The sequence below is a fragment of the Dermacentor variabilis genome, chromosome 11 (assembly GCF_050947875.1).
Source record: "Dermacentor variabilis isolate Ectoservices chromosome 11, ASM5094787v1, whole genome shotgun sequence".
Taxonomy (NCBI): Eukaryota; Metazoa; Arthropoda; class Arachnida; order Ixodida; family Ixodidae; genus Dermacentor; species Dermacentor variabilis.
Window position 1 is genome coordinate 102,580,996 of NC_134578.1, and position 144,179 is coordinate 102,725,174.

At 45.7% G+C, this 144,179-nt stretch overlaps 2 protein-coding genes and 1 long non-coding RNA gene across 3 annotated transcripts; all 3 read left to right on the top strand.

The window, feature by feature from the left end:
• The first annotated feature begins 19,744 nt into the window (after positions 1-19,744).
• On the top strand, positions 19,745-27,432 carry LOC142563955 (uncharacterized). The gene is made up of 4 exons (XR_012824451.1): positions 19,745-20,162; positions 21,156-21,260; positions 24,384-24,528; positions 27,323-27,432. It is a non-coding gene; the product is annotated as an uncharacterized LOC142563955 (long non-coding RNA).
• Positions 27,433-35,007: 7,575 nt separating this feature from the next.
• ASPP (Ankyrin-repeat, SH3-domain, and Proline-rich-region containing Protein) lies at positions 35,008-115,265 on the top strand. Its single transcript, XM_075674708.1, has 13 exons — positions 35,008-35,467; positions 39,315-39,546; positions 47,959-48,146; positions 51,979-52,377; positions 63,980-64,045; positions 73,191-73,243; positions 77,505-77,646; positions 80,590-80,665; positions 83,688-83,839; positions 95,992-96,125; positions 102,339-102,505; positions 112,320-112,537; positions 115,037-115,265. The coding sequence occupies exons 1-13, from the start codon at positions 35,459-35,461 to the stop codon at positions 115,079-115,081; spliced, it is 1,881 nt and encodes a 626-aa protein (XP_075530823.1). The 5' UTR covers positions 35,008-35,458; the 3' UTR covers positions 115,082-115,265.
• Positions 66,619-68,611, top strand: LOC142563958 (uncharacterized). Its single transcript, XM_075674709.1, has one exon. The coding sequence runs from the start codon at positions 67,249-67,251 to the stop codon at positions 68,530-68,532; it is 1,284 nt and encodes a 427-aa protein (XP_075530824.1). The 5' UTR covers positions 66,619-67,248; the 3' UTR covers positions 68,533-68,611.
• Positions 115,266-144,179: the final 28,914 nt, after the last annotated feature.

The following is a 144,179-nucleotide window of genomic DNA, read 5'->3' on the forward strand; positions in this document are numbered from 1 at the left end:
TATAATAAGGCCAGCTGTATGGTACCCTTGTTCCGATATGTATCGAGATTTTTTTACGCTGACTGTATGGTGTACGTAGTACGGGCTGCTTTCTTCCTGCACTTATTCTATGTTAAGGCTAACTGTAGCATATAGTTATTGCTGCCTCTGTATTGACCTAGTTTCCTTCTACGCTTAATGTATGTTATAGTTGCTGGATATGGCACCTACAGTGGCCTTCTTGCTACACCGACTGTTGGTTATGGCCAACTGCTCGGTATACTTGTTGCGGCAACTGCAGTGACATATTTTAACGCGACAGCGTTAAGGAGCTCGTGTCGCAGAAAAGCTGCTGTCGTCGGCGTCGGCGGCGTTGGCCGTGAGCGATAAATCCCGCAAGGCACTTCATACATAAAAAACAACTTGCAAGATGGGCTGGTGGGAATCGAACCAGGGTCTCCGGAGTGTGAGACGGAGACGCTGCCACTCAGCCACGAGTTCGATCGTTCAAAGTGGGACAAAAGCGCCACTAGTGAATGCGGTGTTGCCTTAGAAACGTGCCGTAGAGCTATACTGTGGTGTATATCGGTAATTATGATCATGTAAATTACAGAAGTCGCAGTTTGACGACTAGCGAAGTACGTTTCCGCTTCAGTTCTTCTGCGCTCTGCGCAGACGCAGAGCCATCTTGCGGCAAACACAGAAGACCGCCTCCTCGCAATGTACAGCGCCGCCCCGACACGTGGCGCGCAAATCGCCCCATGATCGCGTCCGCCTTCACGGCGTGTCGCGGCCCGGTTGTCCATTCCGATCGCGACGCTTGGCTCGCGTAGATAGTTTGAGTAGACGGTGCGAACGGGGTGCGATAACGCTATCGCGTTCCACTCTTGAAGGCGAAGCTTAAGCGTCCTCCAATTTTTCTACACTAACTCCATTGTGCCACTTGCTTGTTCTGCCAACTGTAGTGGCCTGCTATCTTCAACCATCAACTTTATGCTATGGCTCACTGTATCGAATACTTTTTTGGCAACTATTGTGACTTACACTAGTTCTATGCTAACTGTATAGTATAATTCCTTGTTGTAGCACCTGTAGTGGCATTCTTTCTTCCGACACCGACTGTATGGCATGGCCATATGTATGGGATGCTTGTGGCAAGTGTAGTCACCTACTTTCTTTGTGGGCTAAATATGGACTTTTGGATGGCGAACTGTACTGACCTACTTTCCTTCTACACTAACTTTATATTTCCTTCCAACGGCATCGGTTCTCGCCTGCTCTCTCTTCAGCGAGTATGTGGTATATACAATTGTATTGTATAATTCTTGTGAAAACTGTAGTGAGCTACTTCTACACCGTGTATTGTAGATACTTGTAGTGGCAACTCTAGTCACCACCTCTCTTAGGCTAATTATCTAACAAAAATTTACCAATTTAGCCTCATGATTCTTATTTATTTTCATGTCCATTTCATTAGGCTGAGGGCGTAGCACATGTTTACTTGTGGCGACTGCAGTGCCTTGCATTGTTCGTTTACCGACAGTATTGTAAAGCCGGCTGTATGGTGTCACCCGTGGTAAATAATACTGATCGCAGCAACTGTAGTGGCCAGCATTCTTTCTGCACGGACTGTATGGTAGGGCCTACTGTATTGTACTTATTGCACTGTACTGTACTTGTTGCCGCAGCTGTAGTGACCAACTTTCTACGCTAACTCCGCTAACAGTTACTTGTTCTGGCAACTGTAGTGCCCGGCTTTCTTTCTACATCAACTGTATAGTAAGGCAATGTGTATGATATGCTTGTTGTGGCAACTGTAGTCTATTTCTACCTTAATTGCATGGTATACTTACTAGTTGTGGCTCCTGCAGCGGCCTTCTTTCTTCCTACACCGGCTGTATGGCATGGCCCAGAGTATGGTATACTTGTTGGGGCAACTGTAGTGACCTGTTTTCTATCTGCACTAAGTGTATGGTACACTCGCTTATTGTGGCAACTGTAGGGTTCTGCTTTCTTCCTGCAGCGCCTGTATGGTATGGCCAACGAACCCTGCTTCGCTCTAACAGCAGTCATATAAGGGTCAAAAACCCTTGAGCAGCACCCTACGGTGCAGTGCAGTGGCTTGAGGCGTTGTGCGGCTGCACTACAGTGTGGCGGGTTCACACCCAGCCCCGGAGGCTGTATGCATGTGGAGGGTGCGTACGAAAACGCCTTTGTTTGGCACGCCCTGTAGTCCTCCACAGCAGGGCTTGTTACCTTGTTAAGTTTGATGTGTTTTTAAGCTTCCGGGGGTGGGGGAAATACTTTTTTCCGGCTTTTTAACGTTTTATAGCAATTTTCTTTTACAAGTAGACAAGAATAATGAAGGAACCGGTTAAATGGTTATACAGTACACGTCGCCTAAAGAGTCAGCCGACCATTGTATCGAAGTGAACGATGTACGAGGAAGGCGCGCAGTGAGTGTGCAAAAAAAGGGGTCCTAATGAAAGCGCCGAGCAGAGAAACACCTTCTTTAGGCACCAAATGTCATACCCTCGAAAGCGAGTATTTGCTAGTTTGTGAAGAATGCTTGGCGGCTATAAGCAGCGAGAAGTGAGGACAGCATTACACTTGCGAGCGAGAAGCGCAACAGCGACGCTTGGTGGCCGACCGTGTGAAACAAGAAAATCACGAAGCGTTCCAACGCAATGAGTTTCAAAGAATAATTACTTCAGGGAACTCTGGCGCAATTGTCTACGTGTGTCACATATAAGAGGGAAGATGAAATGAAATGGTAGACGAAGAAAGGTTTTAAGAAGACGACGAGGATGGCGTTAAGAATGACGTGGATTAACCGAAGACGAAAGAAGATTAAGAAGAAGTTTCCAGTGAGGTGACAAGAGATGATTGGTGGAGAAGTATCCGGTGAGATGGAAAGCGACGATTGGTGGAGAAGAGAAGAAGACGAAGAGAAGGATTACGTGGACTAACGAGAAGGCTATAAAAGGGCGAGGAAGGACGAGACACGGGGGGAGAAGAAAGCAGCGGAGACTCGGCGGGTGAGGGACGGTTCGACCGGAAGAGAGCGACGCCGGCTAGTGCTCCGGTGAGCTCGCGTTCTACGGCTTTGCTCCGCAGACTTCCTGCCGTTCCTGAGCCCGTTCCGGGGAGTCCACGGAGGACGCCACCACCTGCTACGGCCAGGGGTGTCTCTACCGCTGTCACCACTCTTCCGGGTGGTGCCCCAACGCCAACATCATCGGCCACACCTCCACGGGCGCTTGGACCGGGAGCGGGTACGACGCAACCAACGACGCCTCCAGCGACGCCAGTCCTCGAACGTCGAACGCCACTCCGACGCCGGCTACGGGACCCACACCACGCCACATACGCACCGAACCAGACGTGAGCACGAACGCCAACCACTCTCAATAGAACGCTAGTGGCAGTGTTACCGGTTCGTGTGTACTGATAGTTTTTGTACCGTGTGTGTTAGTTTTGTTAGGTTTGTGTGCTGCTGTTCGTTTCACGTGGGTTGTATTAAATGCGCGTCTGTGTGGGTACGACTGTCGCCTAGTCCATTCTTTCGGCCAGAGTGTTCTCCGGAGGAGATCCGTGACAAAGACAAGTGGCGAGCCTGCCAGGATTCATTTTCTTGTTTCTTTTACCTTTGTCTCAGATCTTTCCGATCTCTCGACGGCTGAAAGTATGGATTTGGCAAAAACGCTAGAACTTGCGCTCAAGCTAGGGCTAAGCAAGGAAGAGGCGATGCGTCTCTGGGACGAGAAGAAAGAAGAAGCAAAGAGGCAGAGAGAGGAAAGGGCGCAAGCACGCGCAGACGCTCGCGAAGCAGAAGAGCGAGAGGCTAGAAGTGCTCGCGAGGCAGAAGAGCGAGAGGCTAGAAGAGCTCGCGAGTCAGAAGAGCAGGAGAAAAGAAGGATAGAACGTGAGAAGCAGTTCCTTTTGTGGAAACAGGCGCATATCGCAGGAGGATATGAGGGGGTCATGGACGATAATCAGCGTTGCTTTGCGGGTACCGAATCTCCTAGGGCAGCCAGGGTTTGTCCAAGAAAGTTGATGGCTCCTTTTGATGACAAAAGAGATGATTTGGACGCGTATCCGCAACAATTCGAGCGGATAGCTCTGGGGCAAGTCCAGGCTGCAAGCGTTGTCGGCTCTCGGGCAGAACTTTTCACACCACCTGAAGTTCCACCGCGAAAAGGAGAACAAACCCCGCTGGGAAATGAGGTTGTGAATGGAGCACCCAAGTCAAAAGCAGCAATGCCGGTAGTGGTTGGGCAAATAGGAGACGATCCTGCATTGGTGCTTAGAGACAGCGGAGACAACACAGCTTTGGTTAGGAGAAGCCTGGTGAAGGACGAGGAGCTTACAGGGGAAACATCGACCCTCACTCTCGCAGACGGCACAGTAGGGTACCTTCCTGAAGCCAGAATTCTAGTGTCCACACCATATTATACTAGACAGGTAGTGGCAAAATGCGTAGAGCAACCCATCTATGACCTTATCTTGGGAAACATAACGGGTGGAAGAAGTGTCGAGGACCCCGATCCCGAGTGGAGGATGCTCGACGTTGTAGAACTCCCAAAGGAGGAGAGGCCCACGACAGCTCCAGCGGGTGAGGGAGCAGTCAGTTTCTCGTCGGCAGTGGAGACAAGAGCTCAAGCGACAAGCAGAGCAATGCAGCGTTTGGAAAGAAAGAAAGAGGGTAAGGAGAAGAAGTCCAGACAAGAAGCGCCCGAGCAAAGACAAGTCAAAAGACAAGAAGAACAAGAGCAAAGACAAGTCGAAAGACAAGAAGAGTAAGAGCAAAGACAAGAAAAGCAAAGGCAAGGATAGTAAAGAGAAGAAGAAAAAGAAGGGTTTCTATACTTGGCTAAGCAGCAAAAGCAGCAAGAGCAGCAAGAGAACCAAAGAGAAAGGGGGAGGCAAGCGCAAGTCCAAGAAGGCCAAGAAAGCTCCTCTAAGGAACGCAGCTCGAGATCCAGAAGCAAGGAGAAGGCTGGCAAAGCTAAGTCCAGCAAGGAGAAGGTGGGCAAAGGAAGCAAGGAGAAGGCGGACAAAGGCAGCAAGGAGAACGACAACAAGGATATGCAAAGTAAAGAAAAGCAACAAAGCAAGGAGAAACACAACAAGGATAAGCACGTAAACAAAGGAAAGCATAGCAAGGACAAGCAGAGTAAGGAGCCCAGTAAGTCCAGTTTGGCCTTACAAGAATACGCATTTTAGGTGGAATATATTAAAGGCAGAGATAACGATGCAGCGGACATCATCAGTAGAGCCAACTGAACAGCTCTAGGTATCTATCTTGTTGTTGCTGCTGTGCTATGCATCTCAGGGATGTATCGTGTTGTCGGTGTTGTTGTGGTTGTTATGTGATTATACAAAGGAGTGTGTTTTGGACATTAACATGTTTATTAAGGACACCGTGTGGACAATTGCATTGTTCTGAAAACGCAGTTAGGTTGTGGACATTAACATGTTTAGAACACCGTATGGACAACGGCAGTGATGTGTTAGTGATGTGCTTTTGGTGTGTGCTGGTCATCTGCGTTGTGCTGTGTGGTGTGCTGGGGCCAGAATCGCCACAGAAGATAGTCTGCTGGCTGGATGGCCTGAAGAGGAGGACGACTTGAGCAGTTTTTCAGCGAAAAACTCTTGAGAGAGGGGGCCCTTGTCACATATAAGAGGGAAGATGAAATGAAATGGTAGACGAAGAAAGGTTTCAAGAAGACGACGAGGATGGCGTTAAGAATGACGTGGATTAACCGAAGACGAAAGAAGATTAAGAAGAAGTTTCCAGTGAGGTGACAAGAGATGATTGGTGGAGAAGTATCCGGTGAGATGGAAAGCGACGATTGGTGGAGAAGAGAAGAAGACGAAGAGAAGGATTACGTGGACTAACGAGAAGGCTATAAAAGGGCGAGGAAGGACGAGACACGGGGGGAGAAGAAAGCAGCGGAGACTCGGCGGGTGAGGGACGGTTCGACCGGAAGAGAGCGACGCCGGCTAGTGCTCCGGTGAGCTCGCGTTCTACGGCTTTGCTCCGCAGACTTCCTGCCGTTCCTGAGCCCGTTCCGGGGAGTCCACGGAGGACGCCACCACCTGCTACGGCCAGGGGTGTCTCTACCGCTGTCACCACTCTTCCGGGTGGTGCCCCAACGCCAACATCATCGGCCACACCTCCACGGGCGCTTGGACCGGGAGCGGGTACGACGCAACCAACGACGCCTCCAGCGACGCCAGTCCTCGAACGTCGAACGCCACTCCGACGCCGGCTACGGGACCCACACCACGCCACATACGCACCGAACCAGACGTGAGCACGAACGCCAACCACTCTCAATAGAACGCTAGTGGCAGTGTTACCGGTTCGTGTGTACTGATAGTTTTTGTACCGTGTGTGTTAGTTTTGTTAGGTTTGTGTGCTGCTGTTCGTTTCACGTGGGTTGTATTAAATGCGCGTCTGTGTGGGTACGACTGTCGCCTAGTCCATTCTTTCGGCCAGAGTGTTCTCCGGAGGAGATCCGTGACAACGTGAATTGCGAGCGCGCGGTTCAGCCAGCACGGGAATGATCGTTTGTACGTGGACTTGCGTAAACGTCGTCTATCTGGCTTAAAATGACTTCGCGACTCAGTAAACTCGCCATTTTCCAGAAGGTACTAAGGAATATATATTTAAATAGACATTGCGTTTATATTTTCACCTACACTTCGTGCTGGCTTGTACAGGCGAGTGTGGTGCAAAGCATAGGTGATGTTCTATGCTACACTTGGCTAACTGGGCTGTCCCAAACCGAAGCAGACATCGCGTCGTCTGCATAAGCAGACCATGACCACACAGTTTCGGGCGTCCTTGCTGCGTATACCTCCTGGCATGAAACTAAATGTCAAGCTACAAGTTTCATTTCAGCCACAAATCTAGACAAGCTGCAGCTAAATATATCGCGCATGCCCCAGTGAATGAATACTTCTTTATGCTCGTAATAAAGGGCGAAGTTCAAACCTACTGCACCACCTCTGATAACGATCATTTAGTCTCCTTGGAAGATTATCTCACCTTCCTCTGTGCGTGTCTCTGGCCCAGGCAGTGGGTCGAACCGGAATATTTTGGGGTTTGATTCAGGTTCGGGTTCAAGCTTATCGGGTTTGTTTTCGGGTTCGGTTCCTGAGGTTCATTCAAGTCCGGTTCGAACCACTTAGAACGTGTTCAAATGGGCCCAAGCAAGTTCGGACAAAAAAAACTGGAGTTTTTTTTTTTTCCTTTGGCCTTTTACTGCTGCGTTTTCGTTTCTCTGTCACGTAGGCATAAAAACAAATTCATAAAGTAGGCTTCTTTTCGTAAATGCTCTGACTTGGCTATCTTATCTGTACAATGGGAGGCCAACGATTACAACACTAACTGAAGAGAAATAAAAGGTTCGCATTGACACTTATGGCTGCTTACGTGTGCGAGTGTGAAAGTATTGCTCCTAATGGCCGCAAGTTTATTTTTATTCATTTATTTAATTCATTATTGTAATCACTGTAAGGGAGGAGAGTAGCCTGCGCCTCAGCAGCATCGCCACCGCTATGAGCTCGTGGTTGCTGTCCTTAGCTGAACACTTGTGATTGCTACCCGTTCGCCTGCGTCCGTTCCTAATAAGTCTCTTCTTATACCATCATCATTCATTAGCCCTTTCCCTCCCCGTCCCTTTTCCCCAGTGTAGAGTAGCAGGCCAGAGCAAGTTATAGCTCAGGCCGACCTCTCTGCCTCTCTGTAAATAAATTTCTCTCTCTCTCTCTCTAATAATTCTCTTAGCAAGTGGTAGAGGTGCCGAGGAAGATAGGGGGATGTCGCTGACGCACGGCATCGGCGCAAACCAGGGTGGGCGGCACCGTTGGAGGAGTGCATGCGTCGTCGGGCATGATGGGGGGCAGAGTGCGACTCCGAAGTTCCAGCGTGGTCGAAATCCACCACTTCCGCTACTATCGTAATTATCGCATTCTATCTCTCGGACGTTGCAAAACTATGGTTTGTATACCACGAAGCCGACCTCACATCGTGGTTGGTCTTCAAGACCAACTTTGCCGAAGTTTTCGGTCGGCCAGCAGTACGAAGGCTTCGTGCAGAGCAACGTTTGCGTACACGATCGCAAGAGGTCGGAGAGAATTTCACGAGCTATATTGAGGACATTGTTTACATTTGTGAACGCGTCGTTGTCAGTGGAGGATAAGACCAAACATATAATGAATGGTATTGAGGACGACGCGTTTCAAATGTTATTATCGAAGAGTCCTCCCACTTGTCGAAGTGATAGAATTGTGTCAGAGTTACGACGAGTTGCGCAGGCAAAGGCTTCACATCCGACGCCCCACTACGCCCGGCGACTCTCTGCCAAGCCTTGGAGTCGTCGACAACCATGCTACTCTGTTCCTAAAAATTCAGGAGTTTATTCGGGCACAGGTCGCTCGCCGGCTATCTTTGATGTCTTCTGTCCCGGAACTACCACCCGCTTTGCCGCCTACGATCTGAGACTTCACTGAAGAGCATGTTTCTCAAGCAGTTCCTCCAGCCCATGAGCAGACACCAGTCACTGCATCTCTCGCGTACGCTGAAGCGGTTTCCCGAAATTGTCCACAAACGCTCCTGCCGCCCTCTATTCATCGACCGCCGACATTTTTGCAGTCATCTGTGCCGTTTGCAGACTGACAGCATTTTCCCACTCCTCAACCACGACTAGGACCTTAACGCCCCTAACCCCCCCCCCCCCCATTGGCACACCTTCGATGACCGTCCGACGACATGTTTTGCTTGTGGGGGCGCTGGTCACGTGGCGCGCCATTGTCGTTGTTCCATGCTTCCTTTTCCGAACATCCGACGAGCGCCACCTTCCCCCCTCAGTTTGCCTCTTCGACTTCCAGCCTTCTTACCTCTTCTTTTTCCCCTGATCACTCACCGTCGTCTGCCCGCCGCTCACCGTCTCCACGTCGTCGCTCGCTTTCTCCGATGCGGCGCCATCCCGTGTCCACCGAGCAGGAAAACTGATTGCCGCAGTTGCCGAGGCACGAACTGCGTCCACGTCGCAATGCCCAAGTCCTCGTACCTCTCCAGCCAAGGTAATTGAATTGTCTATCGAAGGAATCGCCGTCCTTGCACTTGTAGATACAGGAGCCGCCGTTTTTTTTTTATTTACACAATACTGCAGGCCAGTAATTTGGCCCTAGCAGGAAGGGCTACAAAGGATACATTCAATGTAACGAAGATCAACAACAACAAAAATCAACAGAACACGAAGACCGTAGCAATGTTCATCCATCGGAGTTTACAATATGTGACTCGAGTGCCTTCTTAAAGTCCGCGAATTCAATAATCTGTCGGGGCAAGGAATTCCATTCGGACACTGTTCGAGGGAAAAAAGTGTACTTGTTTGCATTGGTTCTAGCGAAAATTGGCGATAAAGTGTATTCATGGCTGTGTCTACTTGTCCTTGTAGTTAAAGGTTTTATGCAATTGGGGAGTATTAATTTAGTTTTCCCTGCAAGACAATTGTGAAGAAAGCCAAGACGACTAATTTTCCGGCGAACCTCGAGAGTCGGTACATTGCACTTCTGCATCAATAAGGATGGCGAATCGTGCTTTCTGTATCTATCAAAAATAAATCTTATTGCCTTTCTTTTGACTCTTTCGAGTTGCATAACATCCTATTTATAATGGGGATCCCAAACTTCAGCAGCATAATCTAGTTTTGACCGAATACATGTATTGTAAGCTAACATCTTGGTACTAACTGGAGCATGTTTAAGTTTTCTTTTAAGGAACCACAGCTTCCGCAGGGCTGATGAAGAAATGTCCAATATATGCTCCGACCAAGCAAGCTTACTAGTTAGTCACGCCTAAGTACTTATATCGGGAAACTTCTAATACAGGCTGGTTTTGGAGCTGATAATAAAAAGAACTAGGACATTTTTTTTCTTTGTGACAAGCAGAAGTACAGTTTTCTCCGAATTCAGCGCCATACCCCAACGCATACACCAATCAACGATTGCAGGAAGAGTGTTTTGCAACAAGAAATGATCATTTGTGGATGATATTTTCTTAAAAACAGCACAATCATCAGCAAACATTCTTATGGATTCTTATGGATCCGTAATTTCCGCCGAACTCTGTCTCACACTACGAAAGGTTTTGACGTCTCTCTCCGACTTCGCCTATCGAACCGCCAGCGCTCAAAATATTACTCCTCTCGCTGCCTGTACTGTTCGAGTCTTCATTCAAGGACTACTGTATACCATCGAAGTCGTCGTGCTGCCCTCGTGTTCCCATGACATTATATTAGGCTGGGGCTTCCTTACAAATAATAACGCCGTTATTGACTGTTATCACACCGAACTCGAACTTTCTGCGCTTTCCGATCTTGAAACTATCGAAAACAGCACTTCTAGCGATAAACTGTTTGTGTCCGAAGACAATGCCGTGTCTCAGTGCTCTTCCCTGATTGTGCTTGTGTCATACGCCGCTATTTCTGATGGCACTGTTCTCTTTATGCCCTCTGAAGTGTTCAATCGCCGCAAATGTTTTCCGCTGCCATTTGCTCTGCTTACTCTTCGTAGTGGCGTCACGAAAATAGTCGTCGACAATCCTACGGCGTGCCCTTTACCTTTATTTCATGGTGAATGCCTAGGCCTCGTTCAACCGGTCGGCGCCTTTTGCATCTTTGGCCCTCCTGCCGCTTCTACTTCTACAGACCCTTAGCGCACTTACTTGTGACCCTGCGGTTGATCAGTCACTCCTCGGCACTTTCCGCGGCTCCATCGAAAATGAAACGCCATCTTCACAACGAAGCCAGCTTATCGCTCTCCTGCAGAAGTTGCCTGCTTCTTGCGACAGCCATGCTTCCTGTTTGGGCCCCACGTCGACCGTTTTTCACCAAATAGGTACCGGCAGTCATGCACCTCTTAGGCAACGCCCTTACCGAGTATCCGCCTCGGAGTTCCGTGTCATTGACAACCACGTTGCTGACATGCTCAAGCGTGGCGTTGTGCAGGCTTCAAACAGTCCCTGGGCGTCACCGGTTGTTCTCGTTAAGAAAAAGAGGGCCCTGTGGTTCAGAATCAAACTCTTTGCCTCAGTATATCGCGAATTCAAAACACCTAAACAGCTGTACCCAGAATTCGCCTTAGGGAGCAACGTAATCGCCTGTGAATATTTTATTTAATGCACGAGTTTGTTTGCCTGAATATTAAGTGCGGGTTAGCCTAGACCTTTGCAGACCTCAATATCTTATTTCTATGCATTTAAAAAATTCTGCCGTCACGTAATATCCAGATTTTCTTAAGTGTTCTCTGGAGAATGTCCCAGAAGAACACGGCATCCGTACAGTCTACAAAAGAGTGATCAATCGTTTCGGCACGTGGACGCAGACGGTAGCTTGTCGACCGCGGGACGAAACAACCCTTTTTATCCAGCCGGGTTTTGACACGAAGTGTTGCCGAAAGATTGCGTCATACACAACTCCACTGCAAACATCACTAACAGTGCGCACAGAGACACGGACCAAAAGAACGACGAAGACAAGCGCTGTTAGTGATGGTTGCAATGGAATACCAACTAGCCCGTACCCCAAACCCTGCTTCAGTATACACAATTCGTTTCCTGCCTTTTAAGTATCCCCTGTGATCCACCGTATGACGTGTTGATGTTATTTGGCCTACGTAGCCTTCGGCGCAGCAGAATGTGCGACAGGCACGCTGAACCACTGCGAAGCACTCGGTCGTTTTTTTTTTTTCGGGAATCTGATGCTTACGCTCGCAGTGTGTACACTGCACAAGAAGCACCGCCATAGTGTATGTCATTATTGAACGCTTGCATCGTGCTTGTCTTAAATTTCTGTAACGCTATTCTTCTTTCTGAAAGTTCGGCGCCCGTGTAATAAAGAAAAAAAATATGCCATGGCATGTGTGTCACATCGCTGTGCACGTGATTGAAAGGTCCGAAGTTCGATTCGTGCGTTCCACATGCCCCTTTCTTTGAAGGTTTTTTTTTAGTACTTCTGCATTATCATACAATTTTCGCTTTTGTCTTCTGCAGTATATGTTTTTTTTTTATTTATTTCCTGTCCTTCACCTCCAGGCCTGACACGGAGGGTTTCTGTCAAGAGGAGCGAAGCGTGGGCGATGGCGCTTAGGTATAGATGCCGCCTTAGCGACGTGCAATGACATTGACAATGATGTTTATTTTCATGAGTACATCAGTACATGACGCGAGGGGCATGCAGAAAAAGCTGCCACATGGACAGCAGACCAATGAATTACGACACGTTGTTACTGGGAATTTGTTTTATTCTTAAATATTCATTGGAAGGTTATGCACTGCTTGTTCATGACTGAGTGGCGCATACGCGGAGCGTGGCTATGTGGCGCTTGGGCTCCTACCGTTGCCGACAGCCCTGGCACATCGAAGCGGCAAAGCCTTCCGTTACGAGCGTTCCAGTGACACGCACCAACCACTGACGACAACAAAACTTACGCTTCGCTATTACGAACTCTGTAACGGCCGATGTTATCCCGGTTGTATACGGATGTTTAAGCGGCGGTTAAACAGAGCAAAGCACGTAATCATAGTGTCTGGGCAACGACCCATATTGAAGCAAGGTTCCCCAGCAAAATGGGCTCAGATTTCTCTCACCGTACGGACCTCCCTGCAAAGAACCGCTCCCACTCATCCCCCCACAGTCGGGGTCAATGTACCGAATGATGTAGAGTTGGTGAGGAGATGTAAGCTCGGGGACGTGGCGCCTACGGGTGCAAAGTGCTTCACTATGCATCTTGCAATGCACAAATAGCACTACCAATAGAATCCTAATGGGGAACTCACAGTATTTCTCCGTTGCTCTAATAGAAAAATATTTTGTCTTATTAACCAGTTCCTATACAATGTTTCGTTGGCATGCGAAAATCACGCGAACGTCGCTCCATGACGATTCACGTGCTCAGACAGAGCACCGTCCGGTCCGTGAAGCATAGAGCATCCGTGTTCCCGCAGCTCCCGTTTCATTGATGCAAGGAGCCGTGGCAGCGTCTCGCATTGCACATCTCGCACCTGCTCCTGGACGACCCATCACGGGGTCTCTCTTTTCGTCCCAAGCTTGCGCCATGGAAGGACTTGCGCCGTGTTTCTTTAAATCTAGCATATTCGTAGTCTTTTAATCAAAATTATTTGCCAGGGCACTCCATCTTAAACCGGAAGCAATAGCTCCACTGTCTCCATGATGGAAAGTCATCGAGCAGCGCAGGCAGTGGAGACTGAGGTAGGTGAACGTGCTGATGGAATAAGGTGTGTGTGTACGCGCGCGCGTGTGTGTGTGTGTGCGTGCGTGCGTGCGTGCGTGCGTGTGTAGGGGGGGGGGGCTATATACATGTAGTGTACTTCATTTCCACTTCGTTAAGCTCTGACTGGTCCTACCAAAAATCCGAACTGTGCTGCTGGATTGGAATGAACTTTCTCGGCCATAGCGGTGCGCGAACAAGTCGAGAACGAGTACATTGTTTCACTAGTAGTTCACCTGACTTTGTGCCATTAGCTAAGGCTCGAAATTGTACGTCCGGCGCTGCACCATGCTTATAAAGCAGTTACGGAGTCCTTACACGTCACATTCTCATGTAACTACGCGTAACAGGTGTTCGGATTAGTTGCTTTAATTATTTGTCTTGGTCGTGTTTTAATTTATGCTGGTGGCACATCGACGAACATGGAATAACTAAAAGGTAACAATAAACAAGTCAACTGCTGCTCACTTGAACTGACCATTGCCTAGTGCCTACTGCATTGTGAACAAGGAACCCGTGCGCATTCTGAAACTTAGGTTTACATTATTGAGCGACCAGAAGCATTTGTGCTATGATAACGTGATACGCGCCCAGAAGACTTTCATCGACCTAATGAATGCACTATTCCTCTGCCAGTAGAGGTAGTACCTTAAGCTGTATTTCTGCGAAAGGCGTTTACGCTACGGTCATAAAGATGCACTATATCTTGTTTCTTTAGTTACAGTCTTTTTTTAAGTTCGAACAGATTATTTAGAAACTCACCTGGAGCATATAGCGCAACTCGGCCTGTTCAGCCCGATTATATCCGAAAAGGGGCATGTTCATATTTGCACGACAAATCGCAATGCTATATTACCTTATCAATAAATTTCAAATAAGCAACCTTGTTTTATTTATTAACTTTAGCACACCTCCTCCTCCTGCTGCTGTTCCTTCTTCTTCTTGGTGATGATGATGATATTTATACTACGTATGCAGTCGTCTGTGCCTGTATAGGAACCAAAATTTCGGAGGCCTCAAATGCGGCCTGACCAAGCACTGGGTACGTATTATCGGACGATCGTTTTCAGCGATATCGATTTCAGCGTGCGCTTATTGGCTGGTTGAGAAACACCGTGAGGACCTGATTGGCTGGTTGAGCACTACGTCACACGAAGGCGATAGCATCGCCGAAAGTGATCGTCCGAGAATACGTCTCCTGGAGATCCAGGAGGTGAGCACTACCCCCCCCCCCCCCCTTCACTTGCTGGCTCCGCCCCTGTAGCCAAGTGCACACAGTGTACTATTCATCGTCTCCCTTTAGCTCAACTTTTTTGACACTGCATTGCGCGTGAAGGAAAGGTATTATATAAAATTAGGGCGATCTGAGGCTTGCATACCAGTACTTTTTTCTGGTGTTTAAAGCTATAGGACGTTTACTTAAAGGAACTGACAACTGGCCAGAATGTGTTGTGAGGTGTTCGTGGAAATTAAATGACAACGATTTATAGCGATACCATCCAGCACGCTGATCACGATTTAGGTAGGAATTATAATTTTAAATTGGCGAAGAGTCTCAATAACCAGTAAGTGCCGAGACATTGCGGTGAAATCTTGGTGCTCCAGACGTGTTGTATGGAGTTACTGTACGTAAGTCGGCTGTCATTAAGTGCAGCCCACGTGCTGCTTAAAATTGCAGTTCATATGCTATTAGACTCCTGCGCTTTATTCTATGCGTATTGCGAAGTAAAACAACGTCCGGCGCTAGCAAGCGGCCCACACGTCCCACAATGCACCGCGGTGCACATGCTGTTGTACGCGCCGAGTTTGCGGATTAGCACCCAGAGTTGTGTGGTCTCCCTATTAGATATAAAAATGTCAACGACTAGTTGTTCCGTAAATTGGTGCCAGCACTAAAGTACTAAATAGCCCACGCGTGGCTACGGCAACACGCGGAACTGCGCATCCCGTGTAAAAAAGAAACATTATTTCGCTTTCGAGAACTCAACTTGGCCTGGCTGGAAAATACTCTCGACTGGTTAATGACCAAAGCAGCGGGACAGGAAACCAAGAAAACACGTAGCTATTGTTGTAGAAATAATTTAACGCTCGGAAAAGACGATTCGCAGGAACGTCGGCTTGATAAACCAAATGATACTTTCTCACACCTACGACCGCGCCTTGTCGTCTGCCTCCCACCAATGCCGGCGTATAATCGCTGTCGTGCTCACCGATTACTGTTCCCAGCATGCTTCCAGTGAACGACTGCATCCTCCCTCCAGGTCCGAAAAAGTGGATAAAAAATGTTCCACGATGTTTTCCGCGTTACAACTTCACAATTAGACAGCTGTGGCCGATAAGATTTACGTTGCACTAAAGAAAAAAAATGTGTAACACGAAAATTGGTTGTCAGTCCCTTTAACGAAAAAATAAGCTAAAACGTATCATGTCAATGAAAAACATATCATATCAGCACTCCTTTAAAGCGGCAACCACATGCACGCGATATTCAAATGACAGCGACAAGCGACGCCACAGGCAGACCCAGTCGCGCTGTCGCGTCACGGACTACAGCAATCGCACGAACGCGACGTCGAGAGAAAGGTAGCGGCAAGTTTACGTTGTAGTCCTAATAAATGCATTCGTGCACACGTTGAGGAAATGGTCAACATACCAGGATGACAGGTTTTAACCAAGCTGTATTAAAGTGGCCTTTAATATGCCGCCATCCCCAGTAGAAATGCATTCCATGCCGCTAACCGCCAGTGTCAAGTGTCGAAGTGCCATCTGCTGAGCAAAACTCAAGAGAATGTTCGCGGCTTTCGGTGGTGTTCGAGGCCTAACAGCGTAAAAACAAACAATTGATGTCAATAATAACGACAACTCTGATACTTTGAACTTGGCTTGAGATGAGACGAAGCGATGGGTGATTTGACTATCATTTATTTATCTTATTTATTATTGTTATTATTATTATTATTATTATTATTATTTGCTGTTAAAGCACACAGCAAGTTGCAAGAGCGAATTCAGATCGAAGCGGGCGGACTGGGTTGCTGCCATGTTGTAGCGAAATCTCGCTATCCCCGGCAGAAGTCGCCGCCCCCCCCCCCCCCCCGGCCTGGGTGTAGTCAGGGAGGCGAGGACGTCGAAAATTTCGGCGGAGCGGTCGGGGGTGATGTTTCAGCTCCAGCACAGCCACCTTGGATACCGCGCATGTCACCCCCCCCCCCCCTTTCACTTTCGTTCCCAGAGATCGCGAATGTACCAGGTGTACATGCTTTTTTATATTCTGCACCAAATAACACAGGGTCATCATCATCATCACCAGCCTGTTCTATGTACACTGCAGGACGAAGGCCTCTCCCTGCGAACTCCAATTACGCCTGTCCTGCGCCTACCGATTCCAACTAGCGCCCGCGAATTTCCTAATTTCATCGCTCCACCTAGCCTTCTGCCGTCCTCGACTGCGTTTCTCTTCTCTTGTAACCCATTCTGTAACCCTAGTGGTCCAACGGTTGTCTGACCGGCGCATTACGTGACCTGCCCAGCTCCATTTTTTTTCTCTTAATGTCAATTCTGATATAGGCTATCCCTGTTTACTCTCTGACCCATACCGCTCTCTTCCTGTCTCTTAATGTTATGCCTAACATTCTTCATTCCATCGATCTTTGCGCGGTCATTAACTTAAAAATCGCCGTAGGTAAGCGTGCAGTATTTTGGCTGTGGGCAGCCCTGAACCCAAATGAAAATTGAACAGCGTGTCAGTGACGCTGATCTCCCCACTGTTGCATCTGGGTCGCAAACCCCAAGGGTAGCGTTGGCCTGGCGGCCTGGGGCACAGCTGGAAGCATCCGAAGGTCCCGGCAAAGGATGAGTCGACTGCAAACAGAACAACTTGTTTATTATAGCATCGCAAAAGAGCGGCCGGTCAGGTCGACGTAAGTGGAGAGACGGGAGAGCACGTTACTCGACGGAAGAATTCGAAGCCTCTCTCTTGGCGTCTGGGGGCAGCTGCTTTTATACTCTCGGAGTCGAGGGCAAGAAGGAACGCCTCGATAGAGGCGCACATGACGGCGGCGCACGGACACGTTGTGACAAGAAGTGACGCACCCGCCGGGCCGGCGCCGGTCAGACATCCTCGCTTCACAGTTGGGGAGCTCCTCTCCCCGGCTGCCGCGCTTTGACAAGCGTGGGCACCAACATGCACACACACACACGAAGACACATGGCATTGAAACATGCCTGGACGCGCTTCCCTATTGGAAAATCCTATTTAAATTCAAACTGGGTTATACAGGTTTAAACTGGTTCTAACAGGGACCTGTTTAGCAACAAACAGGTATAAACAGGACCAGTTTACACTTGAACAGGTTTGAACGGGGTCCCGTTTGGCATGCAAACAGGTATAAACAGGACCAGTTTACACACGAACCGGTCTGAACGGGGTCCCGTTTGGCATGCAAACAGGTATAAACTGGACCAGTTTACACACGAACCGGTCTGAACGGGGTCCCGTTTGGCATGGAAAGAGGTATAAACAGGACCAGTTCACACACGAACAGGTCTGAGCGGGGTCCCGTTTGGCATGCAAGCAGGTATAGGCATGACCAGTTCACGCAGAAATGGGTCTTAACAGGGGCCCTGTTTGCAACTAAACTGGCTTATACTGGACGCAGTGGCACCATATAGGGTCGCCTGTTTGTCACAAAAGCTGGTTTAATCTGGAGCTTTGTGGCAACCATACTGGATGGCATCATGCATACCAGTTTAATGCTTGAATAGAACTGGGGAGGAACTTTTTTATTGTTCGACATCCTGACAATTTAGCCCCTAGTGCTGAATTGGGGCCATTATCAAGCTCTACTGAAATTGCGTGACCACCTCGGAACATTCACAGACCAAACTGCGATATGCTAGCTGCGAATTTCAATCCGATTCCCGGTCCTGCCCAGTTGAAAAAGACAACAGGAATTCCTGCTGCAAACACAGAAATTTCTGTTGTACGACAGATGTTCCTAACATTTCTGTAGTTGCGACAGACATTACTGACGTTACGACAGCAATTATGACGTCGCAACAGAAACATTCGGTCGCGACGGCCAAGAGTTCTGAAGTCGCAACAGAAGCACCTTCGGTCGCGGCCCTTTATATTAACATGTCAGCTTCGCATCGGTGGTGTACACTGTACTTTTCTCTTGCGCGGTATTCAATCGTGCTTCTCTGAAGCCGGCAATACTGATAGCACCGACACCAGTATTAAAGTCGACGTGGCCAATTGTTATAATTGTGCCGTGACGACGCGGCACCAGCCCCCCCCCCCCCCCCCCGCAACGCCCTACCGGCCTCCATCAAAATCGGCCGCTGATCAAAATCATACCATCTGCGGGAATGGCTGCGTATCCGCTTTGTTTTATTTGGTAAGATGGGGCCCACAAGCCTGTGGACTTACATGTGCGGTTACACTGAGACATTAGTTAATTCCCAGAAATATTGCACAAGCTTATGCGAAGCGGAAAAGAAGTTTTGGATTGTTCCACAAAGTTGCGTGAAAAGCTGTCTCGCTCGGGTCTCATTAATCTGGTACAGCGCTGCCGTGAGAAGCCAGTATTCTGTCGGGATGAAGACTCACCCACGAGTGTTTATGTAGCTATATAGCATTGAACACGAATTATATGCGAGCTCAAAAGTGTAAAGAGCAAGAGACAACTGTCGGAATTAGCAGTAACAACCCTCAGTGTCCCCGGTCACCGTTGTCTACTTCTGAATTTCTTATCAAATATGGATATCGTTACAGCAAAATCGATGGTCTAGCACTCCACGATGTACCTGTCGATGGTAACAACACTTTTGCTCATCTAGAGATGCGGCAGTTGACGCGGTGAAGTGAAAGCGCATCTTGGCTTTTAAAATGTAAATGTAAACAGCAACCCAGACAGCGATTTACACTCTTGACATAGCTTAAACAATTCATTAGCAAGTATGTTCGGCGTGGTGCAGTGGTAAGATGCTTGTCTCGGGACCGGTAGATCCGAAGTTCGATTCCCAGCGGATGCGTTTTTTTGTCTACTTTTATTTTTTTTTATTTTTTTTTGTATTAATAATTTTACATATCCTTAAATTGGTCTCTGTCAATTTTTAATCAAATATTTATCAGGAACTACAGAATTTTCGACTACAGGACGTCACACTACAGAGAACAGAACGACAGTCACGACGTCCCAAAATACGACAGACTGAAAATTTCCTGTTGTGTTTTTCAAGTGGGTGAGACGTCTATAGGGCGTATACGCAGATTGCTGTCCTCTCTATTAAAAGCAACGTTGCTGAAACACGTCGTACAAGACGCTGTACGACTCGCATAACATCGAAATACAACGCCGTCACCATCCATGAGATCACCGAAAGCACGGTCGCTTTCGGTGGCGGCCTACAGATGGCACCACAGGTAGCGCCGGTAAAGTTACAGGTGATATTATTTTGCCGTCTTCAGTTTGTCGCTACATGTGAGTGCTTGCTGTGTATTGACGCCGTCCGATGTAGTTGTTTAATCGTGTGTACGCTGTGCCGAGAAAAATTGTGGTGCATCTTGTATGCATTGAGAATCACAAAACCCCTGGGACCGCGTAATGTAGCCAGCAGTATCCTTCGTGTGGTGCGCCGATGCCGAAGATATGACCCTTCGCGCTTCCTTTGTTCCGGGCTCATGAAAAGGATCTCATCCTCTGGCACTGTCGCATCGTATCGCACTGTACGGAAGAATTTGGTGAAAGTTGTGCTCTTACGTCCTGTAGTTGATCCGCAATTCAACAGTGTGTGCGCCGGAAGGACCGTTGGTGCAGTCGATTCCGCGGCACCTGTGACACTAAAAGGAGCGTTTTCCGAGTACGCCGAGAAAGGTAAGTCCGGCGCTTGCGCGCATTCTTCCTGTCTATGGTTCGTGAAGTGTGCGTTGTTGTACGTATCGCAAGATCCGTACAACAACCGAATCCGGATTTGTAAAGTAGCAAGAATTATAAATGTGCTTTTCAAATGGTTGTTCTTCATGTCGCAGTGCACATTTAGCAAAAAGTTCCATGGAAATTGCCCTAAAACGTATTCATGTTACCAACAGCTCTATCTGTGGTTTATTTACTTTCACCTATGAAGCACGCTAGCGCGGGTGGTTCTTTGATCTAAATGGGCACAAAAATTCAAGGAAAGAAAGTTACTGTTTGTGTACATAATTTTTCATTGAGAAATGGTATAGGCATTTCTAGAAGTAGTACGTCGATGTGTCGGTCTTCACAGCTAACAGCTGCGCGAGATAGCACCCGATTCCTTCGTTGACGCATGGCCAGATTTTTAGCTTGTATGGAAATTCTTCTGTTTATAGAGCGTCGTCAGATGACGTGTATTAGTGCCCTGTGTGTTTTCGTGTACTTGTAAAGGGTTCCGATCTTGCAGAGAAGCCGAAATTACATATGCAATGCTTCTTTTTAATGGAAAAATCTTTCTCTTTTCTGTATTGTCTCTCCAGAAATAGAGGTGGTCTGTTGTAATTTTGAGCGCATCGTCCTTTGGGAGCAGTGCTTTGTTGCGCCGCATAAACAAATTAGGTTTTGGAACGCTTTTCATGTCCTACGGAATTTTTTGATAGTACAATTCACATTTCACGTTATACAGCTGTACGTTTGTGTGAACCTTTTCATAGTAGATTCATGTTTGCTACAGTTCGATATACGTGTTATTTAACCGCCTGTGATGTTACAATCAGATATTTGCACAACCAGTTGCAGCTTCATGTAACTGGTTGTATGAGACTTTTATCAAAATATGACGTGATCTTTTTATATCACAAGTTTACAGTTTCAGCAGGGATTACAATAAATTGAGCATTTATTATTGTTTAGGGATGGCAAGATTTTGTGAACCAGAGGCACCTCCACATATGCACCTGCGGCACTTCTGCAGCCTCAACAGCACGGAAAAGTACCTGATGTGCATGCTGTGACAAGGTGTGTGCAAAGCAGTTGCTGCCACTTACACGAGCTGCAGATTTTGTTGGTATCATCCATGTTTGGAAACTCTCCTGAATTTTTCGTGGGTTTACAAATGTGGGCTCATTTTACAATTTTATGAATGTCACTTTAGAAAGACAACGAAGTTGTGTTGGTTAAGATGTTTTAAAGCTGTTGAGAGATTGACGGCATGACATTGTTAAAATGCATGTAAAAAATTAATTGCAATGGTACTTGTACTGCTTTATTATTAGCAATGCAATATCTCTAACGAGAACATCAGAGGGGCACTTGCTTTTGGGAAGTTTGGTCAGATAAATTCCTGAAGCAGCGTAAAGCTCTGTAATCTAAAAAAAACAATGTTGTCAGTTACTGGTTTCAAGCTCGCTGCTGCTTTTTGTGCTGCACGACAAGTTAAATAATGGTTGATAATGTGTGTGTGACGTAATAGTTCTGCGCAAACACACGAGGTGGAGAGAAGTAATTAATAAAGGGAAAATCAGACGTCCACCCGCTCGCACCATTTGCTACAAAGGAAACCCGTATGTGTTCCTCAAAAGGAAAGCCGCACAGTTGAAGAAAAATTCGTCCTGGTCCGGGACTCGAACCCGGGACTACCGCCTTTCCGAGGCAGCCACTCTACCATCTGAGATAACCAGGTGGCTAGCAGATGCCAGGGCGAAGTCGAATTAGTTGACAACACGAAGCAAAGGCAAGGGTTTGACGTAATATTTTTTTCCCCTTTATTAATTACTTCTCTACACCTTGCGCGTTTCCGCAGAACTATTACGTCAGACCCTTGCCTTTGCTTCATGTTGTCGACAAATTCGACTTCGCCCGGCCATCTGCTAGCCGCCTGGTTATCTTAGATTGTAAAGCGGCTGTCCCGGAAAGGCGGTGGTCCCGGGTTTGACTCCCAGACCTGGACGATTTCTTTTTTTCATATGTGAGGCTTTCCTTTCGAGGAATCCGTACGGGTTTCTTTTGTAGCAATTGCTACGAGCGGGTAGATGTGTGATTTTCCCTTTATTAATAATGTGTGTGTGTATGCAACAATGGGGGTGCTGAGAGCAAGCTTTAAAATAATGTGTGCTATGTCCCCAACAAAGAATTTAGTGTCTGCAGCATTTTTACAAAATATTATGTTCACAGGTTGGCAGGTATGACATAATGTACAACAATAATGTACAACACTTTTGCTGTAGATACATTTTCATAACGTCCATTTTCTGTCTACTTGAATCGTATATTTAGAATTTGGCCCACCTGCAGTTTGATCAAGTTACATAGGTAGCCCCCTCTGAGTTAAATATAATTAGGGGCTATTGTAGATATGCATGATATACCTACTCACTGTATTGTGACAGATATTTTTAGGGACTGTGTTGTGAGGCATGCATATCCTTTTACCTGTGTGTCTTGCTGCAGGTTGCCCGACAAAAGCATAAATGCTTCGCCCACCTTTATTATTATGCTTTCATGTAGAGTTCTAACATCTGTGCCCACATAGACTCCATGTTCTTAATTACATTTTTCTAAGTATTCACTGTTGTGCATTACATTATTGTGTTACATTACTGTGCATTACATGTTTTTCTTCGTTTTATTTTGGAGGGGGGTATTCATTTCTATAATAGTACAGAGAATAGAACTTCAAAACAAAAAGCCACGAAAGGTGGCTTAAAAGTGTATGAAGCTTGGAATTCTACATTCCTGCCCCTAAAGCGCTACCAGTAGTAAAACATTCCTAATTGTCTTTTTTATAAGCTAGCTGCCAGATACGTAGTCCCATTATGAGAGTATGTTATTTTTTCTTCTTTGGTCTGACTTGTTTTGTTGAATGTTCTCCTTGTTAGTTCAGAATTTGTAAGCCTCCACGTTTCTACGGGGCAGAAACCTGGAGGCTTACGAAAAGGGTTCTACTCAAATTGAGGACGACGCAACGAGCTATGGAGAGAAGAATGATAGGTGTAACATTAAGGGATAAGAAAAGAGCAGATTGGGTGAGGGAACAAACGCGAGTTAATGACATCTTAGTTGAAATCAAGAAAAAGAAATGGGCATGGGCAGGACATGTAATGAGGAGGGAAGATAACCGATGGTCATTAAGGGTTACGGACTGGATTCCAAGGGAAGGGAAGCGTAGCAGGGGGCGGCAGAAAGTTAGGTGGGCGGATGAGCTTAAAAAGTTTGCAGGGACGGCATGGTGACAATTAGTACATGACCGGGCTTGTTGGAGAAGTATGGTAGAGGCCTTTGCCCTGCAGTGGGCGTAACCAGGCTGATGATGATGTTTTCTTGCCACCTCATGCAATACTCCAACTGGAGCCTATGAGCTATGTGTATAATAAATAAGTAAATTCCTAAAGCATGCAACAAACCATGCAGCATAGCATTTAAATGTTGCCAGTTTATAATGCTTCTCGAGTGCAGCGCATCATGGAGCTTAAGGCTGATCTCTTCAGATGTAAAAAAAATTGCAGGTTATGAAAATGTGGTCCTACAAACTGCTGGTTACGCATGTCAGTCAGCCTGCTGCAGTGGTCACAAGTGAGAATGTAACCAAAAAGCTGGGCGTGCTCGGCCATTTTGCGTATGGCACAGGATAAAGCTTCACCTCTGCTGTTGCTTCTCTAAAAATAATAATGGCCTCCGAGTATACATGCCGAGTTATGCTTCTGGGGACACTTATTAGTTAACCTTATCAGGTAATACCATTAGACTTATGGGTGCTATAATGTTGCAGTGCCTGCAGGATGGCCAGCATTACAATACACATTAAAATTATTGTACAAGTCATGCAATGGTGTCGGGATTGGCCCACCGAGTGACAACCTTTAATTACACTATACCTGGGATCAGCCCAGCTCACTCAGTCAGTGAGACATCCATGCATTAGGGGAGGAGTATGGCAAATAGAGGGCGTTCGATTAATCTTTCTCACATAGATAGCTCATACATATAATCTTTCTTAAATTGGATGCTTTGTTGCTCAAAGTGAAGTTACTTATGGGCATAATATCAGCATTTCGATCCTATTTATGCTTAACGAAAGTTGCTTTGTTCAGTGTCACTTTTTATATTGTTTCGCTTGTGATTCTAAGCTCACTTGTTTTATAGCTGCTATAGGTATGGCTGGACCTGGAGAAGAAGTGTAAGCAGACCATGCTATGTTGCTGATCTGCGCTGATCTCCACATCCAAGTTGGTCCCGCGACAGTTGGGCACCATTGTGCCTTGCTTCCTTGACAAGGTGATATAATATGGTGAGCTTGTACTTCAATATCGGTATTGAAAATTATGTTAAGGAAAAAAGACAAGGATTGGTCTTTATGATAGATACACTCATGTTCTTTCTTTAAGGTGTTCTTTTGGCACTGTTCTGCATGGACATATTTTTAGAGAATTATAACTCCTTTATTGCAAAGTGCCATGGCGCTAGTTTATGCGTTAAACTAGCACTCTTTCACCAAAAAAAGCCTTATTTAGCACACAATTCACAAGGAAAGAAAGGAGGCAACCTGACAGACTGCTACTAACAGTTCAGTATTATTGCTCGCACAGTGATATTGTGCAAAAGGTGAAAGGGGGAGAATAGATCTGAATACATGCTGTTCGCACGGAAACGAAAAGGACGCATCACATGGTGAGCGTGACACTTGTTTTACAATGATAAGAAGCAGTCTCACTGTCTAGTAATTCTCTGCATGGGGAGCTAGTGCTAGGTTCCTCGTCATACATATAAGAAAAGCATCAGATATCTCTCCAGCGCTTTTGTCTTTATATTTTGTCACGATCAAGCAGCTTTCAAACATAGGTGCATGTGCGCCGAGAGCAGTGCACTACCACTGCTAACTGACCCGCGCATCAAGTTTGCTTCGTCACGCTGCCAGTCATTTATACATTGGTCGGTTTATCCGATGTAGCCTCTACTGTACGAAATGGTATGTGATAGACACTGCACCTGTGTACTGTACAAGCTTTGTTACATGATTTTTTTCAGAGATAGTGATGCAGGCCTTTTCATTATTTACATGCCTACACAACAAACCAAGCATTATCTGTGCTTAGAAAGAATTGTAGGAAAATCCAGCATGAGGCAACTGTTCTCGGCACGAAACAAACTTGATTCGTTGGTTTTCGTTCATTGGTGCGATCACACTAAGGCAGACAAGCTTGTAGGCTGTGCTTCTGCAATTTGTACAGCACACTGACAGCACTGATGTGGGCCTCATCTGTGGGCTGACTGATGGCACCTTCTACAGCGCAGACCACTTGTGTTGGGCGAGGCACCAATGTTGACGTTTGTTCCCTTGTGCAAAACAGCAGTCCTAGGTTTCGAGTAGTTGTAGGAAGACAAGGTAAACATAACTTCGATGGCTTGAGTGGGCTCATTTCTCTTGGGGCATCTAGCTTTTTTTCTTGCAACTGTGCAGAGGTGCTTCCCTAGAGTCGGCGTGAAAATGGCATGGAGTTGTGCATTCGGGAACTCCTGAACAATGATCTGCTGTAGTTAGGGCTTTGCGAAAATGCACTGTCTACCAATTGGTAGAAGGTGCATTATTCAGCCACTGATTTCCTGTTGGCATGCTTGCACTCATGCTGTCAGTAATTTCCTGGCTTGCCGAATTATCTTGGGGCCCCACGCTGATGATGCTACCGATGTCTTCATGTGCAGACTTTTCAGGATGAGGTTTTTTGCTTTGCAAATCTTGTTGAAAGGTAGGTGGTGCTTACAGGTAGCTATTCTAGATATTAGTGAAATGAATTGGCCCATCTTGCTTCGTCAAACATCGTCACGCCGACATCAGTTGCACAAACAAAAAACCTGGCCTACTCGCAGCGTCGTACACGAAGAAACAAACAAATCAGCTGCTGGATTGTCTTAACATGGCATACGAAGCTGAGACCGGAACTGCTGTAGCTACAAACCAGGCAGAAACGATGATGATGAGCAGGGATTTGCAGTAGCGCCACTTCGTGGGGTAGCAAGGTGGCTCCGTTCAAAACAAAAATGGCGTTCAGCAAGTAGAACCATGCAACGGTCAGAGTCGGTGCATGGTGCTCTCGATCAAGTTGGCTCAAGGAGTGTCCGAAAAATCAGACGAGAGGTTGCAAGGCGTCCGAACTTTCGGAAGTTGTTATACATTATGGTCCATGGGGAGAATGGCGGTGCCGTGAAGCAGACCGAGTAATCATGTTCGAATTTTCGGAGTCCGGAAAATCAGTCGGTGACTGTACCTATACCTATGTGTCTATGTATACCTAGGTGCAACAGTGTTTGCTATGATCTGTGCAAGAATTGCTGTTGCCCGTAGATGCCCAACATGTCGGGTGTCAAATTGTAAAATACCTTGCAAAAGTGATCTACGGAAAAATAACGCTTCTGCTATATTTCGCTTTTACAAGAAATTTTGCGGCTGCTGGCACCTACCTTAAAAGGCTTTATATGGTCTTCGCATGGCCAGGGCCTTCTACTTTTGTGAGTTTGCTTATCTCGAAATATACTCCGGTTTTTATAACTTCAAGTTGGCGGGATCCCTAGTCTCCTTTAACATGTACCCAATAGACCTAACATAGGGGTTTTGGCATTTCTCTGCCATCTAAATGCAGCCATTGTGGCCGGGATTCAATCCCATGCCCTCTGCCTGAGCAGCGCAATGTCAAAGCCAGTACACTACGGTATTTTGCTGGCAGAAGGGTTTAGTTTCTGAATAATTTATTATCTCAACCTGTCGGTGTTGTTTTTAAAGGTATTTCTTGTTTGTATTCTGTTGCTTCAATACTAGTAATTATTGTAAATCAAACGATGTGTCCATCTTTTTCCTATAACACTTGCTTCAATCGCCTGCTAATTATGACAGCTTATTCTCCCACAGTAATCCATGTTCCCTTGAAACATAGGCATTGCATGAAACCACATATTTTTCAATAAGATTTATTCATTATCTCCTATGACCGGAATGCTGAACCTTTCTTATCTGTGGGAACATAGGCAAATTTGCCTATGTGCCAACCTGTTGCATGAGTCAAGATAAATTATTGGCTTTACTTTTTCAGGTGCCCTGCTCGCTCTCACCCAAGCAACCCACTCCAGCGGTCTTCTCTCGGCAGACTGGATGCATCGAAATACCGTTAGAAGGTCCAATAAACAGTGCTTGGGACATTTATGACATGCTTTTACTTAAGCCGGAGGACTTCAGGCTTAATGAAAGCTCAAGTGGGTGTACAGAAATACCTACGTAAAATATACTTGTCTTTTTCACTTACAAGTACATGCCAATACTTTGCCTGACATTTTTCACCCCAAAATTACGCTTTACTGTGGATTTGTCAACAAACCATTACAGCAAAAAGGACGAGTACAAGTGATCGAACATATACTAAACTTGCAAGAATTACATTTGCATACTTGTAGTAAATAGGAAAATGAGGTACAGTCTTCTTCAGGGTGCATTTTCTTGTAGGTCATACATAGAGAACGTACTCGTGGGTCATACAAAACTTGTTCATGATGTATCACATCAGTGTTGGTAGTGCTAATCAATTTATGCCGAAAATTGTGTTCATCTTCGTATCAAGCAATGTACCAGGCAAACCTACATGTGAAAGTGGCATTCTTGTTGCAAACATAATGCAGATCTACTTCTCTTCAATGCTGATCGCAAATACACAAGTGTACAAAATAGGTTTAAAGAGTAAATTATGTTAAGCAACATCAATCCATTCTGAAAGGACCTGGTATGAATGTAGTAAAATATAGGTCTGAACAGGGGCAAACAGGTCTGGGTTAGATAGGACGGGATTAAACGGGTCAGGATTGAACAGGATTTAAACGGGTCAGGATTAAACAGGATTTAAACGGGTCAGGTTTAAATAGGATTTAAACGGGTCAGGTTTAAACAGGAATAAACAGGATTTAAACAGGTCAGGACTGAACAGGATCAAACGGGGTCCCGTTCCATAACCCTATTTGATGAAACCCGTTTGAAAACAAATAGGATTTTCTAGTAGGGTTGGCAGGAAGCGTTGCGGCAGCGCTGAACTGGCCAAAATGTCCGCCGCTGTGAACGAAGCCCCGGCGTCCGTTGCATCCGCGCCGGCTATACCGCACGTCGGAGGCGAAACGTAACACCACCCTATTAGAAAACGCCACCCGCTTCCCTGCTGCGCGCGCGCCAATGCTATGACAATTACGAGTTCTCTTCATTCTGATCCATAGAGCTTTCTTTATTATTTGCTGCCATTGGCAAACGTGATTATCCAAGCTGCGGTACTGCCATAAGATTTGGAACGGAATAGAGCACGCTTCACGTCGATTCCTGGCTTCACGATGAAAAAAAAAGAAAGAAGGCCGCGATGAAGCCCGCGCCAGCGGAAGCTTCCGCTACTGTTCGTCTGCCCTCGCAATAGAGGGGATGGATCTGTCGAGGTCACTGGTGCACTATTTCATATTTCTATTGGTACTGCCGTACTAGGCCACCCACAGTGCCGAAATACTGCAGGCTGTAGCGCTCAATACGATTTTGTTTAGAGACGAAGCTTTTGTTGAGGTAATAATATGACTTTGGGCCCTCAAATCACGAATTGCAACGTTTCTTCTATAATTGCTAATTAAGCGGTAATTTTAGATATGTTTATTACTTATCTGCCATATTTTGCACGATACCGAAATCCTAGTGGTCACACGGACACATAACCTTTTAGAATATCGGAAAATAGCCTCACAAAATTCACCTGTTTATAAAGTTCCGTGCCGGTGAAACAACACATTGTATTTGGAACCTGAAGTGGCACAACAAAATGATAAAGAGACGGTTAGCTAGGACTAGGAGACAGCGTTTTTATTCTGCAACGCGGAACTGCTACAAAAATAATCCAAATGATACAAAACTGATAAATAGAGCACGGCATACATACTGATGACTATGAAACTATTTAGCAAATTAATCTTTTTAGCACGCACATTCGTGCAATTATTACGTAGGATGTTGCTAAAGCTGCAGCCTGCTATTCTGCGGCACTACACATCTGGTACATCGGGTAATTCCTTCTAGTTCACTGTACATCGGGTACATGAACTGGGGCTGCTGGCATTCTTGACCATTTGAGCCCAGTCAAGCCGGCGGAAGGAGGAGGGTCTTCAGACATATGTGACACCCCCGCCCCCCAACTGACAACCGGGCATGAACTGGTACGAACAAAGAATGACGTCGATAAATCGACGAACGTTTTGACGGCGACGGCGTGGCGACAATGGGATGACGACACTGAACTGATGGTATTGGTGAAACGACAACACGATGACGATTGCATGGTGACAACGGTTCGACAAGGACAGTGCGTGAGAGAGAGTCGGACGCCGAAGTTGCAGTGATGACGATGAAAGTGACCGCGACGGCACCCCGACGTCGGTGTGACAATGACTGCGTGACGACGACTGTGTGGCAACGATGGAGTGACGACTATGGAATGACAACGGCATGAGGGCAATGAAATGATAAGTGTATGATGCCAATGAGATGACGATGATTGTGTCAAGAAAGCTGTGTGATGACGATGGTGTGTATAGATTGACAAAGGTGCAGTGACAATGATGACGGTCTGACGATGGAGGCATGCTAGTGACTGTTGGGAGATAAAGGCATGACAAGGGTAGCGGTGGTGAAAAGCATTTATTGGGCTATATATACAGAGAGGTGCTCGGGGAGAGACCTCTAGTTGGTCGCGCCCCTTGCAATACTGGGCGGAGTCTCTCATTCCGGGACCCCGTTGGTCTTGGCCGCTACGCAGGTCCGCCGAACTAGGGCTTGTTGGGCCGATAGTTCCTGGCAGCCGAGTAGGGCCGCCTCCCAGTCCTCTCGGGAAGGGGAAGGGGTGATGGGGGGGAGAGAAGGATTTTGCCTGCATGCCCAAACCATGTGGAAGGTGTCGGCCACCTCCCCACAGAAAGAGCAGCGGCCGTCAAAAGAAGGGTCAAAGTGCTTGAGAACCGCCGGGCACAGCAGGGTGTTTGTAAAGAGCCTAAGGAGAGTTCGTTCGCCAGCTTTACCCAGTCCCTTCATAGGAACCGGGTAACGGCGGTGTTCGGCACGATAGTGCTCAGTAATCTCTTTAAAAGAAAGAAGAGGGCTGTGATCTGGGTCAAGGTCCTCCCAAGTGATGCCTGGTGCCCGGTAAGTGAGTGCGCGGGCTGCCTCATGGGCGGCTTCGTTACCTGGCATGCCTTGGTGGCCGGGGACCCATATTATTGAGCGATGAGTTGGACCGCAGTCGCGAACACAGCGGCGAAGAATTTTGTCGGCGAGTGGAGTGACCCATCCCAATTGAAAGTTACGACAGGCTCCACGGGAATCTGTGAGGATGAATTTAGAGTCGGGATGGGAGGCTGCGAGGGCGATCGCCACCTCCTCCGCATGCGTTGAGCTGGGTGCTTTGAACGAGAGGCCGTCCACTTGTCTTTCCTCGTGTATGATTGCAGCCGTGTACCATCCCCCCCCCCTGGAGTGGTTGGGGCCTGCAATATCGACGTAGAAGACGCGTTTCTTAGCGCCATAGTGGCGGTGCAGGGCATCCGCCCGCGCCTGGCGCCGGCCATTATGGTCCTCCTTGTTCATCTTTTGGAAGGGGTGGAACGTAGAGGGCGCTTCTCCACAGTTCGGGCACTCGAACCCTTTCCATCATATGGTGGTCATGTTTAATATGTAACCGGTCTAAGAGGCGGCGACCGGACACTGTCTGGGCGAGACGCGTGTATTGGTTAACGAGATGCGCCTCGCGAAATTCCCGATAGGTGTTTACCACCCCCAACGCGAGAAGACGCGCGTTGGAAGTGGAGATCGGGAGCTCGAGGGCTCTCTTGAACATTTTGCGGAGTACTACCTCCAAGCAATCTTCGTCATGTTTCCGTAAGCGTAGGTATGGGGTCGAGTACAGTACTCTACTAGTTACGAAGGCATGTGTGGGCCGCAACGCATCCTTACTTCGCAACCCTCCTCGCTTGTTGGAAACGCGGCGAACCATCCTGTCCACGTGGTCGCCGACCTTGCGGAGTTTGGCAAGAGTTGTGCCTGCCTTGCGGTGTTGATTAATGAAGAGACCGAGTATTCGAATCTCCTCCACTTCTCGGATGGGGCCACTGGCGAGAGAAAGCTGAACTGAGATTTTGCATTTCAGGAAGTTCGAATATGCACAAATTGAGACTTGGACGGGGAGCATTGTAGGCCGCAGTACGTGGCATAGTTGTCTACTATGCCCGCCGCTGCTTGCAGGCATTCCTCCATCTCTCCTATGTTTCCCGTAGTAGCCCAGATGGTGATGTCGTCGGCGTACAGCGCATGCTGAACACCATCGACACCCGCCAGCTGTGCCGGGAGGTGTGCCATGGCAATGTTAAAAAGAAGCGGGGACAACACAGCGTTTTGTGGTGAGCCCCGTGTTCCCATCACAAATGGGCCGTACTCGGTCTGTTGTAGGCGTATATAGGCCAAGCGGTCCGTTAAGAAATGTTTGATATAGTTGAGTGTACGAGCGCCGCAGTTGGTCTCGCTAAGGTGCTTTAGTATGACGGCGTGCTTAACATTATCAAAGGCACCCTTGAGATCGAGTGCCACGACTATCTTGTCGTTATGTGAGTGTTCTGTGGGTTTGAGGATCTCGTGATGAAGCTGTAAAAGGATGTCTTGTGCCGACTTCGCTTGAAACTTCCACTCCGACGGAGGAGATAGTGGATGAAGGTCTTTTCTCGTTGGTAGCACTTCGTAAACGCCAGCAACGCTCGAACACTTCGGCGGTCAACGGACGCTCCATGAGTTCCGGCGTTTCTGTGCCTACGAATCCTGAAAAGTCCAACCCTCAGCTCTCGCAAGCAGCGGGATCGAAGAAATGGCGGCCCACCGCTATGTCTCGACTCCGCAAAGAAGATTTCACGATTGTCATCAAGCCCAGAGTGACGATCTCCCTGAAGACAGCCCTGCAGAACGGTGAGCTTGGTGCTTTGCTCTCTGCCTATGTAAATCCATCTTCGGTGGACATTCTTAGTGTCTGGCCCATCTGGGACCAGAATATTGTCATTGCCACCACTCAAGACGTCAATGTGGCGAACGCGCTCGCTCGTGAATTTACACTCAATGCTTCGAAAGGCCCCATCCCGGTGGTCGGACACGCCAAAGTCAACGGTGAAGTCTGCAGGGGGATTATTACGGTCCATGAGCAGGAAGCTTCTACCACCCTGAAATCTAAAGTCCAGTGGCGCGGAGGAGAGATAGCCTTCATCCGCAAGCTGGGGAAGTCGACGATTGCCCTGCTCACCTTCGTGGGACACAGAGTACCGCGTTACGTGCACTATAACAGTGTGGTGACTGTGGTGCGCGAATATACGCGGACTATTCCCGCGTGTTTCCGATGCGGCACCATCGGTCACCGTCCGGACTTGTGCCCGAATCCTCAAGACAATCGCTGTGGACACTGCGGCGAAATGGTCGCACTCCTCGAAGACGGCAACATGGCGCCCCACGAGTGCACCCCTTCCTGCATCGTGTGCGTTGGGGCTCATCTTACGGGCTCGCAAAACTGCAAAGCCAAATTTCGACGGCTGCAACAACCGGGCAAGCCGACCGGTCAACGAACCCAACCTCGGACTGCAGTGCCCTCGGGTTCTGACACCACTTCAAAAGCTCCCACGACTAGCAACAAGAGGACGAAAGGTACAACCGGACCAGTGCCACCGGCGGGCACCTTGCCTGGACGTGCCCCCAAGTCACCTCCGTCAACTAACCCGAAAGCATCACGGGATACAGGCGCCCCTACATTCCAAGACGGGGACTTTCCGGCTCTCGAAGGCCCTCCGTCTGGCACACCAAAGAATACGTCTCAGCCCAAGGTAGGCAGCCGGGACGGGCCTCCTCCGCCTCCCCGCACTCCCCTACCTTCTCCCGCACCAAAGATTCCTCCTCATCCCCCCCTTAATTCTGACGTCGCGGACCTCCGCCGCGAGCTCGAGACTCTCCGGGCACAAAATGCTCAACTTAACGCGAAAATTCACGCGCTAGAAACGGCTCGGTCCTCCCCGCCCCCTGCCCATGTAGCTCCGGAACCGATGCAAGTGTTGCAGGCGCACCTGACATCCTCTAGCTCTGACGTGCGTTTCACCGCCCTCGAAAACGCCCTTGCCGAATTAACGGCTCAGATATCAAATTTTGGCCAAATTCAAGACAGCCTTCTCAAGGTGGTCACAGCTACGGTTACGGCCGCCGTGACGGCCAACATTAAGACGTGGCTAGAGTCCCCGGATTTTCCGCCGAACGGGACCCCTCAAAGACGCGAACCGCCCATCAAAATTCACCCGACCCATCGATCTAACCGAACTCTCGGAGGAGCCGGAATCGCTCCAGCTGCAGGTGACGGAACCTGGGCCGGCTCTCCAAGGCGATCTCCCTTCAAATCAACATGACAAGGGCGGCATAATCACGACTGAATGACAACTGTGTAATTGCAATATTAGGACGAAGAAAGACTTACGTCGACGGAACGAAGAAGGCGGTATGACAATGACTGCATGACTACCATAGGATGACGTTACCGTCATCATCATCAGCCTGTCTTATGTCCACTGCAGGACGAAGGCCTCTCCCTGCGATCTCCAATTACCCCTGTCCTGCACCAACCGATTCCAACTAGTGCCCGCGAGTTTCCTCATTTCATCGCTCCACCTAGTCTTCTGCTGTCCTCGACTGCATTTCCCTTCTCTTGGTACCCATTCTGTAACCCTAATGGCCCAACGGTTATCTTACCTGCGCATTGCATGACCTGTCCAGCTCCATTTTTTCTCTTAATGTCCGTTAGAATATCGGCTATACCCGTTTGCTCTCTGATCCGAACCGCTCTCTTTCTTTCTCTTAACGTTATGCCTAGCAATCTTCGTTCCCAGTGGCGTAGCGACGAGGGGGGCCGCGGCGCCATGGGCCCAGGGTGCAAGGGGCCAGTAGGGGGGGGGGGGGTGTCATATACGTCTGAAGACACCCCTCCTTCCGCGGGCTATACCCGGAGGGGGGGGGGGGGGGGCGTGACAGAAGACGTATGGGCCCCGGGTGCCAGACGACCTAGTTACGCCACTGTTCGTTCCATCGTTATTTGCGCGGTCCTTGACTTGTTCTCAAGCTTCTTGGTCAGTCTCCAAGTTGCTGCCCCATATGTCAGCACTGGTAAAATGCACCGATTGTACACCTTCTCGTGGGCGCCAACTCTTTTAAGCGAGACCTAAAACCCATCATTGAATGAGTTTCAGGTCTCGCTTAAAAGTGTTGGCGCTCACGCATTGTTCACTCTTACATTCATGGGACGTTGTTCAGTCTCTGGCAAAACGGAGAAACTCAGAAGACTGTTGTGACGAAAAGTGCATTTGAAAATCGCGCTGCATAGTGCTTTCGGTGGTGAACGCAATTTAAGATCTCTGAGGCTATAGATATTTTTAACTAAGATCTTGAAGGAAAAAAATATCTAACATAAATAAATTTTTTTCAGTATTGTCTTCATTGCATACAACTTGATCTTGTTACCAAAAAAACAAATATTTTGCAGTAACAACAGCCAATCTCGAATGCCATGCTTTTGAGTGCTTAACGTCATTGCTGCTATCTTTCAGAATACCTGCTTTGTGGCGCCAACCACCGACACCACAACAGGTATTTTTATGGGGGCGCCTCAAACCGCAAAAAAAGTTAGCGCAAGATGGCGCAAGTGGCGGCGTAACTGTAAGGATGCAGCGAGACGGTGGTGCAGGGGTGCAGGTGCAGGTTGAGTGCAGCGAAGGTAGCATCCCAAGAACTGCAAACTAAGCAACGCGGGTACGCGAATTATTTCAGCTACTGAACCTGCTCAACTTCGGCCAAGAAAATTATTTTTCTGTCCGGGCCGTCAAGCAGCAAGAAAGAACGAAGGAGTGAGAGTGTGACAAACAAAAATAATGAAGGAGGACTTCCCCCCCTCAAGCATCGACGTGAAGAAACAAAAACGTAAATAGAGCGAGCGAGAAGGAGCAAAGGGCGAAGCCCACGGCCGGAGAAGGAGCGTAGCGCGCCGTTTTCCTGCCGTCCAAGGCGGTGCACGATCTCGCTCGGCGCTCGGGAATGCGGCGGCTATTACCCGCCGTCGCGTTGTCGCCGTGCCAGCGCCTGGCGTGAGAAAAGCCAGCCAGCCATGGTTCTGGTGAGTGTTGAATGCGGCATGATCGCGCGACAACCTGTTGACGCACTCTGGCCCTGAAACCTTTCGTCGGCCGTACTGCTCCACTTTGACGCGCTAGCCTCGCGGCTCTGCGTGAAATCGCTGCGGTGTTGCTTCCGCGCGCCCCGTGCCGAGGACAAGTGGCGGTTACGAGCGCGAGCTGTCTCTCGTGTGCGCTTTGTGACTGTTTTCACGCGTGTTCCGACGAACCGGGCGAACGTGGAGCTTGTGGCCTCGACCGCTCGCTACGAGCGGCCGTCTCAGTGCCGCGAGCAGTTTGAGTGATGGCGAATTCCAGCGGGCGGTCCGGGGAATGGAAAACTTACATTCAAACTTGCTCCACTCCACGCACGCGAGTTCCACGTTCGTGATGTCGAACCAGTCGAAATTTTGGCCTCGGTGAGTGCTGTGTGAGGTTCGAACCTACCCGGTGTGGCATAGGAGAAGCCGATTCAACGCGTCGGTTTCGGGACCGTGCGCTCTGTCGTAGGTGCACGAAGGCGCGCTTGGAGTGGTGTCAAAGTGGGGCTCCGCAGCGGTCGGCCTTCGACCGTCGTCGCTTTGGTAATGCGCCAAACGGGTGTACGCGACAGCTGACTTCAACCAACACGCGAAAATGCGCTCACGTTTTGGGCTTGCCTCGAGCTTGGGACGGAGCCTCAGTTCGAACCAGAGTCAAATATATCATACATCGGTGTTTCCCTCTAAACCAGCAGGAAGATAAGCAACGTTGAAACACGAATCATTGTCACTGTGGGACCTTCAGTTATATAGTTCGGTGGCTGTCGCATCGAATATGCCTTTACATAATTCGCAGGTGGAACTCGCATATTGTTCCACGCAGGTGCAGGTAAAGAAAATAGTTCTGCTGTTATGACATTTACAAATTAATGATTTGCTTGCAGCTAGCACACATTCTAAACTCAATAATCATAGGATTTGATAAAAAAGCATAATTAATTGTTGCAGGCAACGGGCACACGCCATCTGCTTGCAGTCGGATCCATTTTTCAGTGTTGACTCAGTTGCTGAAACTCGGAACTGACCAGACTTGGCAACATAACGAGCTGTTCGCTTATCATTCATTGTTGGTGAGCGCTGTAAATGAGCGGGCTTGCGCCTGTGTGGAAATTTGCAGTAGTGTTCTGCCTTGGCTATGGTGACAGTTAATTATCGCAGGAAGCTCACTATGAATGCTTTATAAAAAGCGAACTTTTTAAATGCCTAACAAACATGGCTCCTCCGTAGTCAGAGTTGGTCTTGACTTTGACGCCAGCTAAATTTGACAAAGTGTCACACGTACAAAACCCTCTGGTCAAGCTTGATGTTGACTACCCTCACTTGATATAAACCAGTGAATGTGCTATGTAATTCCTCATGCATTGTGAAAGTTCTGCCAACAGGTAGTTACATTTTTAACTTGCACTTGTGGCGGTCCTTTTTTTTTCACCCTCACTAAAATGTCACAGAATTTTAGCAACCACTTCCTCTTAGAGTAGACTCTCAGTTGATGTTAGCTTAACTGGATGTAGTGATTCGTGGTACCTAGTTAGCAGCAAGCTTTGGTAAAACTGTTATCTCTGCTTCAAAGATTAAAAGGACTGTCCTGGAAATTCTGAAGCCTTCTTCTTGATTGAGGGAATCGAGAATGCTTGGTCAAATGATTGGAAACAGTTTATCTTTATAACTGTTCCTAACCCAGCAAAACTCATTTCTCTTATTCATTTTTTAGCACTGCTCATCACGCAATCCCACAATTAACAATTAGAAAAGCTTCATCTACCTATCCAATCTTCTTTCAAATGGGTAGGTGTGCATGGATATTCGAAACTGTTGAATAACAAGAAAAATGAAGTCCTATTTCAGTCGGTCTTCACATCAGATAGTCACTATCTGTAAATAGGAACATGCTTTAAACATCTTTCATGTATATTTGGAAACATTAACTGTGCCCAATTGAATATAAAATTGAAGTAAAAGTATGCTAAATATCCCAGAGGTCATAGCACAAACATCAAACATGAGAAATTAGGAATAGAGCAGGCTGCGTCACCCAGGGAGCCATACTTTACCAGTTATAAAGTGATCATTCGCACTGTCGGAAAACTTCCATGCATGCAAGGAAACTACTAGTTTGTTTCTTATACTACATTTGGCGCTTTTCAATAAAACATGCTTCATAACATGTGATGTAATTACAGGAACTTACTAACGTTCGGAATTCTAGGATGTGAACATCTTATGCTAAATCCAAAAACTGCTGTTAATTATGCGCAAACTGTTTGGTGACAATTATTCGATTGACCTCTGGCGCAATTAAATTGTTAATTATGCGCAAACTGTTTGGTGACAATTATTCGATTGACCTCTGGCGCAATTAAATTTGTATTCGATTTTGTCTCAAAAGATACTATATTCGCACACCCCTACACATTGGTAAGTGGCAGTTGATGCACCCTGCCTGTCATGACACCTCTCCTCTGTCACTTTCAGGCACCTTTGTCAGTTGCCAACCTTGAATGGTTGCCTAAGATGACCAGACATTCCAATTTAGGCGGGACACATCGTGCTTTTACCGCCGCAGTCCTGCTGTCATTGTCAGCTTATTGTCCCACTTTGCCTCTCTGGACCCCAAGTCATCTCGAAATGCCTGCTCATATCTGCTCACTGCACCCTCACTGCATAAAAAAATTCACCACTGATTACTATACTTGCTAATGCGAAATTTGAGCATAGCTCTATAGTGTTTTCATTTCACGATATATTGGCTGGTGCACACTGTCACATGCGGTATGTTGTCTCGTGCAGCACATTGCAAATGGAGCGAAGTGTGGCGCGACTGCCTCGCTAATCGCTAGAGCCAGCATGTGGATGACGCGTGAGCGCGATTCACAGGAGCCACTGCCGACAGACCTCCGAGATCACCGGCGCTACTCTGGCGCCATCTCATAGCCATCTTCGCCACACTACACTTCTCTTCTCAACCTTTTGTCATACCCTCCTCCTCCGCCTTCCGCCTTGCATCTTTGATGCCGTGCTGTGCTCCGCATTTGCTCGAATATGCCGACGCTCGCCGCAGGAACAGGCACCCAAGAGCCACGCTCCAATAAGCGTCAACGTATACAGATCTCCTGCTTCTGTGTCGCTGATTGATTCAGTAGGTTCTCAACCAATGCAACCCTTTGCTTCTGGCAGCGAACTCAGTTGTATGACCTCTGCTGTTTGCCAATGCTGATGAGCCGTGAATCTCAGTGTTTCTTTGATACCTTTGCTTACGTCATTAGGACCATATTCTTAGAATCAATTGCTTTTCACTATAGTTTCATGTTCATATGATGTCACATTAACCAGGCTTGGGATGTGCCCAATTTCATTTGTCCAAATGCTGCCACCACATCATTGTGATATCATACTCAGAAGCTTCACTATAGGCGGTGTATTAAGTTAATATACCTTGCAGGCCTCTAGGTGAGGCACTGAGTAAGGGTAGGTTACAAAGTGAAATAAGAGTACAAAGAACTCAATCACACGAACGAGTAACCATTCCAGGAGCAAAGGTGACGTGAACAGGAAACACCACTCTACAATTCTTAATACTAAATACTAGCAGTCAGTGGCATAGACAACGTGCATAATCAGAGCAGCGGCATAAATACAGAAGAGAGGCAAACATGCAAACAAAAGGAGCAAACAGGAATGACAATAAAAAGAAAAATAGCTATACAAGTTGATTCTGAGTGCCACACCTTCATCATGCTGGTTTCAGCATTGTGTATCTTAATGATACTTGTCCACCTCTCAACGCGCCATCTGGTGTCCCCTGATACAGCTTCCACCTCCCACGGCTGGTGACGGGCCAGCCGCCGGGGGCCTGAGCGTGGCGGAGCTGCGTGCAGTAGCTCTGAGGCAACAACAACAGTTGGCATGGCAACAACAGCAGCTGGTGGCCCGTGAGCAGCGGTTGCGGTTCCTGCGACAGGCACCACACGAGCCGCAAGAACTCAAGCTGCGTCGCCTGCGTGCCCAGCTCGACCAGCAGCAGGCCGGCAATGCCAGTCTCGGTACGTGTACGCACTGGGCAGGGTTACCTTTAAGAGGGTCTTGGTCCGTTCTTGTTAAATGAACAACTTGGAAAGCATGTGCAGTTGGCATCAAAAGCTTATAGACCATAGATTCTGACAAAAATCTATTTCTGCAGCCTGGGTACACAGCGTGGTATTTGGATTTCTTGCCTGTACTAATATACGCTAGTTCTGGCATACAGTACTATATTATAAATAGAGTGGGGCAGGCCGTGTGATGTGTCGAGCGGATAACGAGTGATCTCTGAAAATCACAGAATAAGTGCCAAGGAAAGGGTAGCATTGTTGAGGGTGGCAGACATTTAGGGTGGTGTGATTAAATTAAGAAGTCTTTAAGCATAACTTCAAATCAGCTAACCCTAGACAGCCAATTCAAGATTTCTGGGAGAGGCTATCGTCATACATGGACACGTGATAGGCTGATGATGATAATGGTGATGACTAGTGTATATGGAATCTATGCAGTATACGAAAGCTTTACAAACTATAGTCGCAAACTAACTGCTCAGAAATTTGTTTACTGAGACCCCAAACTCTAAACTTTTGACGCTTACTGCACAGTCAACGCCTCCTCTATTTTTCCAATGCCAGTGCAATCGCTCGCTCCAATGTGGGAGCCGTTGGTGCGCTTTAGTTCAGTGAGTTGCCGTGATGTGACACTACCCAGATAGTACGACTGCTCGTGTCATGCGTGTGTCTGAGCTCGGGCCATTGCCGTTCTGCAGGAGAAGCTCTAGAGACTCTCTCCCTGCGTCTGTCAAGTTATCACACATCTGTCAGTCTTCCTCTGACTTCTTTTGTGAGGCGCCACCCATATGGTACTCTCCCCTGTGATCGTAAAGCAGGCACAAACACTAGCCGACGGGGCATAGCAGGAAAGCACGATAGGAAAGGGTGGTGAATGGTCGGATTGGCCGCATCTGGCTGACATTGGAAAAATATAGAGGATGCACTGGCACAGTGCATGAAAGCAGAAAGCCAGTTCAGCACAATGCATGTGTCAACCATCATTCAACAACATTGAGCAAATTTATGCTGCGTAACACTTCTGCGCATACTAGCTCCTATTTGAGACTTTAGGTGCCATAACTTCCAAGCGCAGACATAGACCTCAGTAGTAGTGTGCAAGTGCGGGGGCATAAATAATAACATGCACAAACACAGTGAAACAAAACAAATGCAACAGTTCTTGAATTTTGCCTATAGAATGCACTGGGCTTTGAACATGTGTCATGTTGCAATGGGGGTGCAAAGTATGTGAGAGAAGCTTGAATATTCACCTTGGTTTCCTGCTATTCTGTCCAGTGTCTCTTTTTTTTACTGTTCTAAAGGAATCCAATCCCAGTCGCATCTGCTCTGGGCATTACCCAGCAGTCAACTCTCACAGACTCCCATTCATTCATGGGCAGTACAATTCTGACCTTCCTCTCTTCTTGCTTGAGGTTAGCGTAATGTTCCAGAGAGCCGGGCAAAGGTACCCAATGCCTCCACACAATAGGAGGTCTTCACTTTGACATGGTCAGGTACTGTTGCAAATCATCTGAGCATCAGAGGCTTATTGTGTGCTTGTCTTTTCTGGTTGCAACAGCTTCAGCTCAGTGCAACTTCATCATAGGTCTTGAAAGTTATATTCCACCAGATTTCATTAATTCATCCTTACCTCTAATACCTTCTCTTCATGATACCTACCGCAGTAACTGATATGTTCTTCCACTGCACAGAAAAAGGCAGCATTTTGCTTTTGTGTGATGCATGCTTGCTTTCCAACAATGGAAGGAGTATTTGAAAGAGAGCAGAATGCAAAAATGCGTGTGAAATCTATTGTCTTTTTTTATTCCTTTGCTTAGCTATAGCGAGCAGCAGTTCTGAGCTCCAACTCCTTGATACGTTTTGATACTACTGGGATCATGACAACCTTACGTGACTGCCGTCTTTAATATCAATCAACTAATGATCATCGTCATGCCATCATGATTATGGTAATTGCACCATTGCCATTCCAGCGTAATTTTTGTTGTCATCGTTGCTGCCATGCAGTTGTCATCATAAGGCCGCCCTCTTTGTCATTTCCATTATTGTGCTGCAGTCTTGCAGTTGTCATACCACAGTCATGGTGCCATGCTGTTGTCGCTGTTTAATTATTACTGCCATGCCATGTCATCGTAATGCCTTAATTTTCTTACTGCAGTCATGATTAGTGCCGTGCCGTCATTGCCTTGTCATCACTATCATGCCATTATCACGCTTTGTTGAAACAAAGCATGATGAGCTGACATAATTTTATTGTTTTCCTGCAGCAGAATTCTTGTGTGCTAGTACTTTGATTGAGACCAGAAAGACCCCACTTAGTCAAAACTAATCTGTAGCCCTTCACAGCAGCATCTTTCGTAGCCGCTACATTTCTTTTAGTAAACCTTATCGATTGGTCAAGGTAACTTGCAATATTCTTGGGTAAAGGAGAATCCAATTCAGCATAAGTATGAAACTCCCTTGTTACATCACCAGCTACTCAGCTGTGGGCAAGCAGACGCAGACCCGGCTGGCAGTGAACGAATGTTTATTCTGGCAACGCAGGCCAAAATATATAGCTTAAGGTGGGAAGAAGGTTGAGAGGGAAAGATGATCAGAAACGGCTGCAGCTTGAGCCACCGATAAAAACAAAATAGACATTGAAGTGGCAGAGTTCTGTTTGCAACACTGCTCTCTTCTTAAAAATGGAACAATTGCACTGGCTCGCATTACCTGATAAAACACTTAAGCACTTGTTACGTGTCCGTGGTTGCCACCTCTGCTGGGTAAGCCTGTGGCACTGCAGTCACCCTACTGTCGTGTGGGCTTGTGCTAATGGTTATGTCGTTCTTAGCCACGAAAGTAAGTGAACTCTTGACTAGAGAATTGCGTACCGTTATCCGAGGGAATGGTTCGCGGAACGTCAAATCTGCTGAACATGACGCACAGGCAGCTGATTGTGCGAGCCGTTGTGGCATGTTTGACTGGCACGGGTTCAATCCAGTTTGTCTGTGTGTCCACTGCTACTAAAATAATCTTGCCTGCTATCGGTCCGGCAAAATTGACATGAATCCGTGACCATTTTTTGTGCATTTGCGGCCAGTTGGCTGGTGGCGCTGCAGTCGACATTGGCATGTTTTGAAGACCGTTCGGGCAGCGGGCTGACAGCTCTTCATATTGCGGTCTAGTTAAGCCCACAGAAATTTCGACCTTGTCACTGACTTCATTCCCGACGAGCCATGGTGGGTATCGTGCAACGGTTTCAGAAGTCGGTTCTGCACTTTTTCAGGTGTGATTGCCCAAGTAAGCAAGACAGTGAGATACTGACACCTCTAGCTTACGGTCAAAAAACAGCCGCACAGTTCCCTCCAGGTGTTTCACGCTTTTGGCCCAACCATGCAGTATGTAATGCTTGACCGCAGTTACTGTGGGGTCTGTGGCAATAGCTCCTGCAGTTCCCGTGTTGTGGCCGCACTGTTGTCGAAGTTATCAAGAGCAAGTACATATTCCGGTGGCTCACCCACTTCATCCATCTCCGTAGACCGCAGTGGCAGTCTGCTAAGGGCATCCGAGTTCAGCAGTTTTCTTGGCACGTATTGTAGCTTGTAGTGGTAGCCTCCCAAGTACAGTGCCGAGCGTTGGATATGTGCTGCCACCAGAGTAGGTGTCAGGTGGTCAGACTGCAGCAAACTCAAGAGGGGCTGGTGGTTTATCACGGGGGTAAATTTGTGACCTAGAAGGTAATCACGGACTTTGTGATGCCAAACACCAGAACAAGGGCCTCTCTCCAGCTGGAAATAATTCTTTTCAGCAACTGACAGAGTACAGGACTGGAAATCTACAGGCTTGGGCATGCCGTTAATTGTGTGGAAAATTGCTGCTCCTACACAGTATGGGGAGCCATCACATTCGAGCTTCAACTCTTTCAACCGATCAAAGTGTACACGAACCTGAGCTTGCTTTAAGCTTCCTTGGTTTGTAGAAGGCAGCTTCCTGTTGCCATCCCAACTCCAATTTTGTGCCTTCTCTAGGAGTTTGTTAAGGGGCAAAGTAGGGAAGACATGTTTGGCAAAAATCTAGCATAAAATGTCAACATTTCTGCAAAGTAGCCCAGCTCACTAACATTACGTGGGCGAGGTGCTTAAGCACTAGCATCTAAATTCTTCTCGCTCGGGTGAAGACACCCTCTGTGGGTCCTATGGTCGAGATGAGTGATGGCTCGCTGCTGAAAATTTCATTTGTCATACCTTAGCTTAACTCTGTGTTCTCAGAAACATTCTAGCACATTTTTCAGCTGTTCACTTCCATCTCCGTGAGTCTCCGAAATCAGTAGATCATTGAGTTAAGCTTGGATGCCTGATCATCCTGACAGTACTGCATCCATTTTTCTTTGAAAAATAGCCGGAGCAGTGGATATTCCAAAGGGAAGCCTATTACAGTCTGCGCTCGTTACAGCGGACCCGTGTACAACTGACTTTCAGATCTAGCGGACCATATTTCAACCTTAGTTTGTTCTACCTATTTATTAATGCAATGAAGTTCACTTTTATCTGACCACACTACAATGGACTATTGGTTAGCGTGGATGAAATGAGCAGCAATTTTTTTTCAAGGTTGTGTGTATAAAACATACTTTTGCCATGTCTGTGCAGGCTGACAACTTACTTGCGAGGGTCAGCTGACAATAGTAGCTCAATATCGTGTGCGCGAGGTAGGAACATGGAGTGGAAATGATATATTCTTTCGCACGTGAGGCACGCGGAGGAGGCGAGGGAGAGGGAGTTTTAGTCCGGCAGCTGCTGCTTATGGCGTGGCCGCCATACCTTGAAAGCATTCTGCGATGTGGACAAAGTGTGCCCAGTGCCCATAGCTTCGTATGTGCTGTGCTTTCGATGTTTACTTCACGTTGAAGCAAGAGACAGCACAAAGGTCAATTCGCTCGCTGCTGCTGCAGCACTTCCTCACTCCCATGTTTAGACATCGACTTTCCACGGTCATCGAGCAAGATGTGGCCATGTTTACCTGTGCGGGCCTGGCACCATGCTTGTTAATTTAGTTAGTAAGCGAACTTTGCAAGTTTGTACAGCCGATAAAAGTACTTATCCTTACTTCATATAGCTGTCTACTAATTGGTAATCGCAAACGATGCTTCGCCTCTTGGGCGAGACTGAAAAATATTACTGCGAAGCTGTTAAGGGTTACTTTCCCCACTATCGTGTTCACATGTAGAAAAATATCCAGAAGATAGTACAATGGTGGGCCAACCCGCGGCAGAGGTGTTATGCACTCTCCATATGTGGGCCGATCCCAAAGATAGTACAATACCGGGCCTACCCGCGGTAGAAGTGAAGCCGGCCTTACACTCTCCCCACACGTGGGCTGATTCCGAAGATAGTACATTACCGAGCCGACCCGCGGTGGAAGTGAAGCAGGCGTTAACCACTCCCAATACGGGGGCCAATCCCCAAGATAGTGAAATGCCAATCCGACCCATGGTGCAGGTGCAGTTCCCCATTAAGAGTCCCACATACACAGCTTTGCTGGTCATCCTTCTTCACTGAGGGGAAGGGCAGCGAGTCTTTTTGTACGTTTTTTTTACTTTGGACGTTCGTCACTCACTCTTTGCAATAATGTTGTTAGGCATTGCGGACAAAGTTTCAGAAGTGAGGCGTTTCGAATATAATTGACTTCAAAGAAAAGAGACATTCTTTGTCAAATGATCAGGGTCCGTTGTAACAAGAGTCGACTGTATAACTAAACAACCCTCTGTGTGTGTGTTAATGACGCAAAGCTTCCTAGAGGCTTCATCCAAGGGTACTTGATTGTATGCATCTCGTAAATCAAGAGTACTGAAACTACTCTCTGTTTAACAATATGAACATACCCTCACTGACTGGGAGAGGGCACTGCTCAACTGTACAGGCTGTGTTCAGGGTGGCTTTGAAGTGGCCACAACTTTTCATTGTTCCGTCTTTCTTAATTACTGGCACGATGGGAGGCGCCTGATCCGTATGTTGGATGGGTGAAAGTACCCCGATAGAGACCAACTGGTCCAGCTCTTGTGACACCCTGTCCCTTAGAGCGTAAGGAGTGGATCTTGTCTTACAAAATTTCAGCACGGGTCCCTCCAGCTGCAAGCTTGCCGGAGGCCCCTTGATCAGGCCAAGATCCTTGGAAAACACATTGTAATAGTCACCGACAGTGTTTTTTATTGCTCCTGTGGATTCTTGCGTTGTGTCTGGCATGTCTTGTGCCGCCGACCGGATAATTCGAACCCCTGCTGTGTCAAGCAAGGAAATTAGGCTACGGCCACAAATATTTGGTCCCGAGCAGTTGAGCACAATAAGCGGGCACTTTACGGAGACAGTCTATGTGGCAGACAGAGCTGCAATTTTCCCAGCACTGGCAGTGGTCCAACACTGCATGATAACTTCACATGTGAAGGTGTAAGCGCCGGCCATTGTTCGTGATGCTTGTCAAAAACGTCCTGAGAAATAATGCAGACAGGCAAGGCAGTATCCCCTTCCATGGGATGTTGCACACCACCCCCTGTGAACGTACGCCATACCAGCGGCTCGAAGGGGTTTTTTGTGTAGAAAGTAAGGTCTATATATGTGCTCCTTCACTATCATCATATTTAGGTACGGCTTCTTCGAGGGCCAAAGCTTCTTCCTGAATTAGCTGTGGTGCGACGTGGCCTTTATTCGCGTGGATGTAGCACATCTTTTCGAGATGACCATGGTGCCTGCAGCGATAACACTTTGTTCTGATTCAACTACTGCTGTTGTCGTCATGTTTGCCGCTTCTACATCTACCATGCTGCTGCGGCACAAAACGAACTCATGAAGCTTGAACAGACTTGACCTTGGAAGCTGGTAGCTTAAGCAAGGGCGCCGATTCAGATGTCATTCTTTCAGCATCGTTTTCAGGGGCTTTGGCAGAAAGTGCCAACGCTTCGGCCTCTTTTAGCTTGAAATCCTTTTTGCTAACATTTGCTTCTGCAGCACAATGGAGCGTATGCCGCAGACAATGCAATCCCTAAGCATGCGATCAAGTGACGTGCCGAAATTGCAGTTGTCTACTATTCAGCGAATAGCAACAAGAAACATGCTAACGGTTTTGCCGGGAAGTTGGGAGCATTTGAAGAACTTGTATCTCTTGGTTATCTCATGCTTCTTTGTGTTGTAGTACCCATCCAAAACCTGAATGACTTAGTTGTAAGTTAATGCAGTTGGTGCGCGTGGGGCTACTCTGCCAGTTAGCACCTTGATTGTCTTGCTATACAATGCTGAAGCCAGTAATGCTCTCTTCTTAAACTGGTCCATCACACTGTTCTCTTCGAAATATGCTTTTGCTCTGACGACATAAGACTTCAACTTATCTTTTGCTTCGTCAAAGTCCGGCTACTGCAAGCAGGCCATTGCTGTCGTTATGGGGTCACTTGAAGGCAGGACTTTTCAGCTCTGCCTTAAAGCCGTGGTTAAAAACCAAACCCGTTGCCACTGTTTCATCACCAGCTACTCAGTCATGGGCAAGCAGATGCAGGCACGGCTGGCAGGGAATGAACGTTTATTTTGGGAGTGCAGGCCAAAATGTATAGCTTAAGGTGGGAAGAGGGCTGAGAGGGAAAGAGGACTACAAACGGCTGTCGCTTGAGCTGGTGGACAGAAACAAGAAGGGGGAAAGGAATATATTGAAATGGCAGTAGAGCTTCATGTTGTCTTGCTTAACCCACTGTGGTGACTCAACAGCTGTGACATTCAGCTGCCAAAAAGAAGGTTGTGGTTTTATTCACGACCGCGATGGTAACTGCATTTTTATGCAGGTATGCTTATCTACATACATTTAAATGCACGTTAAAGAACCCCAGGTGTCTGAAAATTAAATCAATAGATCCAATATAATGTTTCTCAGAGACTGTGTTGCTTGATTGGGACATTAAAACAACTGGTAATTTGATTTTGATTTAGTCCCTTGTTTACTGATGAAGTGGCTCCGTCACGGTCTGCATACTTTTCTACAAGAAAGTGAGTTGCCTTCCTGTTTGTAGTGCTTTTTTTATTTGCGAGGAATGGGACCTTGCTAAATTTTTTATATTCTTTTCTAACTAGTGTGACCTGCAAGGTCTTTTTTATTATTTCTATTGCGGCAGTGTTTTCTTTGTTGTTGCTTTACTTCAGTCTTGGTGATTTCTATCTCTTACACTTTCTTTCTGCCCACCTTCAACTTCTGTTTCTAATCCCCTCCTCCTGGAAGAACAGGCAGGTGTTGTGTCCCTCTCGGCGGAAGTTGCCGGCCTGTTCGCTCCATTATTTCCCTCTCTCTTTGTTGTCTGTATGTTTTCATTTTAAATAATGATAACAGTTATTACTACTAACTCAGCGGCTGAGCTGGAGGCAGTGCGGGCCCTCTTCTCGGCCAAAGAGAAAGAGCTATCAGTGGCAGCTGCCAAGGTAGAGGAACTGACCCGGCAGCTGGAGGAACTGCGCCGCAACTCTGGCTCGAATGGCAACGCCGGCATCACTTCTGCCACAGCTGGAACAGACAGGGCACGGCACGAGATGCTTATGGTGAGCAACGCTTTTGAGACAAGCAGGAATGTTTTAGGCCTGACTAGGCTGCTCAATCACGCGTTTGCTGCAACACAAGATGACCCATTTCTCTAGGGACTGGTTCAGTGCTTAGCACCATATCAAATACAACAAAGAAACATTTGCACATTGCTTCAGTGTGGATTAGTTACACTTCACGTTTTGTAAGATGCATTCTATAGCTAAATCTATTATTTCTGCAATGCGCGAACAGTTGGGATCATCTTTTGTTGCAATAGCAATTATACGGACACTCGAAGCACATTCATACCATCAGTGCCATTGCCATGTTGTCCCAGTATCGATGGCGTATGAGCAGTCATGTGCACAGGGTTAGAAGGTCTGCAGAACTACATGAGTGACGGCTGAACAGCTGTGCATGTACCATGCTATGGCGCATGCACTGGTCTGAATGGAATGGACACTAAACATCAAGCTAAAGCTATCTGATCCATTCACTAGGTGCTCACAGATGGCCAACACTTTTGTGTCTTTCTAATGTCATTGAGCATCAAGGTGTGAATTCTGTAACGCCCCTGCCAGCTCACCTTTTCGTGCCAGCATTGTGAGGTGCATCGTAGCTGCCCGTGCTGTACGGCAGCAGTTGCCTCGTGTGCTGCATTGCAGCAATGTGTTGCAGCGCATATTATTGGAACAGTGCTTGCAAAGCTAGAGCACGTGGAACTCTGCTAGCACTGCCAGTGCTTCGCCTATCGGGCAAAACTTCATATTTTTTTCTTCTCTGTGTAACATGTAATTTTAAAAAGTGTTTGAAACCTTTGGGGGCTTGTCACACAACAGTGATTGTTGTCTATCTCGCATGCCTTTCTTTTCTTTAAGGCTGTGCATGAACAGTGTGTGTGTTACTGGCATGACATTGCGTTTTTGACAGGAAAGTAGCGAGCACAGAGTTCTAAAGAATGGATATGTAGGCAAGACAGATGACAATTATGTTTTGGTGAGAAGATAGGCTTTCAAGGGTGCAAACTTCTTTTTTGAGTGTGTTTGCAGATTAGAATCGCTCTTAGCCTGTGCTATCAGTATCCTCTCTTTTTTAGGAACATGTGAACAATGTTGTATGCTAACTTCCTTGTTTGCACTAACGTCTTTTTGTATTGTAGCTAAACCCTGTCTGGGACTCTAGCATTCGATTACACTTAAATACCATTTTAGTTTTCTGTGCGACTTTTGTGCATCTGCAGGCATTGTCAGGTCATGCATGTCAGTAAAGCTATGCTATGCGGTTTGCTGCTTATGGTGCTTACTCTAAATGCATACCCTAATTCAAATGTGCATGCTATGAAAATTATTTTACATTATCTTACCAATATGGGCATGCCATGTCATAATTATGTCTAAGAAAGCCAAGTGTTGGGCAAGTCTGTACATGATAAACTAAGATGAAAACCAACGAAAAATACACATACACAACATACAAGAAGTATCCAAGACAATCGCTGAACTTACGACTGAACTTCATTATTAACATGAGCGTGTAATTTCACATAAAGCGTATGTCTAGCACAGCAGCATTGCCACAACTACATGTACCATACTCGGTTCACTACTCAAGCTTGTTATCACAACTATGATTCTAAGTATTCTCTCGCACAAACTGTTTTACTTTTTGCTGGTGATCGCTTTTCACCAGATTATCGCTAATTACAAGACACGCCTTCTGTATCCAAGAAAGAGAGAGACGTATTTATTGTATTCTTAGTGGCTACAGTGTGCACTCCTGACTGAAGTCATTTGTGCACAGAAGGTAGGGGGAGCTGGGTTTATAAATAATTGGTGCAAAAACTGTCGCTTGTCAATATTTGCAAATAGCAATAAAGCTATTCACTTTATTAAAGAAACGGTGTGCTAGAGGACATACATTTGTTACAGTAGGGATTATTTAGGTAGCATTTGTCGTTTCATTGCGTAATTCTGTAAACAACTGAGTCATTAACTGGCACATTTGTAGCGGTAATATATGTCGACAGCATGCGCCTCTCAAAGAGGTATGACAGTTGGCGTTCAGCAACGAGTGCACCTCACAAAGCAACTGTACATGTGCCTTGCATCAGGGCGTTCGTTCTAACCAGCAACCTCCAACTGCCTACCATCGACCATGAAGACAGGCAAAAGAGCCAAAGAAAGCTATTCGCTTTAAAAAGGGGCTACTCTTTCAGGTGATGTCCCAGATATTAGCCAGGTCAATAAAGGCCCGGATGGTGCCCAGGACAATCTTGGCCTTGACCTGTGATTGCTTGGGATGACACGACTAGTGGAGGCCATCATGTCGGCATTGCAAATACAAATTAAATTGCACCTTAGCCTAGCAGTGGCCGCACATTCCCGCATTATGTGACCAGAATTTCTTGAATGTTGCTAATTTCATCGTGAAAGAGACTTGCCTGATCGGACTGCATATGCGATGCAAACAGGCTGTACATTCGAGAATGTATGTGAGCGCCAACAATAGACAGTTTTAGTTGGGTGTCCGCAACAGCTCTGCGTACGCAACAAACCCACGGAGGTGTCAGTGTGCATGCGCGGTATGCAGGAGCACGCCCGGTATCTTGCGTGCACCCGCAGCTTTTCAAAAGCTGCGTAGTGTCCGCTGCGAGCTCAGCGGGCTTTGCGGGATGTTCTCGCGTGTTCTCGCATGTCCACGAGAGCGCATTCTTCAATATCGCTTTTGCCGAAGATATGAATCCAGCTTTTGGCTCAACTTCGTGGTGGCTGATATTGGCTACACAGTTTCAGAAGGTGGCATATGGCGGCGCTAAGTAGTACACTACTGGTTCCTGTGGATGCAAGTCGGCAATCCCCTTCTCAACTTTTGCGGCCAGTCGACTATTGCCATATCATGTGCGTGCAGTTCGCTACGCATGCACAACCTCACGCGCTGCATAGTGGGTGGTTGCGGATGCCCAGCTAAAACTGCCTAATTGCTTTGGAGTCTTTTTTGAGACATGTGTAGATAGCGAGCTGATTTAACCTTTGGGTTTTAGATTTCACGGACTATAGTGCTTGCCACTGTCCTTGAGAGTTGAGTGTCGCTTTGCCTTTCAGGGCACAACCTTCCGTTCTGATAAATAAAATTAGAATTAAAAAGTTAAAACGCACTTCTCGTAGGGTTTGGTTCTACACCATCAGTACATTGTGGCAACACACGTTTTTTATTAAGTGACATAATGCCAATGCAAGTGTTGTCATGCTCCATTATCTCAAAGGCTTCAGATGTTTATCTGACCATTCCCATCTTTTCTTGACCAAGAATTATGACCAAAGCAAACAACAGAACACAGCCACACCGACTGCAATGATGGGCTGAATGAACATTCCTTCCTGACGCTACCTTGCTCATGTGTTCCCACATTCTCTGCTTACTACATTGCCCATGTAAGCACTCAAAAGTAAATACTGTCAAATTTCTTTAAATGTAAGTTGCATCATACATGATAATTCCCTTTGCTATAGTCAGTATTCAGTATAAGCATAGATTCACTAGGCACGGATGTAGGAAGGAAGCATTTTAGCTTTGGTTCCTTATGTCCAATCATTCATCATATTCGTGTTGTTATATCGAGCTTCAACTTAGAACTAACCACTCACTTACAGGCTTTCTTTTATTTAAGTGGCACCTAAGGGTGCTGATGCAATAGGTGCCCATTTTTTTTTTTTTCTTACAACACCTTACATGTAAGACCTGTATCAGCTTACATGTGAGCTGATCTGTGTGCTTGTTAACAATGCTCATATCTTGTTGAACTGGAATTAAGTAAGATGCTCACTAGCAAGAGTGTCTGTCCCACTCCAGGCACGAGCCCAGCGTGCGGGGCAGCAGCGGGAACAGCTTGCGCAGCGTCAGGCAGAGGTGCAAGCCCTGGACCGTCGCATCGCGGAGCTGCGTCAAAGGCTGCACAAGAAGCGCTTGCACAACAGCCAGCAGCAGCAGCAGATGGCACAACAGCAGCAGCTGCAGCAGCAGCCACAGCAGCTGACAGTCGTGACCAGTAATGTCCGGCCCGGTGGCGGAGGTGGAGCAGGTCCACCGCCTCCACTCCTGCTCGCCGCCAATGTTGCTGCGGTGGAGCCCAGGCCACGCTCGGACCCCAAGTACCAGACGTTGCCGTACAACACCAAGTTCCGCACAGCTCCGCCACTGCAACCTCCACCTCCTCCGCCTCCTCTTCCTCCACCAAACAGGCAGCCGGAGGTGAGTTTGACAACATACCACATTTACTCTACTTCAGTTCAGTTATTGTTCAACTAGAAATAGCAGTTCAGCTCTGATGTTCAGTTTAGTTCTGGTTCAGTTCAACACCCTGCTTTCGGGGGCATATCTTAATAAGGAGTTACAGTCGACTCTCATTACAACGGGCTCTGATAATCCGACAAAAATTCTTTGTTTTATCCAAGTCTGTAATATCAAAAACACCTCACTTCCAAAACATTAGTTGCGATGTGTAACAATGTTATTGCAAGGAGTGAGTAATGAATCTCTCAAGTAAAAAAACAAACAAGCAAAAAAAGTTCCAGTTTCACCTGAAAGGCGAAGCATCAATTGTGATAGCAAATTAGTAGACAGCTATGTGAAGTAAGGACAGTAGTTTTGTCAGCCGTATAAAGTTGTATACATTAGATTACTAACTAAATTAACACGCATCGTGTCACACGTGCACAGGTAAGCATGAACGCATCTCGCTCGATGACCACGGAAAGTTGCTGTCAAAACGTTGGAGTGAGTAAGCGTAGCAGCAACAGCGAGCGAATTGACCTTCGTTCGGTCTGTTGCTTCAACTTCAATTAAACGTATAAAACACAGTGCATACGAAGCTACCGGCACTGGCCGCACTTTGTCCACATCACAGATTGTTTTCAAGATATAGCACCAGCGCAGCTGCACCGTTAACTGCAGCCACAGGAGTAGAACCCCCCTCTCCCTCGCCTCCCCCCATGTCATGCGTGCGAAAGACGACGCACTTCTGCCCCACTTTCCCCCGCTCCCTCGCGCACACAATACCGTATTTACTCGCATAATGATCGCACTCGTGTAATGATCGCACCCCTGAATTTTGTCGACAAAATTTGGTTAATTTTATTTCCCATGTAATGATCGCACCCCGAACTTGCCACAGCGATATGTTGTGTGCCAGGTCTGGCTAATATTGATCGCGGTTACCATCTGTCGAATGCTACGCGAACAACTCTTCAAGACAAACCAAGTGGTCTGCACGCACCAAACATTCTTAAGTGGATGCCTCATTTCATTACTTTCATCACTTTCCACACTTTCATGACCAAAAAAAAAAGCTGCAACCAAACTTGCCTTTATTATGTGTAAGCTTTATAATGGTTGTGGTCAACAACAAAAAAGGTGCCTTTCGATTCTTCTCATCTGGACTCGTGGGCACGCAACAAATCGCGAGCGGCAATGATAGTAGCCACGTTTACAGTGATACGTTAGAAGTAGGGCTGTGCGAATATTCGAAACTTACGAATAACGAAGCGAATAATGTCATATTCGATTCGACCTTCGATTCGAATAGGGCTATTCGAAAACTTCGAATATTTTCGAAGTCTTTCGAAGTTTAATAATACCGGTACGCGTACATTTTTTGCAAGTTTGTCTTTCTATATCTACCCTGGGTAGAGCATTTTCATGCCACTTTGCTGACGGAGCCACGACCGCTTGAAAGAAACAAGGCCGTGACCGAGCTTTGAACCTAGCATACAAATTTACGAACGTAAACAATATTGATAACGATAGCGATGGCTCTTCGGAAGTTTTAAAAAAAGCGTTTACTATTGCATTTTTTGGAACTAAATGTAACGTAACTGTAACGTCATCATAATATCCGTAGGTATTTATCTACCTAAAAGTACATATTATACCTTGTGATTGTAAGATATAAATCGCCTTAACACCGACAAATAAAAAAAAAAGTGTCTTAGCGGTAGCAGGTATTTGGTGAAGCAACCATGTGCTTTCTATAGCTTCTTTTTTGTAGGCTTGCGTTCTTTATTCTATGCTTGCTCGTGCCAACGTGGTTGCCGGATGTGTACGTCGCTTCGAGTTATCAAGTTCAGTCACGCGTTATTTGTTCATTTTGCTCGATTGCGCGCACAGCCGAAGTAGCCAAACCATGAACGAATCGGTGCAGCGGGTGTTCCGGAGTGCCATCTGGGAGTTCTTCGATCGCGGAGCCAGTGACGCGACGTGCCGCACGTGCAAGATGCGCCTGAAGACGCCCACGGGCACTACAACCACCCTCGTCAATCACCTAAAGCGTCACCCTGATCCATTCAAGCAGTTCGAGAAGCTCCGTGCTGCCGAAAGCTCAAAAAAGCCTGCAGGCCCGAAAAGGACGACGGGCACCAACAAGGCGGACGCAAGTGCTGCTAGCTGTAGCTACTTCAAGCCGACGTTGAAAGGTGACAGTCAGCGCGCAAAAACGTTAACAACGAAGGTTGCACAGTTCCTGGCCACTGGCTTGCACTCTTATTCGATCGTTGAGGAGCCAGGCTTTTTGTCTTTGATGCACACAGCAGTGCCGGAGTACAAGGTCCCATCGAGGACTACGTTTTCTCGGAGTGTCGTGCCAGAACTTTACGCCAAAGAAAAAGAACGGATCAAAAGTGAGCTGCGCAATCACTTCACTGACGGGACCCCATGCTACTCGGTGACGACCGACGGGTGGACGTCTAGGCCGGGGGATAGCTACGTCTCATTTACATGCCATCTCGTTGATAAAGAGTTCCGGCTTCACAATTATCACCTTGCATGCCGGCACATGCCGGAAGGCCATACATCTGACAACCTGAAGCGCATCCTCCTTGACTTGGCAAAGGAGTGGGGACTGCCTCAAGATGTTCCAGTTTTCATTGTCACTGACAATGCTAGAAACTTCCTGGGTGCCGCATCGCGAATGGGATGGACAAGTATACAGTGCTTCGCGCATACGTTACAATTGTGCATCCACTGTGCAAAGAAGGACACTCAGAATTTTGAGCAGCTGTGTGTCAAGGCCCGAGCAATCGTAGGGCACTACAAGAGGAGTTCCCAAGCCAGAAGTCGCCTCAAAGAGGTTCAGGTTAGCATGGGCTTAGAGCCCCTTGAAGTGATTCAGGATGTTGCGACGAGATGGAACAGTGAATATGAAATGATGTCACGCCTTTTAAAGCTCCGTGTACCAATTTCCTTGAATCTGTCGGAACAGGACACATTAGAAAACCTGACTTCAAGTGAATGGCATCTGATGGCATCCATCACATCAGTGCTAAAATGTGTTGATGATGCAACAAGAGCGTCTTGCTCCGAAAAGCACCCAACTCTCTCGTAAGTGGTGCCACTAGTGCATTGCATGCAACTTCTGCTCACTCAGCAACAGCAGCGTTGTGGGGAGGAGTCTGCATTTGCAGGAAACCTCCTTCACAGCATGAAGTCCAGGTTTGTTGATATAAAATTGCAGGTGACATATGCCTTGAGCACAGCATTGGACCCCCGATTTAAAGCCGTTTGTTACGACACCACAAGTGAGAAACGGTGGCTGAAAAATCTACTCTGCTCAGCTGTGGAGAAGAGCCTGCCTCAGGGGAGAGACAGCGAAGAGCCCAGTGCACCTGCGCAAGCTGTCTCTAGTGATGTGTGGGATGTTTTTGGAGCTTTGGCCTCTACCACCACTTCAAGCACTGGTTCCCAGCGACTTATGGAAGAGGTCGAGGAGTACCTCCATGCACCTGTTCGGCCCCGCTTGGAAAATCCTTTCCTGTGGTGGAAAAATTTCGGCGAAGACAAGTACCCGTCACTGTCCAAGCTAGCTCGGCTATACTTGTCGGTGCCAGCAACCCAAGTGTCAAGTGAGAGGTTGTTCTCGTCCACAGGAAATATTGTCACCACTAGAAGAGAACACCTTCTCCCCGAGCATGTTGAGCAGTTAGTGTTTATACATAGCAACATGCACTAGGATGAAAGGCTGGGCAAGCAGTGCACAGTGGTCTGAATAAATTGAAAAATGAAAAGGTCTCATGCCTCATGTCTGTTTCTCATTGCCTCACATTTATAATGGTTCAGAAAATATAACTGATAAAACAGCCTGCAGAGATCATTGTCACTCCATCAATTTTTCTGTTTTGTACTAGGAGTCCCAAATATTCGCTTCGATTCGAAAATATTCGCTTCGCTTCGAAATTATTCGAATTCGATGCCTATTCGCTTCGTATTCGCTTCGAAGTGAAAAAGCACTATTCGCACATGCCTAGTTAGAAGTGTACCCTATTCATATGCCGACGCTTGTAACACAGCTAAGATATTCACCCACCCTTAGCAGAAACGTGCCGTATTAGGATAGTAGTGAAGACAGATGCCGCAGTTTCCGCAGCATGCCGGCCCTGTGTTTCTATGTCACTGGCAGCTAAGCGCGCCCATCTGTTTCTGTCCCCTCAAAGTGGACATGGCTACGTTATTGCCACAAACTTGCCGATATTAACGATATTATTCATTACTGATACGGGAGAAACTGTTTCAATGCACGTAATGTACTCATGAGAAGAAAAAAATATCGCGTTTGGCGCGTTCGGCTTGCTCCGCCGGCCGCCATTTTTGTTTTGGTGTCCCGCAACAAATGCGGGACGAAAAAAAATTTTCTTTCTTTTCGCGGGAAATTTAACCCGCGTAATGATCACACCCCTGATTTTGCGTAAATTTTTCTGACAAAAAAAGTGCGATCATTGTGCGAGTAAATACGGTATTAAGCCATGGTTGTCGGCTGACCCGAATATCAGAAAATTTTTGCGAAACCTAATGCTTACAAACTTTGGGCAAGAAAATACAGAACTGCACACGCTTGGGAGTCTCCTAACATTGTATAACAAGAATGTAGCAAACAATGTAACATAGGTACAGTCAAATCTCAATGATTCGAACTCGAAGAGGCCCAAAAATTTGTTCGAATTAAAGGAAGCTAATTGGATGGAGGACTTACCTGCAGCGGCACATGCGCACTCAGCTAACACATGAGTGGGAAGTTCCAGAAGATTTATTCACATTTATTTACAAATTACAGTCAACGTCCTATTTTTCGGACTCCATAGAGGCCGCGAAAGCGTCGGGCGGTCCGAAAAAAATGAATGCATGCCTTTTACCCCAAGGGCTCAAATTGCCACAGGCATGTTCGAAATAGCTGTGAGGGCCTGCCAGTACACTTTTGTAGGTGTATCGATGCTCGTACTGTGATAGGAGACCGCAGGTGCACATGTGTTTGATTAAAATAAACATGCCATTTCCCGTGACAATCGCCAGTCTAACTCTTGGTATGCTTCACCGCATAACACTGCTGTATTTGGGCGAAGCTTACTTTTAGGTACTGGGATTATGCAATGCACAATACTTTCTGGTCTCTGAAGCCATTGGTGAAAATTACAAAGATGGAGTTGGCGCCATGGTTGACAGCGGCAACTTGTTTCAATGAGAAGCATGGCACCAAACAGCAAGAAGCTTGGTAACGAACGTTGCTGCGGTGTGGCTGGTCGGAGGTGCAGCCGCGTGATTTGGCTCGCTGATAAGAACATTGTCGGAGCGCAGTATGGTCAAATTAACCGTCACAAATGCTTTTTTTTTTTTTTTAAATTGTGATAAGGCTTGCCCTTAAGGCATAATTCTTGGACTGTATATGTGTATTATATGTGTGCTGTGAGGCCTGTGTTGTGTACGAATTGGAGCATTGTTTTGTGGAATCTGTTGTCATGTATCCAGCGGTCATAGCTGGTTGTCACACTGTAGCGGAGGCCGGCTTCCAGTAGGAGACGCGAGCGTTCTGATTGTAAACCCGTACATGTCCATATTAGGTGGTATGCATCTGATTCCACCACAGGAACGGAGCAGTATGGACACGTAGCACCCAGTGGTAAATGCGACCAGTTCCACCTTGAGACAACAGCCGGTGTAAGGGCCACCCCGGCCCGAAGCCGCCTAAGCACAACTTCCTCCGCCCTAGTAAGGTGAAGGGGGAGGGAGCAGACACACGGTGGGATAAGAGCGCGTGTGTCCTGCCGGAGAACATTTTTACGGGCTCGCAGCGAGTTACGGGGTTGGGGTGGGAGGGGAATAGGTGGAGGATCAGGATTAGGAGGGCAGTGTGCCTGCTGGTCAGCAGCAATGTTGTGAGGGTTCGCTGAATGGCCTTGAATCCAGTGTACCTTGACGCAAGTAGATGTCTTACTATTCATAGTGTATATTGTCTCACAGATTTCCATCGCCTTATCAACCTTCTTGAGTTCCTGGATAGCCGCTAAAGAATCAGTGAAGATATCTAGTTGCTTGATGGTAGGCAGCTTAGATGTCGCATCTTGCACAGCGTCGTGGATGGCTTGAAGTTCCATTACTAGAGCGCTGGCTTCTGTAGATAAATAGCGCTGGTGGCCGCTGATGAAATTATGCGTAGTACTCAGGAATGATGTCCTTCCGCCGTCTGGGAGAATGGCAGCATCCGTATAGACTTGGCAGGTGTTAACGCATGATGCATCGACGATGTTGTGTTCGTCAATAATACCTGTTGTATCGCGGCGTCGTAACCTCGTTGGCTTATTAGTTGTGATGCTGGTGAATTCCCAGGGAGGCATTGGATAGGGCTAATTGTCAATCCGAGAGCCGCGGTGAAAATGAGCGTGCAACGCAGCGACAGCCGGAATAAGTTGCTTTTTTATTTCACGTGCTTTTTCACGTTGCAAAATGAGCTCTGCAATTGTGTTGAGCTGGGCATGTTCCTGTAAGGTTGGTATCGGAGTGATGCGGGGCAGTGCTGTGATTGTGCGCATAGCATCACGATTAATCGTCTCCAACTGTGCCAGCTGTGCCAAAGTCAGCCGTTAAATTGAGCTTGATACAAAATCCGTGGCTGCGAGACTGCACGCACCAACCGTCGAGCTACGTCAGTACGAGCTCCAGCTGCTTTTGCTGCAATGCGACGAATAAGGTGAAGTGTTTTTGACGAACTCTGTCTGGTTTTACGGAGCCAGTGTGCACCACTGCCGGATTGGTGAATATCGAGACCCAGTATGCGGACCTCAGAAGCCTCAGGGATTGTCACTGTGCCGAGTCTAAATGTAAAGGGGTGCTGCGTGATTCTTGTGCGTCCTTTCTTGTTGGTCACCACAACATAGCTTGATTTTTGGGCGGAAATGTCCAATCCTGCTTTCCGAGCGTAGTTGTTCAGCACATCAAGGGCTTCTTGAAGCTGTTGAGCTTGTCTAGAGATATCTTTATGCACGGACCACAAAGTGACGTCATCCGCATAGATTAAGAACCTCACATCTGGAATCCGATGTAGTTGCCAGGCTAGAGGTATTAGAGCAACGTTGAAGAGAAGAGGAGCCAGAACCGAACCTTGTGGGACTCCTCTGTTCGATGTGAAGTATCCTTCTTGCCTTCCATCTACTCTAATCGCAAATGTGCGATTCTGAAGGAATGAGTAGATGAATCTTATCACCCGCGGTGGAAGTCCCAGGTCGATGAGGTTGGATATAATGATTTCATGGTCTATATTGTCATAAGCTTTCGTTATGTCTGTTGCTACTACCGTGCGTACAGCGTGACTGTGTGGAGAAACCTGTAAAACATCGTCTGATAACATAGAAAGTCCGTCTTCAGTTCCCAAGTAAGAACGGAATCCAATTTGAGCAGGATGATATTTATCGTGGCGTTCAAGCCACCAGGAAACTCGTGTGGCCAGCATCTTTTCAGCGAGTTGTGCATTCGAATTACTGGGTGTTTGCACCCATTGGAATACGCATGACTTTCACGGGACCACAGCGTCAGTTCGAATAAACCAAAAGTTCAAACTAACAAGATTCGACTACATAAAAATGAAGGTACACAGTACAGTCTACTCTTATTAATAGGAACACCAAATTAGTATGTCAGCATTGATTACAGCTCAGCTCTAGTGTATGAAGGTCTGGGAAATATTTTTTTTTATCAATCGAATTTTTATTGCATGCTTTTTCCTCCTCTGAGATAAGGAATGAGTGATGTTTTGTTGTACTGAATACCAATAAGGTTCTCAATTTAATAGTGGACCTGTGTTTTGCAGCAATCATTCATTTGTTGCATAGAAAGTTTTGCTTTCCTGTTTTTCACCAAAACGCGGAAGGGCTATTCCACTTTACGGCAGGCGGGTGATTCTAAGGCCAATCTGTATGATGGACAAAATAGCTGCGCACCACATGACTCGATCACCACCTCGCGTTTACTTGGCACCGACGTTGAAGAGCAGGCATCACCGGTGTGTCAAGTTGACATATGTCGAAAAATCTGAAATCTGGAGGGTCACGGCAAGTTTGCGTGACGCTCGCTATTTTCTCTTCCCCTCCTCCTCCTCATTCATCCACCATGTCTTGCTTTCATTTCCGAGGTGGTTTTCGTTGGCTTTCCAAGTGTTGTGTGGGTGTTGCAAATAGATGTGCATCAATTTGGCACCAAACGATTACTATAGTCGCGAACGCCTTATGAAGCACTGCCGATTAAGCCCTAATGGCCGAGGCAACGTAGCTGTGATGAAAATTCGCCACTGGCTGGTGTGCTAACAGGCCGCAAGCCATCACGGAATGCTTGGTGCTGATCTATTTGTACAAATGATCGGCCCCAAGATAATGCATACGGTCTAGAATGACAGCTCTCAAAGTGGCATGAAATTCGTCGGTGCACGTATCCAACACATGCATATCCAACAAAAGCAGCTAGTCTGCCTGATCTCCACGCGTGCTTTCGCACTTTACGACATACGCGCTGCTTTTGTTGACATTCCCTCTGTCCGCATTGCCTTATCATTTCTATTGGCCCTGTTGACCTGGATGAACGTTGTACCAACAGAGGCGGTCCCGGCCAATGCGGTGCCAGTTTGCAAATTTTGTTCACTGTTTGATTCGATTCGCATTCAATATTTGCTCACCCCTAGTTTCTAGCACGGTGCCAAGCTCATTACCTTTACATAGTGCCAAACGTGTTTTTGGCCATATACTTCAAGGGGTTTGGTGCCGAGACGAGCAGAGTCTCGCGAAAGTGAAACTATTGGTGAAAGCAATCGCCTGAGAATCAGGTCACCTTTCGGCCCATCGAGCATGTTTGAGATTAAGCACTTCTTAAAAGAGTGCACAACCATTTAATTTGGGGCAGTACCAGGCCACTACAAGGTCCGCAGAGCCCATCCAACCAACCACGTATTTAAGGAGGTCCCAGCATTCATGAATCGTTTCCTTATTGACGTCAAGCCATTGAGCCGCGGTGGAGTTTTGCAGCTTCTTGGGCATCAGAATTGCTCATCTCTTGAGGAGGGTGTCATACCGAACGTGCTGCATTGCCATAACATCGTGAATGAACAGAGTGGAAGTGTGAAAGGCCACGGGTTACCGCAGACAGTAACCATAACACAAGTCACAAGCACATTGACAACGGCGATGCTTTTAATGCTTTTAACAAAAAAGAAGTTTTGACTTTGGTCGACTTGTGTATGAATTGGATCAAGACTTAAAGGTACAGTCAACTTAATGCTGAAAACTGCGGAACTTAGAATATTTCTTTTAGAATGGTCAATTTTGCCGTTATTCGAATGTAACGGGAGGGTCAAGATCAAGCAACAAAAATAATGAAAGAAAAACGCCTTACAATCAAGTAAATACAGTACGTTGAAGTGCTCTCGCAATCAACCTGGGAGAGCAACCGAGGTCTGGTGGCGCTACGGTCCCGTGACTCTTGCAGCTGTTGTCGGCATGGTGTCTGCCATGACTCAATAGCGGGCTAATGCTTTGGCGCCTGCATGCCTTGATTGTTTACAACGAAAGCGCGGACGTGTTTTCTCTACCATCCTTCGACTGCTTTGGCAAGTGGCTACACATTCGACTCTGGCACGCTTTCTCTGGCTCCGATCTAGAGTGGGCTCCGCATTGTTGCAATCCAAGTTGGAACGTTGTAGAGCCAATTGAACGGTACCATGAATTGTTGTAAGCTATGAGCAGTGAACCTATGGATAACAGCTGTTAAAGCCCTGCTTGATATGAGGGGCAATTTCGGTGATCACGAAATAGCCCTGTATAGTATAGTACGGAAGAAACCAAGCCATATCACTATTGGGTCAGTTCCGTATGCATTACAATAGTTCCATACATTTCCAATATAACATTATAAGAAATCATGCAGATTTTCTTTTAAATCTGTATTGCCGAAGAATGCTGAGAAAACTACTAGTTATTGAAGCATAGAGGCAATATTTCCGTAACGTACGCAAGAGCAAAGAAACTTTCCTACACTAATTAAATACAGTGAATCCTCGTTAAACTGTAGTTGGCCAGAGCTTGGAAAAAGTACGTACTAAACGGTAGTACTGTTTAACCGAAATAGCATGAGATCGCCCACCTACCTGTCGAAAACGGAACTCAGAGAGAGTGCGATGAAAGGGGAAAAAAACGTATTTATTCACTTCGCGCGACAAAAGTGTTATTTTCGTTTGATGCCGTGGCGGAATAGCACGACGACAGCGGCCTCAAACTTGCTGAAGCTGCGTGCCAGCTTTTCAACCAGCCCCCTCATCTCGGCAAACACTTGCATAGCAGATTCCCCGTTGGCGTTACGTATTCTCCGAGCACGTGCGCAGTAGTGCTGCAGAAGTCCTGGGGGCGCCTTTTTCATTGCCAGGTGCCGGAGTTTGGAATACCTTTCGTTTGGAATAGAGTTACGTTATCACGCCCCTGTTCCCGTCGCGATGATTGCATTCATGAGGCTGACGTAACATGCAGCTTATGCCACTGTCGGGCCTCAATCGCCCGTGCTGTCGCTTTCCGTGTCGTCCTCATCACTGTCGCTAGTCAACACTTCAGCAACAACAGAGGCAACGATGGTGAAAAGTCGGACCTCGTAGCCGACATGTCTTTGCGGTCACAGCAGCGCTGCCGAGCAACTTCTTCGCATTCCAAATGCCACACACCGTAGTCAACAGCAGATCCCTGTCGCGTGCCAGCACGAATTTCTTCGTGTCACATTCGATAGCACGGACAATGTCCAATTATTCTTCTATGGTGAGCACCCGGCGTCTTTTTTATCCGAGCTTCGGACTGATGCGAGTCCTCGCTCGCACGACACCAAAACGCTCTCTGGCATGGCGCCGAATTGATGTTGATGTTGATGTGGCTTCACGCGCAAACGCACAGGGCGCTTGGAGGCCGTTGTTCCGATCTCTGAGGCTTTGGTGTTCTGCCGGGCCGCCCAATGGAAATGACACACCGCCATGTTTGCACGACGAAAGTTGAAACGCTACGTTTTAACCGATGCGTACGCAATAAGCTGGTACGTTTTATGCGGATACAAACCACATTATGTTCAATGGCCGCCGAGTCGGGGATTTGACTTTACTACTTTTAAAACGAAACTATTGTTTAAGCGGGTACGGTTTAACGAGGTTTTACTGTACAAATAACAAATTTGACATGCCAAAATCTGGACCAAAACCTCCTTTACGATTTTTTGCAAATGTGAACACCAGCCACTGAGATTCTAAAAGTTTTGGACAGCTCTGACTGTGCCAGCTTAGGGATGCGATTTTCTGTTGCTTCCGAAACATGTGTGCATACATGACAACGCTTTCTGAGGCTGTATCTCACCTCCCGACAAACACACTGCCCACTGTACAACTTGATAGTACCTATGTCCCTCCGAGTTTCTTATAGTTCTTTTTTTGTTTTTTCGTTTGTGTGGCACTTTGGATATTCCTGCTGTAATGCCTGTCGTGAGTGTATGTTGCTCACGTCCATGCAATGCATTTCTTCAACAGGGTTCGCCAGCCACTAACGAGGAAAACAGCCCTCCAGACCAGAAGAAGGCCAAAGAAGCTGACTTGGTTAGTGTTCTCCGTTTGTTCACCAATTTGGTGTCTATTCCATAATTATGTCTGATGCTATGGTAGTGCCATATAACACTTGTAAGGATTCTTATGTGAGTCTTGTGCGTTAAGCAGTTTGGAGGGCATGCTGATCTGTAAAGACATACAACGTGCTTCTGTACAGCATGCATTTGTGTGAGTGATAAGGTTGTCTGCTTCTCTGTCCCTAGAAGTGCCACATTTGCACAAACGTAACACAGCCACAAATTACTTAGAAAATTGACTTCTGGTGGCACAAGATACAGAAAAATTGGGCAGAAATCGTGGGACAAGGATTGTGAAAGTCAAGCGTTAGCCTCACAGTAGACATTTGCTCTGCTGGTTAACCCTTTCCCGGCCAATGGTTCCTGCAGGAATCGTAACACTTTACAACAAATATCCGACTTGGACAAAAATAAGCACCAACACTAATCCTATAAATCTGAGCATCAGCATTTCTGATTACTAGGGGTGTGCAAGTTCTCGAATATTAGATTTTGACCCCAATAGGGACCATTCAAATAATTTGATTCGCAAATCAAATATCTAATATTCTATATCTCAAATATACAATTTTTTGAATATGAGTATCTTCAGTCAATGACCCAGCCGTGGTCGATGCGTTGACATGGGCAGTGATCCCACAGTGCACGATCTCTATCGGTACAAGTGTCATCCAGGTCGACGATACTAATCGAAATGATTAACATGACGCCAACAGAGGGAACTACTTCAAGGGAACTACATCAATGCATTTCGATACCACCAGAGCATGTGTGAACATTGGGCTGGCTAGCCTCCGGAAGGCAGGCTGATCACATCGTATACGCGAGTTCAGTGTTCATGCAAATTTGTGCAGTTCGGACCTCTCCACCCACATGCGAGCACACAGAGGAATTTTGCATTCGTGCTTGCGGTAGTTGCCAGCTGGTCGACCAAGAACCCGAACACCGCATCAACATCCGTCAATCTAACTCGCACGCGTGATTTAGCAACAAGGTTTCCGCGACAGTTTGTGGCCTGTTATCACATGGGTCGATAGCGAATTTTCATCATGGCCATACTTTCTAGCCGCCTAGGCCTAACTGCAACTGCGTCATCGGGTGCCAATTACTAAAGCTATGGTTACCGAATCAACACATCTATTCACAGTGGTTGCACGACCCTCAGAATACTGACAAACCACCATGACAATGAAAGCGGGTGCACAGGATGACCGTTGCATGTCCACAGCCTCCATATTTGCAAACTACCAAACGGTGGCCCCTCATTTCACGTAGGCACACAACAGTCTCTTTTTTGTAGCCGTGAGTGGCCGTCACAAGGCTAGCTTTCGATTTACATGGTGGGCACGAAAGTATTATGTGACCCCCTGCTGCAGATGCATTTACATAGGTGGCAAATGGATGCAGATGGAAAAGGGGGGGAGGCATCGTAGCTTGCCATGGGCCTCCCAATTTGAGAACTCTTTACCAATTGGCACTGATTACAGTCAACGTGTGTGGCACACATTGGCCTTAGCGAAGTGACGATAGCCCACCAAAACCGCCTTCCATACAGATGAAAAAACCCTGCTGTTTTTTGGAAGAAAATTGGAAGGGAATACTTTCTAAACAATGGAATGTTGCCATTAAGCACAGTATGGCCCACTACTAAACTTAAATCCCCATTGCTGTTTAGGAGAACTTTGCTATTTCTTCAGCTTCATTGGGGAAAAGCACTTAATTCTATTTGGCAGGCATCCTGTCGATAAAAAATATCTTCCAGCTTCGTATACGAACTGAGTTGCCAGCGCTGGCATACCAATTTGGTGTTCCCTTTAGTAAGAGTAAGCCACACAATGCATCTCGCTTATTAGGTACCTAAGTTACTGATAGCTAGCAAAAATCTTCTTACTGTATTTACTCGAATCTAACGCGCACTTTCTTTTTCCCCGATAAGACGGTTCCAAAAATTGTGTGCGCGTTAGTATTGAGTACTACCCTAAATCGCATTACCATATCACCATCGGCATTTCAAAATGGCCACCTGGAACATGCTTCGAGCCTAGCTGCCATAGCTTCCTACATGTGCTGTAATATGCGTGCTTAAGAACGGCCGCTGGATAAAAAAAGGAGGTCCATCTTCCCTGTTTTCTGTGTTTGTTCTGTCAGCATGGAAGGGCTGACTGTGAAGACACGCCGAGTTCATCACGATGCCGCAATTAAAAGGAAAGTGATCACGTGCGCGGGGACGTATGAAAATCGAGCCGCCGCCCCCCCCCCATCGCGGGCATTTGGAGTTCCCGAAACCTGCGTGCGGGACTGGTGCAAACAGGAAAGGTGTTCTACTTCAGCGGCTGCGGGGCCCCTATCTTGAAAGCAATCTGCGATGGAGACAAGTCTACGCATCTTGGCGCACTGTGCTGTGTTCTCGTCGCTTAGTTTGCGTTGAAGCGAGATGCAGCACAAAGGTCAATTCGCTCGCTCCTGTGGCCACACTTCACCACCCCATCGTTTTGATAAAAAGTTTCCATAGTTATTGAGTGAGACACGTTGATGTTTGCTTGTGCGCATGTGACACCATGTTTATTAATTTAGTCAGTAAGCGAATGTTTAAGAGTTTATGCAGCCGATAAAACTTACTTTTTTTTGCAGCCGACCTTACTTTTCGTATAGCTGTCTATTGCTGTCGAAATCGATGCTTCGCCTTTTGGGCGAAACGGCAAAGTTTTTTTTATTATTTATCGCAGCTTTAGTGCATTTGGAGTAAATGTTTCTTTTTCCAAATGATAGAAACTTGTGTTTCTGTGGGAAAGAATGAGTTGCACGATACTGTAAAGGACTTTTCTTTTTTTGAGGTTACGGCAAACAGGTGCGCGTTACAATCTAGAGCACATTAGAATTGAGTAAATACGATAAGTAATGTGATTTGCCTCCTGAGCATGTGAAGCATTGTGTATTTTGCACAAAACTTGGAAACACAAAAGTTTGTGTTAAGCTTCCTGATATTCAATATTCGATTCAACATTCGGCTTTCTTGATTCGATTCAATATTCTATTCTAAATCTATTATTCTGTATTTGCACACCCCTAGTAATTACATAAATTATTTTGGTGCAGCCGACAAACTTGTTTCTTCCTATTACAGTATAGTCTCATTAGTTCGGACTCCAAAGGGGACCAGGAATTTATCTGGATAGAATGGAGTTCAAACTAAAGAAAGCCCATTTAAATACAGCGCCCGATCAATCATCCGGGAGAGCATGCAAAAGCAAAACTGTTACTTGGCTCACATTGAAAAGTCTTCGCTTTCCACCATCAGCGCGCATGGCTGAACAAAGCCTAGGTTCTGCAACAACGCCAACTAAGTACTTGGGTGTGCCGCTCGAGCACTATAATGATACCGCACAGTACTGGTCCGATGAAGCTGATAGAATGAGTGAAAAATCAAAGGGTTGGCTTGGCCAAGATTTGTCAATGTTTGGACGTGCATCTGTGTGCAATCTCTTTTTAGTAGCGAAAGTGTGGTATATTATGCAAGTGTTATCAATGTGTCGCTCAAGTGTGCAAAAAATGCATCGTGTATTTGCCGTATTCATATGGGCTTCCAGTTGGGAGAGGATAAGCAGAACCAATTTGTTTCGTTCAGCTCGAAGTGGTGGGCTAGGTCTGTCGCATTTGTTTATCAGACAAATTGTGTCGCGTTTTCTTTTTTTTCGGGATCAGAGAAATGATTTTCTACGCACAGTAATTCAAGTTCGTTTGGGAAAAGCACTGCCGCAATATGTTGTAACGACCAGTGATGTGAAGGGAGGAAGTATTAGGGGATATCTGCGCGAAGTGGTTGATTCACTTCGTATGTTGCGTGTGCGGTTTTCCATGGAATATCTGTGCTCTGTGACAAGAAAAACACTGTATAAAGACTTAGTTGATACCATGTTGCCAATACCATTGTACAGGTCTGTAAACTGGGGAGGCCAAGGAGATGATGTACTTAAACGGGTGAAAAAAATGCCAGTTAGACCCTCTCAAAAAACGTTTTTCTTTAAGCTACACACAAACACGCTACCCGTAAAAACATGGTTAGACGAAAAAGGAATATATGTGCCATGGACAGTAAACTGCTTACTTTGTAAAAAGCCAGAGACCATTGAACACGTTTTCATCGATTGCTGGGACCCAACATTTCATTGGGATATCTTACAACGTACACTTAAAAAAGAACTACCGATTACACCTCTTGGTATTCGATATTTGCCAACCGATAACGAAGGAGGAGTTCCGTACGATATGTTTATGCTCCTTGGCCTCCACAGTCTGTGGAAAACGAGAATGGCAGTGCGACACTCGGATGTCGATACCCGTCCGGCGAGAATAAACTTCATCGAAAGTGTCGCGTATATTCGGGAAATATATCGTGCCCAGAGTGAGCCTCCCGAGTGGGTGGCTATTCTTGATGAACTGATCAAGCTGAAGCGATTTTAATATATAATGTTAGCCAAAGTGTGGTTGACATGTTTTAGCATTTGAATGTGTTCTTTGTTTGTGCTGCAAACAGGCAATAAAGAAAAAAAAAAAAAATGTATAAAGTCGAAGTGCGATGAGATGTCACCTTGCATGCAATTTACTGTGGGTGCAAGAGAAAAAGTGCAAGGGCAAACCAAGTAGGATGGTGGCTTGACGCATGTCATCCTCCCGCATGCCCACTGTTGGAGATGGTGTGAGGAGTAATGTGATGAAGTGTGCGCTGTAGGCTCCTTCCTGCTCCTTTTAAGATGGATGGGAAAGGAGGGCGCCAGCGATGCATCGAACCTTTGCGTTTGGCTTTGGTTTGTCCGAAAAGTGGTCTGTGGGAGTGAGAAATTTAAATAACCTTTTCATGGTTATTGGAGTGTGAATTTGCGGGCGTTATTTCTTTCTTTTTATTTTTAATTTTTTTTCTCTATTCAGAGACATACTTTGCCGGGACCAACAAAGCAGTTTAAATAATCCTTCAATTCGAACCAAGAAATTTCGACTTATCGAGATTTCGCTGTATTTTGCAAATGTCGAGGCATCACATCTCATTAATTTCAGGCCCCTGGGCGGTACTTTTGGAGCATGTTGCCTAAGGCATATTACTTGCCTTGGATGGCACAGAAATGGACTTCAAAGTTTTTGTGGGCATACTTCACGTCATTGTCACTGTGAGATAAGCAGACCAAAGAACCATACGCTGCCTCCAATGCCTTGACTGGTTGGCACTTCATGAGCAAAGCTTTTGATATGTTGCCAAAAACGGCACTGAGAATTCTTCGTGTATTTTTTCCCCCTCCTTCGTCATTCAGATGCACAAAATGCAGTCAAACGTCGATGCAGAGACGTGCGTATCTCGCTTAAAATTTTTGAAAAAAGATTTTGCACTTACCACTGCTCCAACTTCACAGAAAGATTGCATTTTTCAGTGTACATTGCTCAGAATCAGAATGAGAATCAGAATCGGTTTTTATTGATATCATTAGAATGATTACAAGTTGTTAATATTCAGGAGGAGGTCCCGGAGTCAAAGACTGCAATGGGACCTCCTTTACAAAGTAAACGTAATAAAACAAAAGTACAGCAGTTTTCAACGAATTGTTAACATAGAAAAATTACAAGTTTTAGTATGAATACCATGATTGAAGAATTACATATGCATAAATGTCATGAAAAAGAGCACTGTAACACAATCTCGTAGACAACTGATGAAGTAACTGCGTAGATGACGTTAAGAACACAGTAGAATTAGTTAACTCGAATGTATATGTGAGGCAGAAACAGAAACGTAACTGTATGGCATTGAAAATGAAATGAAGGCACCCTGAAAGAATGGTTGTGAGTATGGACTAGGCATCAGTATTCGACAGAATGTAATCTTTTAGTTGTTTCTTGAATTCGTGAATTTTAAGTGTTTTTATGTATAATGGTAGTGTGTTCCAGAATGCGACAGATGAAAAATGGACGCTCTGTTTGCCATAATTAGTATGTATTTTAGGTAAAAGGAAGTTCCTATTTATTGCAAACCTGGTAATATTAGTATTTAATAGAGAAGATTGTGGTAACAAGCTATTGCATCGTGTGTAATTGATTTGACGGAACAAAAAGGTACCTAGATTATATTTAACGAGTTGTGTGACTGTAAGAATGTGATTAGTTCGTAAAAGATATTAACTGCACCAGTGTTAAACTTGGTGCAGTTAATTTCCTGGTTTTCAGGAAAGAAGTGCAAAATTGCCTTCGTTTATGGGGATGTAAATTGCTGCCGAGGTGGCACTAGCATAAGCTTTTCTCACTGCCTGCCAGCAGCTGTTGCCACACATTGCCGAGGGTTGCTGCGTGTTCCAGAGGAGCGGGCAGCACGCAGCAACCCTCGCTGAACGGCTACTTTCTCCAGCTGCTGGCAGGTGGTGACACCAGTTTATGCTACCGCCACCTCGGAAGCAGCTTGGATCCTCATAAATGAAGGTAATTCTGCATTTTTTTCTTCGAAATTGGGAAATTAACTGTGCCAAGCTTTACATTGAACAATGCAGACTACAAATTGCAATCTTTCTGGAAAGATTGAGCAAGACTAGTGCAGTGGTAAGTGCAAAATTCTTTTTCGAAAATTTTAAGCGAAGTATGCACGTCCCTGTATATTGAACCTACATTTAATGAAACGCACGAGGTAACCAACTATTTTCATTTCTCAATCTCAGTTCCACTAATAACCGTGAGTGTTTTTTTTTCTTTCGTGATTTAACAAATAATTTCGGGACATGTTTCGATTAACAAAGTTCACGGCCATTTCAAGCATGCGCAGTAAAACCTCATTCATAAAATTTTTTTTAAAATGCGAGGAAGAAATGTAATAACTGGTAAATGTTCGATGAAGAGCAACAAAATAATTTGACAGACTCAACTGTAGTTCACATCTGTTTAATGCAAGGTGCTGTGCGAATCATTGTGGCTTGAGACACAAGATGTTGACGCACGTCGATCTGGTGGGGTGCTGGTGGCCCGAGATGCATTTTCTGGCTTTCCTATTGTGTAGTTTCATTAAGACAGTGATGGGAAACCAAATGAAATCGAAGCTGCCACAGTGAAACGTGATGCTCGCATCGCACGAGGGATGGTGGCGCGTTTCAGTTATCTACTACCGAATGGATGCAGTAACCTTCCCATGGCACCACGCCCCACATGCTGTAATACAGATAGATGAAGATGCTTATTGCAGTGGGGTTGGTAGCGATAGCTGTGAATGCGATGTGCAATAACCTGGGAGAAGATTTGCTGGTGCCGGAATAAAAAAGTTAGTTCGCACCGACGTTTTCACAAGAGATGGGCGGGCGAGTATTGCGGTGAAGCTGCCACACTAGGTGGCTACTGTTCTCGATCGTGCATGCCTCACGAATTTTCTTGTTCAGATGGGATCTAATGGCTTGAAAACATATCATACGTTCGCAGTTTGCGATGTACTAAACGTTTGCACCTTAAGGTTATGTTTTCCGGAAATGTATGAACAGGAAAAAGAACTGTAACTCAATTGGGAAATTTTTTGTTTTCCGTCATGAACATTGGTGTGTGAAATGGTATGTAATGGAATCGTGCTAATGAGGTTCTGCTATTCTTGGAACCTTTCTGGCTTGTAAATCTGGCAAAGAAAAATTAAGAATATCGACCGAGTGAGAACTCATTCTTTGCATGTGTCCTTCCACATGAAAAGCTTGAGCGATAAAATCACCATCGTGCCAACAGAATAATCTAGTTTCTCTAAGCGTGCGCGCAGGAGCGCGGTATGCAAAACGCACAGATGCTGCATCAGTCTTCTTGGTAATGAAATTGCGGAGGCCGTGGGGTGCGCTGCAGATGGTAGTTGGGTTGGGCGAGTGGCAGGCAGGGAAGCACGCCTCTCCTCCTCTACCCCAGCGTATGGCTGTCTATGCACAATATTTTGGAGGTAATCTGTGGCAGGTGCAAAGCCTAAAGGTGAACTGAGATGGCTGGTACTTTGATGTGCATTGTTTCCTCGTGCGCCTAGTGTTGGAGGTTGCATAATCTCGAGTTTTCAAAATGCAGTGAAATGACAGGCAGTCACAAAGTGTTTGCTCCCCATCGCCGGTGCTCTTCATCATACCGATGTTGTGGTAGTGAGTGTTTGTGGTCATAGAGTGAGATCTGGTCATGTTTGCCTAGGTACCTCGTGATGCCATGCTTGTTAATTAGTAAGCCAATATTTACTGCAATTTATACGGCCAGTAAAACTACAAACCTTATAAAGTGCCCTATGCTATCGTTATCAGTGCTATAGCACTGGTAACAACAGCGTCTGTCAACGTCATCTGACCAGAGCTGCGGTCACTGAGCACAGTCGACCATAGGGTACAAGATTTACGGCACCCCGCAACACCCCACGCGCAAATCTCAGATGTTATGAGCCACGCCAATGCATTGCTCTTGGTACAATCTACACAGCACTCACCAGCATTCGTAATTGCGCAATTATGACCCGACCTTCTTGCAATAATTTGTTTATTTATGAGCTTACTCGCAAGGTACTATTCACCTGATGTTCTGGCAAGCCATGAAATTATTTTTACTGCTGAAACATTAAAACTTCGACGTAACGAAATTTACGATTTAATAAAGCCTTTCGCTGCAGGTATGACTTTGTCATATCGAGGTTTGACTATAAATTTCTCACTTTATTGCTAAAATTCAGGCCAGAAGGGGTAAAAGCTCTAAGACGTGTGAGTGCTACGACGTCGCAATGCCTCCAACAGTGCAAAATTTCTTGGCCTGCAACATCAGCCTTCGTTACAAACACATCCTGCATTGGTATCAGGATTGGCCTACCGAGTCAACACCTTTAATTACACACTGTCTCCGGGATTGGCCTAGATTACTTGGCCAAGCAGCTGCCCATGCAAAGTTGGAGGGGGGGGGGGGAGCCAATGAAACCTTCGCCTAAAAACATCTAGCAATACACTTGGAGGAGTTTGGATTGGGGCAACTGTTGGCATTTTTGGCATGTTCACTTCACTCCTATTGAGACTTCACTCTATTGGTGCATTCACACGCCAACAGTGCAATAAGAACCAAGAAGTTTTGTGAAATCTCCCTACAACAAGGTGTGATCTGTGCAGGCTCCAGAAGCCATGGTGGAAGCAGTGTCTGACGACCCGCCACCACTCATTTGGTAAGTTGACTTTGGTGAAAGCACAGGCTTTGGTCACTAGAGGCTCTGTAAACTTGGTCTGCATGCTTTTGTGTGCTCCATATAGCCACCAGCCAAACTCTTGAATACAGTTAAGGTCACACAAATGTTCTGACAATCAGGCAGTCCGAAAAAAACAACTAATCTCAAAATATTTTTTCTTTTTCAATTGTTTGCAGAATTTGGCTCTATGTTGCACTTATTTGAAGCTATATTTACTTGAAATTTATGGTGGTCAAGGCTGCACGTGTGTTTTACATTAACCTGTTGCACATTGTGTGCCGTTACCAACGGCAGATGTCACGCATTTGGCCTTGACTGTGTGATGCTATCAGTTTAGTTTGTGTTGCACAAATTCGCCTTGGAGCTTTCTTGTACACGCATGAGCTTGTCGTGCTTTGTATAGTAACAGCATGTAGAAGTTTATACAGACTTGGTAAGCATTCACGATCATTGTCGACTGATAGCCGGTGGTGGACCAGAACTCCAGTTCACTCGCATGGCCTACAGTGCAGGCCGTGCACACCAAATAAACAGTCACCAATGTGGTATACTGGTACAGTTGACTTCCGTTAATTAAACCCCAACTGGACCGACGAAATTGATCGGATTATCTGGTGGGCCATATTAACCAAGATACAGAAAAGATTTCAAAACAAACCGCTGATTCATTTGCCAATATTTGCCGATTCTAACTCGCCCCCATATCAAACACAGGCCCGCTTCCTATTTGTCCAAAGTAGAAAAGTGACGTAGAGATGATATTACCATTCGTTAACAATGTAGACGTTTTGTTAACGAATGGTAATGGTAATGTTAATCTAATGCGCACTTGGTTTTTTAGTAAGAAAAATGTGCAAGGGTCTAATACCTGTTGTACAGTGGCGGATGGTTTCCTAAAGTCAGCTTTGCCTGCATGGCTTTTTGAAGCTAGCTTTGCCGCAATACACTCAAGTTATGAGGCAAAGCATACCAACGTGAACGTGGTGTTTGGTTCAATTTTCTTGGAAACCAAAAAAAAGGGATGCATCAGGATCAAGTAAATGCTACAATCAGACATTATGAGCTACCATTATTGAGTGAAAATCTTCTCAAGCAGGCAAAAACAGAAAAAGCCATTTTGGACAGAGGATGATGTGCCTTAAGCTCTGGCAAGAATGATGCTGCCAGTAAAGAGGTCACTATTGGGGTCACCATAGGAGTCAGGCGCATACACCCTGACTCGTGAAGTTCGAATTACCTGGGAAATGTCAATATTAGGATCGAAATGATGAAAGTCAGGACCCATAAATGTGCACGGGTGCCAGTCAGGACATTTGATCGGGATCGAAATAACTGGAGTCGAATTAACGGAAGTGTACTGTACTAATATACAGTGGCAAGCTTCCTGTAATAACTTGGTATCCACCACACCTAGCAGCTAAGTTTAACTGACATACACTCATTTTGTCTCAAGTTTATAAACAAAGTTGCACTGTTCTTTCGCAGTAAATAAAAAAAAAACCTTTCAGATGTATGCAAATCTGAGCAATGCAGAAATCAAAGACAGCAAAGCTGTATAAGGTAGTTCTCAGACTCTTTGTAAGTACTAGGGGTCTGGTTTGCCACAGTCAAAAAGTTATACCCTGGGCTTTGCAACCACTTCACTAAACTGAATCTTTCAATATGGTTTACTATATCTGAACTCAGTACTTCTACCGTATGCTCCTCCATATCCGACATCCGATCCTGTACACTGCACTTGTGCCTATTCAACACCAGCCACACAACCACACATTGCCGCTACCACAGAAAGAAAAAAATGTGAAACTCCTCTGCTCAGCTTCGCTGAAGAATCTCCTCATTCACATTTGGTCGGCTGATTTTTTGGACATACCTCATAATTCGTGTGCATCCGTGGCAATTCCATGGCTCTTGTAGAGCCAGTGTATAAGGAGGTCTGAAGTTTCGAACGCAGAAACTTATCACCGTCTGATTTTTCATACTTTTAACAATAAATGTAGGCCCGAAACAGCATTAATTGAAGCCACCACCATCACCATTTTGAATTATCACGTAACTTCGAAGCAGCACTCTCGCATGCCCCTGCTCTGGCAGCCGTTGTAGTTTTGTGCTGTTATTAGGCCTAGCTGGCTTCGATGTTTGCTATCAAGCCTCCTGCTGTTAGGGGCCATGTTTTTAATTTAAAGGATTCACTATTGTCGGGAGTGGCGCCGACTCCATCTTCACCGTTCTCGCTGATGGCGTCGAAGTGCAGAAAGTACAGCAAGCGTCTAAAGCGTTGCATAATGCCGGTTTCCGAAAGTCACCTTTGCCGCAATACTGTTACGTTACGCAGTAAAGCCTATGCAGTGTATTGCAGACGGGCCACTGTCACGGGACATAAAATGTGACCATTAGCCCTTTGAGGGTTATTTTTTTGTGCCAAAGGGAGCCCCCAGGCTCGATTTTCTTTCTTGCAGATTTAAAATCTTCGGCGACCTATTTACGACAATGTTTCAGTGTGACCACAAAGTGATAAAAAAGAATATATTTCGTAGGTAAACATGCATTGTTTTTTCATGAATACAGGTCGGCTTGCATAAGTATTTATAATAAGAATAAAAAAAGTAAATACGCTGTCATAGATACATTCTGACTTGGCACATGAGCAGTAGTCTTCATCGAAAGAATCACCACCCTGCTCACTTGCAGAAAAACTGGCATGCCTGTACAAAGTATAATCGAATTGTGCATTTGAGTGCATGCAAGAAAACTCTATGGATGTGTGCCTGTCAGAAAAACCAAACAAGTCAGAAACTTGCAGTTGTCTTTTGTCCCATTGCCAGCAAGGGGCAATCAGTTTTCATGAGTCTCAAGAAAAGAAACGCAGGAATGGCAGCATCATTTGTATATGGCAGCATTCTTTGTATACACATGCGCCTGCCTATGAACATATTTAATTGTGCCCCTGTGAGCAATAAACGAGAGAGCATCTAGTGGTGACTCTTTGAGAGATTAGAAACCGGATAGACATCGGTTTTTGTGAGCATTACAAATGGAAACAGCCCACGAGACGAAACCAAAACTAACCGCCGCAAAGGATGCATGAGCGGTCACCAACGCGCTGCCATAAACAAGCCGTGGAATTAAAACCAAGAGACTGCATTGTGAAAAAGCAGTTCCTTGTATCAACACAGGGTAGCAGCTCTTGCTGGCCAACGTCGAAAGATTGGCGTGTTTTCAGACATACAAATGGCGGCATAAGTATGCGGCATCGACCATTTTGGATTGGTACTTGTTTATGGCGCCATATATCTACATCTTTGACCCTCAAAGGGTTAATTGTACAAATGCGCACTTACCATTTCCTGTTGCAGTAGAAGCACAAAGATGCCTAATAATTGTACTGGCAGACCTTTAAAGCCGTTTCAAACATGGCTGTAACAATTTGAGCCCTTAGGGGCCGTTAAAGGCATGCATTTGTTTTTTCGAACGTTTTCACGGTACTACCTAGGAGGTCATAAAAATCTGACGTTCAGTGTACTCTATTTCATATATAGCAGGCAATGATGCAAAAGCTACTCAAGTACTGCAGCCAAATAAATGTATAACTCCGAACGTTTCTTGGTGAACGGACCCTCCTGTGTCCTGCAACATCTTACACAGAATAACTTTAATACATTGCTACTATAACGAACAAAGTTAGCTGTTAATGTGGCATCAAACCACACATTGTTTGTAATCTTTGAACTTTCACCATGTAATGCACTAAGTCTCAGTTGCGAATGTGTCGCTTTGTTCATCATTCTATGGTTTATGCCTGATGCGTTTTCTGTGTGGCAATTTCCTTGTATATTGTTATTGTAACACATGAAATAAACCTTGTACTAAATTACATAGTGGAATCCAATTTCTTGCTGTAATTTAGCATGCACTATTTTTGGTCGAGAATAAGGATGGTGTTAAAAGTCTCCAGCCTCCAACAATGTTGCCTGCATTGTATGAAATCGATAATGGCTTGGTATCATTACTATGAGAGAACGCTTAATTCCTATTTGATCTGTCCAAGAAACTTGCCTGCACGTTAAACTTGAAGCTGTGTTAAAATCGTGCAAGAGTGTGTTAAATTTGGTTGCTCTGATCTCGTGTGGGAAAGCTGTAAGTATACCAAGAAAAAGCTCTGCCAGCATGAACAAGATGACATGTAGTGTTGTGAGCATGGCGACACAGCATGTTTGTCACGCTGCCATTTTCTTTGCAGCCGCTCGGAGCCACGAGCCATTGCCATGGATGGTGCTCCCCCCAGTCCTCCCGAGAGCAGTGAGGGCGAGGAGGAAGACGAGGAGAGGGATGCACCCGACAAGGACCGAGAGCAGACAAACGAAGAGCAGCAGCAGCAGACGGTGTGTGTCCCAGTTGTCCGAGATCGGGGAACGTAGCTCCAAACTTGTGCAACAGGTGCCTGAAGGTACCACAGAAGTTGGATAATGCAGCAGTAGTCGGTACCAACCTAACATTGCAGTGGCAAGTACACCACTGTCAAGCTCGGAGAATTTCTACAGGTGTAGCAGGGAGATTACAGTTTCTGGTTTCTGGTATGTCGCAGTAGAGATATACTCCTTTCAATACTGACATCTCTCGAGAACCGCGTTTCCGGGCGTAGCTTCTACTGAAGTCTGAGGTCGTCACCTAATAGAGCTTTGTGGCTTGACCTGTGAACTTCCAGACGCATCAATAGCTGTAGCATCCAATGCAAGTCCAGTGGGATTATATTCTTTCCGGCAAGATTAGTGCAGGAGCTAAAATTTCGGCATCGCCACTCCTCTGAAGAAAGCACTGCTGTAAAAGAAGTTTGCCTTGCTCATAAAGCATCATAAAGTGTTTGTAGGGTTGGGCAAAGTTAGCAAATGTTGTAGGCTAGTAAATAGCATATCACTTTTGAATGGAAGGTGGAGGGCTCGGAACCCGCCGTGGGCACACCCTGGTAAATGCAGTAGAACCCCGTTAATCTTTTGGGGTGGAACCACATAAAGATAACATAAAATACAGGAAAACATCATATCCAACAATGCTTACAGCAGCACTACTGACTATGTTTATGCAAATACTCGATATTTTCGAATATTCATTAGAATATTGCGCTAGTCAACATTCACTTAAATTTTAGTATTTGAAGTTTTCGAAGTACTCAAAACGAAAGAATGTACATATTTTTTGTCTATAAGCCACACCCCCAATTACAGCTCCCCGAAAAGATAAAAAAATGCTTATGTAGCCCATGAAAAGAACTCCAAACAACAACCAAATCTGTGTAAAAGGAGTCTCCCCTCGCAAAAACCAAATTGTCTACATCGTACCTTCGGCCAGCGGCTCTGTTAGGGACCAAGGTGTCCGAAACATGTGTTGTCCTTCTTGAGGCTTCAGTAATCCCATGTTTGCTCTCCTTAAATTCAGTCTGGGTCAGCAGCTTCTCTGTGTGGGGAATGCCCACTCGGAGAGAATCGTTACAGCATGAGATGCTGTAGTGGGCTTTAAGCTGGTGGGCTCTAAGCAGCCTGAGACTATCTTTTGTTTTCGTATTGTGTAGTGTTTTAAGATGGCGATGGGAAAGCAAAATGAAATCGAGCCAGAGGACGACGCCAGAATACACTGCCCAGGAGAGACAGCGAGAGTTTCTTATGTTTGCCCGACCCTTGTACATGCGCCGATTCCCGCAAAATCTCACTAAAGTGAAGCTATCTCCAAAAGCGATCCTATGAGAATGCGTCTCCAGTATTGAATCACCCTCAGCGTGCAAAGGTGGCACTAGGTTGTGTTCATGTGGTTAGACAGCTGTATAAATGTTTTCTGTGGCATCACTATTGGGTGATTGCACCCCGCTTTGTTAAGCTTGATGTATGCGATGTGTTATGTGGTTGAAACTCCTGGCCTCCAAAACTTTGGCTGGGTCAGAAACGAGACAGGAAAGAATGTCGTAAGTGCATCATGAAAAAGCGTCGTGTAAAAAAATGCTCTTTTCTCTCCTGTTCCTGACCTCGTCTACAATTTGTTTCTCATATTAAGCCGTAATAAGTATGAACCAATAGCCCAGCAACTACTAGTAGTAAAGACTTTGGCCACCCATTGCAGTGACTCAGCGAATATGACATTCTGCTGTTGAACATGCAGCTATAGGTTTGATGGCCAGCGTCAGTGGCCGCATTTCGGTGAAGGCAAAGTGCAAGAACACTTGCGTACTTAGATTTGGCCACTTATTAAAAGGACAATAAAAAGAATATTAGGTTGAGACCGATTGAAGTGGTTATTATTATTATTTCATATAAAAACACATACACACAGAGAGAAATAGGGAAGGAGCAAGCTGGCAACTGCCACCGAGAGGGGCACAAAGCCTGCCTACTCTTTAGAAAGGACGGGATAGAAAAGGTGCTTGAAGATAAGGCAAAGGGAAGTAAAGAAGAAAGAAACAGCAAGATGACAGGCCACAAAGCCAAAAGTAAAGCAAGGCATATAGTGAGCAAGTAAGGAACAGAGCATACACGCAGAAACAGAAATAAAAAACAAAAAAAATAAACATGCAGGTCGCACTAATTACAAAAAAATTTTAAAGTTACGAAAACAAAGTTAACAAAAAGGTATTTCTTCCCTTGCAACGTCTCTCACAAACGGAAAGCCAAGGCAGTTTCTTTTAGATAAGTAAGCAGTGCGCAATGAGCCGGGTCGCGTCGAAAAACACAACCTCTCGGCTACAGACAATATTTAAGGAATTTGTCACTCATAGCAAGACCAGAGCTTCCTGTAGAGAGAACAGAGAAATTCTGAAAATGAAAACTCATAATGTCGCCACCTGCTTTGGGTTGTGGTACCTCTCTGTGATGTCAGCACTGGCTGATTCGCAGAGACCAGCAGAGAAAGAGGTCACATGGGGATTATGTCAACTCACCACTTGTTGGCTCGGGCGATTCAAATTGAGGAGCAGTAATGGGAGCTTCGGTGGCAATTTTCCACACAACAGTGTCATGTGTTGTTGCACAGAAAACACGATATATTTATTGGTATAGGTATATGTGATAGATTTATTCATGAATAATCTGTTGAACTGACTTGGCTCAAAATGTTCCTTTAGGAACTCTTATTAAAGAACCCAGCGGGGTCAGATTTGATCCCAAGTCCTCCATTACGGCATCTCATAGCCCATTGTTGCTTTGAGAGGTTAAGCCCCATGAATGAATGAATCAATCAATCAATCAATCAATCAATCAATCAATCAGTCAATCAATCAATCAAACTTTTGTCAGCCAGTGTGCCAGCAAGGACAGACAAATGACTGCTCCTCTTCTCTGCAGGCATCTGGAGAAGGATCTGCAAGTGAGACGGATGGGCCGCAGACTCAGCCACAGCCAGAACCACAGCAGCGTCCAGGTTAGTGTCAATACTCTGTTTTATTGTACATTTAGTGTCAAATATTGATCATTAGAAAATGTACCACAATGGTTAATATTTACGCATTTTGTACATGAAAACCAGGTGCTGCACATAATTGGAAGTACACTCTCATTGTTGACAAGACTGTTGTTAGCTATCAGTAACTTTGGCACATAGGAATCTTGATGCACCATAACTTTTATAAAGGTAAAAACAGTTTGGTGTGTTAGCACGAAATACAACTCGGTTTGTATACAGTGCAGTCCACTTATAACGGTACCACATAAAATGATATATCGGTTATAACAATCAGTTGACTTCGGAGTATCAACTTATGCTTTAGGGCTGTGAGAAGAAAACTCATATAAAAATATGTTATTGACCGCATATAGGATATAATGATCGAAATTCTGCCTTTTGGGCGGCGTTTTCCAAGCATAATAATAGTGAAATTTGCGCTCCCCTCAAGGGGAGAGGTGGCTTTCGCATCATGAAAAGTGGGAAAAAAAAAATTATTTTTTGAAGATCACAATTTGAGCTTCTATAACTCTTTTTCTATCTGTATCCGAAATATCATCACTGTAAACCACGTAGAAGTGCTCTAAAAAATTTGTTCTGTCAGCCAACGTTGCGACAAATTTCGCGGAAATCAAGAAAGAACAGTGTTTTTCAAGCAACATTCTCTCCGGAATGGTGCAACCGAGCACTGCCATCTTGGTCTCGTTGGAAAGCACATTTCTCCGTCTTCATATTTGCCGCTTCAGTGATCTCCTCCATACAGAAACAAGCGCACAAAGAGCAAATGATTGAAGGTCATGCCAGAGTCTGCGATTGTCCACGCCTGCCACATGGCTCCAGCGCAGTTCGCCATTGGTCCGGCACTCGCGTCTTCTGCTCGGCTCTTTGCACCTCACGAGTCTGGGCGTCTCCACTCACCATAATCTCGATGTGTCAAAACGGGCACTACACGAACGTCGCAGTAGCGTGGCCAATCCCTACGTTTGTGGACGTCTCAGACCCATGGCTAAGCATTCTGAGCATCGGCGAAGCAGACTTCGCGACCAAGATTCGGTGCGCAGAATCCTCGGACACGTGGCTAAGCCTTTCGGCACTCGGTATTTCGGAATACGTGACCAAGCACATCGTGCACGCAATCCTCTGACCCGCAGCTAAGCATTTCACGCATAGGAGCCTCCGACTCGGCGATCAAGCACATTGTGCGTGGACTTCTCAGGCCCTCGCCTAAGCATTTTGTGCATCAGCACCTCCGACTGTGCGACTAAGCACATTGAGCTTCGACTCCTCGAGCCTGCGACTAGGCATTTCACGCGTTGGCACCTCAGATTGCGCGGTTAGGTATTTCGCGCATTGGCTCCTTGAACTGTGTGATTAAGCACATCGAGCGTCGACTCCTTGTATCTGCAGGTAGGCATTTCACACATCTGTAACCCGGACCCACAACCAAGCATATGGCGCATTCACTCTATTATCATATTGTCACGATAGCTCGTAAATATATCCGCCATACCACCCCTTCATAACGAGAACCTCATTATGAACTCTGTTCACTAGGCCCCTTGGGCTGACACATACACCCAGCTGCAGAAGTGATTGAGGCATCATACAAAAGTACAATTCTGGAAAGCACCTAGCAGCTGTATATCTATCACTGGCTCTCTGATCCCAAGTTCCACAGCCATTATCAAGTGAAGATGACTTGGCTGCTGACACTCAGAGCCTTCATTCAGGTCAATTCTAGCAAAAGAAGAAAATGCCTCACTGAATGCTTGATCAGTGACCTTGATCATGAGAAGAATATTTACAGAAGAATAAAAATTAGTTGGGAGTGCTTATGGCAGGCATCACCTAATCCTGACTGGGTGCTTACCACCGTCCTTGAAAAGAAAAGTACAATTATTGCATTCTGCCGGTGCTAACATATGGGGCAGAAACTTGGAGGTTAACAACGAAGCTCGAGAACAAGTGAAGGACTGCACTCAGAGCGACGGAATGAAAAATGCTAGGCTTAACTTAAACAGACGGGAAGATTGCGGCGTGGATCAGAAAGCGAACGGTAATAGCCAATATTCTAGTTGACATTAAGAGAAAAAAAATGAAGCTTGGCAGGCCATTTAATGCGTAGTGTAGGCTACCGGTGGACCATTAGAGCTACAGAATGGGTGCCAAGGGAAGTGCAGTTGAGGACGGCAGAAGACTAGGTGGGGTGAAGAAATTAGAAAATTTGCAGGCGCAAATTAGAATGAGCTAGTGCAAGACAGGTGTATTTGGAAATTGCTGGGTGAGGTCTCCATCCTAAGAGTGGACATAAAAATGGGATGATGATTATGATGATGATGATGATGATGCATGTTCGCACAGTCGTACTACCTTGTGCATTTAAAGAAAGTGTAGATCGCTTTAAAATTTAGGCCATTAAAACCAAGTAAAACGTAATAAACTAGTCCACAAGCACAAAGATGAGGCAATCCATGCACTAATCGTCATTCCCAAGGTGTTGAACGATGGCAGCGCCAGATTTCTTTCTAGTAATTATTGTTGGAAATGCTGTGGTCTTTGTAATGCAAAGCAATAATGATTTGTAGAGAGCAATTGTATGAATAACTTAGCTGTTGTGTAGGAAACGATTACGTAGAGATTATACGCTGCAGTGTTTATACTTGTAATGACACTGTTTCTAATGGCAAAATATTAGATAAAAGCCAAACTAAAGCTCAGTGGCACATGCCTAATGGCCCCAGTGCACATACCCAGTGCGCATACCCTAACGTCCCTGTGGCACAGAATTGTAGACTGCACGATCGCCGGCATCGGTTCGTCTGCAAAAATCTGGCTGCACTCTGCGAGAAATTCTTTGCATTAAAATTGATGTGGTATCTAATGAGAAACACTAGTTGATCTGGACAATTGCTGTTGCATTTAAAAAGTACGGGAAGGTTGACATGATGTTGCTGTGTCGTCTCTGTCTCATTGTATCAACTTGACCGTGTGGTGCGTGCAGCCAGGGGCAACCTACGCTCCGGGGGCAGTACGGGTGGCAGTGGGGGTCGCCGCAAGAAGGGTCCCCAGCGAGTGAGCTTTGACCCCTTGGCCCTGCTGCTGGACGCTGCCCTCGAGGGGGAGCTCGACCTGGTGCGCACCACAGCAGCTCAGGTGCGTCTGTTTACCACTGCTAGCTGCCTCATGAAAAAATTCTGGCAGAACCCATCTCATAACGACTGTCAACATTGACCCCTTCCAAGCCTTGGACGAGCTGAGTTCGTGTAAGCATTTTTTTTTTTTTAAATGGCCAAGGCGGAGCTATGCTCGTTGACGGTACTTTTCATTTTCTAGTAAACCCACTGACGAGCTGGTTTCACCTCAGTAATTAGACGGCAGCGTACGATGGCCACAGAAGCAGGAGCGAGATTATTTTGGTGGCAGTAAAACAAGTTGGCAACTGGAGTCATTAAATGTGGGACCGCTGACAGCTTGAGTTTCATTGGCTTCTTCGCAAAAAAGAAAACGTAACTTTACTGATGATTTGAGTCATCCTGAAGATGAAGTGTACTGTTCTTTGAGTCAAGAAGACACTGAGATTCTCGATGCACTTGGCTCGTCTTCTGAGAGTATCACATATGGTATACAGGGTGTCCCTCATAACTTGAGGCAAACATTAAAAATATGCAAATGCGACGTAGCTTGACAGAACCAAGATAATGACATTTTGCCGTCGCTTGGAGATACTCAGATTATCTATTTTGTTATGCCTAATTAGATAATTAGTGTAAATAATCGATCGACTTCTCAAATATTCTAATTCTATTAAAAGTGTCAAAGAGAAAATTATAGAGCAATATGAAAAGCTCCTCATACAGCTTCTTCTTGCACGATACATACCACATAACTTCACAACATACCTTTATAACCATAGCACTGACATTTTATTGACATTATTTTAATAGATACATATTTTACACCATTTACAGCGAATATTTTAGGCCAATATACAGCCACTCGATTTCCACCATACTCACCTATTCTCGCTGCCATTCATCACCAAGTGTCATGGCACTCTTTGGTCATTTCTGGCCCTTGCACCAGAAAAACAGTATCCGTCAATCAATCCTACATAACATAAAAGTTAATCAACAAGCATAAGACAACTGACATAAGGAAGTGTAATATGGATAGAATTGAACATGCTCTCAGGAAGGGAGGAAGCCTGAAAGCAGTGAAGAAGAAACTAGGAATAGGCAAGAATGGAGATGTATGCGTTAAGAGATAAAGCCGGCAATATCATTGCTAATATGGATGAGATAGTTCAAATGGCTGAGGAGTTCTATAGAGATTCATACAGTACCAGTGGCACCCACGACGATAATGGAAGAGAGGAATTTGAGATCCCACAAGTAATGCTGGAAGAAGTAAAGAACGCCTTGGGGGCTATGCAAAGGGAGAAGGCAGCTGGGGAGGATCAGGTAACAGCAGATTTGTTGAAGGATGGTGGGCAGATTGTTCTAGAGAAACTGGCCACCCTGTATACGCAGTGCCTGATGACCTCAAGCGTACCTGAATCTTGGAAGAACGCTAGCATAATCCTAATCCATCAGAAAGGGGACGCCAAACACTTGAAAAATTATAGACCGATCAGCTTACTGTCCGTTGCCTACAAAGCATTTACCGTAAAAACCCGCGTATAATACGAACCCGAATATAATACGAGGTGAAATTTCTGGGACGAGAAATGGAAAAAAAAAGCTTTACCTGCGTATAATACGAGTGAGAGAAACTCGGGGAAAACATTTATTTAAATCGGACTCAGCACTTCATTCACTGTCGTCCTCCGCTGCGCTTTCATCAAACAATTCCTTGTCTGACATATCCTCCCAGAGGTACTCGTCCTCGGTGTCATCGAGCTCGTTCAAGATCCCGCACTTCTTGAAAGCGCGACGCACAAGGTCTTCTGGGATGCTCGCCCATGCGTCCACGATCCACTTGCACAGCGCTTCAACCGCCCAGTCGGCGTCACTGCAGGTTCACCTGACCGCATCCACTCTGTGTAGCACCGCTTCACCGCGTCCTTGAAAGGCTTGTTGACGTAAACATCTAGAGGCTGCAGCTGAGACGTCATCCCACCCGGGATAACGACGAGTTCAGTATTACAATCACGCAACAGCTTCTTCACCGAGTCGGCCAAATGGCCACGAAATGCGTCCAGCACGAGGATGGACGGGAACGACAACAGTGCACCGGGCCGCCTACACCAAACGGACTTTATCCAGTCGAGCACAAGACTCTCATTCATCCACCCTTTCTCATGGCATTTAACGATGACATTTTTCGGCAGCTCACCTTTCGGCATTGTCTTACGCTTGAAGACGACATAGGGCGGGAGCTTGCGGCCGTCTGCCGTGCATGACAACATGACGGTAACACGCGTCTTCTCGTTCCCAGTGGACCGGACACAAACTTGTTTCGAGCCCTTTTCGTACACGGTGAGGGGCGATGGCATGTCCAGATAAACTGGTGTTTGGTCAGCATTGCCGATTTGCCCTAGCTGAAAGTTCTTCAACTTGCGCAACGAAATAGCGTGGCGCTGGAAAGCCACCAGTAACTCTTCAAACGATTCCGGCAGCTTTTGCGAAATTGAAGTTCTCCGGCGCAATGAAAATCCTGCACGGCACATATACCAATAAATCCAATGCTTGCTTGCTTTGAAGGTGGAGCTCGTTAGGCCTTTTTCTCTCGCAAGCTCCCTAGCTTTTGCCTGCATGAGCTCCACGCTCACAGCAAGATGCGCGGCTCGCTGTTCTCGGACGAATTCCGTCAGTTTGAGTTCAATTTCCGGGAATGTCCCATTCTTCGGGCCGCGAAAGCTTCTTCGCGTTCCGCTGCACTCGAAAAGTGCTTCTTTTTGCCGTCGCCATCCGCGGATGCTTCCCTCGGTGATGCCAAACTGCCTCCCGGCCGCACTGTTGCCGATTTCCTCTGCCGCTAAAATCACATTTCGCTTGAAAGCTGCCGAGTACTGCTTCCGTGCCCCCGACATCGTGCTCCTTCACTAAAAATGATGCACTTCGCGAAGCGCGGTTAACACATGAACTGCGAAGGTCCGCACTCAACAAAGAAAGAAACGATGCCGTAGCCACGCTGCAATAGTGAAGGCAAGCCGTAGCCAGGCAGCAATAACAAAGCCAAGTCGTAGCCATGCAGATATCACGAAGCCAAGCCGTAGCCACAGAGCAATAACGAAACCAAAACTTCGAGCCGAACTTTGAAATTTTTGTCCGGATCCGCATATAGTACGAGGCGGAAATTTGGGACGCTAATAACAGGGAATAAACCTCGTACTATACACTGGTTTTTACGGTACTAAGGTAATCGCAAATAGAATCAGGAACACCTTAGACTTCTGTCAACCAAAGGACCAGGCAGGATTCCGTAAAGGCTACTCAACAATAGACCATATTCACACTATCAATCAGGTGATAGAGAAATGTGCGGAATATAACCAACCCTTATATATAGCTTTCATTGATTACGAAAAAGCATTTGATTCGGTCGAAACCTCAGCAGTCGTGGAGGCACTATGGAATCGGGGTGTAGACGAGCCGTATGTAAAAATACTGAAGGATATCTATAGCGGCTCCACAGCCACCGTAGTCCTCCGTAAAGAAAGCAGCAAAATCCCAATAAAGAAAGGCGTCAGGCAGGGAGATACGATCTCTCCAATGCTATTCACAGCGTGTTTACAGGAGCTATTCGGAGACCTGGAGTGGGAAGAATTGGGGATAAGAGTTAATGGAGAATACTTTAGTAACTTGAAATTCGCTGATGATACAGTCGAACCCAACTATATCGAACCCTTTACATCGAATTATTCTATATATCGAACAATTTCTGGTCACGGTATAGTTACAATGAGTATACATAGCAAAAATTACGCTTACATCGAACAAATATTGCAGTGACTCCCAATATATCGAACGTCAAGCGGCGGAAAAGTGCCCCAGAAGTTGGCTTTCCCTCGCGGTAGCGGGGAAACCCGGCAGCGCGGCTCCATCCAACCGCTCTCCCTACCGTGACCGCGCTGCCTCGGGTACCTCGGGCTGTTCGGGCGAGCCGTCGACACTCCCCCTGTCGCACATAGTGAAGTCTATTATCCTCCCTCTTTCTCTATCATCTTTCACTTCCCACTCCCTCTCCCCTGACGACGCTTCGCCGTGCTCCCTCACGGGTTGCAGAATCAAGCGTACTTCCTTTCTTTAGATCACTATCTATCGACACTCCCCAGCAAAAAATGATCCTGGCCCGCCTACAGCGCTTGCTCAGACAGCCAATCAGAGGCTCTTGTGCGCTCTTCGTGCAAGATGGCGAAAGTGCGAATTGTCTGGCTGCTTCTCTGGTTTATCGTGTTTGCGCCTTGTGGACCTTCTCCCGCAGTGTTGCCGTGATGAAGCGGCAGAATTCGCCTTTCGTCGTGAAGATCGAAATCATAAATCGCGTCGAACGCGATATCCTCGCAGCGTGCAAGATTCCGAGGAGCACTCTCAGCACGATTAGGGCTAAAGTGGCCAGACTCGCACCCCGGTGCCCATGGCGCCCGACGCGTACGCACGGCCGTGTACGAGGCGTTCTTCATACGTGCCGGTTTCCGCGTGCTCGGTGATGACTGTAAATTCTGATGAATGCGACGAAGCCGTTGCCGGTGTTGCCGAACTTTGGAGCGAGCTGTCAAAATTTCCGGGACATTCGAATCAACGGTGGCCGAGTTTGTGAGAGCAGATAATGGTGTTGCGACGACGGTAGATCCCGAAATGAAGACTACATCGCCGACATCGTACCGAGCACAAATGAAAGTAGGCACGTTGAGGAAAGCAACTACGGTCGTTTGCCTACATCCTCCGAAGTGAATGGTGCACTCGCATTAGTCCGGTCCGGCCTCAGCTGCTCGGACTCCTTAGACAATGTGGGGAAGTGCGTGCGTCGCAGGCAGCGAAATTGCCCAAGCAGAAGAAAATGCAGGACTAATTTATGTGAAACTAAGCTAGTTTCGTCAATAAAGTGATTTTATAAATGGTATGTGCTTTTATGACATCCAATTATTTAGCAGGCTTATATCGAATTATGCTCTATATCGAACTGATAGGCGTTTTTTTGCGAGTTCGATATAGCCGGGTTTGACTGTATTGCCTTGCTTAGTAACTCAGGGGACCAATTGCAATGCATGCTCACTGACCTGGAGAGGCAAAGCAGAAGGGTGGGTCTAAAAATTAATTTGCAGAAAAATAAAGTAATGCTTAACAGTCTTGGAAGAGAACAGCAGTTTACGATAGGTAGCGAGGCACTGGAAGTGGTAAAAGAATACATCTACTTAGAGCAGGTAGTGACCGCGGATCCGAATCATGAGTCTGAAATAATAAGAAGAATAAGAATGGGCTGGGGTGCATTTGGCAGGCATTCTCAGATCATGAACAGCAGGTCGCCATTATCCCTCAAGAGAAGAGTGTATAACAGCTGTGTCTTACCAGTACTCACGTACGGGGCAGAAACCTGGAGGCTTACGAAAAGGGTTCTGCTTAAATTGAGGATGACGCAACAAGCTATGGAAAGAAGAATGACGGGTGTAACGTTAAGGGATAAGAAAAGAGCAGATTGGGCGAGGGAACAAACACGAGTTAATGACATCTTAGTTGAAATCAAGAAAAAGAAATGGGGCATGGGCAGGACATGTAATGAGGAGGGAAGATAACCGACGGTCATTAAGGGTTACGGACTGGATTCCAAGGCAAGGGAAGCGTAGCAGGGGGCTGCAGCAAGATAGGTGGGCGGATGAGATTAAGAAGTTTGCAAGGACAACGTGGCCACAATTATTTAGTACATGATCAGGGTAGTTGGAGAAGTATGGGAGAGGTCTTTGCCCTGCAGTGGGCATAACTAAGCTGATGAAGATGATGATGATGATGAATATGTTACTTGGAAACTTAGTTTGTTGCACTTTAGAAAAACCTCCATCAGACAGCACGCAGAAAGATGCAAAACTCCCTGTACCCAAAAGGATAAGAGTAGGAGTGTATGAATATCGAAACATTCAAATACAAATCAATTGCACATACTTAGCTTTGAATACATTCATTGGAACTGCAGAGGCCTAATTCACAATCTAGGTGACATCAAAGACATCATAAATAACTTATCACCAGTAGCATTGTGCCTTCAAGAAACGAACCTGGGACCCAAACATACACATTTTCTTAAAGGTTTTACTGTCATAAGAAAGGACCGCGAGCACTCCAGCCGTCTATCAGGAGGTGTCGCTATTATCGTCCAAGGTGGCATCCCCACACGGAACGTTTCATTATATACTCCATACGAGGTAGTAGCTGTCACCATTCTATCCTTTAAGACTGTCACCATTTGTTCATTGTACATCCCTCCCCATAGCCATTTCACAACTCGAGACCTGGAAAATTTAATTAGCCATCTGCCGAAACCTTTTGTTTTAGTTGGAAATTTTAATGCTCATTGCACTCTTTGGGGCAGCGATAAAAATGACCAAAGAGGACAACTCATCGAAGATTTTATTTTGACAAATAACATCTGTCTTTTGAATTCAGGTGCGCCAACTCATTTTTCACCGAATTCACGCAATTTTAGCTGCCTTAATTTAGCATTTTGCTCTCCGGACATTTTTACCGATTTTAAATGGGATGTACTCGAGACTTCATATGGCAGTGATCATCTACCTGCCATAATCAACCTCACCTCAACGCTACCCATTATATACCACAAACCACGCCAATGGAAGTTACAAATGGCAGACTGGGCTGTTGTTACAGAAAGTGCCAGGCTGGAGGAGCTTACTTTAACAGATTTAAGCATTGACGAAATTAATGAAAAATTTACTAACTGTATTATTTCTGCAACCGAAAAGGCCATTCCGCAATCTTCTGGCGTTGTTCGGAAAAATCTGAATCCTTGGTGGACACGTGAATGCACCGTAGCAAAAAAGCAGCAAAACAAGGCCTGGGGAATCTTACGCAGGTACCCAACACATAACAACTTTCTCAATTTCAAACAAGCCAAAGCGAAAGCTCGATATATTCGGAGACAGGCGGAAAAGTTGTCTTGACAGAAATATATATCTACACTTAATAGCACCGTCACATCCAATAATATGTGGGAACAGGTCAGGAAGTTTAAGGGGGACTACTCATCATACACGATACCCATACTTACACCTTCAGGCACTCAGACAACACTACAAGAACAAGCGAATATGCTTGGGGAACATTTTTATAACATCTCTAGCTCGGCTTATTATTCAAACACGTTTTTAAAATACAAACTGTCAGCAGAAAAAGAGAAGCTACCAACTGCTTGTATGTCAAGGGATGAATACAACGCTCCATTCACGGTACAAGAACTTAACAAGGTTCTCTGTGCTGGCAAGAAAACTGCAGTAGGTCCTGACCGGATTCATTATTCCATGCTCGCACACCTGTCCCAAGCATCCGTAGATGCTCTCCTTAAATTTTTTAACAAAATAGTTGAATCCGGAAGCATGCCAAAAAGTTGAAAAAATGCAATAGTTGTGCCTTTTTTAAAAACAGGTAAATCCCCCACATCCCCAAGTAGCTTTCAGCCCATTGCCCTGACAAGCTGTTTGGCGAAAGCATATGAAAGTATCGTAAATGCCAGATTAACTTTCACGCTTCATATACGGAACTCCATTGATTCTCATCAGTGCGGCTATAAAAAAGGGTGTTCAACGACAGACCACCTTGTCCGACTTGAACACGAAATACGTGAGGCATTCGTACACAAACAGCACTGCCTGGCAGTGTTCTTCAATTTAGAAAAAGCGTATGACACCACGTGGAGATTCGGAATCTTACGTGACCTCGCTGCATTAGGAATCCGCGGCAAAATGCTCTAATCCAAAATTCGTCTAGGCAATGTGCTCTCACACACATTTATCCAGGAAAATGGCGTGCCACAAGGTTGCGTACTAAGCACAACACTCTTTATAGTAAAAATGAACTCTGTTAACAAAGTCATTCCCCCCTCTGTTATGCACTCCATATACGTTGATGATCTGCAAATAGCGTGCCGCACTTCAAACTTACGAGCATGATAAAGGCAGCTCCAGATAACAATTAATAAACTAATAGAGTGGGCTGAGAAAAATGGCTTTCGCTTCTCTACTCAAAAAACTTGCAAAAACGAGGGTTGTACTTAGACCCGGATTTAAAATTGAATGATGTCGCGCTGCCGGTAAAACAAGAATATAAATTCTTGAGAGTAACCTTTGACAGGAAACTAAACTTCCTGTCCCACATTAAAACACTAAAGATTAAGGCAAATAAAGCATTGAATATCCTCAAAGTTTTATCTCACAAGCACTGGGGTTCTGACCGAACCTCTCTTTTATGTATTTACTGGTCTCTTGTGCGTAGCCTTTTAGACTACGGCTCCGTGGTTTACGGCTCAGCCAGACAGTCCTATATCCAACGACTTGATCCAATACATAACTTTGGATTGCGACTGGCAAGTGGTGCCTACAGAACGTCACCTATTCAAAGTTTATATGTTGAGTGTAATGAACCTTCATTATATCAGCGCAGAGCATTACTCACTTTTTCCTACATACTAAGAATCCAGTCATCACCACAACACATATGTTACAACATCGTCACACAGTGCAACTCACGCTTACACTACACAAATAAACCGAACATGATTAGGCCACTTGTCCTGCGGTATGAGCAATACTGTCAGGGTTATGACATTCCCCACGAAGTCCTCCAGGTTGCATAGAAACCACAACGGTTGGCCCCGTGGTACGATTTGACACAGTTGTGCTACTGGACATTAACACATTCAAAGAAAAGAGACAGTACACATGAACACATTATACAGAAATTTCGTGCTCTTCAGGACAAATATCAAAATCACATGGAATTCTACAATGATGGCTCCAAAATGAAAGAACACGTGGGTGTGGGGGTCGTAACGGAAAATTGGGAAAAAAGTATTCGATTGCCACAACACACCTCTGTTTTCACGGCCGAAGTTTTCGCTATATGGGTTGTTGTTAAAAAAATCATCGCTGATAAACACAAAAATGCAGTTATATACACAGATTCTTTAAGCACACTGAAGGCTCTTCATCTGAAATCTGAGTGTGAACCCCTGATTGGAGACATTTTAAATATGGTGGCTTTTAATGAATACGGGAAATCAATTTGTTTCTGCTGGGTCCCAAGCCATGTTAGGATACCGGGTAACGAAGCAGCTGATAGATATGCATTGATGGCAGCGCACAAAGACATTACAAACACAACACTCCCATATAAAGATAACATCCGTGCAATTAGAAAAGCCTTAACGGTAAAATGGCAACGCGAATGAGACCCTCGTGCCAACAACAAGCTACGTCTCACGAAACCCATAGGTGGCGAGTGGAAGTCATGCTATCATCAGGAGCGATTAATCGAAGTAGTTTTATGGCGACTGCGCATTGCGCGCACACACCTCACACACAATTACTTACTTACGAAAGAAGACACACCAACATGCGAGAAATGTCAACAGCCACTAACAGTTATGCACATATTACTCACATGTACGCAGATTGAAACACACAGACGAACACTTTTGCACAAATTATATCAACTACCATACGTTTACACCCTGCTCTAATTTTAGGTGATGATCCGCTAGTCCCATTATGTGACGTCCGTAAATTTCTAGACACTGGATTTTTGCATAAAATATAGATTATTAACACAGCTTTTTCATTCATAAATGGGATTTTAAGACACCTCGTGTTTGGCGCAGCGTAGCCTTAGCTGCTTTTGCACCATTAAACCCCCATTTAACTAAAAATTAGCTTTGAATAATGAATAATGATATGCACATGCACTTACTAGCAAGTTGAGTTACTTTAACTTGTTAGAACATCATACTTACGTTGTCAATGATAAAAAAATTAGAATAGTAAGCCATTATACTAAAAGACTACATTTGGCTCATGTTAATTTGTAAAATTTAGTCATTCCCACTTGCTGTCTGTCCTTAGAAGCATTTGACTCGAAGGCATTTAACCTTGTGCCAGCTACCACTCGTTGCATTTGCTGTCAAGCGATAACCTCAGGATTTGGGGTGGCACCCGCAATAGACTGCATGCACCCTCGCTGTCTGCACACCCATACCCCTTGCTTCTCCAGGCGAATTTGCGGCGTCAGTGCCAGTGTTCCGTATAAAGTCTAAGTGCGATAACAACGTAAGCTGTAGGTGTGAGCGAAAGCTTCCACGGATGAGCTGAGAAGTATGGTGGCTTGATGCGGTGGTGTCTTCTCGTGCTCACGTGTGCACCGTCTTCTCGCATGCAAGAGGGCGAGCGGGTAAATGAGTGCACGCTAGGAAGGGAGGGAGGGGGCATGTTTGTGCATACCTCCTCTTCCACTCCAGCTACGGCGGCTGAACGTGGCCATGCACATCCTGTCTTAGAGGTAATCTGCGGTGGTTTCAAAGGCTAACCGGCCGGATATAGCTGATGGCTTCATGGGCACTGTTTTCTCGCATGCCTGGTTCGCATTAAAGCTAAAGGCAGCACGACAGGGAATTCACTCAATGCTGCTGCTGCTCTTCATCACGCCAGCATTCTGACAGCGAGTGTCCGCAGTCATCTAGTGAGATGTGCTCGGGTTTTCATGTGCGTGCATGACAACATGTGTGCTAATTTAGTTAGTAAGTGAATGTTTACAACAGTTTATGCAGATGATAAAACGACCAAGCTTACTTTGTATACCTCTCTAATAACTTGCTGTTGAAATCGGTGCAGCGTTTGTCGAGCAAAACTGTGACTTCTTTTGACGTAGTAGTTCTGCGGAAACCTGCAAGGTGGAGAGAAGTAATGAGTAAAGGGAAAATCAGACATCCACCCGTTCGTAGCAATTGCTACAAAGGAAACCCATACGGGTTCCTCGAAAGAAAAGCCTCATGGTTGAAGAAAAATTCGTCCTGGTCCGGGACTCAAACCCGGGACCACCGCCTTTCCGGGGCAGCCACTCTACCATCTTCAACCATGAGGCTTTTCTTTCGAGGAACCCGTATGGGTTTCCTTTGTAGCAATTGCTACGAACGGGTGGATGTCTGATTTTCCCTTTGTGACTTCTTTTTTTTAGATTAGGTAGAAACAAACACTAAGAACCGTGTTTGCTCCCACACAGCCAGCAATATGTTCGATTTGTTTCAAATATTTATATCCAACAGAATATTTTGAAAATTTTTAGAGCACGACTCTTAGACAGCCGTTGCTGTGGCAAACACCGGCGTCGGCGTAACCAGTCAAACGAGCACAGCTAAAGATGAAAATGAACACGAAGCTCAGCGAGGGACGAAAGAAGCGAGGAGGAAAATCTGAGGAGGAGGGTGCAGTGGAACCATGAGGTGGAAAGCGGAGGAGGAGGGAATGGTGAAAGGGTGAGAAGAAAGCGTAGTGTGGCGACAATGGCGACGAGGTGGTGCCAGAGTAGCACGCATCGTCTGGGAGGTCTGTGGGCGACGGCTGCTGTGAATCGCACCCACGCATCACCCACGCGCTGCCTCTCGCGATTTCTAGATTAGCGTAGCATTTGTGGAACACTTCGCTCCGTTTGCAACATGCTGCACAAGCCAATACATATATCGCAAAATGAAAACACGTATAGAGCTGCGCTCAAATTTTGCATTAGGGAGTATCATAATCGTCGATGAACTTTGAATACCTAGTTTTTGAATCAAATACAAATATTGGAAATGCAGTATGTATTTGACAATATAAATTTTCAAATATTTGCACACCCCTAGCTAAGAGGCAATTGTTGGCAAATCGCTAGCGCCCCCTGTAGGAACGCTCTTTACGTTGTGTGCCAGTAAGCTTTGGTGGATATTGGGACACATGTAGGCAGTAGCCAGGTGGTTCTGAACATATAAAAGACATTAGTTAGATGTAGCTGTGTGCTTGCCTGTGTGGACATGTAAGCACTTGCAACATAACCTTCAGAATAAGCTGTCTTTTCTACTATGCCTGGACCAGTACCTAAGGTACCTAAGAATGAGGACAACACCGTGTGAAGGTACAAGATCTAGTACTGTATTATGAACTGGCACTGTGAAAGTAATTGATAGGCTAATAGTAATAAGTCTTAAAGTTTGCTTCCTTTTCAAGTGTTGGGGTGTATGATATGAGTGGTGTATGTTTCCATATAATGAAGCACTCAGACCACAGTTTCAGTGCAAAGTGTGGTGGCTAAAAGTATCGCATATGTGTGCAGGTGCCCAACCCGAGTGCTGCCAACGACGAGGGAATCACGGCACTGCACAATGCCATCTGCGCAGGCCACTTGGACATTGTCAAGTTCCTGGTCGAGTTTGGCTGTGACGTCAATGCACAGGACAGCGACGGCTGGTGGGTCTTCTTTTAATGTGAACCTTTCGTTGGAGAGTTGGACAGGCTGTATGCTGTGGTTGGCAGTTCAACAGGGGAGAGGGTGACAGTGGAGAAGCGGTTTTAGGCTGTCATCAGCTGCTGCAAAGGAAGGAATGCCTGTGTTTGGTATGCAGCATAACGAACATGCCCATTCTTGCACAATTCACTGTTTTAGCTCGTCGTGAGGTCATTACCATTTACGAAATACCGGGTTACCGGAGTCATGGGTGGCAGTGGCGGTACTGGTAGCGACATCTTGTGACACTTCGTTGAACCACGACATGTTAGAGGTGTTTTTGATACATAGGTGTTCTCATCAACGGAAAGTGGACAGGCTGTGTGTTAATGACTATGTTGCTGCCAACTTTTCACTGCAGCAGCTAAGTAGAATATAGTTGGTCATTGCAATAATAACTCTCGTGTCCTATTGGGTTAGACTCTGCACCACAACATGGTGCCACCAGAGTGGCTAGTTGATGTCTACGTAATGCAAAGCATTTCAGCACGAGACTCCAACGCACGCCAAGCGGGTGAGGCCCGAGTGGCCCAAGACTCGCATTGTCGCTTTGCTATTGTGCAGCATTTTAAGACGGCGACAGGAAGCCGAAACAAGATGGAGCTGGTGGGCAACGCCGAAATATGATGCTGCCAGACCGAAGCATGACACTGTCTTCGCACAGCCTGCAGCAGCGACCGATAGCACATTTTGGTTATCGCCTATTACAATCAGCAGTGTGCTTTTAGTGGCACTACGCCACCCACATTGTTTGACAGATCGCCGAAGATGCGTATCGCACTAAGGTTGGTGGCAATAGCCATGAGTGCGACGTGCAACTACCCACAGGAATATTTGCTGGTATCTCGAGAGAAAATAGAGTGCATGCCGACATTTTAAAGGAATGTGGGTGGACGAGTGCTGCAAAAGCTGCCGTGGATGGTGATTACTGTTCTCATTTGTGCATGCATCGCAACTTTTCTTGTTCATATGGGATCTAGCTGCTGGAGCCGAAAACCGTATCGTGCTATCACAGTTCGGCACTGTGCTGAACGCTGGCGTGGAAAGATTTTGCTTTCTGGCGATGTATTAAACGGTGAGAAGCGTAACTGTATCAGGTCACTTTTTCTATTCTCAATCACAAACTCAGGCACCAGGAAATCATACGAAGCGGATCTTATCAACAAGGTTTTACTGTAGTTGCAACACTCCTTCAAAAGGCCAATAAATGCATGGATTTGAAATATTGTTTTAATTAAGCAAAGATTTCTTACAATGGGATGTAACGAACCAGTTTCCATTCAAATGAAGATTTACTGATCTGTTTTAAGTGGATCAAGCCGTAATCTACCCATGCGCAATGCTGCTAATAACTCATTTAACGCAACAGTTTAGTACTCCCATGAGGTTTCCACCACCTGGCAACATACCAAAGTGTCCTTGCTGCTCAGACAGCAGCCATGGTCTCCGAGATCTAGTGGTGTACTGAGTGTGATGCCTATTGTGGAGACCACGCAATAGATGACGCACTTCTGTATTCTGCTGCCACCGACTTACATGCTCTGTGTACACAGCGTGTTGCATTTAAGGGGGGGGGGGGGGGGACGCAGGTCTTGAAACAGCAAAAAATACAAATAAGTCAATTTTCGGAAAAGTGCATTTTCGCTACGTTTATACATTCAAGAATCCCTCCACGAAATCTAGAAGCTAAATTTAATCGGAAAATAATAAAAAATCATGCTTAAAGGGGCCAGGGTGAACGCAAAATCAGCAAAATTTGGTTAAAAATGTTCAAACTTCACGCAGTTGCCATTTGCGAACGCAGCGGCCGGTGGCTGCCATCTTGCGCTTGTTTTGAAACTGTTTTCTTTGTGCGCATTTTGCGGCAGTTCAAAATGGCATCGGTGAAGTGAAACCGATGCTATCGCATCATTTCTGAAGGATGCGTCCGTGCCGCCGATTGGCGAAAGCACGCACACCCCCCGTGCACCTCGCTCCTATTGGTCTGGCGCTCTTTGGCGTGCGCTCGACCGCTCTCGCATTTCGCTACATTTGTTTATCTTTGGTTTTATCGCGCCGCTGTCTATGTTGTCTACGTTTGTTCAGCCGCTTGCTTCGCGACGACGTTTGATAAGGTGTTCATTTCGCTGCCTGGATAGCTGGAAAAGATTGTCGTCTCAAGGCTACTACGCGTCAAGCGGCTGTGGAATGCGCAACGGAAGGCGGCTAAGCCTGTCATACTCACAGAGTTGCCGGATGCTGGTCTGCCAGGACATTCTACCGGATCGAGTTCCGAGCTGCAAACCGGCACGTCTAGCGTCAACACTTCATCCACCCACGCCACGCGTGTTGGAACAGATCGTGCAGGCACCGTTTCCTTCACGACTGAAGAAAGTAGCGAACGCGCAGCGATCGCCGGAAAACATGCTTGGCGTCGCAGTCTGCAATGGAACGAAAGTTCAAGCTGCTGGGTGTTGACACGAGAGAGGACGTCAACGACAGCAGAAGTGAATTTGCAATCGTGGATTTATCCATCGTACAAGAGTTCCTTGGACACGTGCTGTGTCCCGGGTGCGGCTAGAAAGTGGCGATGCTTTCAAGGACCCTGCCAAGGAGTACGGGCTCTCAGCAATGTTCTGATAATGTTCTGTTGTCACAATGCTGCGAGAGCAAAGGGAGAGCGTGAACCTAGGCACCACTACAACTTGCCAGAACATGTGGCAGAAGCAATGCTGCCTGTATATACGCGGCTATGTGAAAAAACCCTGCTCCAGAGATGCCAGCGAGGCAAGACACAGAATTCGAATGAAAGCCTTCACTCAGTGATTTGGAGTGTCTCTTGCCGTGCAAGCTGCTGTTGGGGAACCTGTCCTACGCTTCAACACTGGGAACCTGCTTGCGTCCACTGCAATTCTACAGCAGCTACACATGAATATTCCTGGCACTACATCTCAGTGAGCAAAGGAGAAAGACGGCCATTGAAGTGCTAACTCCAACAAGAAGCCTCTTTGAGCGCGAGGAAGCTGGCCAAAAAGCGGCATGAAGATAGGATCCACTCAGTTTATGCCCCTGGTGAATTTCCTTGAGATTTTATTGGTATGTTCTCAATAAAGATGTTGCAGAATGTTTTTCCTTGATTTCTCAAAACAACAATTCTGACAGACTTCCAATTTGGAGGTAAAATAGCTTCTGTCCTATTTCAGCTATCGGCATAATTTTTTTTTTTTTTGGCGGGAAAGAGAAATGTATGCAGTTAGCAATATGCACCTGTTCAAAGCAGTACTCTTCTCAAAAAGTTTTGGAATGGGTCACATGTTTGACATGTCAAGAGTGCATTTTCTTTCTGACAACTTTGATGAGCTCTAACTCTTGGTCAGATTAGCCTAGAACATTGATTAATACCTTATGACACTCGCTGAACACTCTGATAGTCTTTATACTCAAAACACTGTGTTAGGGTTTTCTGTTTAGATGCTAATTTTCCTCCAAACAAAGGACCTAGCTCATACAATGCTTTTAGAGTATATCAAAAACGACTTATCCTATGGCAAAATTAATTATATTTTAGAATCTGCATATTTAAATACACCAAGTGTGAAAATTTCGTTCAGATCTGTCCACAAATAAAAAGGTAGTACATATTTCAAGTGTAGCCTCCCCCCTTAAGGCCCATAAGAGGCTTTAGCTGTGTCTTTTTACTATCACGCTGAAATAAAGTTAAAGAGCCCCTGAAACAGTTCGGACAAATTTTGTAGACGTGTAGGGTACAGCTTAAGTAGAACATTTGCACCACAATTTAAACGAAGCATTATGTATTAATGGAGCTACTACAAGTGATTACAAGTTACCCTCCTCCCTAGCCATGCTTTTCCTCCTCAACTCGTTCGCCAAGCGATCGGGGCTAAGCTCCGCCTTCACTGGTTCTGCGTCACAATGCGACGTCACATCGTCTGCTTCCAGTTGTTTTGGAGCCTGCCCCCGCCCGTGCGAAACCTTTCCGCTAGCTGCTTGGCCTTCGACCCCAAGCGAGAGCTATCAAAGCAGCATGCGTTGTGAGCATTCTGTCATAGCACCGAACGTACCTGGTATTCCAGTAATCACACACTAGCTGAACATTTTGACGGAACGGTGGAGGCATAAACTCAAGCTGCTGAAGAAACTTTAGCGTAGACGTACGTGAGCTGCCTGCTCGGGCTCCACGGTCCAGCCACCCGTTGGCACAGAGCTTAAACAGCCAAAGAAAAAGCTAATATTGCTCTAACCAAGTGTAAAACATTTTAAACATTTACGAAAACAATATGTTAACGATTACACTCCTGCGAAAAATTTACACCAGCAGCAAAGAAGAATACATTTTGTTCTGCTACTGTGTGTGGTTGAGCTCTATGCCACCAAGTGGCTGCACCACGCAAACCATTCACATTTGCGCTTCTATTCATCCCCTGAAACGACACACGCAAGGGGACACGGCCAGGCCCTATCCCCTTGCGCTTGCATTTACCCTAATACCAGACTCTCGAAATGCTATTGCGTTAGTAATCTTCCGGCGTAAAGTGACAGCCGCAGTCGTGCAAATCCTGGCGCCGATCGGATGGCAGCAGTACAATGCGCTGCAGCCAGTCCGCTCGTCTACTGCAGAGGGACACGATGTCGCAGCTTGACATATTGCCAGTCGCTACATTTGCAATTCACAATGCAACAAAGTCGAATCATAGCACCCGCGAAAAAACAGACCGACACTGATGGCGGAGCTCTCATCAAAGACTGAGCACATTGTAACAGAAGCAGACCACACTTGCTGTGTGCCGGAAGTGCTTAAGTGTACTGAAAAATTTTTCTTGTGCATTCTTTTTGTGTTACTTTCTTTTTATAAAACCAAATTAACTAACATTCCAACTATTACAAACATTATTTGTTTACCATAAAGTTGGAAACATTATCGATCACACGCCCTGGTCAGCCAATCGTATAGCTCGCCCCACTGACGTCATATGGGCGATTTCCGTCATATGGGTAAGGGCGGCTTAAAATTTTGACGAGCAGTGTGCTGCGATTGGCAGCGATGTGCATTTTGAAACCACTATAATAAATTACACACTTTGCGCGGAGCACTTAGATGTGTCAATTAATGATCAGAAGGACCTACTCTAACGACTCGGTACGTTTGTAGGAAATCGTCGAAATCATTTCAGGGTCCCTTTAACACCAAAGCACTTGGTTTACAGTGTATACTGCATGGTGTCATGTTTTTAAAACATTTAGTTCACAAGCATGATTACTGGAACAAGATGTAGCAGTTGGCTATGAAATAGTAATACTAGTAATAGTAATAGAAGCAGCAGCTTGAGCTGCAGCATGAACTGATCTCTTGCAACGGTGACAGTATGACTACAGTGAACGTCGGATTTTTTCAGTCTGCCTAGGGGCCGCAACGATTTACGAAAAATCGGGCAGTCCAAAAGAATTAATGCATGCCTTTTAATGCCCCCAAGCACCCAAGTCGCCGCAGGCACGCCCGAAATAGCTCTGAAGGCCTGCCAGTACACTTGGGTGTATTGGTGCTCATATTGTGACAGGAGACGATGGGTGCACCCGTGTATAATAAAAAAATACATACCGAAGATCTGACATGGACGTTGTGCATCCGTGGATGGACACTGTTTTTGCAAAGATTCGTGCATTGTGTACATTTATTTCCGCTGGTTATACATGCAAGTTTTTTATTTTCTTTCCGGGGTGTTGTAATTAGGAATGTGGCTTATATGCCACAGAGTAAATATCTTCATTCGTTTTGAATACTTTGAATATTCGCTTCGAGCAGCCGAAGTGGATGTCAGATAGCACAGTACTTGATTGAATATTTTAAAGAATTTGAGAAATCGCACAAGCTTAAATGATATAGTCGACACGTCATAAAACCTTATCTTTGGTCGCCAACTCAAGTTCAGCAAAACGAAATTGCCAGATAATTCAGATAATTTTACGGCCCGTTCCATGTAAAAAAATCACATTGTTGACTGTACTTATTATAAGCATGAAAGGTTGAATTTTAATGTAACGAATCAAAGTATCGATTTTACTGACTTCACTTTATTGAGGTCTAACTGTATTGCCACTACTGCTAGGGCCCGCAGTAGGGCCTGCAATATTTTTTGAATGAACATATAAAATAATGGCGATTGTTTCTGTACACACAGGACGCCGCTGCACTGTGCGGCTTCGTGCAACAACCTGGCCATGGTGCGCTTCCTGGTGGAGCATGGTGCATGCGTGTTTGCAGCCACGCTGAGCGACCACGAGACAGCTGCTGACAAGTGCGAGGAAGACGAGGAAGGATTTGACAGCTGCTCCGAGTACCTCTACGGTGAGTACACGCCAGTCCTTTATCTCACTTTATTGTGAAATTATCATGCAGGTTTGGTGTAGGATATCATAAATGCTCACTGGGAAGGTGCAGCACCTGGAAGCATTAATTTTTTAGAATGCAGCTCTTAGGCACCTGTTCCTGCGTTGAGCGTCGATGTGCCTTGTCTTTCCCCGGCGTAACAGAGCGATCACGAAGTGCAGCGGGGAATGAAAGATGGCGATAGCAAAAATAATTCCACGAGGAAAGTCGAGGAAGCCATTTTGAAGCACCACCAGATGGCACTCACATCTGCACATTCGCTGTAGCACCAGCCATCCAGGGAAAAGAAAAAAAGAACCAGAAAGCTTGCTTTTGCACAAGCTGCAGTTGCCGGGAAGTGGCAACTGCAGATCTGCTAGTGTTGCACATCTGCCAGTCGGTGTTGTGATCGGTGCGATGCCTCAATATATTGTGAAATGAAAACGTGTATAGAGCTGCACTCAAATTTGCATTAGGGAGTACATAATTGTCTATGATTTTTTTTTTTCCATTTGTCATGCTTTAGTCTGAATTTTACGTGTAGACGAGATATAGTAGAACCCCACTCATACGTGTTTCAAGGGACCATCAGGAAAAGATTTAACAGCTGGGAAGACTTAACAGTGAGGAAGGGTACAAATTGCCTTAGCAATGTCAGAAGCAACTCTGAATGGTTGCCAGTACAGTTATTAGACATCCTCGTGCTTGTACTGTGACCAGGAATGGCGCATGCTTGCGTGTATAATTAGAGGACATGTAGTACAATGTCCTCTTTTGATATGCTTCACTGCTTAACACAGTTTTATTGCCACGAAGCTGACTAAAGAGAACCACATATCATGCAATGCAAAGAAGACCCATGAAGCCCCAAAATAACTGTAGCCCTGTGCTCTGTGGATTTGGCCCAATATGTGTGGTTCCCAGTAGGTTTTCTCCCAATGCATACTTTTCGGGTGCTTCGCCAGCTGATCTGTGCAGCATCTGGCTTATGCAACTTTGGCGCTCATTGCAAGCTTCGGTCGCTCGTTGCAACTAATGTCCCTGTGCATGCCTGTGCATAGTTCCACCATTTTGTTCCAATGCTATGTGGTAAAGCCACTCATTGGGCGCACAGGAGCCAAACCTGGAACAGCATTGAAGAGTGCAACGAGACGACGACGGTGGTGCGTGTGGTGGCACGACAGCATCTCTTGTGAATGTTGTTGCAATCAAAGCATAGCAAAGGAGTGTACGCTTAACACGCAGTTTTTTTAATGTCTCGCACATTGTTGTATGCTCGAATAGGTATTTTAACTGTCCACAAGAAACGAATTTTTTCGTTTCTCAACACGACCGTGCCTCTGTGACTGGTGAGAGTGGTGGATAAGCATTGTGTGCTGCTTGAAGTGAGTGTTTGTTGATATCATGGCGCCTCTTCAGTGTGCTCACAACTTGGTTAACTGCATTACAGTCCTAACAAAACCAAACAGAAGTCAAACATACCCGAAAATTTGTAGCGTCCACTTCATTTGCAATGAGACAGCTATGAATCATGTGTCTTTGTCATTAGTGCCAGTAATTTTCCAGCAGGCCTACCGCAAGGTGAATGCTGCAGCCAGAGACAGAAAGTTGGACAATCTACGCACACGCCATTTAAGTTTATGGTGCATACCAAAAGAAATTTGTATCTCACTTCTAACAGCCTTTGGTATCATTGTAACATTGCTTAGTGCACTTTTAGAAAGAAAAAGCACTGTCAAAGTTAAATGCTCCGGCCATATGCGATATTAATGATTTACTGAGCCTGTGTAAGTTTTTTCATGCATATCATGTCATTCATCATGTCATGGACTCATGTCATTCACATCATGACATGAATGACATGCCATGTATGCTGTGTCATTCATGTTATGTATGACAGGTCATGCGTTGTAGTCACACATATCTGCATGCATGTCAGTCATTATTGTTATGTCATGTTGCGTGTGCTTGTCATTAATGACATTAGATGTCATTCGTGTCATGTGTGTTACGGAGCCGGCAGATGGTGATGTTGGCATTGAAAGTAACAAAAATACAGCATCGTGTCCACGAAATTGGCTTCCCTGCAGTGGAGCAGAGCATTTGACGTCATTTTAGACTACGTGAAGACGCTCATAGAGTAGCAACTAAAGAAAAAAGTGGGCGTGACTCTTCTCCATTTGGGAGCATATACTGGGACACTAGTTGCAATGCATTGGTCGCTTGTTGCAATGCTCTGGTCACCTGTTGGAATGTTTTGGTTGTTGCAACATACCAGTAATTTATTTGAACGTGCGAGAGCAAATTTGCCTCTCCAGCACTAAATTTATGTGACTGCCGCATTCAAATGCAACATAAGATGCGGAAGCATTACAGAATGGCACTGCATCAAATGGGAACTTCCATAATCCATGGGAGTCAATGCGATCTTGGTCAGGACCATGAAAACGCAATGTAGCAGCCGGGAAAACGCAACAGCAAGGAGCGTATCAGTGGGGTTCCACTATATATCCAGACAGCTGTACCTGGATTGAAGCAACAGTCTTGTAGTTACAAGCATGACATTCCAGCCACTACACGTTTACTGCTTTGTTCAAAGACAGACAATAACTGTTCAATCTCAATTTAAGGCATTTGGTAGGTCCCAAGATCAATTTCATTAAACTGTGCACTTCGTTCAATTTAAGATACTTAGAACACTCATGTTGATATATAACCTAATATTTACTCAAGAGCAAAAATAAAAAGATCAGGTTTTTGCATAGCAGTGGATGTATGCACCTGTAGATGGTGAACCCATTCAGGGGCATCTTCTGGTAAAGCCAACATGGAACTGCCAATACTAAGACCCTTCAGTGGGCGGTTGCATGGTCCAAGGAAAATGGGCCACCTCAAACTGGCATGGTAATGTATTTACTGTAGCTGTATGCAAATAAATTTCAAGCTATGTTCAACACAAGTTTACTGTGACCAGTCTTATGACCCATATTTTTCTCCAAAACTTAGGGAAATTAAGCAGGATGTTGTGCTGACTTTTTGCCTTGAGGTTTTAAATGCCTTAGGCTCTGTGAACGTGTGATACTCGAGGTGTTGATCTTAGTGGTTGACCCTTTCCACGCCAGCGTTCTTGTTTAGAAAAACCACCAAAATTTCCTTAATTTTTTATGTATGGTTCATTGTGAACAGCTTTCATTATTGATAGAGTCAAACCTCGGTATAACGAATCACGCGGGACCGCCGAAATTCGTTTGCTGTTTTGAAATATCGTTGTAATGAAAAGCTTGTGGCTATAAGCCAGTGGTCAAACCTAGGAATGAAAATGACGTACCTTGGCAGTAGACCCATGTGCAGGCAAGCATACTCTCAGATAGAAATGTTTCACTCACTTCAAAGCTGCTTCATTTGAAGAAATCAGTAATTTTCTTCTGGTGCGTGCAGCATACACAACTGGTTAGGGATGTGTTTACATCTTCCACTTTGTGCAATGCCTCGTCGGGTACGTCATTGCACCGAACGATGAAGGTAGACTTTGTTCGAATGCATTAAAACATCAGTGTTCGACACGATCTCATATTCTTTGTTTGGTGACCCATAGTTGTCTTTCTCTTGGTCGTCATCATCACTGGAAACGTCGCAAACACAGTTAACAATCTCCTCGATTGTCAAGTTTGCCACCGCTAGTGCTGCGCTGTCGCTCTCCACGTAGTCGTCGAAGGAAGAGATGGCGGGCAGCAGGTCTGCAACCTTGGTCCACAGGTCTCCGGGGCTGTTGTCAGTCACCTCCAGGTCATCTTCAAGCTGCACAGGTGCTTTGACAAGCCCTGCTTTTCGCCAGCAGTTGCTAATGGTGGACGCCTTCAAGTTCTACCAAGCTCCTGGGAGCATTTCCACTGCCTGACGAATATTGATTGCAGTCAGCTGCTTTAGACAGAGGTTGATAATCAACCGCTGCACAAGGCGGTTACGAAATTCTGCCTTCACACTCTCTATAATGCCCTGGTCTAGGAGTTGCAGCAAGGGTGTGTTGTTTGGCAGCAGAAACTCCAAGCGAACGTGCGTCAAGCAAACATTCACAATGTGAGCAGAGCAGTTGTCGACAACCAATAGAATTCTTCGGTCATCCCTCATTTGGTTATCGAGTTTGATGAGCCACTCGGAAAAGAGTTCCCTGGTCATCCAGGTTTGTTGGCTTGTTGCGATAGTGATACGGTACCGACATGACGCTTCTCATGCAGCGAGGCTTCTCGTACTTGTCAATGACGAGTGGTTTGATGTTCTTCATGACTGTTGCATTGCAGCAGAGCAGGACTGTCACGCGAAGATGCGGCTTCTTCCCTCCTTTGCACTGCTATTTTTTGAACTTCATTGTCCAGTCTGGCAGAAGCTGATAAAAACATGGGGTCTCATTCGCGTTGAAGATATCATCTTCAGAGTATGATTTAGTCACCTCTAGAAAACTATCATTGCGTAAGGAATCTGCGCCTTCTCTGTCGGCAGCCTTTTCCTTGCTCGAGACTGCCTGCCAAAATATTCCGTTCCTTTGGCAGAAACGAAAAAGTCAATCCGCACTGGCGTCTAAACCAATTATTCCAAGTGCATCCGCAAATTCGAGGGCTCTTTCTTAGAGCATTGGGCCAGACGCAGAAATGTTTTGCAATCTGGCATCTTTGAACCACGTGAGAACAGCTTGGTCCCCATTTTGAAAGTTCCCCAGTCACAGCTGTTTCCTGGTAGGAGCGAGTTGCGACTCCCGGGGAAGCTTGACAATCTTGTCTCGGTCTTTCAAAATGGTCGCGACGGTTGATGGGGCAATGCCACGCTGTCTGCACCCATCAGTTTGCTTTTTCCCTGCGTCGATTCCCTTTGATACTTCCCAATTTGTCCTGCAGCGAAAACTGCTCGTGCTTCTTCTTGGCGCTGTCGCCAGATGCATTCATTGTTGGATCTCGTGCGAACTTCGCCAAAGCTTTGTGGTGAAGCTGTTGGCACTCGACATGGTGACGATAATAGCTACTGCACTCGCAGTTTCTGTTTCACGCGAGAGTTTTGGCGCTGTTATGTTTAGCCGAATTCGTAACGCAGTCAAACCTCGCTACAACGAAACTCACGGGATGTGCAAAAAATTTCGTTGAAGTGAACATTTCATTGTGGGGAAATTTGCCCCAAAAAACTGTCAAATTTGACTACACACTCACAAACATCATTTATTTCTGAAAAAAGTCGGTTTCCTTTCGTTGCGACAAAATCTGACCCAAAACACTGTCAGATTTCACTACACACTCAAAAGCGTCATTCATTTCTGAAAAAAGTCGGTCATTTCTGTTTGCCTCCATCCTTTGGTCATCATCGCCGTGGTGCGATGTTCGCACTCGGTCAGCAGCTGCATTGCGACGTCATCATCGTGGGCGCCAATGAAATTATGAATGACGTCAAAAGTGTCTATTACATCCAGTGCATGAGGCGGGCCGATGCGTCTTGTGCATCACTTTCATCGTCTGATGACGCGTTGTTATGGCGAACCTCTTCAATGATAGACTCTTGTTCAACTCCTCATGAACAATTACATCCACGTAAACGGCAATGTACTCAACTATGCTGAAGTCCGTTGGCACATTTCCAGAGTCTCAAAGGGCTGCCCACGCTTCTATAGAGGGTGGCTTCACTCCGAAATGGTAGTCTTCCTTGTCCGTTGTCGAGTTGGCCGTCACTTCAGCCTCAGGCTTAAACCCGGCATGTGAAAAGCAATTTTCTATTATGCTGCGCCGGGTTGCCATCCACGCCCCGGCAATCATTTGTAAGGCCATGAACAAGTCCACTTTGGTCTCCCGCCCGATGTCAACATTTAGCAACAGTTGCTGAATCAACCGCTGCTGATATGCCCTTTTCACACTGTGAATGGTGCTTTGGTCTGATGGCTGAATCAAAGCAGTGCAGTTTGGGGAGAAGAAGCAAACTTCCACATTTTGCAACTCAGCGTCCTCAACATTATGCGCTGAGCAATTGTCAATAAGCAAGCACACCTTGCAGTTTTGGACCTTCATATCACGGTGGAAAGCTGTCATCCAATCACGGAAGATGGCCCACATCATCCAGGATTTCTTGTTTGCTAAATAACTTGCCGGCAAGCTCTTACCACCTTTGAAGCAGCGAGGCCTCCCGCTCTTGCCGATAACGAGCAAGTAGTGCTTGTCGGTGCCATCCATGTTAGTGCAGAGAAGCAGGGTCACAGGCTTCTTGCTGTGCTTTCCTCTGCTGCATGGTTGGCCCTTCATATCCAGCGTCTTTGTGGGCAGCAGTTCATAAAAGAGTCCCGTCTCATCTGCGTTGTAGATGTCGGACGGGGCATACTCTTTCATTATGTCTGGCAAAGCAGATGACGCCCAAGTCACTGCACCATTGGTGTCTGAAGCAGCAGATTCGCCACACAACACTTTCACTACGATGTCGTGTCGGGCCTTGAAGTGGGTCAGCCAACCTGTGCTTGCCTTAAAATCGTCGATGCCGAGCATGCAAGCATAGTGCAGTGCCTTTTGCTGCAGCATGCTTCTGCTAATTGGCATTTTCTTGGCACCCATGTCAGCAACCATGTAAACAACACCTTCTCGAGATCCTCGTGTGCAGCTTGAGTCAACTTCTTCCGTTTGGCGAATGCCCCCGCAGAAAGAGCACTGGTGATTACTTCAAAATTGTCGACAGCGTGCTGTTGGAGATGCCAAACTCTGCTGCAACGTCTCCTTTCTTTCTGCCACTTGAAGCGTCGCTGATGATTCGTGCCTTCACCTCCAAAGAAAGAAACTCCCGCTTTGTCGCCATGCTGGCCAAGCGCACAAGCACAAATGAAAATCTGCGTCGCCGTGTTGCGCCAGCAATCATGTGACCTAGGGTGGATACGGATTGGCTGTGGCTCCCGCTTGGCAAAGTGGGCCTGCGCCTTGTCGCAAGGCGGCTAGCCAGCTTGTCATCACCACCAAACAGTGGTGCCTCTCCATGAGTTTGCTTATCGGCGATGGTGCAGTGGGCACACATTTTCGGTGAACCTAAGTGAATCTAAGTGAATGAAAACCTAAGTGAATGAAAAATTGCAGACAATCGAGGTTATGTTTACTTTATCGAAAAACAAATGTTAAAGCTCAGCTCTACCGAGCGAAAATTTCGTTGAAGCGAAAACAAGCCTGAAAAATTGTTCGTTGTGGCGAGAAGTTTTTTGCGTAGACTTCTATGGCTAGCTGACAGGGAATTGGAAATACTTCGTTGAAGCGTCGTTCGTTGTAGCAAGGTTTGACTGTACTGATGTTCCTCTGTTATAAAGAGGAAAATAAATTACATGCATTATTCTAAAATATGTGCTGTATTGAAATTCATAGTTCTGAAATATTTTTACATTGAAAATGTAGCCAGTCTGGCGGGGATTTCTAAAATATTTGTAAATTTGAAAAGTTCGTTCATGTGGGGTTCATAGTAACAAGATTTGGCTGTATATCAGCTGTTCATTTGTTATTTTCGGTTGTCATTTACTATTAACTTTTATTGATATTGAGTTGCATTAGGCAAGGCCATTGAAGCAGTCTATGCGACATGCAAATTTCTTGGAGCGAGAGTCAAGCATGCTTTTGTTATACTCTAGGCAACGCCGTATTGCTGGCATGGCTGGGAAAGAAAATTGCAATAGTGCCAGGAGCTAAGCATACTTGTCAAGCAGCATCCTTGCAACAAAGGCCACCTGAAGCTCTAAATCTTTCTCACAATCGTGACTACTAAGTTGAAGCTGTGAACACGGCTCACTTGAGCTTTCCAGGTCAAATTTTTTGCTTGAAATGAACAAACATCCAACTACAGCATGATTTTGGCATTGAAAAAGGTGACCATCAACATTGCAGCTGCCCCACTCTGCGGTGCCATATTTAACGTTCAAGGGAGCCAGACTTTCGCTTTGTTTTCTCCAACTGTGTCCTAAAAAAATCAGTTTTCTGCGGAATCCGGTACCATTTAAAACACAGTATTCGCACCAAAATACAAAACTGCTCATGTTAGAAAAAAATTACATGTGCAGGCAGGAACACGATAGGGAAATGGACAATGACATTTAGATGAAGTGACTGCCACTGTGGCTTTCAGTAGTTGAAAAGAAGTCCCTGGCACAGAAAGGATTAACATGAGGTGAAGTTGAGTGGAAGGAAATGTAGCGTTACCTTAGTCAATGCCAGTCTGCACCACAAATGTGTGTAAAGGAATCAGAAGCACTTCTGTAAATCAATGCTTCCGTAAAATTGAGGTTTCACTATATCCCAAATCGGTTGTAGTTTCAGTGGCACCAATTATTTTACTAGATTGTTCCAATGTTTGGTTAGGTTAGGTAAAAACTCCTAGCTGCTGGTATTCCTCCACTTTACATGCTTCGAGAGGTGGCACATTTGGTTTTATTGCTACGCTATGCCAGTCAACCTAACACAGTTGTCGCGCTTTGCGAAAGACTGCCTCACAAAGTTTGATTCACTGAATGTTTTGTTTTTTAATTTTCGAAACAGCTACTAACTTGACCATCATTCCTGGTTCCTCTGATTTGTATACCAGAATGGTATCACTCTGACAGTGCCTACATGAGGAATGATGTTACTTTAAATGCTAAAAATGTAAATTTACATAAATCGAATAAACTTTTTCTTATGTTATCACATATTTCATTGTGTACACTAAACAGATCTCTGTACTTTTTTTAGGGCATGTGTAAATGCTTGCCTTGAGTATAGAATGGACGTAGTCCACTTCAGGTTTAGAAGATTGATTTTATGCGTACAACTTACTTACCTCCTTTGTTTACATTTTAGAGTGCAGCGTTTAATGGCTCGTTCCTGTGGATAACAGAGCAAAGTAGCAAAACAGCGACAGATGAAAGACATGAGCCACAAATGGCGGAGACCAATGAGAGCGGCCCCTTGAGTGACATGCGCGCAGGAAACTGGTTTTATGCGCACCCACCCGCCCGACCGCTCAATGCATAATCGCATCTGGTCTAAGCTGGACCGCTCGTTTCGTGCTATCGTCTGCGTGCATCCGCTCTCACTCTTGCTTGTTTGTTTTGCTGGGTTTGGTCTAGTTCGTGCTTGTTTTGACTGTCATGGCTTGCAATTGTTTTGTAATCTGATTGTGTGTATGGCGCAAATTGTGTAGTACTTTCTGGAAGCCAACCTGCACCAGCGATTACACTGGAACCTTCGATAAGTCATGTATAAAAGTCAATGCACTTGACCTGCAGATCAAATTTTCGACGATTGCCAATTCTGCTACATGTCTGTGTCAAATTATTTGCCTCAATATATCGCCAAATGAAAACACATATGTAGCTGCACTCAAATTTTGCATTAGTGAGTATCGAAATAGTCGGTGAATATTTCTTGTACACTTAACATTGATTTGTTTGCCTTTCCCCTTTATTATAAAAAAAAAGAAAGGTATTGTCAAATTTTATAGAGGGTCCAGGGACACCTTGAATTTCTATAGAGCACCTTGCCTAACTAGTACATTCACGAGCAAAACTTTAGAGGTCAAGGATGCTGTGAAAAATTATAAATTATTTTCCTTTGCAGCCTATCACTCGGACTATACCAAGTTGCACAGCTTATATGCAGCTGTTCAAGCAATGCAGTGCATTGAAACAATTAGTTTGCACAGTTGCGCTAGAAGAAACTAAAATTTTTCACTGATGCGGTGGTCCAAAGCATTTTGCTCGTGACTGTAGCTGTGCAACTGTTGTATGCATTGTATCGATAATTCGCCTCTTGCATCTGTTGCTCAGGTGTTCAGGAGAAACTTGGTGTGATCAACGGAGGTGTGGCGTACGCTGTGTTTGACTACGAGGCCCGGCAGCCGGATGAGCTGAGCTTTGCACAGGGTGACATGGTGCAGATCCTCCGTCGCGGAGGAGCAGAGGGTGATACGGAGCAGCCATGCGGATGGTGGTGGGCACGGCTTTGTGATGGCCGCGAGGGATACCTACCGCGGAACCTGCTCGGGGTGTGTGCTTGATGTACTTATAGGGCAAACTTTTTTTGTTGTGGGTTTATTGCATTGCTGTATGGTCATGCACACTTAAATGGGACCCTGCAATAACCTTTGATGCTCGTATTTACTACGAATGCCTCATTTAGAAAACCTCGCAGAAGGCCAGTGCATTTACGTGCGTCTTTGGCACTGGCCATGCGTGGCAAGAACACTTCTCTGCATAAATGAATGGCCCTAAGTAAGGTGCTGGGCATGATAAGCTGCAGCCTTGGCGAAAGGAGGGGAGCCTACTTGTTATGAGCCAATACCATACTTACTCATTGAAGACCTGCCCTCATCTAGCACCTGCACCGAGGTTCCGCTTCCAAGGTCAAAAAGAAAAAGCTTCACCTAACATTTAATCTGAAATGCATGACGTTTGGTATCGGTTGATACTTTTGCTAAAATCTTTAAACTTGCTGGAATATATAACAGTCCCAACGGCGCATACAGCACCAGAGACAATCATCTTTTAGAGTGCGTCATTGAGGTAGTAATCTCAGGCGACGACAAGAGTGACATTGAGAACAGGAGCAATGAAGAATGAAGCAGAACATGATCAGTGGTGTTAAATCTTGAATGCAATGTTTGCATTATTCTGTGCCTCATTTGCAATGTCATCTCCAGATTTAGTAGGCAGTCATATGCCTGTTTCACGTAGGAGCTGCACACTGCCAAGGTTCCAAAATAAGGAAAGCAGGTCTTACATGAGTAAACATGGTATTTCACCTGCAACCTTTTTCAATTCCGCTCATGTCCTACACAAGGGGATCTGTGGTCATTGGTTAAAGTTCGCTCTGTATTCTTGTTAGTAGTTACCTTAGTTCACGTGGTGAACGCTAATCAAGTGACCATATATTTCATTGCACTGCATGGACCTAGTGAGACGAAGTGAAAGATTGCATTTTTTTAATACCTTCACATTAAAAACGTCAAAGCGAAAAAGACACTTTGTGAGGAAGTGTGGGAAGCCATTCAGGTGCGTGTGTGTGTGTGTGTGCGCGTGCGTGTGCGTGTGTGTGCGCGCGCATATATATATATATAGCACAACCGATGGTGGTCTGCTCTAGACCACTGTCAGTTGTGCTTCGCTTCTCGAAGAGGCAAGGTGTGTGTCGACTGAGCCCCTTAGCAACACTTTGCAGTGTGGTGAACGTGGTTTAAGTTAAAGATCCGGCACCTCAGAGAAGTGCAACATAATACTACAGTCAACGACTGAATTTTCGGATGCCCAAATTTTCGGACATGCCTGATATTTCGGTCGTCTTCGTGGCACTGCCACAAGCCCCATAGAATCAATGTATAAGGACATCTGAAGTTTCGGACGCTCGAGCCCCCCTCCGTCCAATTTTCCTGACTTTATGACACGACGGAAGGTCCTTTGGCTCCTCGCACAGCGCCCTTGCGAAGGAAATCGACTTGCAGCTGAAGCATATCACTGCTTTGAACCACAACTAGCCGAATCTAGCCGTCACACACCGATTTGGTCTGGCCACGCTAGCTATGTTCATCGCCGCAAATGGCCGCACTTCCGCCGCCGCCGGAGTTTCCGAAGCGGCGCTATTTCGTTTGTTTGCACAGGCCACGTTTTGGCTAGCGTGGTGTGTGGTTGTGCTGTTGTGTCAAGTGTGCTTTGCGACGCTAGGCCTAGGTGCTTCGACGTTTGTCAGCGAACTCCACTGTTCGCAACTTGAGGATTTCGCTTTCCTTTGATGGCCCCCTCTCCGTCTTTGTCGTCCTCGCCGATGGCATCGAAGCGCGGAAAGCAGTACCGTACCCACGGAAATAACTTTTGAACAGTTTGTTGACGCTGACAACGAGCTCAACTTCTGCGCAGAACTGACTGACGAGGGAATAGTCCGTCAGGTTGTGGGGGATTCAGAAGACTCCGATGTTAAAAATGAGGAATCAATGCTTGCGCCGCCTACAAGCGCCGAGTTGACGCACACACTGTTGACTCTTTCATCGTTGTACAGTGCTGACATGACCCTTGCTCAGATCGAGGCGAACATGATCGCATGCAACCGGAACGCCATCCAAACAACAATCAACAAGTTCTTCAAGCCACTGCAGCAATAACACTGGCTGCCCGACGATGCGCATGTACATAACAAACCGGCAGTCGGCTGCATACAGAGTTTTTGAACGCCCCTTTTTATAGCACCTTCATTGATGCTTTGGAAGGGTTTCGGAAGCCTGGTATTTTGCCCTTTACCTCTAGATCCGAGAAAAAAAGAAAAAAGGTGCGTTTTTTTGCATGCATTCATTTTTTCGGACTGCCTGAATTTTCGGACGCTTTTACGTTCCCTAGAGGGTCCGAAAAATCGGTCGTTGACTGTAATGCATTTCTCCCACATGTACTGCTAAATCGCCACTGAATATTTCCCGCATGTAACTTTGGGGCAGTTCACCAAAGCTTACATTTGTCAAGTTCTTAAGCCTCATGTTCCCATTTCTCTTTATTCCATACAGCTCTACCCAAGGGTGCAACCATGCAGACCAAACCTGGAGGAGTGAGCAACTTGCCATTTATTTCCACAATGAAAAGTATTCTGCCTTGAATGACAAAGTGCCTTCGTCGCACTTTGTTGTGGACACAGTGTTGAGACCCACTGAAGCAGTAGAGTGTGCATTGTAGCCACTCATAGACCAGTATACAGGGACCAGTATGCAAGCGCAATAAAGTGTGGGCACAAATCGATCTGCGCATCGCATTGTGTGTTTCCGACAAGTGTAAACGAAATGGATGCTCACTACACAACGGACCCTCAAAACAATAAAAAAAATGTATTTAATGCAATATACGTGACATTCAGCACCTGAGTTACCGAAGGACTACACCAGTGAAACCCTTTCTGTCAGCAACATGAACCATAACTCGTAGTCAGATTTGGCGCGAATATAGGCTTGTTATACCCAATATTTGTTATAAGCATGTATTTGCTAAATACTGGGATACGAGCGGAAAATATTTTACATTTACTTCATTATATCCAATAATTAGTTATATCTGTGTTCATTTTATCGAGGTTTCTTTAAGTTGACTATGTGGTTAAATAACTTTAACTAGTCACCCACAGTGATGGCTCAGTGGCTGTTATGGTGTGTTGCTAAGCGCAAGGTCGCGAGTTCAATTCCTGATCACTGAGGCCACGTTTGGATGGTGAAAATGAAAAAGTCCATTTGCACTTAGATTTAGCTGAAACGTAAAAGAAAAGGCAGGTAGTAGCAAGAGTTAGCCTGTAGCCCACCACAATGGCATCATAGCCCCAGTTTTGCTTTGGTAGGTTGAACAGCATTCCAGTTACTTTCTTAATGAAATGTCGTTTTATGTATTCAACCACAAAATTAACTGGAAGGACATTGCATTTCTCCTCAAAGTTCAGAAATAATATCTCAAAACTGGTGTAATCCTGTGCCAATGTGCTTTAAACATGCCAGATTGAATCGTGTGGATTGAAAGCATGTGCAGTAGTTGGCTGCAAAAATAGTGACTGACATTGAATGGAAGGAATCTGTGTAGCCAAGTTAACAGACCATTTCTGCAACTGCCCGTACATGTTACCGGCACTTGGAGATGTACGGCTTTCTTCGAGGATATAGAAATTTGCTCATCTGCCAGCATTGCATCACTAACCTTCAAAGAAAGTGCTTCAGCTCCGGAACATCGGCAAGAGTGAGTACCGCTCATTAAAAAATGACAAAGGGAGCAGCGTCGCTTCCTGTCATAGTACGTTTTACGCCCACTATCCACATACATCCAACCCAACTGGTGTGAAATCTGATGCTCATTTTAACGTCAATGTGTCACTAAGTGAATAGGCGCACACTTTAATATGTGCGCACCATATACGCACAATAAATGACGAACTACACTGATAGCACACGAATGGTCGAAGCTGAATCTTTCATGACGGTCCACAAGAGTAAGTAAGTTACTAACGATAATACATCTTTTCTACAAACTATTACAATGTCCAAAATGGCTATGTTTCAAGCCTTGCATGCACCAAGAACAGATCTATCAGAACTGAGCGCACCCGCGAGCAATTAGGCAGAAAAAATCGGTGACCACACCAAAACAATTTACTGAGTCATAAATGTGACAAGCTGCTGCTTCGAGGTTTCTGCCAGATAAAGAATGAAGAGCAAAGCACTAATTCTGATTCAAAACATGAGCAGAAAGTGTGGATAGCTTGGAGTACGTATTTAGCCTCACTTTTAAAAGAAGCACCATGTATGCTGCTCGTACCGTTTGGACATAGCTTAATCAGCTTGCAAAGTGCTTTTGCATGTTCTATGAAGCTGTGGCCAAAGCTTTGTGTCGTCCACCGAGTCACCGTCTACAATATCTCCCTAAGCAGAGGTTTGCTAAGCCGCACCGGCGTCGTACACACCCATAGTAAATGCGGAGGTAACAGAGGCAGTTGAGGCAAGCAATGGACATATCACCATAAGATCAAACATGGCATCGCCCAGGGGATTGCCGCGAAACGGGTCAATACTGGTCCTATCAAGCACTTCGTTGCATGGATACGAGCAAGTGTCGCAATGCTTACGCATACTTGGGAGTTTCTCCATGATTTTATTTTGTACACTCGTGACATACCTCCTCACCGTTGACTGCACCGTCACGGGTCCAATTACGCACGCACTAGGCCACCAGTTTAGTCAGCCGTGTGGCTGCAACGTGATGTGTGCAATGACGCGTGCACTAGGCACACCTTTACTCAGCCAGAACCGTGGAGAAGTCATGGCGTCGGGAGGCCCGAGTTTGATTCCCATCCTAAAGCAAAAAAAAATGAGATGGGGCTAACGCCCATGGCCAGTTAAAAAGACAGAAGTCCGATCTCGGCCATCCAGCTGGGTCGGGCCGGGCTCAGTGCAAGTGGCCAGCTTGTTTGCCGACCACCGGCAAGCGGTCGACAGACAGTCAGCATACAGCACCGGGCTGACGTCATGACGGCCGGTTAGGTCATCCTGGCCGCGTTCAGCCCACACACAGGCCGACTTCCCCACGACGGCAACGGCGTGGTTTGACCAGTCCGTGGCCAGCGTTCTGCGGGCATTCATTTTTAGTTTTTTTTTTGTTTCTTTTATTTACGCCTAGGAGTTACGCAGCTAGCTAGTAAACGTCTACCTTCTATCGCTATCTAAAGCCACAGCTAGTAGTTGTCTTTTGTAAGCTGTACTCTAGAGCTAGACCTCTACAAGCCAGCTGGTAGCTCAGCTAATGCTCTCTTCACTTACGGCTAGTAGCCTCCTGGGAAGCACTTGTAGCTGCGGTGTAAACATTTCCAGGCTTGTTTCAGCTTTGCAGGTAGTATAGTTAGCTCTACTTACCAGGTTAACTTATGATCCTGAAAGTTGGAATTCTTCTTTTAGGTGTCACTATAAAAGCACAAGAAAGGCAACGACCACAGTAAAATTTTTACTTTGACTGTGGTCAGTGTCTTTCTTGCTCCAATTCTAAACCAGATGAGCTGCTGTCAAGTCCTTGATTTCGTGCCACTGTAATATTGAACAAATACCAAATTGATAATCATTTAAAGAAGTAATAAAAACTGCAACGAAATTTTGTCAATGACAGCACCAGTACCGGTCTCAATGTTCACAAATGTATTTCTGCTCTGTGTTGTTGCTATAGCAATTATATGGGCACTCCAAGTGCATTTCCGCAGAACGCTGGCCACGGACTGGTCAAACCACGCTGTTGCCGTCGTGGGGAAGTCGGCCTGTGTGTGGGCTGAACGCGGCCAGGATGACCTAACCGGCCGTCATGACGTCAGCCCGGTGCTGTATGCTGACTGTCTGTCGACCGCTTGCCGGTGGTCGGCAAACAAGCTGGCCACTTGCACCGAGCCCGGCCCGACCCAGCTGGATGGCCGAGATCGGACTTCTGTCTTTTTAACTGGCCATGGGCGTTAGCCCCATCTCATTTTTTTTTGTTTTAGGATGGGAATCAAAATCGGGCCTCCCGACGCCATGACTCCTCCAAGGTTCTGGCTGAGTAAAGGTGTGCCTAGTGCACGCGTATTTGCACACATCACGTTGCAGCCACCCGGCTGACTAAACTGGTGGCCTAGTGCGTGCGTAATTGGGCCCGTGACGGTGCAGCCAACGGTGAGGAGGTATGTCATGAGTGTACAAAATAAAATCATGGAGAAACTCCCAAGTATGCGTAAGCATTGCGACACTTGCTCATATCCATGCAGCCAAGTGCTTGATATGACCAGCATTGACCCGTTTCGCGGCAATCCCCTGGGCACTGCCATGTTTGATCTTATGGTGACATGTCCATTGCTTGCCTCAACTGCCTCTGTTACCTCCGCATTTACAATGGGTGTGTATGACGCCGGTGCGGCTTAGCAAACCTCTGTTTAGGGAGATATTGTAGACAGGTGACTCGGTGGACGACACAAAGCTTTGGCCACAGCTTCATAGAACATGCAAAAGCACTTTGCAAGCTGATTAAGCTATGTCCAAACGGTACGAGCAGCATATATGGTGCTTATTTTAACAGTGAGGCTAAATATGTACTCCAAGCTATCCAAACTTTCTGCTCATGTTTTGAATCAGAATTAGTGCTTTGCTCTTCATTCTTTATTTGGCAGAAACCTCGAAGCAGCAGCTTGTCACATTTATGACTCAGTAAATTGTTTTGGTGTGGTCACCGATTTTTTTCTGCCTAATTGCTCGCGGGTGCACTCAGTTCTGATAGATCTGTTCTTGGTGCATGCAAGGCTTGAAACATAGCCATTTTGTACATTGTAATAGTTTGTAGAAAAGATGTATTATCGTTAGTAACTCACTAACTCTTGTAGACCGTCATGAAAGATTCAGCTTCGACCATTCGTGTGCTATCGGTGTAGTTCGTCATTTATTGTGCGTATATGGTGCGCACATATTAAAGTGTGCGCCTATTCACTTCGTGACATATTGAGTGCATTTCCGTCGTCGGCGTGAGGTTCCGTACAAAGTGCAAGGGTGCTAACACCATCGTGGCACACTGTGCGAGTGAAGGCATGCAAGGGGAGCCGCCGATCACGGCTCAATCTTGCCCGCGCGAAAGAGACAAAAGAGGAGAAGAAGCACGCCGTCTTCCATCGTGCGCGAGGCAGCCAATGTTGCGAGGCATCAGAGGGAGAGGGGGAGCGGCGTTCGTATCGTGAGAGCGATCTGCGGTGGGGGCAGAGTCTAGGTGTGTCGGCAGCTCATAGCTTTGTGCGTGCAGTGTGTCCTCGGTGCTCAATTTTCGTTGAAGCGACAGACAGCATGAATGTCACTTCGCTCGCTGCTGCTGCCGCGTTTCCTCACCAGCGTTTTGACAGCGAGGCTTCACGGTCATCGAGTGAGATGTGTTCAAGTTTGGTTTGAGTGCGTGACACCATGCTTGATAATTTAGTTGGTGTGCTTATGTTTACAAGTTTATGCGGCCCATAAAACTACTATCATTACTTCGTATAGCTGTCCACTAATTTGCTATCGCAATCGATGCTTCTCCCACTCCTTGTAAACCGCAAGACAACAGTTTTTGCCTAAGCTCATGCAAATATAAGCATTTCTGGTAATCAAATGGCGTCAGTGCCACCGAACTTTAATGTGTACCATAGTTGGCAATGAAACATCATTGGAGGTTTTCATGCAAAATATGAGATCTGCTACACATTTGCAGCAGAAAAAAAATGACTTTTCATTATGCCCCTTTATTTTTAAGAACTTGCAGAAGAAAATGCAGCTTAAACAAGTGTAGCAGTTCAGCCTCAGTACACATTGAGTGCCGATAATGCATTGCAGTCCACTCATTTTGTTCAGCCATTCTCAACGTTCGAGCACCATGCCTGTAAATAGTTGTCCATTTTCAGAGTCAGAAAGGACCACTGTTTTGTGACACTAATGGATCAGCATTAGTATACTATACCATGCATGCAGGTTTAGCGGTGCACTTAATAAGCATGTCTGTCTGAAATAGTGCAACAAAGTACGATTCTATTTCTCTTGTCAAACAGGTCAGGAACAAGTTCCACTGCATTTGAATTTATGTGCCAGTAGACTTGCACTGGTATGAAAATGCATGGATCCATATGCAAAAACCACATATACCATTTGTACGACCGAATACAGCCAATAATTACCCCTCTCACCTCAGTTAACTGCACTCTAAACGTTTGCATGCAGTACTAATGGTAGCAGAACTGAGTGAAAATGTTCGGAGAGTGCATAATAAGCAAGATAAAACCGCATGCAGTGAGGCTGTTTCCTGTCTCTACACAGACACAACCTTGCAGAATGGCTTGCAGATGCTTAAGGGAGCAGTAAATGCACTTCATATATACAAATTTGATGCAGTATTGTTGCTATGAATATGACTAATTGAGCAGGTCCTTAGTAAATGCAACTTCTTTACAGAGAACTTAGAGACCTTAATTATCAATGCAACAAAAAATAAAATTGTCTTAGTTAAAATTCTAATTCGAATGTCTATAAAATCGGTACAGGTACCGATTAGCTTCTCATGATAGCATCACTAAATTTAGTAGACTTTATTTTCAAATATAGCAAACAATGCAGAGAAAGAACATGCTTAGACTTTAACGGAATTTTAAGCTTAAAAGGCAGCAAAGGCGCATTCACAATGCTCTCTTCAATATATCTTTTCAGCTACAACTGATCTAAAAGACTTATTTTGTCTAAATGACGGCTGCAATAACTATACCACTGTCAAACACACACACAACTGCTTTGTGGTGTTTTCACAAGTTAACAATTTGAATTTTAACTGAACTGTGGCTGGCCTACCACAAAGAGCTCATTGTGGGTCCTGGAGCCATATTTTTTTTATTATAAGGTCCACCATGTCTGCTAACCGGAGAGGCTTGATTTTTACCCTGCAATACATTGTTGCAATCGTCTACGGACAACTGGGGCTCCCATGCGGAATGTTGGTCGATGAGATCACAGCTACGGAACTTCTTTCTTTGTGCCACCAAAGGGAAAGGTGCAGTTGCCTAGGCAGGGTTTAGCGGGCTCAATGGTTTTTAGTATTCTGCACGTGTTAAATAAGACATCAGTAGTGTAAAACAAATTTTGCATCAAAATTATTGCTCTCTTTTAAAATCAATTAATGCAGCTAGGAGAAATTCATTAGTGAAGTACTAATACAAAAATTGTGTGCCCACTTCTGCGCATTCTTAGGTAATTGCCAACCCCACAATTATGACATGGAGCCTCAATTCCTTGAGCAGCTAGCAAAAATAATTATTACATTATGTTTTATGCAGCTAGTTTAAGATGTACTCCAAGTGAAGCGCTCTTTTATACGTGAAGCAGGAGACTAATCACATCACCGAAACTATAGTAAAAATTCATGCTGTGTCACGGACAACCCAAGCACGAGACAGTTGGTTAAGTGCTGTAGTTGGCGGTAACATAATGACGTTCTCACTAAAAGCCATAAAATTGACCTTTCCGATTGCGTGCTTCCTTTAGAAATGCAGGAGGACTCTCTCCTTTGTTCTCCTGTCGAGTGTTGAGTTATCTGTCTTCGCAGCATGGTCATAATGTCTGTGTATGCGTCAGTTGTGTCTGGTACCATGAGACCGCTACATCAAGTATTGGTGACATGAATAGACTTCTGTTTCACATATGGAGCTACACTACACTTCGCGCATGCTTTGAGCTCTAACACTAAAAGGTAACATATTATTTAATAATATTTCTATACTATTAGACAAGTAATTGAGGCTCTATAGCATAATTACTGAGTTGACAGCTATCCACAGTAAGTATAAAAAGACAAACATTTAGTGGTATACACCTAAAAAAACTAAGTACTCTCTCGTCAGCATAAACACATGACAAACAATGTTATCGTCATTGTTTTGATATCAAATTCACATTGAATACGGTAAAATTCTAAAGGAAAGCCCAATATCCTTACTGACAAATAGTAAAACATGAAACCCCCTTTCCTGGAGCTGACAGCACTTAAACAGCGAAATTTGGCAAGCTAGCGTTCAGACTAATGTTTATATCTAAATAAAAAGCTTTAGGTTCCCCACCAATGAATGCAAGTATGGATTAGTTTCACACATGAAAGAAAACACGGTAAGCATTTGATGTAATAAGGTTGTAAAATGCACCACATTTACCGTTGAGTCGCAGATGATGCTCAAGCAGCAGTTTGTCAGCCGCCCTGCCATTGTTTTGATAGAGTGTGACAGCATATCAGCTCACATTGGTTTGTTCCTAGCAGCCTCTGAAATGCATAGAACATTCATCAGCTGATGCAGGAAGCAGAAGAGACTATTTAGAGTAGAATTGCAAAATAATATTATATTGGCTATCAGCAGCCTTAAGCTCCACTGGCTTATGTCAAGGAAATAGTTTAAGTGTGATAGCTCACTATTGAGCAAAGAAAGTGCACCTTGTTTTAGCCTTGCTTCTTGTTTCAAGTTTACTGTCATTACTGTCTCTCTGCAGTCAAATTGACCCTGCCCACATTATTTCAAGGTCAGATTCAATGACAGCTAGGAATCGCTTCATCCAAAGTATTCAATACCTCTTGCAGTGAGAATGGCAGAATGGCATATGAATAGTGATAGCTTACACAGAATTTCAATTGCGACCTCCAAGACAGGCGCTCCAAAAAAAAAAAAGTGGTAGGCGACCCTAATCTTTGACTTCGGTGTCTCTTAGTGGCACTCGCACTTGGTCGTTGGTGTTGTTTAGGTTAAGCGAGCGAGTCTTTCCCCTGGCACTATATGAGGGCGAAGGAGGGCTAGAAGGATGCGCAGCGCGCCACCTGGTGGGGCGTAGCCCCCTAGCGAGCGGCGCACGAAGCGCACCTTATGCGCCCTTTCCGGTGCTGACGTCAGAGCATGTAATAAGGGAGCGCGCGCAGCTGTTTCGAGCAAGTGAGCGAGCGAGCAGGTGAGCGCCGGTAGAGAAACGAGAAAGGACGGAGTGACGACACATCCGCTCTGAGGCAGATGTTCAATCTATGCCAGGCAACTGTTTTCCATTAATTAGCCGGTTAAATGTCATGCCACCTTGTGTGTGACGTCATTAGCGGCGTCTTTCACTTCCTGGTTTCCATGAATTTCGCCAAAGTCGTGCTCACGTGGCGGGTTTCTATGCGATTCAGTGCTTTGATGCGCGGTAATCAGTAATTTCAAATTGATTGTATTCAAGACACTTCAGAAACAGCCTAATTGTAACTAAACTTATTTATTTATTTCAAAATACTGCAGGCAGCAATGCTGCCCTAGCAGGAGAGGGTTACATCAAGTGCAATGACAAAGATTTCACAAAGGAATCTACATTTGCACAATCAACAACAGACGCTGGATATATGATCTGATATCACATCTATGATGAAACCCATGAATTTTGTACTGTACTATATTTTCTTATTTATTTTGAATTTTTTCCCCGGTTGTCTCGGTAGGTGAACCGGAAGTGCTGTGCAAGAAACAAGAGTGTCACTCGATCCTTGTGCCACTAACAAAAATAAAGAAAAAAGATTCATATGCTCAGAACAACAAAAATGAAAAAGATGCTGACTGCATTGACTTCACACTGCAGTTAGCGACACAGCTGTTCAGACAATCAGATGTGGCAACCAGTGGTGTAGCCAGAAATTTTGTTCCGGGGAGGGGGGGGAGGGGGGGCTTACGTTCTAGCTCTGCCTCCTTCTTATAGAATGTGTGGAAGCATCAGATACATGAATAATAACTATATTGCCATTGCCAAAGATCCTGCAAGGGAATTCTTGAACGCTAGGCAATGTGGAGACAAGTAAAATATGTATTTTTTCATAAAAGAATATGCTTAATATGGTCTCAAAAATTGTGCCCGAAATAACTGATATATCAGTGCTTCCATGTTTTCTCTGTATTCAATAAGTAAAGAAAACATCACACGAACTTTAGAACTATATCAGTTTGAAACGCAGCAAAGCAGTGCAGTGAAAAATGTAAGGGCCATCAAATGAACAAATCGAGGACAAATATTTCAACGGAACTTTGTCATTCAAGAACCTTGTTTATGTTTTTGTGCATATGCAACGGCCAGAAAAAAATCTTAATGACGCTGTCCTTTGTTCAAATGTATTGTCACCAATGCTGTCAACGGTCGTGTATTGTAATTGCACCGATGTTATAGTCGCAACAGAGAGCACATATAAAAAAGCCGTTCTGCAAAATATACGAAGGCGAGTCAAATGAAAGTGAGCCAATGCGAATATATGACAAACGAGGTACCTTCTTTAAAAGTAGCCTCCATGAGCATTTAGACGTTTGTACCACTGACTAACGAGTCGCGTGATTCCCTTCTCATAAAACTCATTGGGTTGCTGCTTCAAAAAGTCGGTAACTGCCTCTTTCACGTCATCGTCCGACACGGATCTGATTCCCATTAGCTGTTCTTTCAGTTGCCGCAAAATGTGCAAGTCGCAAGGAGACAGGTCTGGACTGTATGGCGGATGTTGCAGCGTTTCCCAGTTGAACTTTGCCAGTTTTGTATTAACCACATCAGCGACATGGGGACGGCCATTATCGTAGAGCAAGATGACGCCATTCCTGAATTCTCCACGTCGTTTCTTCTTGATTGCGACACGCAGCCGATCCGGCGTTTCACAATATCAGAAACGATTGATAGTCTCTCCAGGTTTAGCAAATTCGATCGTCAGGAGCCATCCCTGACGATCGAAAAAAAAAAAAGCCAACAACACTTTTCCGGCAGAAATGACGGCCTTTGCTTTCTTTGGGGCTGGTCAATTCAAATGTTTCCACTGTAAGCTTTGCCGTCGTGTTTCAGCCTAGGCTCGTAGTAGTGGCACCATGATTCGTCCCCGGTCCCAATTGCAGACAAAAAGTCGTCAACCTCATTGTGCTACCGGATTAGATTAGTCTAGGCAGCGCCGAACCTTCCCGTCTTCTGTCGGTGGTTCAAGATCTTGGGCATCCATTGCGCACACAAGAGCCGATAACCGAGATGTTCATGAATTATGGTGTGACCCGAACCGTGACTGATGTTCACACGCCCTACCTATTCATCGATGCTTATCCTCCGTTCTTCTCTAATCAGCTCATCAGCCTTTGCAATTTTGTTGGGGGTGCGTGCATGGTGACTTTGGCGCGGTCTTTGATCGTCTTTGCAACTTCCACGTCCTTCTTTGAACAATTTGCTGCAACGCTTCACAGTGTCCAATGAAATGCAATGTTCAACCTACACGGCAGCCATACGGCGACTAATTTCTCTTTGGGAAACTCCTTTAGCTGTCAAAAACTTTACGAAAACCACGCTGTTCAACTTTTAGAGTGTCCATTATGTCACGCAACCATATTCGACCCAGTGTATGATAAAGAACATTTATCCTCACACCTGCATGTCCCTTGTAAATGAGAGATGCCTGTGTGCTACGCGCATGCTTCGCAGATAACGAAAACAAACAATATTGCTCCGCGTTGGTTGGCTCACTTTCATTTGACTCGCGCTCGTACATTAGAAATGCGAAGATACAACTTGATAAGGGGCAAAAAAGTGTCACAGGAAACAAAGTTCACTTCGCGTATACACAAAACCTCGCAACAAGATATTTCAATATACGTATATGTCTCCAATAAATCTACGTATCCAAGAAAAAGTCACTGTATATAATGCGCCAAACAAGGCAAATAAACATGTTGTGCAACCACAGATTCAGAGATTACAGCCCGTCTTCCCTCCACTCCCCCTGATCTATCGCGTGCGACAGGAGGCTGCGCACTTCCTCCCCGCTTTTCTCTCTTGAGCACACAATACGCCTCGTGCACCGCCTATAGAGGCTAGAGTCTTTGTCAGTGACTCTAATAGAGGCGCCACTGAAAGCCACCTAGCGGACGCTTCCAACAGTACACGCGGGAGCAGTAGCAGACGACAACCCTTTGCAGGAAGGATGGCTGAAGTTCGCGGCTGCGATTTCTCCTTCGTTCGGGTGCCAGGCTGCTGCTTCTGCGTTAACAGCTGTAGGGAAGATGCTGACCTCTGTGCGAGCGGGTATGAACACGATGTTACCGGTGTTTGGGACAACATGGTCCACATACGTGCAAGGCGTGTCCCGCAGACAAACACCATGAACCCCATTTACATGACGTGGAGCTCATGTTCACTAGCCGATAAATTTTGTTGAGTGATGCGATCTCTCGATTGTTTTTTTTTTATTCTACCCTTGCCGCAATGCTGCTTCTGTACCTGAATAATAAGCACCCGTCGTTAGTGCAGACTTATATCAAACAAATCCGCACGGTGCAATCTATGCATATGCCGTTGTGATTTTTCTGCCGATGAATACATGTGACATCGCCGAATAAGTGCAGTCGAAGTCGCCTCAAGAAGAGTAATTGCCAATTTATTGATGGAAACACGTGCACTAGCCAACGAAGTCACCAAACACACGGGTTAATAAAAGCGCGTGTCAGGGCTGTACCGCCGATGCAATTCTGCTGCATACGCCGATGAACTACCGTTCCCGCTGCAGTTCGTGCAATTTTAAATTCCCCAAGGGAGCTGCTTGGAAACGTACAAAGCTAAAGACTGACTAACTTTTCAGTACTTTTTTATATTACCAGATAGAGGTGCTACATAATATATTTAAAGGTAGAGCAGCGCCAGTCAAAGTAGATGAGCGCTGGCGGCAAGGCCCGGTTTAGTCGTCTGCAGCGTAAGTATAAGAAAGAATTCAGTTGAGTAAAAAACTCACATGCAAGAAGGGACTACGTTGTGAAACAAACAAATCACTCGGTGTGTTAAGTTTGCTCAGGCAGCATCGAGGTGTGTTGACTTCCCAAACGGGACGCGAACTTTTCAGCGAGAAATGGAACAAAAATACCATATGCAGCAGCTATTAGCAATTCTCGCCCTGAACTACCTATTTTCTAAACACATTTCCAAAAACGCAAACAATATCTAAGATGCCCTCGGGCGAAAAGAATAAAGCTGTTAAAGAAGCACTTCCTTGCCTTGGTATAATTCCGATAAGACACAGCGTGATTTATACCCTTTAAAAACAAGGCAGGGTGAAAACTTCGCAGCTCAAAAGAATCAACAAGAGTTGTGCATGTAGTAACTAGAAACAGTTAAACATGTGCGAAGCCACGCATAAAATAGATGTAAAAACATGAAGTGCGCGACAGCTGGTGCGAGGATTTACCGCGCCACATGAAACCAACAATTTCAGTTCTTGCAAACTTCAGTAGCTTTAACATACAACACAATGCGCTCGTGCAGTCGTGCTGCCTAGCTAGCGCAACGCGGTACAGAAGCGGTAAACGATATAAGCGGCAAACAGCATTCCGAACTTTATCGAAATGCCTTTAAACATCATGCTGTACTGCAGACGAACTTCGTTGCTCACGCGTCCAACTATGATCGAGTGGGAAAAAACACCGACAAGACAAAGGAAAGGATGAGAACAAGAAATTTCCCTTCGAAGCGACGATCCATTTTTGCTACCGTTGCTCCCGCTGATGAGGCTTTGCCGGGAATGATTAGAACCGTATCGCCGGCACGTTTTCACTGGTATTTGAGCCCCCCCCCTCCACCCTGCAACAATTCTTCTTCGACATTCCCTGAAGCTTTGGCCACCCCACACGTGCGAATGGTGTTGCCTATCTTGCTCTCAAAGCGTGAATAAGACAGAGAAGCGCGATCAACGACACAACAAACTACGGCGCGCGCCAGGCTCCTCTCCCGCGTGTTCTGCGCAAGGCCGCCACCAGTGGCGCGTCCGTCGGCGTGCACGGCGCATGTATTGAGCCACCATTGTCGGCTCACAGATGCCACCCCCACCCACCTACGCTTTCACTTGCACTACAACATGCGGCGCGTGATCACAATGTTATCGCCCTTGGACTTTATACGGAACATGAGGGCGATGGCGGTAATACGCCTGGATTGTCTATATAATTGCTGCCGCAGTAATGTATTAAGAGTATCCGGCAACTGAAGCGTTCCGTGGCCCATTACTTTCCGCAAAAAAAAGTGTAACAAAATGCTAAGTATGGACAGCTGGGCTAGTTGGTTGTGATAGACATTATGAAGCTTCGTTCCAGCGCACAATTGAACACCGACGAGAAGAGAAGGACAACACCAACGGCGAGTGTTCGTGTTGTCCTTCTCGTCCGTGTTCAATTGTGCGCTGGAACGATGTTCCGCAGTGTAACAAAATTGAACTTCCACCATGCGACAATTTGCTGCCCTGCAACAATGTCATTTTGTCTTTTGTGGTGTGGGGTCACGGAAATGAAAAAAATGCAAAGGAAAGCTTGTTGGCCACAATCGAATGTCTACTTTGGGCATCTAATGTGGCTAACGAAAGAATATCGAAGAAAACGTGAGACGCTTGGTCCACAAAGAACCGTACGCATACTGCTCGGTATCCTACACCGGCGAGATAAAATTTTCCAGAAAGGTTGCGCTTCACCGAACGCGTTGCAAACCGCCGAGTCCCCTCAGCAAGGTTGCCAGGTATTCGCAAAAAAAAAGTAGCCGGAAAAGTCCGAAGAGTAGCCAAGGAGGTCACCAACTGCGGCAAAACCTTTAATTGGTAGCCAAAAATCTAGCCACGGTGCGACAAACAAACATTTGCCCATATTTAACGCGAAAATAAAGAAAAGGCGAGAAAGACCTGTCGTTTCCTGCTGCGCTGACGACAAAAAGAAAAAAAAAACAGAACAAAACAGTAGTTATCACATAATATTGTATCGTAACTTAACATAATGTCTCAACAACTGATGTTCTGTGGTAATTTCTGCCGCACAGCTGTGGTGCTTTCCCATAGCCGAAGTGGTATCGCCAGTTTCCGTAGAATAAACTTCTTGAACGCGGTCTTGAACAGATGGTTATATTAACTCTACGCTACTATGACTTCATTTTAAACGTTCCCGTGCGAACTCTATGACGTCACATACGTTCTCCGCTCCCTGGTACGCAGACATTGGTACTTGTGATGTAATGGCCGCAATTATGTGTCTTTGCTTGCTGCAGTCGTTTCTGACGCGAAGAACTATGGTCTTCGAGATTCTCTATATAGGTAATTGTCGCTGGGGATATTAGGACACCTATTGTTTCCGTCCTTCGAAGGACGCAAAAGCATTGCCTTTATCATTGGTTAATTCCTGTTACTCGGAGGGAGCTGCTTGGGCCTGTTCAACTATCCGTCAGTTACAGTCCCGAACTTCCCGAGACGTTTATTTCAGCCAATGAGCGTTGCATATGATGCATCTAGTACATCCCTTGGGAGCCCATGGCGGCAAGTCGAAGAGGCCCACCGAACATACGCTGGCTATGATATGTTTTCAGCTGCTGAATTCGCTTCCGGAGCTTGCAAGACACATGAGCGTGGCCTTGAAGATCTGATGCTTCGAGGGGGCCGTCGGGGGGAATGTGATTCTGCCACTACCTATACCAATTACCACCTCAAAAAGGAGCCATAAGGTAGCCAAGTCCCTAAACACGATTTTCGGTCGCCAGGAGCTTCTAAATGTAGCCAATTTGGCGAGAAATCGCCAAATCTGTTAACCCTGCCCACAGTGATGACGGCGAGCGACCATGCATTGTTTCTTTTTCTCGTCTGCTAGCCAGAAAGCGTCGAAAACATTGCCCGGCGAAAATCCACTCGGCCAGAGAAAAACGAGAAAAACGCATCGAAGTGCGCCGCACGATGGTCGGGCAACACGAGAAAAACGCATGCGCTCTAGCGCGCTCCCACAACCCGTGGGTAACGAGAACAAAAAAAATTGAAGAGGCTCAAGTGTCGTGGCGAATAAAAGTCAAAGTTGAAAAATAAATAAGAATGTAGTTACCTTTGCAGGCTTTAGCGTCTTGACATGGTTGCTTTGGCACAGGTGAACAAAAAATGTTGATATTATTTTCTGGGACATGATGGCACAAACGAACCACCACAACGCTTTGTCTCATCGGACCTTGTTGCGTGCTTTGTCAACTTGTCTGATAGTGTGTTGATTTGGCTTGTCTCGTCGTATGGTCGGATGTACTACTTCAAAAAAGTCAATGCACCTTTGGCGCCAAATGTTCATAACAACATTAAGCCCAAAAGTTCCGGAATTGAAATCTCAAGCACGACTTTGGAAATGTCACTGCGCCTTTCGCATCAAAAGTTTAGGAGAACATATACTCGTAAAGGGCCTGAATTAAAATTTATGCGCCCCGTAGATTCCACGGCTTCCACGAGGTGCCACAACGAGCCCGCTCGCCATGAAAACGCCCTTGGAAACTTTGTGCTCGGATGGGGCTCCTTGCGTTATGTGACTCCAAGTACATGGTTTCTTACAGTATTTTCCCAACCGTACATAAATTTTCAATATGAAATACTCCCGTTTCAATGTTAACCAACCACTCTGTATTTCCATCTCGTCTAGTGTTTATTTTATGCGCTGAATGTCTTGTGCTCGAGAATGGGAGCAAGAAGGGCGCAGACTCCTTGTCAGGCATCCACTTTCTTTTTGGTTTGCGCCCTAGGCAACTGTACCATACGTTGTCTGAATAAACTCTTTGACTCTTTGACATAGGCGTTGCCGCGAAATCCAGCCCGATTCCACAATGTTGGCGCTGAAATGTCTTTCTATCGGGAAAAGGACCCACATTGTAGACAAAATCCAGAATGATTTCCAGCGCCGGGGGTTGTTTTGGTCGGCGGTGCATGACAGCACGGAAATATTCCAGGGGGAGGGAGGCTGAAGCCCCATAAGCCCCACCCCCCTCCCCCCTGGCTATGCCCCTGATGGCAACGGACTGTTACGATTTTGATGAGGGCTAGTTGGTTCATATCTAGAACTGAGGTTAAACAGCGCGAATAAAACAAGGACTCGAGGAAACAAATACCACAGACAAGCGATGACTGCCAACTGGAAGTTTATATGAAATTATCTAGCCATTTGATACCTTTCTTTCAGCATAGGCTTGCGTACACCAGTCGCAAATACAAATACAAATGCCTTTATTTCAACATCACGAATGTTAGGGGTGCACCCAAAAAGCCTATGACTGGCTTTATGTAAGGGGCGCACCCCCTTACATAAAAACCGGCAGCAACAGAACACGGACAGAACAAAAAAGACTACAGTGCATAGGTAAACATCATACTCAATAAAAAATTTGTGAATATCCTATTGCAATAACATATAAGTGAAGGCGGCAGAATTAACACGAAACGCTCAGGAACACTGAAGAATGCAAAACGATATCTGCAAATTAGCAACATCACAATATTTCATAACAAAAAAGCTATTTCTTTTCCCGACAAGGCAATAGAGGGAGCGCCTACACATTTATCTCCTTCTTTCTAATGTAATAAGCCTCTATTATTTCCCTTTGCCTCTTACTCGTTCTTTTCCTTATGGATTTTGTTTTTTTCAAATATGGGAGTGCAGTGACACTTGTTACAATGACCTGCTAAATGACTCCCATAGCCATTCTTTAGGTTACTGCTGTGCAGACGAGCTCTTTCATTCAAAACACTGTCCCGTTTGACCTATATAAGTTTTTCCACAGCTCAGCGGTGTGATAGATAACGTTACGCCTGCAGTCAGTGAAACGGGATTTTTGATTTGTGGGGCACAGGGGCCTTTCGCGCGTTTTCATACGATTACATATCGAGGACAGCTTACACGGAGCACTGAAAAGCAAGTTAATATTATGTACACTGGAAACTTTAGATTGTGTGACAACATGTAGAAGTCCAAGGAAAAGACGGGGAATGCGGGAGATGGAAATTCAAGACGATGAGCAAAACGACGAAGAAGAAGACAAGTCCACTTGTCGAAACGTTGGCTCCTGCATTCACCTTGTTCACGTTTTGCTCATCAACTTGTAGAAGTATGGCACAAGTTGTCATAAGTTCGGAAACATCAGAAAAAGAAGAGAATAAAGACAAGAGACAAGCGCACGTGGTGCCACACTTGAACAAGTTGTCACACAATCTAAAGAGCAAAAAAAAAAGGGAGAGAGTGAAGCGGCACTGTTCGCAGTTGCATGTGGCTCCACGTGCGCTACAGGCGCAATGCTCTGTCCAATTTTGTCCCATGCTTACATGTTGTAACTTTAATATAACTCTAATGCACAGATGTGTTTTCGAACAACATACATTTTGTTTTTTACTTGCTCTTTATGCGCATATTATATTGCGCACCCTCTTTGCAGGCGGCAAGTCGCAGCATACTTTCATTGTGGCCCCAGATTTGAACCGGCGAACGAGCGCGTTTAAAAATATGTGTAGGAAATCTATAAAGAATCGGTTTCCGCGCGTTTCATTTATAGTGCTGATTACGCTACAAGTTGTTTCATATACCATAGTAGCTCAACTATCCCTTCGCCTTTTATGAGCCATGCCAGCAACTTCTGCGATGAAAATCCTCCCTCAACCCGTCTAGTTTGTTAAGGCTGCCTGGATCCTCCCTGGCAATGCCTTCGAAAGTTCGCCACTTTTTCGAAGTAACTGTCTTCGCAATTTCTAGAAGTGTATGGCTCGGAGACATCAAGTGCTAGTCATCTTTAAGATGTCTAAAATATAGCTTGACAGCCCTAGCTGCTTTGATCTAGCCTGCTCATGCGGGATCAAGCTACTTATTAGCCAACTTTTGCTTCCTGGAATGTTCTATAGCTAGTAATTCGACTAGCAGGAATTAGTGAATTAAAGGTTCAATAAGGGCCCTTTCGATTGTTTGCACTACTGTGTTGTTTCTTTGTTCTAAAAGCACGTCCCATTAAGCAAAAGTCGGCTACATGCTTTCCTGACTCGGCTTGGCCCAGCTTAACGTAGCTAGTGGTTGAAATTAGACGTCTTCTGTGCAGCTTATACCAAATGTCTTCAAAACTTCTGCTGTAATGTCTGATGGAGACGCCCAGGCTCTAGCATACGTTCTTAAAATCGATCGGTTTCCGCGCGTTTCATTTATAGTGCTGATTACGCTACAAGTTGTCTCTTATACGTTAGTACTTTGGGCGCATTTTCTTTTACCTCTGGCTTGCAACGACCCCTTCAACAACACCATCAGTGGAATGATTATATCGGTATGTTATGACAGCGCTCCGCAAGATAAGATAATCAGCCAGTGTACTGGAAGGTTTATGCACGAGACGATTTCGCAAAGATCGCTGTCGGTGAAAGCGTGCGTATCGATAGTCGCCAGTTCAAATCTACCGCGCCAACCAAAACTAAAATCCGGGCCATAGTTTTGTGCGCCCTTGATGGCAACACAACGAAAACTTTTGATTAAAGTGTATGCAGTTATTAATTCGTAAAGGTGTTCTGAATAAAGTTTCACAGGCTAATCTAACAAGCGTGGCACAACCGTGCTCGCGCCACCGAGCCACCGCGGCTTGGCCGCTTCCAACGCTGGTGCTCCCATTCATTGCTTCTGCCTAAATGCGGGCCACACGCATCTGCTCTAGTGACGACGAACTGAAGTGAAGTCAATTCGTCACGAATTATCCTCGTAGGGTACCCCAAGAAATTTGTCAACAAAATGGAAGCTCGTGTCCTCCATCCCAAGCCGTCTCTAGGCAAGTCGTTTACAAAACGCGCTCGCGTTTCATAAGTGTCTTGCGTCAGCGAAGGTCCTAGCCGCTTATTCTCAGGATACGAACTTAAAATAGCACATATGCCGTCCAACAAGCTCAGAAATCAGCTTGTTAATGTGAAGAATTGGCTATCAAGCAAAGATTACCCCGGTGTTGTCTACAAGGTACCACGCGCAGATTGCAACTGCAGTTACATCAGCGAAACCGGCAAATTCACAAGAAAATTAAAGGAGCATCCAAGAGATGTGTCCAATACCAAAACTGCATAGAACGCCTTTGCCGAACAGGCTGGCAATCGCAGTCACCGCATCGACTGGGAAAATGCTGCTATAATAGGTAAGAAAAAAATGCAATGATATTTGGCGGAATCTTTATTTATTCAGGCGACGGACAACAGTACCAACAAGACTGATGGAAATCTGCCTAACTACACCCGTTCCCTACGTCAAATTTTGGTATAAAACGAGTTGCAGCTCCTGCCGGATTTTATTGTGATCAAAGAACCCGTACGGGTCCCGAAACATCTGTGTGTATTATATTCACCTTGACTTGATCATGGACCGCAATTTCTTTATCATCAAGTTACCTGACCAGACGAATTTTTGTCGAACTCGTGACTACATTGTATCCATTCGATATACTTTCTGGAAGATTCTACTTAAGACACCATATATTTTGGGTACACCAAGTAGAGCAGGCACGTACCCTCGATTTATTTTTCGGCACACATGCACACATGCGACGGACAACAGTATCAATAGGACTGATGGAACTCTGCCTGCTAACTACACCCGTTCCCTACGACAAATTCTGGTATAAAAACGGCTTGCGTAGACCCGCAAAAGGGAATTGAAATAAGCTGTATCTCACAGGTACGCCTGTGAGATACACCATTCCTTTACTTGGCAAACAACGAACCACATCAAATGGGCTCGCGCATGAAAGAAGCGCAACATCACGCAACGTCAAATTGACGTTTACGAAACCGCCCTTCCTGTGACGCTCCCCGCGGCATATTCGTTCAGCCAATCAGCAAGATGACATGGCGCCTATCTTGGATCGCCACCACATTATCGCGAAATTGCAGATGCATTGCAATGGCTTCTGTACGCTACCGCTCACTTTCTTTTTGAAGCGCTAACGTCGCAATATAGCTGCCAAGGACCAAAAAATCTATTAGTCGATAAAATTTACAGCCCCATGTCACGTTTCGTCATCTTGATAAGAATGCAAAGTTGCATTAAGTAAAACGTCCGCTTCCCGGCACAAATTTCAAGGCACGTGGGCTCTCGACAGGTAATCAGAAAGTCACAATGGCTAACGGCGGCCGCGCAGCCGCCATACGTGCCGAGAATTCAGCCTCTTGTTGAATCTGGTATCACTTTTTCAAACAGCTTCCCGAAACATGACTTAAGTGAGATTGGCCTCAATTTCTGAATAGTTTGTCATCCCGGTTTAGGAATTGGCACTGTAGTGGCTTCCTTCCACTGCTGTGGAATCGTACCAGCTTCCCATATGCCCTTGTTGAAGTAGTCGACTCGTCCAAGTTGTTCATTGCTGAGGTTGCGCAGCATTGCGTTGGTGATGCCGTCCCGTACGGCTGCTGTGTTTCGTCTGATGTCCTCTGCCGCTGCGTATAGTTCCGCAACCGCAATGGGCTTATTTAGAGGTTTCTTTGTCTGCCCTTTGTAGCTGAGAGAGTCGACGCTATCGCCCCCTGTTTTGATGTATTTGTCCCTGAGCGGTTGTATCAGTTTATCGGTGTTACCTTTGTATTCACCTACTAGGGTGCGTATCGTTCTCGTTGTTGCCGTCTTTGTAGAGTCCGGGTCTATCATGCTACGTAAGATAGCCCATGACTTAGCGGTGGATAACGTTCCTCTCAGTGAATCGCAAAATTGGAGCCAATTTCTCGCTTACAGCTGGCTGGCATACTCATATGCTTGTTCCGTTAACGTTGCTATTCTTGCCCTAAGTTTCCTGTTCAGTCTGATTTTTCCAGCGCTTGGTTGAGCTGCGCCGTCCCTCCCACAGGTGCAGCAAGTGTGGGTGAACTGCAGGTGTTTTCGAGTTAATGGATATGTTTCCTGTTGTGGCTTCGTGCGCGACTTTGAGTTCCTTTGCCCAGTCCTCAGCTGTGTTGGGGGATGTTGTGGACATCGGATATATTATCGTAAGTCACAACCTCCTATCGGTGTACACATGTACGGTTTACGCAAACATCTTTCAACACAGCATGTTTTCCTCAGGTTCAGAGTCCAAGTAATAAACAACTTGGCGACTGGGGAAGAAAACATAGCGGTGGCGTTGGACCTAAACAGCGCATTCCACACTATGTCCGATAAGCTCATCATGGAGGAACTAGAAGAAATGGGATGCGGAAAGAAAATTTTTGACTACGTTGAGTCCTTTTTAACAGGTAGGACTGCCACGATTGGTTTATAAGGTATACGATCACCTAAGCTCAACCTTTCCTACAAAGGAACTCCACAGGGAGCTATACTCTCGCCATTATTGTTTAACATTGGCATGACCAATTTGGCAAGGGGGTTGAATCAAATCCAAGACCTCAAATTCGCGCTCTATTCGGATGATATCACCTTATGAATGCACAAAAGATCGTTAGGCGACAAAGAAAGCACCCTACAAGAAGCCATGAACACCGTTCAACACTTCGTGGCAGAACACGGCATGGCCTGTGCGCCAGAAAAGTCCGAATCGATCAAAGTCCACGGACGAAACTACTGTAACATGCCAAACCTACACCTCCAACTAGAGAACCGCATGCTTCCAGAAAAGACCAAGGTTCGTATCTTGGGCCTCTGGATTCAAAACAACAGGCGACCGGATCCCACTATCGCGACCCCGAAAGCGACAACGAAGGAAATAGCAAGACTAATGGGAAGAATCACAAAGAAAGGGACAGGCCTGTACGAAAGGCGAAACGATACGACTCGTGCAAGCTTTTGTCATCAGCCGGATAACGTACATGCTCTACCCTATCAAAACTTAAATCGCACAGAAATCAAGATGATAGACCGGATCATACGGTGCGCGTACAAGGTGGCGCTAGGATTACCGGTGAACACCGGAAATGAAAGACTTACACGACACACGAGTTTACAACACCTTTGAAGAGCTCAAGGCAGCGGTCCTGATAAATCAGACGCTTGTGTCTCACACAAGCCGGACAACAACTACTGACTGAACTAAGATATTCGCTGAAACCGCAATATTGCAGTGACCCAATCCACCAGATACCAGGCCACAACAGGAAGGAAATACAAGCCACACCGATACCAAAGAACATGATTCCCGAATACCACAAAGGCCGAAGACAAGCCCGAGCCAAGCAACTTATCAAAATTTTTGAGAATAATCAAGAAGTGCAATGCATGGACGCCGCTCGGGCTGCTAGAGCGCACGCCATAGTAGCCATTGGCAACACGCAGTGGAAAAGAGCCGAGATAACGGCCTCAATTAACACAACATGCACAGCCACTGCTGAAGCTTCAGCAATCGCGATGGCAATCAAACACAGCGACAGCGCCGGGAACTCGGCACTGGTTATCTCCGACTCTCAATGAGCATGTAGAATGTGCACGCAAGGCCGATTGCCACGAATGGCGCTGAAAATCTTAGGCAACGCACTCCAAGAAGAACATGCAAGACATCCCAGGCAATGATAAGGCAAACTCCCTAGCTCGAGAACTCCCATACCGAGCGGGGAACCACAGCCCTTTCCAAGATACTTACAGCCGAGACATCCTCGAACACCAAAGTCGCACGAGAGAGCGCCTTGACTCCCCCCCCCCTCGCATCGGCAACTGGGAGTACAAAAGTCCGCACATACAAAAGAATACAAACACACTTCTATCCCCACTTGGGAAGAGCACACCGCATGAATCCCACACTATACATTCCGGCGTTTTTCCATGGTGCGGTGCATGGCCGTCACTACCACATGTGACGTGGGAGTGTACAAAAAGACCGCACGAAGCAAACTCGCCTGAGATGCTTACCTACAATAGGGAACCGTGGGCGATCCTCCTCGCCCGACCGGGGCTGGGGGCCCAAAGGGCCCTCTTGGACCAGGCGAAGAGAGTAGCTAGGATCACTGGTATCCTGGAATAGGGACCCACTCAACCGCTTCCCTCCCACCTTACCCTTTTCCTTCTTCCCCTCTGCCCGCTGAAATATCAATAAAGTTCTTCCTCCTCCTCCTCCTCTTGTTGAATTTCTTTCTCTATGAGCCACTGGTCGAAAATAAAGTGTACTAGACTATGGTCGAGTGGGCCGAACGGCGCTCTCTCGCTGAGGCGCCGCGTGTGGAAAAATTTTAAGAGGGCGCTGCGAGCGACATGGATTGGGGCGGAGACGTGCTTCGCGGCACATTCAACGTGATTTCACTGCGGGGCTTGAGACCGAGTGCGCGCGTACGCTCTTGTAGTAGGGATTTATTTCCACTGCAAATTCATATTGACACCTTTTTGCTACGTATACTTATTTGGGGCATGGGTAATACGACATGACGTCTTCGATCTTGCTGTCGTTGGCAAGCGCGTCGTCTGCTAGCGAGTGCGCGTTCGTTGCGCGGACGCTGGCGGACGGCGAGTTTTTCTCGCAGAAAGTATCTGCAGTAAGATTTTTTACGGTTTTACTTGGTGCGCCAGTCACTTTTGTCAGCTGGTACCAATTGTAATTTTAGCCTGGTGGACTGGTATCCTTAACATTGTTTTCTAAAGGTAAAGCGTAACTTTTGCCACAGAAGCTGCCAATCTGCAACATGAAGCTAGGTAAGAAAATGTTATTGATATCGTGTCATTTGACGCGCGCTTCTTGTTGGTGGAATGCTGATCAGGGGCAATGATCAAGGAAAACAATATTACTATGAAATAAACCAGGTTCATTAACTGCGTGGCGCAGAGGTGCAGATGACCAATGCACTTCTAGGTAAATGTAAGGGTACATGGACGTGTATATCCACAACGTATTAAAGCAAAAATTATCAAATACTTTGAATTCACTGGTTGAAAAAAAGTGAGAACTCCCGACCGGAAAAGAATGTTTCTTTTAAAAGCTGCACCAGCCCCAGGTGAATCGATCGACTTTCCGAGAAATGGACTCAAGGCAATTATTGGGCGTTAATATGAACAACGGTGTTAGAGAAAAGACACTGTCTGTAAACTCAGACTGAATCGGGCAGACCGCGAAGTCTTTACCAATGCAATCTCCATGGCTTGTATGGCGATCTCCTTCAACGTGCCAGTAGGCGAAATGAAGTAGAAACATATAGTATAATCGAATGGTATTTGCTGTTCAGATCGTATTCGACTTCACAATTTACTGTAAAAAATTATTGAATAGCTGTTTGCGTTCGAATGTAACGAATAACAGCACTTTTGATATCTCGAAGGTGAGGGGCCGATGTAAGCGAGGGCGCTTATTCCGAATGATTGTGCTGCTGGAGAGTCGTGGCTGTTGAGCAGAGGTGCACCACTTCCTGAGAGAATTAACGCACGGGTGCTAATCGGTTCTGCTGAACAAGTTCCTTGCTGTCATTCAGTATAAACGCCCCGTTTTCGGACAGCCTGTAAATCTGCAAGCTTGATTCAGGCAAGGAAAACATTATTTTTTGACAGTGTCGACCATGTCTGCAAAACTGCAACCCATTAAAGCTGAGTGCCCATTGTGGTAGCTCGCTTATCTTCTTCAACGAACACAGCAGGTCTACAAATATCTCCACGTGTATGTGAGGAATGCCGTTCCTTTAAATGCTTCATTATTGTCCTTCTGATAGTGCACCGGATAACTGAAAGCAGCCGTTTATAATGCAGAAGCTGCTCAGTTGAGCTGACGTACAGTCGGGAACGGCATTATATTTAGGCATGAAATATAAGATAAGCATGACATGATTTTCTCTGGAATCAGGCTCGAGGATAGCTTCTTTCGTTTACACTCCTAGAAACAAGCTGAAGGGCGCAAATCCGTTCTTTTCTTTCTTGTTTTTCTTTAACTAAGCAAATTCTAGCGTTTTACGTCTCGCGATATGATTATGAGCCATACTGTTGAATTCTCGCCACCTGATGTTCTTTAATGTGTACTTAAACAGAACTACACGAGTGTTTTTCCATTTCGTTCCCATAGAATTCCTCGACATGGTTTGAACCCGCGAGCTCGAGTTTAGCAGTGCAATGCCATATCCACTATGCAGCCACTAATTAAACTACCGCGCCGCCTTTTTTCTTTTTCTTTTTTTTTTTTGCAGCGAAGCTCTTAAGGGCTACTTTCCCCGCTATCATGTGCGCGTGTAGCAAAAAATCCCGAAGATAGTGCAACGCCGGGCCGACCCGCGGCGGAGGTGCAGTTCGCAATTAAGGGGCCCACATATACACAACTTCGCTGAGTTTTGTTGTTGTTAAGCACGGACTGGACAAAAAGTTTCACGCTGCTTACGGGCGAAAGATCGGCATATATAATAGCTACCTAAAGCTGCTTCCGGCGCCCGAGTGCTGACCGCAATAAAGGAACCCGTGTCAATTACTCCGCGTTCTGTTACGCGAGGAAGACGGAGACATGATTGAATGTTGCGCTGGCAGTTTTTTTTTTTCAGTAAGAATACTTCCCGTCAAGATGAGCACGACACCAGATGGGGCCGATATGTTTCATTTGTTTGAAGCGACAAGCAGGAAGGTTACATGAGTTTTTTTTTTTTCATCTGCATTTCGCAGGACATATACTGATCCTAGCTTGCAAGTCTGCAACATCTGTTGCAGGCTGTTGCAGTATGTTGTTGCAGTCTGCAACAGCTGTTGCAACATGTTGCAGCCTCCAAGCCTGCAACATCTGCAGGCTTGGAGTGACGCCTGTCACCGGTAAAAGATGCCGAGAGCGAGTGGGGCTATATTAATCAAGGCACAACCAAATTAGGAAGGCCCACAACTTCAACAGGACACTCCCTCGCCAGAACAGGAATTGGCCTCCCTGGTTCAGTATTCGGCCACCCCCTCCCATATGGCTCACTCAAATAACCAATGGCCCTCAGTGCCCAGCAGCTGTGGAGCACTTGGCTAATGCGGTGGTCAGACCTGTAACACTTGTCTGTAACACTTGTCTGTAGAATGTCTGGGTCCAGACAGGCCGCCAATGGAAACTGACCCTTGCAACGTTTAACACCTGAAGCCTCTCGAGTGAGGCTAGCTCAGCAGGACTCTTTGAGGAACTATCAGACATGGTTTGGGATATCATCGGCCTAAGTGAGATTAGAACTGGTTAGGCTTATACACTGCTGAATAACGGACATGTCCACTGCTATAGAGGTCTCCTAGATAAGAGGCAATACGGGGTAGGATTTCTAATCCATAAGGACATAGTGGGCAACATTGACGAATTTTACAGCATTAATGAGAGGGTAGCTGTAGTCGTAATCAAGCTTAATAAGAGGTATAGATTAAAGGTAGTACAAGCCTACGCTCCAACATCCAGTCACGATGATGAGGAAGTAGATCAGTTTTATGAAGATGTTGAATTAGCGATGAGAAAAGTGCAAACTCAGTATGCTATAGTAATGGGCAACTTCAATGCTAAAGTGGGGATAAACGAGGCTGGGGAATAAGCAATAGGCAACTACGGCCTCGATTCTAGGAACACTGGAGGAGAGATGCTGGTAGAATTCGCAGAAAGGAATAAGCTTCGAATAATGAACATCTTTTTCAAGAAGCGTAGTAACAGAAAGTGGACCTGGAAAAGCCGTAATGGTGAAACAAGAAATGAAATTGACTTCATACTTTCTGCTGATCCCAGCATAGTGCAGGATGTAGAAGTGATAGGTAGGGTAAAGTGCAGTGATCATAGGTTAGTGAGGGCTAGGATTCACCTTGATTTGAAGAAATAAAGAGCAAAAATGGTCAAGAAGAAACAGGTCAACCTAGAGGCAGTAAGGGTAAAAGCAGACAAATTCAGGCTGGTACTTGCAGCCTTACACCAGAGAGGTGATGATGACGTAGAGCTAATGAATGAAACGTAACTAGATTGGCTTCAGAGGCAGCAATTGAAGTGGGAGGCATAACATCAAGGCAACCAGTAGGCAAGCTCTCCCAAGTAACAAAGGACCTAATAAAGAAACTACAAATAATGAAAGTGTCCAACTCAAGAGATAAGATAGAATTCGCGGAACTGTCAAAACTGATCAAAACGGCGAAAATAAGTGATATTTGAAACTATAACGTGAGACAGACTGAAGAAGCCAGGAAAAATGGATGCAGCCTGAAATCAGTGAGAAAGAAACTTGGCATAGGGCAAACCAAGATGTATGATGCACTGAAAGATAAGCAGGGTAATATCATCAGCAACCTCCAAGATACAGTAAAACAAGCGGAATTCTATACTGACCTGTACAATACCCTCAGGAGTCAGGATATCTTCATTAGAAACAGTAATGACCAGGATACAGAAACTCCTATAACTGGCGTTGAGGTAAGAAGGGCCGTGCAAGACATGAAACGAGGAAGAGCGACAGGAGAAAAGGGAATAACAGTCGATTTAATCAAAGATGGAGGAGACATACTGCTTGGAAAACTGGCGGCTCTTTATACGAAGTGTCTATCGACCGCAAGGGTCCCAGAAAACTGGAAGAATGCAAACCACGTACTAATCCACAAAAAGGAAGACGTTAAGGAATTGAAAAATTATAAGCCCATTAGCTTACTCCCAGTATTATATAAAATATTTACAAAAATAATCTCCAATAGAATGAGGACAACACTGGAATTTAGTCAACCAAGGGAGCAGGCTGGCTTCAGGAAAGGTTACTCTACAATGGATCACACCCATGTCATTAACCACGTTATCGAGAAATCCGCAGAGTACAATAAACCTCTCTACATGGCTTTCATATATTACGAAAAGGCATTTGATTCAGTAGAGATACCAACAGTCATAGCGGCATTACGTAATCAAGGAGTACAGAACGCTTACGTAAATACCATGAAAAATATCTAGAGAGGCTCTACAGCTACTTTAATTCTAAACAAGAAAAGCGGGAAGATACCTATAAAGAAAGGGGTCAGACAGGGAGACACAATCTCTCTTATGCTATTCACTGCGTGCTTGGAAGAAGTATTCGTATTGAACTGGCAAGGCTTAGGAGTAAATACCGACGGCCAATATCTCAGCAACTTTCGGTTTGCCGATGACATTGTTCTATTCATCAACAATGCAGACGAATTACAACAAATGATTGAGGACCTTAACAGAGAGAGTGTAAGTGTGGGATTTAAGATTAATATACACAAGACAAAGATAATGATAAATAGCCGAGCAAAGGAACAAGAGTTCAGGATCTCCAGTCGGCCTCTAGGGTCTGTGAAAAAGTACGTTTACCTAGGTCAATTAATCACAGGGAACCCTGATCATAAGGAGGAAATTCACAGAAGAATAAAAATGGGTTTGATCGCATACGGCAGACATTGCCAGCTCCTGACTGGAAGCTTACCATTATCACTGGAAATGAAGGTGTACAATGAGTGCATTTTACCAGTGTTGACATTGGGACAGAGACTTGGAGACTGACAAAGAAGCTTGGGACCAATTAAGGGCCGCGCAAAGAGCGATGGAACGAAGATTGCTAGGCATAACGTTAAGAGACAGAAAGAGAGCGGTTTGGATCAGAGAGAAAACGGGTGTAGACGATATTCTAATTGACATCAAGAAAAAAATGGAGTTAGGCAGGTGACGTAATGCGCAGGTTAGATAACCGTTGGACCATTAGGGTTACAGAATGGGCACCAATAGGAGTGAAACGCAATCGAGGACGACAGAAGTCAAGATGGAGCAATGAAATTAAGAAATTCGCGTGCGCTAGTTGGAATCGCTTGGCACAGGACAGCGGTAATTGGAGATCGCATGGAGATGCCTTCGTCCTGCAGTGGACATAAAACAGGCTGATGATGATGATGATGAAAAAACTATATGCGCAAAAATACACACTAGAGATCCATGCTGCTTGAAGAATAAGGAAAATGTTTGTTCTCCA

Coding starts and splice junctions, on each gene's coding strand:
- ASPP (XM_075674708.1), top strand. Junction 48,147..51,978: donor CACGGCACGAGATGCTTATG/GTGAGCAACGCT, acceptor GTCCCACTCCAG/GCACGAGCCCAGCGTGCGGG. Junction 80,666..83,687: donor AGAACCACAGCAGCGTCCAG/GTTAGTGTCAAT, acceptor TGGTGCGTGCAG/CCAGGGGCAACCTACGCTCC.
- LOC142563958 (XM_075674709.1), top strand. CDS start 67,249: ATGGAGTTCAAACTAAAGAAAGCCCATTTAAATACAGCGCCCGATCAA.